General features: G+C 43.5%; 2 protein-coding genes and 1 long non-coding RNA gene across 8 annotated transcripts in view; all 3 read right to left on the bottom strand.

Moving 5' to 3' along the window:
* Nucleotides 1–2,762: 2,762 nt before the first annotated feature.
* LOC149128181 (uncharacterized) lies at nucleotides 2,763–4,508 on the bottom strand. The gene is made up of 3 exons (XR_016229697.1): nucleotides 4,452–4,508; nucleotides 3,787–3,815; nucleotides 2,763–2,897 (listed from the first exon to the last, which is right to left on the bottom strand). It is a non-coding gene; the product is annotated as an uncharacterized LOC149128181 (long non-coding RNA).
* A 1,949-nt stretch (nucleotides 4,509–6,457) lies between these two features.
* Nucleotides 6,458–77,593, bottom strand: WDR35 (WD repeat domain 35). 6 transcript variants are annotated; one of them, XM_008254766.5, is made up of 28 exons: nucleotides 77,419–77,579; nucleotides 76,696–76,813; nucleotides 71,864–71,935; nucleotides 70,531–70,623; nucleotides 68,805–68,933; nucleotides 67,398–67,531; nucleotides 65,631–65,796; nucleotides 65,067–65,212; nucleotides 59,421–59,546; nucleotides 56,285–56,470; nucleotides 53,153–53,185; nucleotides 52,698–52,758; nucleotides 42,260–42,404; nucleotides 37,811–37,880; nucleotides 35,723–35,776; nucleotides 34,286–34,395; nucleotides 33,322–33,532; nucleotides 27,025–27,105; nucleotides 23,263–23,399; nucleotides 22,727–22,930; nucleotides 21,376–21,522; nucleotides 20,612–20,744; nucleotides 18,071–18,181; nucleotides 17,012–17,176; nucleotides 16,051–16,191; nucleotides 15,057–15,213; nucleotides 9,990–10,230; nucleotides 6,458–9,669 (listed from the first exon to the last, which is right to left on the bottom strand). In XM_008254766.5, exons 1-28 carry the CDS (start codon nucleotides 77,440–77,442, stop codon nucleotides 9,519–9,521), a joined length of 3,546 nt encoding a protein of 1,181 aa, XP_008252988.3. In that variant the 5' UTR covers nucleotides 77,443–77,579; the 3' UTR covers nucleotides 6,458–9,518. The 6 variants fall into 6 exon arrangements, 4 of the variants coding, with proteins under 4 accessions (XP_008252988.3, XP_002710093.3, XP_089183945.1 ...); XR_011386779.2 differs by lacking the exon at nucleotides 15,057–15,213; XM_002710047.6 differs by lacking the exon at nucleotides 53,153–53,185 and having other exon boundaries at nucleotides 77,419–77,593.
* Nucleotides 77,594–81,326: 3,733 nt separating this feature from the next.
* The window catches only part of MATN3 (matrilin 3), a 23,553-nt gene continuing 2,720 nt past the window's right edge, over nucleotides 81,327–102,159 (bottom strand). The window contains exons 2-8 of the mRNA XM_051840502.3: nucleotides 97,993–98,559; nucleotides 95,157–95,282; nucleotides 93,688–93,813; nucleotides 92,787–92,912; nucleotides 90,293–90,418; nucleotides 86,764–86,889; nucleotides 81,327–81,487 (exon numbers count right to left, since the gene is read on the bottom strand). Of these exons, the coding sequence (XP_051696462.3) occupies nucleotides 81,342–81,487; nucleotides 86,764–86,889; nucleotides 90,293–90,418; nucleotides 92,787–92,912; nucleotides 93,688–93,813; nucleotides 95,157–95,282; nucleotides 97,993–98,559 (1,343 nt within the window). The 3' untranslated portion in view covers nucleotides 81,327–81,341. The remainder of the gene's footprint in view (nucleotides 81,488–86,763; nucleotides 86,890–90,292; nucleotides 90,419–92,786; nucleotides 92,913–93,687; nucleotides 93,814–95,156; nucleotides 95,283–97,992; nucleotides 98,560–102,159) is intronic.

The following is a 102,159-nucleotide window of genomic DNA, read 5'->3' as shown; positions in this document are numbered from 1 at the left end:
GAGTCTAAATTACCGTGAATAGCTATAAGCCACAAAATTGGTTGAGATAAAATGGGCAAATTCTTAGAAACAGAAAATCTACCAAGAATGAAGTATGAAAAAATAGAAAACATGAGTGGACCTATAACTCGTAAAGAGGTTGAATCAGGAAAAATCAACCAACCAAACTCCCAACAAAGAAGAGCCCTGGACCTGATGGCTTCATTGATGAACTCTACCAATTAATAAATTCTACATTTAAGGAGGAAACAACGCTGATCTTCCCAAACTCTTTTAAAATGGGAAAGGGGAAAACCCTTCCTAATGCATTCCAGAAGGCTGGCCTTTGCGTTGCTACCAGAGCCAGACAGAGAATAGAAGGAAACTACAGGCCAGTATCTCCTATGACATACACGCAAAGATCCTCAACAAAATACTAGCGAATTCAATTCAGCAGCTTATTAAAAGGAGTATACACCATGACCAAGTGGAAATTATTTCTGGAATGCAATGATAATTCAACATGAAGAAACCAACAAATGTCATACACCACAGTAACAGGATGAAGAGAGAAAAACTACCTGTTCATCTCAGTTAACACAGAAAAAGTATTTAACAAAATTCAAAACCCTTTTGCAATGAAAAAAAAAATCAAACAGCTAGAAATAGAAGGCATCTAAACATAACAAAAGCCATTAAAACAGGAACAAGGCAAGGATGCTTACTTTCACCACTCCTTTTCAACACAGCACTGGAAGTTGTAACCAGGGAAATTAAAAGGTAAAAGCCATCTGAATTAGGAAGGAAGAAGAAAAGTTATGTGTGCTCACAATGATATGCTCCTATGTGAGCCATCTTCAAAAAGTTCATGAAAACGGGCATTATGAAAACACTATGCATGGATTTCAAAAAATGTGTGCGCTGAAATAAAGTTGTACTTCCTAATTATAACATCTGAACAACATTTAGTTTGAGACACTGAGAAGAGTAAGACATGTGGAAAAGCACCATCAGAGCAACATGAACTCTGCTGAAACTGAAGACAGAACAAATACCAAATTTATGACGAAGCTTGGGTAGAGGAATGGTGAGATCACGGAAGTCTTATAAAAAGTTTACGGAGACAGCTCCCCAAAATCCACATTTACAAATGGATAGCTCATTTTAAGAAAGGACAAGGTGACGCAGCCAGTGAAGTTGCTGTTATGACTCTGGCATTCCATATTGGGGTGCCAGTTTTAGTCCCAGCTGCTCTGCTTCCAATCCAGCCCCCTGCTAATGTGCCTGGGAAGGCAGTGCATGATGACCCAAGTACTTGGGCCCCTGCCACCCACATGGGAGACCTGGATGGAGTTCCTGGTTCCTGGCTTCAGCCTGGCCTAGCCCTGTATATGCGGCCATTTGGGGAGTGAACCAGAGATGGAATCAATCTCTCTCTCACTCTCTCTTCCTTCACCTTTAAAATAAATAAATAATTCTTTTTTATAATAATTATATAGTAAGTTACTTAAAAAAAAAAAGATGTGAAGATGAAACAAACTAGCGATAAACAATCCATATCACTTTATAAGGAAAAAAAAATGACCTTTACAGACCCTAACTGAAGAGGCCCAATGATTAATAGCAGGAACAAAAGCCAACACATAGACATCCCAATTGGTTTAGCTTACACATTCTGACTGAAAAATTACTGTGCAGTGAACTTTGCTCAGTAGGCGCCAAAACTGTTGTGCCCAAATAAGCTGCAGATAAGAGCATAGCTTTCATTGAAACTTTGAAACAAGTAGTATCAAGATCAAGTAGTATTAAGTAGTATTAAGATCCTGAATTATTTCTTCAAAAGAAGGAGATGAAAGATGGTTTTACTAGTACAATCCTGAAGCAAAAGCAAACTATAGCAATGGCTACCAAGATGCTGAAATAATTCAATCAAAGCAAAAGCAGACCAGTCAAGAGGAAAGATCATGGCAACAGTTTAGGAGGATGTTCAAGGCATTTTAAAAAAAAAATATATATATATATATATATTTTTTTTTTTTGGACAGGCAGAGTGGACAGTGAGAGAGACAGAGAGAAAGGTCTTCCTTTGCCATTGGTTCACTCTCCAATGGCTGCCGCAGCCAGTGTGCTGCAGCCGGCGCACCGCACTGATCTGAAGCCAGGAGCCAGGTACTTCTCCTGGTCTCCCATGGGGTGCAGGGCCCAAGCACTTGGGCCATCCTCCACTGCACTCCCGGGCCACAGCAGAGAGCTGGCCTGGAAGAGGGGCAACCGGGACAGAATCCGGCACCCTGACTGGGACTAGAACCTGGTGTGCCGGCGCCGCTAGGCGGAGGATTAGCCTAGTGAGCCGTGGCACCAGCCTTAAAACATATTTTTAAAAAGATTTATTTGAGGGCCGGCACTGTGGCATGGCTGGTAAAGCTGCTGCCCGCAGTCCCGGCATCCCAGATGGGTGCCAGTTCGAGACCCGGCTGCTCCACTTCCCATCCAGCTCTCTGCTATGGCCTAGGAAAGCAGTGGAGGATGGCCCAGGTCCTTGGGCCCCTGCACTCACATGGGAGACCTGGAGGAAGCTCCTGGCTCCTGGTTTCAGATCGGCACAGCTCCAGCCACTGCAGCAACTGGGGAATGAACCAGCAGATGGAAGACCTCTCTCTCTCTCTGCCTCTCCTTCTCTGTGTAACTCTTTCAAATAAATAAATAAATAAATCTTTAAAAACGAAAGATTTGTTTGAAAGGCAGTGACAGGGAGTGCATGCATCATCTGCATGTTCACTTACCAAATGGCCACAAGAGCTAGGGCTGGACCAGGCTGAAGCCAGGAAACACAAGCTCCATCAGGTCTCCCACGTGGGTGGCAGGAACCCAAGTGCTTCAGCCATCGTCTGCTACCTTCGAGGTGCATTAGCTGGGAGCTGGATCAGAAGCAGAGTAGCCAGAACTCCAACTAGCAGTCGAATATGCAATGCAGGCATCCCAAACAGTAACTTAACTTACTGCACCACAAAACCTTCCCCCAAACAAGGCATTTTTTATTTGCATGTGAGGAGAGGGAGAGGGAGAGGGAGAGGGAGAGGGAGAGGGAGAGGGAGAGGGATTGAGAGAGAGAGAGAGAAAGAGAGAGAGAGAAGGGGAGAGGAAGGAGGGAGAAAGAGATTGATCCCATCTGATGGTTCATTCCCCAAATGCCCACAACGGCCCCTGGTGGGGATGCAGTTGGGAGCCAGAAGCCAGGAGCTCAATCTAGGGCTCCCACATGGGCTGGCAGAAACTCAGTTACCTGAGCCATTACTGCTGCTCCCAGAGTCTACATTTGTGGGAAGCTGGAGTCTGAAGTGGAACTGGGTATCAAACCTAGGCACTGATTTGAAATGCCAACATCTCTCTTTGACGTTTTGCCCAACGACTTTCTTGAGGGCCAAAATGCGTGAGAAAGTTTAAAAAAAAAAATGCCCAGTGAAGTTTGACAACAGAGTCCTTCCCCACAATGATAATGCTTCTGCTCATTCCTCTCATCAAACAAGGGCAATTTTGTGAGCTGTGCTGGGAAATTATTAGACATCCTCCTTATGGTCCTGGTTTGCGTCCTGTTGTCATCATGTTGTTTCCCAAGATCAAAAAGCACCTTTAAGAGTGCCCAGTTGTCTTTGGTTAGTGACAGTGTTAGTTTCCCAGGGTCCTCAGTTCTCCAGTGATGGGACTAAATGGTTGGATTCATTGCTCAGAGAAGTGTCTTGAACTTGATAAAGCTTATGTTGAGAAGAAAATTTACATTTTTATTTTTTAATTCCACTTTTCACTAACCTTTTGAAATTCCTTCATATATAAACAACCTAAATATTAAAAAACAGAAAAATGAATTCAGCAAAATACCAACGCAAATAATCAGCATACAGGAATCAGTTGCATTTCTATACAACTATACATACTTCTTTTTATCTCTAGCAATACTCATGGCTTCAAGTCTACTTTGGTGTTAACAGAAGCACACATTTTCCTATCCTTACTATTTGCACATCTTTTCTCATTCCTTTACTTCCGACCTATCTCTACTTTTAAACAGAATATTGCTTTTTAAAATCTATTTTGACAATCTTTTACTTGGAGGGTTTAGTCCATTAACATTTAAAATCCTTCAAATAGCAGACTTTAGGTCTACCACCTTATTATTTGATTTCTATTTGTCTCAACTACAACTTGTCCTTTTTTTCTTAAATTCTTCTACATTAAATGGTTCTTGTTCCATTTTTTTTCTCTAGTATCTTTACTTTTGCTTTATTAATTAGCTTTGTTGTGATATAATTTTAGAGAAATCTCTTAGGAACTGGTCTCTCGTTATAAAGACATAATACTCATACAGCAACTCAATTTCACCTCAATTTCTTTTTCTTAAATCCAAATAAAAATAAAATTACCATGTTAAGTAAACCATTGGATGAGTTTTGACAAATACATAATAATGTACTTACCATCCAAATCTTTTGTACTTCTTTGAAGTCAAACCCCAGCCTTCTCCTGGACCTCAGATACCTCAGTACTTTTTGTCTTTCATAGAATTTTCTATAAATAACATACAATAGGTCATCTTTTGTGTCTGGCTTCTTTCACTCAGCAGGATGCTCTTGAGATTCTCCCACACGACCACATGTCAATGTTCCTTTTTGTGGCAGAGCAGGGTTTCACAGTATGGACATTCCACAGCTTGTTTACATATTCACACTGGTGGACACAGGGCTGCTTCCCAGTTATGAATAAAACTGTTAGGTACATTTGCATAGAGGTCTTTGTGGAATAATGTTTTTACTTCTCCAGGGTAACCTGCAAAGAGTAGGATTGCTGAGGTCTATGATAAGTGTATGTTTAAATTTAGAAGAACCTTTTGAACTTTTCCAAAGTGGTAGGACTTATTTTGAATTTCCATAAACAATGTATCAAGAGTTTCAACTGCTTTATATCCTCCCCAGTATTTGTTTTGTCGGTTTTAGTTTGAGCTACTGTAGAGGATGTGTAGGAGGACCTCGTTTTTCTCTCATTTTTATTAACTGGAAATGTAAACTATGCCAAACAAGAAATGAGTAGTTAAGTAAAGTAACCCTAAGCTTCTTAAGGTCTACTTTTTAAGAGAAATATCTTAAGAACAAACATGCTGTTGTCAAAATGCATTTGTTTGTAATATACCAATTTCTTCAGTTTTACCTGTTTTTTCTTCTCAAATTCAACCAAAATATAAATTTATGCTTTTTATTTTCCAAAAGGCTAGGATTTTTAACTTTCTTCTCTATACTCTTACATGATTTTTGAAATTTTCTACCATGAGCATGTTACTTTTATACTTCAAAAACCATAAATGTTAGTTTCTTTAAAAAAAATGAATTGAGAAAATAATCATAAAAATAGACAGCAGGGGGCAACATAATATTGCTATTTCCATTTGAGAACCTGGTTAAGATCGCAGAGCTACAGCACTCTTGATTTATCTTAAAAGTCTGGTGACAATTTTTCCCCCTTTTTTTCCTTTTGCACCCTCAGTCCATGCTGCTTTCTTTATCACAGACAGGCACAAAGCAGAGCTCTGTCTGACCTCTAAGGAGTTATTCACAGCAACCCCTAATTATCTGCCATGGGCCTACCATCTTTAGAAAAAGAAGAAAGATTTAGTGAATTTTATTTGAAGGTCAAAATGAGAGAGAGAGGGCCGGTGCTGTGGCGCAGTGGGTTAACACCTGGCCTGAAGCACCGGCATCCCATATGGGCGCCAGTTCTAGTCCCGGCTGCTCTACTTCTGATCTGGCTCTCTGCTGTGGCCTGGGAGGGTACAGGATGGCCCAGGTCCTTGGGCCCCCGAAGCTCCTGGCTTCGGACTGGCACAGCTCTGGCCGTTGCAGCCAACTGGGGAGTGAACCATCAGATGGAGGACCTCTCTCTCTCTCTCTCTGCCTCTCCTCTCTCTGTGTAACTCTTTCAAGGAAATAAATAAATAAATCTTTAAAAAAAAATGAGAGAGAGACATAAATCTTCCATCTGCTGGTTCATTCCCCAAAAGCAAACAGCCAGTTCTGGGCCAGGCTGAAACCAGGAGCCAGCACGTCAATCCAGGTTTCCAACATGGGTGGCAGGGATTCAAGTATTTGAGTCATCACCTGCTGCCTCCTAGGGTTCTGGTTAGCAGGAAGCTGGATCAGAAGCAGAGGCGGGACTCAACCCCAAGCACTCCAATATGGGATGTGGTGTCCCAAGTAATGGCTGAAGCATGAGCCACAATGCTCACCCCAAACTAGTCCCTTTATAAGGTTGCTAGGTTTCCCCCCAATTTGGTAGCAAAACGGTGTTGCACATCCATTGTACCTCCTGCTCCCTGTCCCCCTTTTTCATCTGGAGCCAAATACTCCCCTAACCAACACCCATGAAAATGTTTACATGAAATCAAAGCACACACCGTGTAATCCGTAAGTTATAGATAAAGGAACACAAGTCATTTTTGCTTCAGGATTTATTTTCATATTTTTCAGTTAATACCTCATAAAACCTAAGATCTCAGCTCTGGAAATACAGAAATATCATTTCAAAATGTGTTGTAGTAGAACAATTTGTAAGGAAATTAGCATCTGTGAATGATAGCAAGTCATCAATGCTCAGGGCGTGTCACTTGTTAGGTACATTGTGTGCAGCTTTATCAGCTGGTTCCATCATTGCAACAGTTTGGTCTACCATACTACTCTGAAATATAACAGAATTCCAGGCAAGTTTTATGATAAAGAACAACTCAGCATTATTCAAAGTGAGCCATTTCACGTTTATTGAATGAAGAGAGAAAACATAACTGCTTCTTTATGCTATCTTCAATATACTACCTAATTCTGTCTATTTAACTTGTCTCTATTTGTTTTACATAGATCATTTTTGCTTCTCTGTGTCAGGGAGTTTGTTAGTCTGTTATCTTGAAGTTTCCTTCATGTTGAATAAAACCAATTGGATCAATTCATTCTGTGGGATGGGTTTTCTCTCTAGTACCATTTTTGACAGAAGTCCAAAAGACATTATGGCAGTTCATTAAAACTTCCACAGATATGGATCCCAAAGAGCCATAAATTTTTATAGTAGAAAAGATGTACACATACATGTACATGTACACATACATGTACACGATAAGCAGGTACACGAGGTATAAACTTTTTTTTAAGAGCTTTTGGCTTCTGAATCAAAACTGAACAAGAAGTTCAATTCTACCGCAACTCAAGATCTATTTGAAATAATTAGGTAAAGTAAAAATTATAGGGCTCAGGCATCACAGAATTTATGGTAATAAGAGGTTAGAAGAAGCTTGAGGGTCAACAGATGATTCTGGAATTCAACAAATGGAAGTATAATCAAAAGCTCACAATAAGGGCTAGTGGCATGACAATCTAATGAGATCTCAGCTGATTCCTGGGATAGTAAAAGGAAAAAGGAAGAAAAGATATTCAGGCATCAGGCCAAAGAGCAAACATCACAGCTCTGAACAAAATGTCCTGCAGGACACTTCACACAGATGAGCCACCTCTACAACCCTGGACACTTCACCCAGGTGAGCCGTCTCTACAGCCCTGGACATTTCTCTTTCATGGATGAGGCAGAGAAAAATAGAAAGTCCTATAGAAAAATGTAATTAAGTTCAATAAAAGATAGAGTCTCTGGAGCCAATCTCTTTGTTAGGATATAATTTTTTGATATGGGTAAATATTCTATTCTATAGAGAAAACAAAAGGAACACAGGAAATTCATTGTGTTATATTTAGATAAGTAACTTATGAGACATTTTAGAATCAGTTAATAGAACATATATGCATGACCACAGATAGAAAGAGCTAGAAAGAGCAAGAGATAACCAATATTCATGAAGCAGGAAAAATACAAAGGGCAACAAAGGCACTAAAATATTCATGACACACTGAGTATGCTTGACCCTACGAGGCCCTCAGTGTGTTGAGGTCTTGACTCAATCATCCATCAGCCATACTTATTCTTGCCTGCAAAACACATGACTCCTCAGCAGACTAACTGGCAAGCCACAGCTTGGCCAGGTGTACTTGCCCCTGAGCCTCTTCTGTAGAGCAAGTGTGCGCTGCTGCCCTCAAGACGCACTCCGTCTGATTGAGTCCCTGCCTCAAACCTCAGCTCTGGTTCTCTCCATAACTCTCTGCTGGGGGAGGCTGGCACAAGCGAGTGAGAGGTAGGACACAGAGCATCACTTCATCCAGGACTCACGTTCTGTGCTCTTTCCAGTACCCGGCACGCTGCACAATACTGTCAACCCACCCACATCCCTTCTCAGAGTTCTCTGGGCATTTCAATTGGTTCGATAAAACACATTTAGACCATTCTCATAAACCTGTCTGTTCTGTGACCTCTGCAACTGATTGCTTGGGAGCATATTTGTAGGCTACCACTGTGCCAGTAATTTCCTGCAAGAAACATGAACATGAACTTCAAAGACTGATTTCATTTTAATCAGCACATGAGCTCACTGTCTATCAGAAACATATTACATTTAGAGAGTAAATTAATCTTAGTACTGTGGCTGTAGCGGCAATGCTGCATATTTTTCTTTCTTTATTGTCTCCACTAAGTATGCCAGGCAACTAATCTTGATGAAATAGTGCTAAAGTCTGGTCTTCAGCTACAAAATGAGAGGATGTGAGTTCACAAAAAATAAAAAGAGAACACTAGTAGCTATGTAAGAGAAGTCAGAAATTATCAATTATTGATCACAATTCTTTTACATTAATAACAATAAATCAAAACAGATATTTTCAAGAACCACTTCTACAGCAAGAAGGGTCCAACCTGGTGACAATGTTTCAACTGAAATTGTACCTACAAAATGGATATTTCTGTATAGATTCTTGTTCTTATAAATACAGCCCAGTTTTCTGCACAATGGAATGAAAGAGTAACTATCAAATTCTACCTCTTGAATAAGAATAAAAGGATAGATTTTTTTAAAGGATGAAGAATAAGGCTTTAAAAACAATGCAAATTATAAAAATGTTCTTACAATGCTATCTCCTCACTTCTGATAAGAAATATATAGAAGACAGTCAATATTTAAAGTGAATTCAGCTACACAGTGCTCATTTCAACACTACAATAGCTTAACCTCCTGCTAATACGGCTGATGTCAACTCCCTGAGTTCAACTCTGCCTCTTTCCCATACCTCCTCCATCCCCCACTCCCAAGATGTTTTAATGAATTAGTAACCTTGAAACTATAAGAAAAAGCATTTCTTGGAATCACATAACCAACTACAAGACAGATCAGATCATATATAGAAAAATAATAGAGACAGAAAATAAGATTGATTTCCATATATTTTATATAAAAATCAGCCTGAGTATTTCATAGCTGTATTTCTATAAGTAGCTGCATTTTATTCATTATATATATTCTATAAAAATATAACTACAAAATATAGAACTTAGGGAAATCAACCTTAATACATATTTACATATTACATATGCTACATGTTTTTCCCAATGGTATACAGGTCGTCACTTCTCTAGCCCACCGAGCTGTGGCACAGGGGACAGAAGCTGTAGTTGCGTATTTCCTGGGCAAGAACGCAGTGCTTGCATACGCTGCACATCCAGAACTGATACTCAGTAATGGGGCTTCCTGTGGCAATGCATGTTGGTAGTTTTCCTTCTCCGCTGTAAAAATAAAGGGCAAATATCAATTATACTTTAAAATATCTAATCAGTCTAACTTTACTTAATGTACTTAAAAACCAAATGAAAAATTTTCAAGATAAACTTCAAATAAAATGCTTCTATTTCAAAGAAAGTTTTCAAATAAAAGCTTTTCTCCCAATGAAGAAATACTGTATTGATACACTTGAAAGGCTACATAAAATGGAGTAAATGGTAGGGCAAAGTACTCCAAGTTTTAGCGGTTTCGTTAGACTTTACGCATGCAGGAATCCAAGCTGCCAGTGAGCTAGAAGGGCATCTGCTCCTCAGAGGTAGCCTACCCTTCAAGGAGGCTGTCCAGTTCCGACTTCCTGTTATCTTTCGGAGTGTGTTTGGTGAAGATTTCCAGAGCAAGATCTTCATACTGCTGCTTCTGCTCTGAACTGAGGGTCTCTAAGGACTCAAGTTTAATAAAGGCTTTGGAGCAAGTACCAAAAGCTCTGCTGGCGCAGGCGCAGAGCGCCAGCAGAGAGTAGATCTCGACAGCAGGGATGATGTCTTCATAGTCCCTCAGGTGAAGAGCTGCGAAGAGAAGACAACGTGGGCTTGGTGAACAGTCATGATAGGAGCAAACCTGGGAGGACTCTGTGTTCATGTGTTTTGGTTTAACCCACAGAAACTTTAACAAACCTTCAAGAAAACAATGTTTAGAGACAGGAGTGCTGGAGGAAGAAGTACGTTTGAGATCACCAAGGTTCTGTGCAGCCAGTTAACGCCTTGGGTTCTGTGAAACACTTAAATGGTGCAGATGGCTATGCCCACTTAGAAGTGTACACACAGACAAAAACAAATGTTGGTGTCAAAACACCATCTTTTGGGTAAGGCGCTGTGGCGTAGCAGGTAAAGAAGCCGCCTGCATCACCAGCATCCCATATGGGCACCAGTTCAAATCCTGGCTGCTCCACTTCCTATCCAGCTCTCTGCTATGGTCTGAGAAAGCAGTAGAAGATGGCCCAAGCCCTTGGGCCCCTGCACCTGTGTGGGAGACCCAGAAGAAGCTCCTGGTTCCTGGCTTCAGATGGGTGCAGCTCTGGCCATTGCAGCCATCTGGGGAGTGCATCAGCAGTTGGAAGATTTCTCTTTCTCTCTGCCTCTGCTTCTGCCTCCCTGTAACTCTGCCTTTCAAATAAATAAATAAATCTTTAAAAAAAAAAAAAAAAAAGCATGTTTTCTTTGACTTAAATTAGAAATTTCTGTGGCATTCCAAAGTTAACATTAAACTATAGTGTTCATAATTCTCAAGATAATATCCCATTATTTATTTATTTATTTTGTAAAATAAAGCAAAACAGTACAAGATCCTGTGGTCTCTCCATATCTTTGAGCAAATCATTGCCTTTTTATTTGTCTAACTCAAAGAATAAGACTTTGAGGAAAAGGAAAAATGAGCATCTAAGTTGTTCAGAAAACTTACTTTAATGGCCTCCATACTGTTACTTGTTTTTGTTTTTGTTTTCAAGAGAGGAGGAGAGACAAAGAGATATCTTCCTTCTGCTGGTCACTCCCCCAAATGGCAGCAATAGCCATGGCTGGGCTAGGCAAAAGCCAGGAGCCTGGAGCCTCCTCTGGATCTCCCATGTGGGTGCAGGGGCCCAAGCACTTAGGCCATCTTCCACTGCTTTCCCAGGCATATTAGCAGGGAGCTGGATTGGAAGTGGAGCAGCAGGGACTCATACCAATGCCCATATGGAATACCAATCCCACAGGTGCAAGCTTAACCTGCTATATGCCACGGCACCAGCCCCAGAGGCCTCCATATTGTATTTGAAATTGTTCTACATGGAAAATAAAATCTTTTTAAAAAAATATTTTGGAGGGGCAGCACAGTGGCTCACTTGGTTAGTCCTCCACCTGTGGCGCCGGCATCCCATATGGGCACCAGGTTCTAGTCCCAGTTGCTCCTCTTCCAGTCCAGCTTTCTGCTGTGGCCCGGGAGTGCAGTGGAGGATGGCCCAAGTGCTTGGGCCCTGCACCCATGGGAGACCAGGAGGAGGCACCTGGCTCCTGGCTTCAGATTGGCGCAGTGAGGCGGCCACAGTGCACCGGCCATAGCGGTCATTTGGGGGGTGAACCAACGGAAAAGGAAGACCTTGCTCTCTGTCTCTCAGTCTAACTCTGCCTGCCAATAAATAAATAAATAAATAATAAAAAAAATGCTTGCACATACAAGGAAAAAATTACAAATCTTTAGGAGAAAAACAGATACTCAAATGGTTTTTAAAAACTGATGCTTCTGTTCTGAAAATAGATCTACCAAATGACCTGGCCATCTCACTCCTTAGAATTTACCCCAAGAAATAGAATCAGCATATGAAAGAGTTATCTATACCCCATGTTTATTGCAGTTCAACTCACAATAGCTAAGATTTGAAATCAAGCCAGATGTCCATCAACTGATGATTGGATAAAGAAAATATGGTATATATACAGTATAGGAATATTACTCAGCCATAAAAAAGAATGAAATCTTGTCTTTTTCAACAAAACAGATACAACTAGAAACCATTATTTTTAGTGAAATAAGACAGTCTCAAAAAGACAAGTATCATACATTTTCTCTGATGTATGACAGTTAATATAGAATACAAAAATGTATAGGAATGAAATGGAATCTTGCGATTTGACTGTTTTTAGCTCTTGTTTATATTCCTGTGGAACTGTGGTCTCCTACTTTTACTTGTTGAATATTATGGTTAGTGGTGCATTAAGCCTGTGATTATAGAGTGGACTGAAATTAAAGCAAAAAAGGAAGGAATGGGACGAAGGAAGGAGAGAGGGAGGGAGGGAAATGCAGCTATCATCTTAAAATTGTTCCTCCAAAATATATGAAATCTGTTCTCTTTACACTAATAAAAATTTTAAAATGATGTTTCTGAATGAGAAAATTCATAAGCATACATACTGAGGTCTCAATATCAATAGACTAATGCAATTCTAATTCAAAACTCAATAAGACTTCATTGAAACTCTCCCCACTCAAAAAAGTATAAGCCTGATCTGTATGAACAAATACAGGAAAATACCCAAAATATTTTTCCAAAAGTAAGACTAGTAAGAGGTAGAGCTTAAATTCCAGATATAAAATGTAAAAGCAAATACAAGGTCAGTGCTGGCACAGAAATACATGAATAGAAAATAACAGTCTAGGGAGAGATTAAAAATATAAATTCAGTTTCGTGAAGGCAGAATTTTAAATCTGTGAGGAAATAATAAAATTATTAACAAATGGCTTTAGGATAACTCAGAAATTATAAAAAAATATAGTATTTTAAAACCTTGAAGTAAAAAACTTCCTAAGCATTAAACATAAGTAAAAGAATGACAGATGAAACTGTATCAAAATACTAATTGTATCATCATCATAGCTAACACTGTCCAGGGACCACAATATGGTGATTTCAGGGCGTCACCCGGAGCGTGACAGAGGAGGTGGGGTGGATCGTGACAGTGTTTGCACTGCAGCAGGAGGAGTCCAGTGCCCGCGTGCTGTGGTTTACAACCTCATTCTCAAGGTTAACCCCTTGGAGTTAACATCTCTAAAACTCTAAACATCTCTGACTGTTGTTAATCCAGAAGAAATTAAGGTCTTGATATTGCATGTAAATCCACGTACACTATAAATCACAGCCTACAAAGACCACTGAAATTGGGTAGCCATTAAAAATGATGAATATTGGCCGGCGCCGTGGCTCAATAGGCTAATCCTCCACCTGCGGCACCGGCACCCCAGGTTCTAGTCCCGGTTGGGGCGCTAGATTCTGTCCCGGTTGCTCCTCTTCCAGGCCAGCTCTCTGCTGTGGCCTGGGAGTGCAGTAGAGGATGGCCCAAGTCCTTGGGCCCTGCACCCACATGGGAGACCAGGAAAAGCACTTGGCTCCTGGCTTCGGATCAGCGCGGTGCGCCGGCCGCAGCAGACCAGCCGCAGCAGCCACTGGAGGGTGAACCAACAGAAAAAGGAAGACCTTTCTCTTTGTCTCTCACTGTCCACTCTGCCTGTCAAAAAAAAAAAAAAAAAAAAAGAAATGATGAATATTTCCACATTTACCAGTAAAGAAAAATAATGACATATTCTTGAAGGGAAAAGGAAGCCTGGCACAGAGTAACGCCTAACAGGAAGTCTGCCCAAATGTTAGCAATGATTATTTCTGAATTATTATTTTACTTTTTTTCTTTTGTTTTTTTTTTTTTTTTTTTTTTTTTTTGGACAGGCAGAGTTAGACAGTGAGAGAGAGAGACAGAGAGAAAGGCCTTCCTTCCGTTGGCTCACCCCCCAAATGGCCGTTGCGGCCGGCCGGCGCTGAGCCAATTCGAAGCCAGGAGCCAGGTACTTCCTCCTGCTCTCCCACGCAGGTGCAGGGCCCAAGGACTTGGGCCATCCTCCACTGCACTCTGGGGCCACACCAGAGAGCTGGCCTGGAAAAGGAGCAACCCAGACAGCATCTGGTGCCCTGACCGGAACTACAGCCCAGGGTGCCGGCGCCACAGGCAGAGGATTAGCCTAGTGAGCCGCAGCACCGGCCACCTTTTTTCTTTCTCTTTTTGTTTTAGTTGAGATTATTAGCTGAGTATAATCTTATAAATAATTTCAAATGCTTTAGAAATGTATACGAATATTAAAATAATTTATAACATATGCTTGTTTTTAAAAAGTACACAAATGTGTACCTTCTTTTTTTTTTTTGGTTCCTTTTTTTTAAGATTTTATTTATTTATTTATTTATTTGAGAGAGAGAGTTACAAACAGAGAGAGGAAGAGACAGAGAGAAAGGTCTTCCATCTGCTGGTTCACTCCCCAAAAGGCGGCAATGGCCAGAGCTGGGCTGATCCAAAGCCAGGAGACTCTTGCAGGTCTCCTACTCTGGTGCAGGGGCCCAAGCACTTAGGCCATCTTCTGCTGCCTTCCCAGGCCATAGCAGAGACCTGGATTAGAAAAGGAGCAGCTGGGACTTGAACTGGTGCCCATTAGGATGCCGGAGCCACAGGCAGAGGCCCAGCCTATTAAGCCACAGCGCTGGCCCCTTCCTTCTTATTTAAAAGTACATGTATATCAAGAGAGCTACACAGAAGGATATTAAATATTTGAATGGACATCCACTGCACATTATATATGTTCTTTCTGCTTATCTCAAACTTCTGATATTTCTGTCAACTATATATATTGCATTCTATGTAAAAAGAAAAATTAGAAGTTCAAAAACAGGAATTCAGAAAACAAATTATATGCAGCATAATCTCAAACATATGAAAATAAGTCCATAGGAGAAATTTTATTGAAATTAACATAAAGAGAAACAAAGGAGCTGCCCTGCCACACTCAACTGACCACACACAATAGATGCCAGGCCCACCTGTCTTCAGCGCGGTGTCAGCGTAGCCCTCGTAGAGCTGCCTCTGTGCGAGAATGAAGAAGTGGTATGCCTCAGCCCCTCTCCACGCATTGTCTGTGAGACGACCAGCTGGAGACAGAACCTCCTCCTCCAGCAAGCCAGCCAGCGCAGAAGTGGCCTACAGATAAAGGCAGCCACCATCTCCGTCACTACCAACTCCCACCTAACCATGATCACTGCAATGAACATAATTTCTGAAATTGTTATGCATTAAAATGTTACAATGAGCAGATTTTTAATTTTTTTATTTGAAAGGAGGAGAGACAGACAGATCTTCCATCTGCTGGTTCACTCCCCACATGTCTGCAAAAGCCAGGCTGAGGGTCTCCAACATGGTGCAGGGGCCCAAGAACCAGAGCCACTGCCTGCTGCCTCCCACCATGGGCATTAGCAGAAACTGGATCAAACGCAGAGTAGCCAGCAGTTGAACCAGGCACTGCATTATGGGTTGCAGGTATCCCAAGCAGGCAGCTTAACCACTGTGCCAAATGCTCACTCCTAAATTAGCACATTTTCTGATTACAAAACTGCCATTATAGGCTGAATTTTTCCATTATAATTCATTTTGTTAAACTGGTGTAATCATACTTTAATACGGAATTGATTAAACTTAATATTAGGTTCATTAACACATTAATCTACATATTCCAGGAAAGTTGTTAAAACTCACTGTTTAGAAAGGAGCATTTACTAGGCTAGGAAATTAAAAAAATTTTTTTTTTTAAAGATAGAGACAGACAGAGATCTTGCATCTGCTGGTTCACACCCCAAATGTTCACAACAGCTGGGACTGGGCCAGGGTAAAACAGAAGCCTGAAATTTACTTGTTAGAGAAACAGATGCAGAAATGCAAGTTAAACGACATGTCCGTAAAGAGAAGGTGGCAGGCCTCATTTTATTCTTAAACACTTCAGATTATTTAAATGAATTAATGTTATTGAAAATTCTACCTCACCTCTGAATTCTTTCCTTGACCTTTTCCTCGCTGGGCGTTTTTCACTTGTTCGTGGTATTGCTCTATCAGTAACGCTGAAAGAACATACAGCTTCTTAACACGCAAGGGCTTAGTTCTTTTCTTGGCCTCTTCATCTGCAATCTTCACAGATTGAAAGGATTTAGAGAAGGTATTTCTTAATCTATATTTGTACAAATATAACCATTTCCAAGATTAATTGAAATTTAATCCTCTAAAAAAGGAGAATGGAATATAAATACCACATGTTAGTGGTAAATATTTTAAACCCATTTTCCTTTCTTCAGTACTTCTGTACATAGGCCCTGGAGTTAGAACTCAAATCAACGTCAGAAAACAACAGCCACTGGCAACTCACTCAACCAGAGCCAAGGAAGTGCGGCGGAAGGGGCGGTGCCTTCCAGCAGAGATTCTAAGAATCAAGTTCACATACACAGAGAAGTGATGCTCTGAGGATGACGCAGCCCTCAGAAGTCTAATTTACTTGATGTTGAGGGATATTCTTCCCTTTTCTTTAAATTAAATGGGAAAAGAACAGAAGGTAAAATTTAGACACATGAATATTGCTCTAGTTAAAGTCCCTCCAAATAAATATTGTTAGAGTGTAACGTTGAAGACTGACACACTGAAAAGGACTCACAACCCTTCTACTGACAGGATTTCACTGTCAGCTAAGGGAAACCGTACTTCGAGTTCCCAGTGAATCCTTTAATGTTTCATTAACTTCAGCATTAAATGTATCCTTGTTTAAATGCCAATGTTAATAGCCTTGTTGGTGAAAGGTAATCATATAAATAACACATTGTTCCACTAGTAATAAAATCAGAGAGATTTTGCTGTAACAAATATTTGTTTCCACAGAAAATGGAAAATGTGTCCTTTAACATATAAAAAAGACCTGTAGCTAGGATAAACAAAATACTCACCAAGATTGAGACATTACCTTAAACATCAGTTTAGCGGCATCGAAAAAATAATTGGCTTTCCGATAGAGCTCTATGGCATCAAGAGTTTTATTCTTCTCCAGTAAGTGAGACGCATACCTAGCTAACAGGGGCCCAATTTCTTTCATACTATGACTCTTAGCCAATTCAACAGCTTTGTTCCACTAGGAAAAAAAAAAAATACACCATTCACTCAACTATTTATACTCACAAAATGTAAAATAATTTAAGATTATAAATAACACTCAGAATAAAAAACTGATTTATGTCTTGAAAATCACTTAAATTCAGAGTGATTATAGGTTCTATAAGCTAAATATGTGTCAAAATGAATAAATAAGCTAAGACTGATTTGCTTCAGAGGTGCATCTGAAAGGAAAATTTCAAAATTTAGGATCACATTAACCTTCCAATTTTATTCTTGCACAAACTCTGAGAAAAAAAAATATATTTTTACAGTAAAACAAAACATGTAATTTCAGTTATGAAAACATCCTATCAAATTTAACATTTAAAAATTATTTTTAAGTAAATGGAGCTCTATAAAATACTTTAAAAATATTTAAAGGTATTCTTTGATATTCAACCAGTTTCTACAATTTTGTACTTAAATTTCAGCTCATAAAAATGTCAAATATGTTTTCCATAAAGGGTAAGAAAAATAGATTTGCCAAAATAAATATTGATAGAGTAACTCAATTCCTTCCACAGGCAGTGATCAACCATGAACTGGTCCTTCTTGGGATCAAAACTCAACCGTAATCAAATGCAGAAAATTAAGAAATTACTTCCAGACACACATTTGCCAGACTAACAGCACAGGGTTTGTTCATGTTCCCAAGTTGTCACCCCTCATAGTGGCACCTCCAGAACCAAGAGCAAACTCCAGCTCTCAGGGACAGAACACCTGGCTGGATCCTTCCACTAAATGCAGGTCAGCTCTCCAGCCCTTACACAGGCAGCAGTCCCTATGGATGACCATGGCGACTTTAACTTGTCTTTGACTCAAAAATTCCTGAGACCACAAGCTGCACAGACCCCAGGTTTCAGTTCCTTACTTGGTTGAGATGTACACAGCTATCCACCGCTGCCTTGGGTTGATTACATTTCAAAAACGCGGTCACTGCTTGTTCACACATTCCAACTCTCACAAACATCTGTGCTATTTCCTGGAAAGACAAAAAGGGCACTGTCAGACTTCACAGACGAATCAAATCACTTACACTTTAATTTAGCCAAAGTCCACAGGGGCCTATGAATATGACATTTACTGGCAGTCAGAGTGGTGTTTTCTTTAAACAGACATCGGGGCAGAGGCTGCAAGTCGGAGGGGATGTTCCCCTAAGACCCGCGCAGGCTGAGGCTGCCAATGGGCCTGAAGACACTGCACTACTCCACCCTTCCCACGCCAGCAACTAGTGGACAGAAGCCTCGAGCTCCCACAATCGCAAGCTAAAACAACTGGCAGTATGTGCAGAGCTAATCATTAGTTGCAGGCTTACGGAAAACCTGCATTTACAGAGCTCGCAAATGGCTCCATGAAGAAATGCCCTGGAGAAGTCTGCCATTTATCAGTACAGGCAGCGAGGCCCAGAACAGAGCCCCCAGCTGGAGGGTGACAGCAGTGAGGGGAAGAACCACAAGAAACCCTGCCGCTTCGTCTGTAATCTCCATTTTCAGGTCACTCTTTTTTCCTTTCAGAATATCTCATTTTTATCTCCCCACCCCACTTCCAAAGATCTTTTAAATGATGCTTATATTTGTCTGATTATAAAGTAACAATTCTAATGAGGAAAAAATTTACAAAGCACAAGAAAGTAAAGTTCCTCATAATGCTACTATCCATAAGGAGCAGCCTGGGGTGATTTCCTCACAGCTGTGTCCTGTGACGACATAAGAGGGGGCTGCAGAAGATTCAGGAAGAAATGGAATTCAGAGAAAACACTCATCTCCCATGAGCTTTCAGAAGCCTGCTCCTGAGCACGGGTGTTTGTGTATGGATGGTGACAGCACTAGACACAGTTGTGCATCCTATGTTTACCATGTAAGTATCATGTACTTCTAAAAGCATTTAAAGTGAACGCCACTCCTTAAAAATGTTTATTATTTGAGTGACTTGTTATTAGCATTTCCTCGGTAACACTACAATTCTGGATGGTCTACAGCACAATGTTTTCTGCTTCATCAGACACACAGGACACTAACACACGACACACTAGTGGTTTCCCACACCCAGCATTCCGAGTCATTTCAGCTTCTTTCCTGGAGGAGAATGAGGGAAAATGCCACTACTGCAAGCTTAACTGCTCTAAATCACAACAGAGAAAAATGAATGATATTTCTAGTCAATCCTTGTCAACCAATTAACAGATACACACAACTGTCCAAATCCTACAGTTCAGAACTAAGTTTTCTCCTTAATTTTTATTTATTTATTTGAGAGGCACAAATACAGGGAGACACACAAACAGAGAGAGCCTCCATCCTCTGATTTATTCCCCCAAATATCTACAATGGCGGAAATATACCAGGGCCAGACACAAGAGCTGGGAACTCCCATATGGTGGTAGGAACCCAATTCCTTGAGCTACCACTGCTGCCTCCTAGGGGCTGCACTAGCAGGAGGCTGAGGTTAGGAGCTGGAGCCAGGTATCAAACTCGGATGCTCAGATATGGGACATGGCTGTCCTAATCAGATGCCTACCCCAAGAGCTATTAACTCTGTAATATTCAGCTTAGCAATTAATATAGTAAACAAATAAAATGCAAATCCATTTAAAGTATTCAACAATTAATTTTAAAAAGCTTAAAAAGGATATTCAAAAGAAAGAGAACACTGATTTGGGGAGTTTTTCTAACATTAAATATTTTTTGTGACCCTAATAGAATTGAGCTACTTTTTCAAACACAAGCTTAGCAAATTTCAAATAATTTCAGATTATTCTGAAGCAAATCTCTGACAATCTGTCACTTCATTTAAAAATATTTCAAATATTCAGTTAACTTTCAAAAGAAATGTTGTAGGTCCCAGTGCTATGGCATAGTAGACTAAGCTTCCACCTGAGGCGCCAGCGCATCCCATATGGGCACCAGTTTGTGTCCCGGCTGCTCCTCTTCCAATCCAGCTCTCTGCCAATGGCCCAGAAAAGCAGCAGCAGATGGCCCAACTCTTTGGGCCCCTGCACCTATGTAGGAGACCTGGAAGAAGCTTCTGACTCCTGGCTTCAGATTGGCCCAGCTCCAGCCATTGCTGCTATTTGGGGAATAAACCAATGGGTGGAAGACCTTTCTCTCTGTCTGTAGCTCTACTTCTCAAATAAATAAATAAATAAAAATCTTTAAAAAATTATAAAACTGAAGGGAATACAAGACTGTGATCATAGTAGTGTAGCGTGACTGATTTGCTCCCTCTACTTTCAAGTATTCTGGAATAATGATATAGCATTTTATAATTAAAAGTATTGTTCTGTGTCTAAAAAACTATAAAATTATAAAATAACTTTAAATTTTTCTTATTACAAAGGTTATTTGCAGGCTGTAACATTAAATTTTATAAAATAACCTATCAACTCCAAAAAACTACACTTTGAAATACCTACTGGAAGCAGCTTGTGGTTCTCTGGAAGTGAATTGGCAAGATTCTCTAATCCCTCATAGTCTTCTAACATATAATAACATTCAGCTAAGCGCTCCTGGTTCCGGCCTTGTACGTAATATTGTACAGCATTCAACCTATGCAAAGAGGAAAAGAAGAAAATTTAAAACGAATGAAAATCTCTTTTACCAAAAATGTTCCTTCATTAGAACTACCAGTAGTAGGATCACTCTACTCATCATATCAATCACAGAAAACCTTTGAAGCATGTGTATATAGGGGAGAGGGAGAAATCCAAAGAGTGTGCAGTATATTCTAGTAACAGTCTTTGAATATCCTTAGGAATGCTTTAATCCTTAGTATTCTCAAACACTGACACAAATACTAAGAACATCGATCAAACTGAAAATTCAAGCACAAAAGATAATGATTTCCGGAAGTAAGCTAATTAAAAAATACACAGATATAGGATACATTTTTAACTTTGATCAGAAGTAAATTATCTATCATCTTGGAATTGTACACCGTGGCTCAAACAGCAGAGAGCTGCACAGAGCCAAGTGCCAGTTTTAGGCTGCCAACTGCAAAGCTTGCAGTGCTTATCTCACCGTTTCCAGGATCTCTGACCCGCCACTGTGAATCTAGCGCTACTTAAATTTTGGGATCTACAAGGACGGTCTTTACTTCCCAGAACTGCTTCCCAGCACTTAGGCAGCTACAATATAAGTGATGCCTGAACACGCAAAGTGCTCCAGGTAAGTCACGTACCACTTCTGTCGATCAGCAAAGTAGTCTCCAATGGCGTTGTGGGCTTGCTCAAGGAGGCTGTCATCCGCATCACCAGACCCAGTTTTCAGGAGTTGGAGTACTCTAAACCAGTCTCCTAGTTTCAGCCGGAGACCAATAGCGAGATCTCTACAAATGATGGCATTCATTCATTCATCCATTTGACAAATATTTATCAAATGCCCTCTCTGTACTAGGTACAGTTCCAGGTACTGAGAATACACAGTAGTTACTAGACAGATGAAGTAACTCTAAATATTTTAGCTACTTAGCCAGACCAGGTAAGAGGTAATGGAGAGAGCTGATGTTATAGTTTGAATATGTGTCCCCTCCAAATTTTAATCCCCACTGCGGTAGTACTAAGAGGCGGGGCCTTTCAGGAAGTGATTAGGTCCAGCCTCATGGGCTGATAGATGCCATTACAAGATGTTTCATAGAATTGCCCCTCTGCTTTCTGCCATGTGCGGGTACAGTATTCAAAGTACCATCTTGGAAGCAGAGAACAGCCCTCGTCAGACACCAAACTTGCCTTGATCTTGTACTCCCCCGAACCCAGAACAGTAAGAAATAAATTTCTATTCTTAATATCTTGCCCAGTCTCAGATATTTTGTTACAGCTACATGAACAGACTAGGTGCTGGAAAAGGGGAAAAAAAATTTCTTCCCTTTTGTTTCCCTGGACTTCCAATTTATTTAGCAACATGATGATTTCAAGAACAATCAGTTCTTTTCAGTAATCTCTGAAGAAATGATCAGGTTTATTACAAAATCAAACACATAGCATAAACACGTGTTTGGTTTCATATTCATTTTCAAGGCTTAAGTTGTATTAGTAATCTCCTGAGGGATAAATAACAGTAAAGAAAATGAGGCATGTTTATAGCTGAAATGAGGTTCAGACGCATTTTATATAAACAAAAAACGGAATACAAACAATAAACTCAAGCCCAAAACTTCTTTTAGATTTTATGCCTCTTGACGACAGAAAATTAAATGGTCTAAATTGAGAAAGAGAACACAAATAATGAAATTGAACCACGGAATAAACGATAAAAAGCCCCCAGTGCTACAGCCCCATCATCTTTTTTTCCGCACCAGATCAAAGCATCACCCAAAGTTAGTCATTAACAGACATAAACACAGAGAAGAAAACTTCCCCTACTAGAAAACACAAATGAATGAGGGGTGTGTGGACTCCAGGTTATAATCTCGCTTGAAAATAATTTTCTCAAAAGAAGTGATATATTTATTTTAGATTCTCCATTTACCAAAAAAAAAAAAAAACAACACACAACTCTGAAGTACCGGGGCCGCCTGCAGTGTCCTAACTCACCTTCTGTCCATATCAAGGTACATGCGCTCAGCCTCCTCGAACCTGCCGAAGTAGGCGACGACTTCAGCCTGCTTCATGGACTCGGTCTGCAGGTTGCCCAGGCGCTTCACAAACTTAATGCCTTGGTAATCTTTGCAGCGCACAAAGGCCTGCTCTGCGGTGTACAAGTCTAGTTTCTGAAGAGCAGCCTCAGCTAGTAGGCGCCTTTCATGGGAAAAAGAAACAGAAAGGCCCATTGCAAATCCCGGATGAACAAGTGTCGATTCAGAAATCAATCATTATACCGATTGTTTTTCGTGAAGCATGGTGGCAAGTGATTAACATATACAAACATTTTTCATATAATATTTTGCTTATATCAAGTACTTTCAAACCCAAAATGAATTCCTATTTTTACAAAAAAAAAAAAAAAAAAAAAAAAAAAAAGAGGAAGTTGTTCCCATCAAGGAGGCTTGAATGAGAAGACAGAGCTGAGATTTTAAAGCATACACCTGACACCTTGGCAGGGTTGTTTTGTTTTGTTTTGTTTTAAATACCAAAGTCGGGGGTGTGGATTGTCCTCTATGAACTGAGACGCATCTTCGATTCCAACCATCTCGATCAGTGCTCGGCTGTCTCGCAGGGACCGAATCTCGAAGTGAATTATATAATCCTTGTTTGGAAGGTCTGCATTCTAAAAGAGGAGACAAAAACAAAGGAACTGAAATAGTTGCCTTTAGAGTATGTGCTTCTTTTTACAATTAAGGAAAAAAAAAACCTAAAAATTATCTCAAATTGGAACCACAACTGAGAAGAAATCCCTTTGTTTGAGTCTTCTGAGTTATCTGGAAATCATCCAAAAGTATGCCCCACAGGAAAGCTGCTCCTGAGGCGACGAGGCTGCCAAGGGGAGAAAGGGACAGTGGTAGCGGGGATGCCTTCTAGCCTTGCACCCGTTTCCCTTGTCCCAGTTCTCTGCTCCTCCAAAGTGCTGCCTTGGCCCCGACAGTCACCATGTGCAGCAGCCTCCACTTCCTCCCTCCTAAATCTACCCTTTCCCTGCCAGAAGCAATAAAATCTGCTCCATGCAGTGTTAAGGCAGCAAACAAAGAGATAAAAGAAGAGGGGCCAGTTTTCTTCATAATTCAATTCCTGTCACAATTTAGCAGACTGGTTAAAAAAGTAAAACAGTGAAGGGTGTCTTGCAGAAAAGAGCTAGGTAATGCCAAAGACAGGAAACAAGCAGTTATAATCAATGCACTGAAATTCTGCACATTCCAAGTGACAAAAAAACGAAGCACACAAGACAACCAGAGTCCAATGCATGAAACAGGAATGGGTCAGAAGTTTCCTGAAAAGGAAAGCTGAGCTGCCAACACTCCCCACCCACCTCCACCAGTAAAGCACAAAAGCTGGAAACAGAAAAATCCTCGGGGAGCTCTCAAGTACAAAGGAGGAAGTAGTAAGAAAGGACATGAAGTTTAGATCCAGTCAGACCTGAGTTCAAATCCTAATTCTTTCTAATGTATGGCTATGTGACAACTCTTTCTAGAACCTTCCCTATCCCTCTCCCTCCCCACTCAAAAAGCTAGGAGCCACATTTCCTGAATAAAAACCAAATCATGTCACCCTCCTGCTTTTCTCCGCACCTGCTCCAGGATAAAGTGCAAATCGTCGTATAGTGGGTAAAGCCACTGCCTGCGATGTTGGCGTCCCTTGTGGGCACGGTTTGAGTCCTGGCTGCTCCACTCCCAATCCAGCTCCCTGCTAATGACCTGGGAAAGCAGTGCAAGATGGCCCAAGTCCTTGGGCCCCTGCACCCATGTGGGAGACCCGGAAGAAGCTCCTGTCTCCTCGCCTAGGCCCGGCCCAGCCCTGGCTGTTGCAGCCATTTGAGGAGTGAACCAGCAGATGGAAGACCTCTCTCTGTTTTTTCCCCTTCTCTTTCTCTCTCTGTAATTCTTTCAAATAAATACAAAATAAATCATTTAAAAAAAAAAAAAGTCTCCATAGCTGGGCATCCTATGGACCCACTCCCAGGACCTCTAGCCTCAGTTCTGCCGGTGCCAACCAATCACACAAAATAGCCTAACGCCAGACAGCTTGAGGTCAAGTCATGTCTCTGTCCCTGGCAAACTGAGTGACCCTGGCAAACCAGCTTATCTCTTCAAGCCTCAAATTCCTCATCTTAAAAATCTAATCACACCGACTTCCTCAAGCTGTAAGGATCGAATGAGAGACTACACACCACTTGGTACGACATCCAGCTGTACTCTTCACATCACTCACGGCCTCAGAGCTGACTCAGCGCTTTCCCGTTCCAGAGCCATGAGCAGGCACACCCCTGACTGAATCACAGGTTCCCAACACCCTCTGCAGACTGCGTTTCTTGCTGTCAACCCGTGTCCTCTAGTCAAGGCCCGGAATTGTGTCGTTCTGGCTCCCGGTATTTGCTGAATCAAGGAACAGATGAAGTTTGGGCAGACTGTTTTACCTACTAAGGGCTTCCGGGCTCCGAAAAGGTGCGTGTAGCATGTAGTATGATGAAAGAGAATATCTGAAGGTCTAAAATTCCTGAAAATTTACTTTCAGTTTCTTTAGTTGAATTTAACAATTTAGGAAATTGTAACTTTGTGATGCCATTTTTATAAAATTACTTCTGTCTGTCTAGTCCCTTAGTCTGTCCTTCTGCATGCAGCTTAGTGTATGGAGTGATGCGCTACCTCTCTCATGCTAATGATCAAAGGATCTGAGTTGGGAGCATCAACAAAGATGCCAGTGTTCCACGCTGGAGGGCCTGGGATCCACGTCCGGCGCTGGTTCCTGACTCCAGCTTCCTGCCACTGTAGACCTGGGAGGCAGCAGTGGCACATAATTGGGTTCCTGACACCCACACAGGAAACCTGGGTTGACTTCCTGGCTCCTGATTTCAGCCGGGCCCCGCCTCAGCCACTGCAAGCATTTATGAATCAGCAAATGGGAGCTCACTCTCTCAACCTGTCTACTTCTCAAATAAACTAAAAGAGAGAGGTGTCTCGGTGGTAGGATTTAGGGTGATTTTTTAAAAATTTATTTTCAGCACTTTACTGCATTGCTTGAATTCTATATATTAACTAGTTACCACCTTCTTAATAGCCATGAAATCACTACTCATTTTTTACACTTGATCTCAGCCAACAAGCCAAGAAGTGATGCTAATCGTTTTTAAACATCTATTTAACAAACACTTCCTGAGAACCAACTATGAACCACGCCCTCGTCAGATGCTGGGGATTCAAGATACTCTTTTTTTTTTTTTTTTTTTTTTTTTGACAGGCAGAGTGGACAGTGAGAGAGAGAGACAGAGAGAGAAAGGTCTTCCTTTTTGCCGTTGGTTCACCCTCCAATGGCCGCCGCTGCAGCCGGCGCACCGCGCTGATCCTGGCAGGAGCCAGGAGCCAGGTGCTTTTCCTGGTCTCCCATGGGGTGCAGGGCCCAAGCACCTGGGCCATCCTCCACTGCACTCCCTGGCCATAGCAGAGAGCTGGCCTGGAAGAGGGGCAACCGGGACAGAATCCGGCGCCCCAACCGGGACTCGAACCCGGTGTGCCGGCGCCGCAAGGTGGAGGATTAGCCTATTGAGCCACGGCGCCGGCTTCAAGATACTCTTTATAAAACCATTAGTACATAAAAACAGAAAGACACTCGGCCACCTTAGCTTGATTCCACTTATGTATCTCTTTGGTTTTTAAAAGAACATTGGCAAAATCACATCTTCTAAAAAGAGCTCTCAATGCTTAAATCTTTTGGGAAAGAGGACAAGACAAACAAAAAGACTTTTCTTCCTTCACATGTGAGGAAAATATTCTTTAAAGTTACTGTATACAAGTTTAACAGGCAATGAAACATGTCTATTAGTTTTACACATTTTATACTTTAAACTAGGACAGGATCTTTTACTGTACTCTTCACAGAAGTGCTATTCATATAGAGACATCTGAAAATTATATAATCTCATGTTGTAACAGACTCAGATTCCAGTTTTGATGTCTGATAGCTGGTAGCTTTTAGACCTCCCCTCTCCAAACCCCCCACCCCCTCCTGTCCCTGCCTCACTAGGGTCAAGTGGAGGAGAAAGCCCAGGTGCTCCCTCCTGTGGAGCCAGCTTCCCATAGCATAAGCTCCTCCCCATGGGACCCAAAGCACAGACAAGGCACAGGATCAGACTGGGGTGCCGTGAGCCCTGCGCCCACACACCTAGCTGCACATTACACTGCCTGCTCCACACAGGAATCCCAGTTGAGCTAGCAGTAGAAATAACAACCTTTTTGAAGACTTACCTTCAATATCTCATCCAAAAGAACAAGCTTAATTTCTAAATCCTCAAAGTTACAAATATATCCAGAGGTCTGAATGGGTTCCTTTAAAGGTAAGAACATGTGTTAATGTTGCATTATGCAAAATTTCCCCTCCTTTAGCAAATCATGATTTTAAATTTTATTATCAAAATTTTCAAACAAAAAGGCACAAGGAATGTCATTAGCACCCATATTCCAAAACCAAAATAATTATTAACAGTTTGTTAAACAGGCCTGATTTAAGCTATTGGCTGAAGTATTACAAAATAAATAAATTATAGACATCATGACATTTCAAACCCAAATACTTCAGTACTTATCTCTAAAAGAACAGAATGGTCTCTGATGCAGCCACATTACTATTATCACATCTTACAAATTAACAGGAATGCACCAACAGCACGTAACATTCAGTCCTCATTTTTCAAATTAATATAAAAGTGTTTACATATTACAATAATTCTAATTCAGTACTGAATTTAATTCTTAGTAAGATTGATAAACAGTGTCTTTGAGTCTAAGTACATCTACCAAAGAAATCCCATACCACGTTGCCAAGTCTGTCCGCTGTGACATGAGCCAGTATGTAAATGCCTGAGTCTGCCACATGTCTGTCTTTTATCCCAGGGTTAGAGGCTTATAGAAACATAGTGTATGGGGTACATATTATACTTTACATCATGGGGTAAATGTAAAGTAGCTGCCCTAAATCCTTTCTGACACAGATACAAACACTACATAAACTAATGTAAGTTAACCTCTAAAATACTCACTACCTCCAAGAATACTAAAAAAAGGAATAAGATACAACGCTGTCTGATAATGGAAATCACAGCAAAATGCAGTTTTTAAAAGCATGTGCAAATGTATGCAGATGATCCTCAACTTACAATGGGTGAACTTAAGATTTTCCAGCTTTACAAATGTTGCGAAAGCAGTAAGCATTCAGCAGAAATCACACTTAGAATTCGGAATTTTGAGCTTTTGCGAGGCTAGCGACTCGCGGTGCAGTCAGATCGTCTCTCATGACGCTGAGCAGCAACGGCAGCCACAGCTCCCAGGCTGCCCGGCCATCGCAGGGCGAAACCACTGACGGGCAGGCTCAGGCCCTGTGCCGCGGAGCCAGGCGGTTCAGCAGGCTGGCTGCACTAGAGCAGCGTCTGCTTAACCATATTCTCAACTGAGGCTGAGTTTGCTGGGACATGACCCCATTGGAAGTCCAGAAGCATCTGCATCACAGTGAAGTAGAAAGTAACAAAATCCAAATGAAATAACCAATCAGATTTATAACTCTCACAGTGCTTCACACACGGTAGAAACTACAAAAACTATAATAAAAGGAAGATAGCAAAATGATGAAAGTACAAAGGGAATCATTTAGCTTGGTTAGTATGCCTAAGACAAAGACTCTTTAGGCACAGTACATGGATTTATTGGGTTTTACAATGTATATTTTCTTTTATTTGACAGGTAGAGTTATAGACAGTGAGAGAGAGAAAGATCTTCCTCTCGTTGGTTCACTCCCCAAATGGCCACTATGGCTGGCGCTGCACCGATCCGAAGTGCTTCCTCCTGGTCTCCCATGCAGGTGCAGGGGCCCAAAGACTTGTGCCATCCTCCACTGCCCTTCCAGGCCACAGCAGAGAGCTGGACTGCAAAAGGAGCAACCGGGACTAGAACCGGCGCCCATATGGGATGCCAGTGCTGCAGGCAGAGGATTAACCAAGTGAACCACGGCGCCGACCCCTACAATGTATATTTTCTTTAAAAAAATGCAGCTGATTAAAATAGTCAAATTATATGAGAAAATTTTATAAAATATCTTCATTACTGTAAAAATAATAAGAATTAAAATAGAATAAAATTGAATTCAAAAAGGAAGCATATATTATAAGGTATTTCTCTTGTATACATCAATTATTCAATACTCTCTGTAAAAACAAATATTTAAACATGTTTATCATCAGGAAAATTTATTGTTTTTGGCTAGATAATGCAGTAAGGTAAGATAGTGGAAAGATAAAGTCATAAAAGATGATCCATGGATAAAAATAATACCAAAAACAAAGAGAAAGGGAGGAAAAGTACAGAACTGAAAAGCTAGAGTTTCCAAAAATAGTCTATGATTATTGGCAATAAGTAAATGTGGACAAACATTTACAAAATTCAGATTTATTAAAATTCAACTTTTGCTTGAAATACCTCAAACTATTTTTGTTTTCAAAATTCACCAGCTAACCATCCATACTTCACCTGGATGTGAAGTTTTAGGACAGTGATCTACAAAGCAGTATGCAAAGTATTTCTTTTTACCAAAAAATTGCATGTCAAGCCTTCCTGATGTGAACTATATAAGAAACACTGGTGTCCTTGCTCAGCACACATGCACCACACAGCAGGCATCTGAAGTGCCTTACTTACCCACTTAATTTCAGCACACCATGACCTACTGAAGTGTGCAGTCTACGCCTAATTAAGTCTATGTAAGTACTATATTATCTAATTTTTAGCTGGCCCTCACAAACTGGACAAGTGACTTAAAATGCTTCTTGAAAGAATTTGTGAATGAGTTAAAGGTACTATGGATAACACAAGCACACGCACACAAAGACAGAGATGACTCCTCTCCTACTCCTTGAGTTAAGAGTCAGTCACATTACAATGACAGTCTAATCTATCCTCCCAATGGATTAAAAATATTCAACTCTCAACCTTCAAACAACAGCTTATCTCCTCCTGAGTAATAATTTAGGATTCTTGTCCCACAGTTCTGCAGATAAAGTAAATTCTGTTCTGACATGTATATTCTTACATGACCAGTAAGCAGGTCAAGAAATGATTAGCAAGTAACTAAGTAAGCAGTGATCACAGTGAGCCAGTCTCCTCAGAAGCGAAAACGAACACAAAGAAGGGGCCAGTGCTGTGGTGTAGTGGGTTAGCTGCTGCCTGCAATGGCCACATCCCAGAGGAGCGCCAGTCCGAGTCGAGCCCTGGCTGCTGCGCTTCCGATCCAGTTGCCTGCTAATGCACCTGGGAATGCAGTGGAAGATGGCCCAAGTGCTTGAGCCCCTGCACCCATGTAGGAAACCAGTGTGACTCCTGGCTTCTGCCTGTCCCAAACCCAGCAATTTGGGAAGTAAAGCAGCAACATAAGATCTATCTCACTGTGTCTCCCTCTCTCTAACTGTGCCTTTCAAATAAATAAACCTTTAAAAAAAAATGAGGGGACTAGCATTGTGGGCATAGCAGGTTAAGCCTGTGGGGAGCAACCCGGACTGGACTAAGTTACTGGAATTAAGACTTATTCTATGCATCTGCTCTCCCACAATATGGCGCTGGGAGAGGAGAAAACAGCTTCTATGCAGCTGCCTCCAGTTCAACCAATAAACAGCAGGACCTGCTCCTGATTGGAGGAGAGCAGCGTACTCGGCGTGTGGGTAGCAGAGTTGGGATTGGTGGAAGAGGACTATAAAGGAGGAGAGAGACAACATGCACCAGGAACATCTAAGGGGAACATCTGAAGGAACACCTGTGCAGCCCCCGAGAGAGCCGGCCGGCGGTGTGCCGCTCCCCCGCGGAAGTGGGGAATGTGGCAGGGGGAACCGCCCTTCCACGGAGGTGGAAGGACCAGCAGCCAACCCGGGAAGGACCAGCAGCAAACCCGGGGAGGGCCGAGCAGACGAAAGAACAGCGCAGGGTCCTGTGTCGTTCCTCCACGAAGACGGGGAGCAACATAATGGTGCCGTGACTCGGATATGAAGCCTAGGCAGGGCTTAGTGTCGTTCCTCCATGAAGAGGGGGAGCGACAAAGCCTCTGCTTCAACACCAGAATCCCATATGGGCACCAGTTCAAGACTCAGCTTCTCCACTTCCAATCCAGCTCTCTGCTAATGCACATGGAAAAGCACTAGAAGACGGCCCAACTGCTTGGGTCCCTCCATCCACGTGGGAGACTCAGAAGCTCTGGGCTCCTGGCTTCAGCCTGGCCCAGCCCCAGCCATTGTAGCCATTTGAGGAATGAACCAGCAGATGGAAGATCACTCGCTCTCCTCCTCTCTCTCTAGTTCTACCTTTCAAATAAATTTTTTAAAAAAATTTTTAAATGATAACTGGAAACAAAATGTGGTAGAGATAACAGTCCTGACGGCTGGTGCCGCGCTCACTAGGCTAATCCTCCACCTACAGCGCCAGCACACCGGGTTCTAGTCCCGGTCAGGGCGCCAGATTCTGTCCCGGTTGCCCTCTTCCAGGCCAGCTCTCTGCTTTGGCCAGGGAGTGCAGTGGAGGATGGCCCAAGTACTTGGGCCCTGCACCCCATGGGAGACCAGGAGAAGCACCTGGTTCCTGCCATCGGATCAGCGCGGTGCGCCGGCTGCAGCGGCGGCCATTGGAGGGTGAACCAACGGCAAAGGAAGACCTTTCTCTCTGTCTCTCTCTCTCTCACTGTCCACTCTGCCTGTCAAAAAAAAAAAAAAAAAAAAAAAAGTTAGTCCTGCCAATACCGGTCAGCCCAGGAAGGCCAAGATAACGGTTCTCTCTCTCTCTCTCTCTCTCTCTCTCTCTCTCTCTCTCTCTTTCTCCCCCTCAACACTGTACAGTACTGCCCCGAGTCTTCTTAGAGCCAAGAGAATACGGCGGCAGGCAGCTCCCTTAGGACTCGGTGCTCCTGAACTAAAGTGCGTCCTCCAAGGGATGTCACCAGTCTTACATTAAAAAAAAAGAATTCCATAACTCAAGCAAAGTTAAAAGTTCCCATCTCAAAACAAAAGTGAGGAACAAAAACAAAACAGAGCAGCATGGCTTATAAAGAAATCCAGACAGTGGTGAGGTTGTAACAACTCCCTCTAGCTCTAAACCAGAGAGAAAATGAACGACATGCCAAGTCAGAAAACAAACTGAAATAAAATAATAAAGATTTCAAAAAATAGACCTGTTAAAACCACTTAAGAAAAACTTTCCACCAGGCAAAGACTGCACCTGGGCCATGTGTGCCACACACACGTTTGAGCAGCCAGTTAGAACACACGGTTTCTGAGTTGGACTGAGTAGGGCCAGGGATAGAAAAAGGCCCCCAGCATTCAAAAAGCATTCTGCTTCCTCACCCAAGGCTGCGCCGTGGTTACGTCAAATGTCCCTTGAGCCTTTGCAAGAATCCCATGCATTTGGGTCAAATGTGGCAGCACTGAACCACGCAGGAGTCTGAACCATGTCTCAGGGTCTTAGAATTACAAAGATCCCAAGACTCCTAAAAGATTTAACAGAGCTTTTGAGAGCAATTTACATCAGGTCATTTGCCAAACCAAAGATGCAGAATAAGGCACAAATGGGAAATGGGAAAACAATTTACAATATTAAAGGCACAAACAGCCTTCCACTAAATAAATAACTACAGAAGATCTTCAGCAGCTCAGGGGCACGAGCCCACACTTTCTTCCCAAGGTGGAAGCCATAGGTGCAAACAGAAACTATGACACGAAGCATTTTTTAACTCAGCTCTTATTATTTACATTATTAGAAATCAGCCCAGGTAGAGGAAGTTCCAAACTGAAATCACATTACCCATTCAAAAATGGTTTAAAAGATTTATCAGCTTAATGATGTTTTGATTAGGCTACCACTCAAATTATTACGTATCACCTAAACACGAGCAGTCATGGTTGGTCCAGAGAAGACTAAATGATAGGAGAATCCAGAGCATAAAAATTAATTGGTAGGAGCCCCTAACAGAAAATCAAAATACGGCCTTAAAAATGAGTGAGAAAGGAGTATCCGGACATGCAAGAGAGAGAAGATTGATCACAGCTCACACGTGCATATTCCTAAGACTACGTGGGTTGGAAAGGAACACAAATCCGTGAGTGACACAGTCAATATAAATATAAATAAGACAAAGCAAGCACAGAGTAAAATGGATAAACAGGCAGAAAAGGGTAGTTTGTTTTAAGAAACTGTGGTAAATACGACTACTGATTTTATTTTTAACTTTGACTAGGAAAATAAAAAGACTCTTTAGTAACCACAGATGCATCACCTATAAAGAACAGATAAAAACCTAGGAAGCTCCCTTGAGAAAAAGAGACTATTTCAAAGATGAGTATTACTTTTCTTCCACCTAAGGTCAAATATTTTTAAGGTCCACAGAAATGTTTCTATTTATTTTCACAAACTCGTGCAGCCTCTTACAGCAACCAGGGGAAACTCCCAGGATTCGATATGTGGCTCAGTTAACACTCTCGGGGTTGGATACTGGGACAGTTAACACCCATTTCTTATTGTTACCTCGGGATCCAAGTTTCTGAACACATACATTCTTGTCTTCTCCATCATTGCAAACAAATCAGGATTGTCCTTAGCCCATTTCATATCCCAGACATCTTTTCTCTCCAGTTTTAACAACTCGCCAATGACTTGCTGTCCTGTGCTGTCTGTTACTCGAGCGTCCAAGTCAAAGAAGGTCAGAACGCCTGAGATGTCGATGATAGCCAGACGACTAAGGAGAACGCGGTTGGAAATAAGGGAAAGGTAAATTACTCTCAGCTGTCACGGCTAATGATCTAGAACCACTCTTCTCAGAATCACTGTACCCAAAACCTGAAACACAGTAGACATGATTTCTAAATTTTTATACATTTGATCGATAACATAGGCTACTATCCATTTTGCTTTTTTTTTTTTTTTTTCCCCAATCTGAGACAGAGATAGACACACACAGTCAGAGACAGACAGAGAGAGCTCCCATCCACTGGTTCCCTCTCCAAATTCGCCTAACAGCAAGGGCTGGGCCAGGCCCTAGACCAGGAGCCAAGAACACAATCCAAGCCTCCAGCTGGGGGGCAGGCCTCAACTGCCTGAGCAGCACCACAGCCTCCCAAGTCTGCAGTGGCAAGAAGCTGGCACAGGGCGCTAAAGCAGCGAGTCAAGCCACAACGAAGACATCTTAACTGGGTCCCGTTACGCCAAACACACACTCCCCATGTGGCTTGCTTGTGAGGAGAATTATCCAGAGATTAAAACAACTGATAGAAAATAAAATATAATCTCAATACTTTTAAGCTTTAGGAGTGAAAAATATACTAGAGTTCCCATATGCCCAGTTAGAAAACAACATTTAGACTAAAAACTATATAGTAAAACCACACTGAATTTTAACACAAGTTACTAACAAGCTCATCTTTGTTCATATTACACCATTTCAGCTGCTAAGGTCTGTCTGCAATTGCATGAGGAGAGTTTGCGGGCTTACCTAGAGTTGCAATTCAAGGATAACTGGTAGGCTCGACAATTAAGGGAGTATTTTTGAATCAAACCAACGTTAGGAAGACTGTATCTCTGAATGGTGCCAGATTCACGACCCTGTGGAAATGACTTTTGATGACTAAGGCATACTCACTATAACAATAGTAAACTACAGCTACAGTTCTCTTTATATGGCCATACATTTGTTTAAAAACTCAACCATTTTTAAATTTTTAAACATTTGCTTAAAAACTAAACAAATCCCCAACTCGGATACTAAATTATATTATTAAGTATACATTTACCTCCTAATTTAATTAAAACCTTTTAAAAGTGGCTGAACATAACATTCAAGAAAGAAAGAAACCTAGCTCTTTGATTAGGTAACATACAAATTTATACATCATAAGGAAAAAATACCTGAAGCTATTTACAGTTGTCCAGGTTAATACTCAGGGCATATGAAAAGCTATCACATAAAGCACTTGTTGAATTAAATTTCATATATAAAAAAACAATAGAAGATCATAATACAAAACAGCTATTACAGAAAGTCTAGGTTTTTACCCTATAACCATCCAGCTGACACCAGTCTGTGACGAGAGAAAGGACGACCTAACAGCAGGGATGAGTATTAGTTTAAACATGCTTTCGTGAAAAATAAGAATGTAAGTGCAATCTCTGCAACCCTGGGCAAACCTTACGGGTGACAGATTCAGAGTAAGTACAACCGACAGCGCTGGGCTGTGGCTTTCAAATCCTGCGACTGGCCCTGCTGCACACAGCCTACCCTTACCTTTCCTGTCTTTACCCAGAGCAGCACGGCTCCTGCAGCAGGACTCTCAAGAGGGGCCAGCCAGAAAGGACGAATACTACACTCTTCAGATATTTTTCCCCATAACATTAGTGGTAAAAGAACATAACTACAACTGGAAATACGCACTGTTTATATAAGTCAAATTCAATAAATCTACCAGTAGTACTGAACTAAAGTAAACATTTACTTCTACAATTAATATTTTCATATGCCAGAACTCTAGAACTGACACTATACACCATTGATTCTATTTGAAAACTTCAGCAGAAATTTACCAGGGACTGCTCTATCTCACAGGCTGGCAAACACACAGCCCCTCACTCTGAGTCTTGAGAAAGTAGCTGAGCCAAAGCCCTTCCTTCAGTGGATCAGGCTACGTGGAGGAGGAAACTTTCTAAGCCTTTCAACCACCACGAGTGCACTTCATCTTCTCAGCCTGCACCCTCCTACTACTTTCATAAATAACTATTTTTTTCAAATGATTAATAATTTGAAACTTTTTTCTTATATTGGACTTAGTAAAATCTGGGGTGCCCACAAGATGATGTTCAAATCCAAAACTCATTTTTACCCTATTTTTGTAGTTTAAACAATCATTATTCAAAAAAGAAACTTTTTACAACTTACCACAATCAATGTCCTATCAAATGCGGTTATGGCACAAATTGGATCCCTTGTGCCCTAAAATCAATTCATCAATCATTATTATTATTTAACAACACTGTATTGAATAACTAATCTAGGACTAAGGAATATGCAATTTGCCAAGAATATGTCAATAATATATTTATTAACTTAATAAACATTTATTTATTGAGCACCTACTACAGACACCTACCTAAGCATTAGAGATCCTCGATGAAATCTCTACCTTAAGCATTACAGAAGTCTACAGGAGAAGATGTTTCAGACAGCATGATGAGAGAAGAGGTACACAGGGGCAGTGAGAGCATCTAACACTGAGACGGGCAAACACCTGAGCTCACTCCTAAAACAGGAACCAAACGCAGGGGACCCAGCAGGTGCCAGGACGAAGAAGGGTGAAATGGCAGGCAGGGCAATGGGCTGCACCGCCAGGCCGTTCGTTACACTCCACGTCGATCTTGAATGGTTTTATATTGTCTGGTCCATCAATAAAGCATTCTCAAAGTGGCAAAACTAAAGAGATGGAGACTATAGTGACTGCCAAGGGACAGGGAAAGGGTTGGGGGTGAGGGAGACACTGCAGAAGAAGCACGGGGGAGCTCCTTCATGGCAACAAAACCACAGAAAACTGCAGCACCTGTAAGTCTGCGATAAGAAGTCAAGTCAGTGTGGAGCGGACGGTGCTGCAGCACTGTCAACTTCTGGTTTTGATATTATCCTACAGTTATATGTCATCATTTCAGGAGGAAAAGTTAAAGAACTACTTTTGCCACTGCCTGTGAGCCTGTAATTATTTCAAAATACAAGCATTTAAAATTTTTTTTTCCAAAAAAGCATGGCACATTCCAGAAATTCCAAGTTGGTTGGTTAGCCCAACTGATATCTGAGGAATGTGCTGGGAAGAGAAGTGGGCCAGGGAGGGGGAGCAGCTGTGGCATCTATTACTCTGAAAAATACAGGGACTTGCTGAAGGCCTGCAATTGAGAAAGAGCGAACAGGCCAGCAGTACAATAAACAGATCGGCATGGTGGGGAAGACTGAGCGTAGAGAGACAATTCTGTGCAGTTCAGTATGGCTGACACTTGCCATGTGTTACCATTTAAATGAAAATTTCAATTAATTAAAGTGAAATAAAACTCAAAATTCACTTTTGTCAGTCAAACTAGCCATCCTGTAAGAGTTCAACAGTGACATATGACTAGTGGCTATTGCATTAGACAACAAAGACATGGGCTATTTCCATCCTCACAGAAGGTTCTATTGATGGTGCCAGATAGAAAGTTACTGCAGTTACCTAGGAAGGAACTAACAACACACTGAACATATTTACATAAAGGTAAACTATTTTTTTTAAGTATTTTTTTTGACAGGTAGAGTTATAGATAGTGAGAGAGAGACAGAGAGAAAGGTCTTCCTTCCATTGGTTCACTCCCCTAATGGCTGCCACAGCCGGCACTGCGCTGATCTGAAGCCAGGAGCCAGGTGCTTCCTCCTGGTCTCCCATGCGGGTGCAGGGACCCAAGCACTTGGGCCATCCTCCGCTACCTTCCCGGGCCACAGCAGAGAGCTGGACTGGAAGAGGAGCAACCAGGACTAGTACCCGGCGCCCCAAACGGGACTAGAACCAAGGGTGCTGGCACCGCAGGTGGAGGATTAGCCAAGTGAGCCACGGCGCCGGCCCATAAAGGTAAACTATTAAAATATCTGCAGTCATTAATACTGCATGAGGTTTATAAATAAAGGCAGATCAGTCTATGGTCAAGTGATGGATAAAAAGCAATCAATAAATCAATGCTAGGAGGGGGATGGACCAAAAGAGGAAGAGGAATTATGTTCCTCAATATTTTTAAATAATATGGTTTCTAAGTAGTATCATATTAGCTACTGATCACCATCTATCATCTTCAAAGTTATTAAGATCTAGAAAAAGTTTTCCAAAATAAAAAAAATTTTTAAGACTTGCTAATATAATATCCCATTCACTAGAAACAAATTTAAAATTAAAACAAAATTAAAATATTTCCAAATCTCCAGATATTAACATTTTCTGGCTAAATTAAAATCACCTACTTGAATGGCTTTACTATAATCAAGCACCCCATCCACGGATCCAGAAGGAGTATCATCAACATGATAAATTCTGCAAAAAAAAAAAATCAACATTTCAAAGAAAGCTTAAGTTACATTATTTCATTATTTCTAGAACAATTAAAGGATTGGTAACATCAATGATACTGTTATACAAATATCCTGATTATTTTTAAAAGCTCCTGACACAGCTGAATCTCATAAAGGTAGAAACTACCTACCAGGCGTTTGCTAGTTATGCAAGTTAAATGTTCCTAACAGTTGTGCCAAAATGACTTTGAGCATTACGTCATATATTCCCAATGAATTTCATTACGCCCAAGAGATGCTCTGCCTTACTGTCCAGATAAATGTCAGGAATAATTCTTAATACATGAACTTTCTTTGTTGTTTCTCCATAATTTCCCTTCGATCAATGCGTATAATAAAAGTAAAACTCATAAATGGATTTGGGGATCACTAATTAATAGAACGTTTGTCCTGAAGCCAAGAAACCTTCCTAGCCTCTCTTTCCAATGAAGATGCCCCACTTTTGTATGGCCACCCAAATGAATGGAAGTGAGTGGGCAAGATAGCACAGAGTGGTTCTGAGAAAGTATTAAACTTCTCTGAGTCTCACTCGCTCCCTCTCTAAAATATAGATAAATTTTCCCTTTGCAGCATTTCTGAGAGGCATAAGTAAAATGATTTTTGTAAAGAACATCAGTATAGAGCCTGACCTGTAAAAGGGGCTTGAGAAATTATGGGTGGGCCTGGTGTTGTGGGATAGTGGGTAAAGCTGTGCTTTATGGGCACCAGCTGGAGTCCTGGATGCTCCAATCATGCTCTCTAATGAGCCTGAGGAAGCAGTGAAGGATGGTCTATTTGCATGGGTCCCTGCCACCATGTGGCAGACCCAGAAGCAGATCCTGGCACCTGGCTTCATACTGGCCCAGCTCTGGCCATTGCAGCCATTTAGGGAGTGAACCAGGGGATGGAAGATCTCTCTGTCTGCTCCTCCCTCTGTGTGTAACTCTGCCATTCAAATAAATAAATTTTGGGGGCCGGTGCCATGGCTCACTTGGTTAATCCACCGCCTGCAGCACGGGCATCCCATATGGACACTGGGTTCTAATCCCAGTTGCTCCTCTTCCAGTCCAGCTCTCTGCTGTGGCCCAGGAAGGCAGTGGAGGATGGCCTAAGTGTTTGGGCGCCTGCACCCGTGTGGGAGACCAGGAGGAAGCACCTGGCTCCTGGCTTCAGATCGGCTTAGCACCAGCCGTGGCAGCCATATGGGGGGTGAACCAACAGAAGGAAGACCTTTCTCTTTCTCTCTCTCTCTCACTGTCTAACTCTATCTGTCAAATAAAAAAAATAAGTAAATAAAAAATTTAAAAAAACAAATTTTTTAAAAATTATGGCTGTAATATAATTACAGAAAAATCATGCCATTTTCTGTTCTTTAAATACCATTACATTTATCACTGATAATTTGAAATCACAATTATATTTTCATCAATAAAAGATCAGATTTGGGCTGGTGCTGTGGCACAGCAGGTAAAGCCGCTGACTGCCCTGCCAGCATCCCATATGGGCACCAGTTCCAACTCCCAGCTAATGCACCTGGGAAAGTAGCAGAGGATAGCTCAAGTCCTTGGGCCCCTGCACCCACGTAGGAGAAGCTCCTGCCTCCTGGCTTCAGGGTTCAGCGCCAGTCATTGTGATTCATTTGGGGAGTGAAACAGGGGATGGAAGACGTTCATCTGTCTTTCCCCCTCTCTCTGTAACACTTTCAAATAAATAAAATAAATCTTTTTAAAAATGAGATATTTTAAATAAGTTTAATAGGATATATTAAGACAGAAACATGTACTGATTTAGAGGTATAGTATGTTTCTGCACTTTAATACATTTCTGTTAAGTCTTTGTAGTCCTACTTAATTATCACCAAAGTCAGTTTTATCACAAAATGAAAGACAAAGTCCCTAGCATAAAAGGACTCTCCAGAGATGATTTAGTCCAGCTCCTGTCTTAAAACAAGAAAGGCCAGTCTGAGTAAAGTGGATCAGAGTCAAAGAACCTGGCTTTCTGTCCCATCTCTACTCACCGGCTCATGACCTTCGGCAAAAACTAAAGCTCCCGTGCCTCGGTTTCCTCTCCGTAAAGAGGAACAGCAAGAGTACTGACAAGGCCTCCTCCAGTGTCCAGCACCTGATCAACGTGGGCTGGAATCACCACCACCAACCACATTTTACAGAATAGAAAACTCAGGTCCAGGGGGAATCCCCCCCGCCCAAAGTTCTTAGAACTACAGAGCATATTCCAGAAAGAAGGGTCTCTAAACAGTTCGCGTATCATGAAAAAACTATGTACAGATTTCCAATTACCTTACACTAAAATAACCATATTTAATTTCACTGCCCCATTAACTTTTTGAAGTATCCTCATATATGCTGCCTTCTTGACTTTAAAAAAGTCAGACTCTCTTTAGCTGGGCTAGAGGAGGACGGGAGCTGTGGAGGGGCTCTGTCTCTGCCCAGCTCTGTCCAAAGCCCAGCTTCCCCCAGAGACTGCAGGTCTCTGCTCATTACTGCTCCCTCAGAAAATCTACCAGCTTGAGGACCTGCACACGTTGTCCTCAAAGATGCCAGTCTTTCCAGAAGACAAGGGACAATTTCCACTGGTCTTCGAGAACAGATGCAGTATTTTTCAACTGCGTTTTCCTGCTTCCAAGTGAATTCATATACCCAGAATACTTTCCCTAGAGACATTATTCTATCTGAGTACGTGAGTGAGGCGGGAGGGGAGGGAGGGGAAGGGAAGGGAAGTCTGCATTGAGATCTGAAGTAGGAGGGAAGGCATTCAGCACAGGGGTTAAGATGCCACTTGGGGTGCCCACATCCCATACGGAAGTGCCTGGGTTTGAGTCCCAGCTCCACTCCCAACTCCAACTTCCTGCAAATGTGCACCCTAAGAGGCAGCAGGTAATGCTCAAGTGATTGAGTCCTTGCCACCCACGTGGGAGGCTCACATCGAGTTCCCTGCTCCTGGTTTGTATCTCTCCAGTCCCAGGTGCTGTGGGCATTTGAGGAATGAACCAGCGGATAGGAGAGATCTTCCCCCCACTTCCCCCTTCCTATTTCCTCTTCCTTCCTTTCCCTCTCCTTCTCCATCAAACCACAGAGTATCCCTAACACAGATACTACAGTAGGCCCCCTTTATCCACAAGGAATATGTTCCAAGATGTCCCACACACTACCAAATTCTATATATATATACTATGTTTTTTCCTATACTTACATATCTATGGTAAAGTGTAGTTTATAAATAGGCTCAGTAAGAGAGTACCAATAACCAACAATAAAATAATTATAATAGTATACTGTAATAAAAGTCATTTATTATCTCTGGAATTTTCCATTTAATATTTTCAGATTACAGTTGACAGCAGATAACCGAAACTGTAGAAAGAGGAACTGCAGATAAGGGGAGACTCCTGAATAACTTAAAAATGCAGTAGGCCGGCGCCGCGGCTCACTAGGCTAACCCTCCGCCTAGCGGCGCCGGCACACCGGGTTCTAGTCCCGGTCGGGGCGCCGGATTCTGTCCCAGTTGCCCCTCTTCCAGGCCAGCCCTCTGCTGTGGCCCGGGAGTGCAGTGGAGGATGGCCCAGGTGCTTGGGCCCTGCACCCCATGGGAGACCAGGAAAAGCACCTGGCTCCTGGCTCCTGCCATCGGATCAGCGCAGTGCGCCGGCCGCAGCGCGGCCGCGGCGGCCATTGGAGGGTGAACCAACAGCAAAGGAAGACCTTTCTCTCTGTCTCTCTCTCTCACTGTCCACTCTGCCTGTCAAAAAAAAAAAAAAAAATGCAGTAGACGCATCTTCACCTCAGACCTACCAGAGGTGCCCCTGCACTGGCTGCTAGGACCTCACCACTAGGTAGAGCCCTCCTTCCTCCCACACGCCAGTCATTCCAACTCCAGCTTCCCTGGAATCCAGGATGATAAAAGGAGCCAAGTCCCCAGCTCACCCCACCTAACGACCTCACCACCGCTGTGTTGCATGACCTGCCTCTCTCTCACTACAATCGCCCACCCTCCTGGAAAGGCTGCAGCGCGAACCCGGAGAAACGAAGCTTTAGGATGACACGTGAACTGTGGCCACACAACCCCATTTCAGTGCAGCGTAACGACCCTAAAACGGTGGGACCATGTCCTTATAAAACAGATTTCTAGCCTGTATTACTGAAAGCTTTAATTACACCATGATACCGCTCTTTTATTTTGGTTAACTTAAACAGATCAATTTGAAACATAGTCAAATTTAATTGAAAAATATTTTTACTAATCAAAGTCAATTTACATTTCTTAAGCATGAAAATTTACAGTCACCTATGTCTAATGTGAATGTGATGTGAATGAGTTTATAAAGATAGAAATAGAAAGATATACCTTTCTCTTCCTTCTTTTCGAGACCGTGTGATTTGATTAATCTCCAATGCTGTGAGCTTCTTTGCCACACGATACTGCCAGGTATAAAATGCTTCTTTCGAAGCTGCTATCACATGGGTTTTTGTCATTGTAACAAATAATGGTACTAATAAAAAAGAACATTAAGACAATTAAGTTATAGTTACACAACAACACAGAATGTTTGTACTACAAAGGACTTCAGACAAATGTATCCAACTCCTAATTTTATGGACAATATATCCACCCACAGTCTCAAAATATCCACACGGTCTCTCAAATCAGAAAATAATCAAAACTCACATATTTTGTGTACAACCACACAAAAATATTAACTCAACATAAAATCAAAGACCTAAATCCTCAAAGTAAAATCACGTAGTAAAACTCTTTAAAAAAAAATACTTGGGAGTAAATCTTCATAACCTTGGCTTAAGCAGTGGTTGGTTTTTTAGATATGACATCAAAAGCACAAAAGTCAAAAGAAAAAGTAGATAAACTGGACATCATCAAAATTAAAAACATGCATACTTCAAAGAATACCATCAAGAAAGTGAATAGAGAACCCTGTAATGGGAGAAAATATCTGCAAACCACATATCTGCATCTATCATACGTAAAGAACCCTTAAAAACTGGGCAAAGGATCCAATTAGACATTTCCCCAAAGAAAATACAAAAATCGCAATTAAGCAAATGACAAGATGCTCAACAGCACTAACCATTAGGGAAATGCAAATCAAAACCACCATGAGATACCATTTCACATCCACTAGGATGGATAGAATCAAAAGGTCAGACAATAACAAGTGTTCACAAGGATGTGGAGCAATGTCAGGAACCTCAAATAGCACATCCACTGTGAAAATCAGTTTGGCAATGCCCACAAATGTTAAATATGGAATTAACATATGCTTAATTAACTCCAATAACTTCACTCCTAGGTAAATACCCAAGAGAAATTAAAATATATATCTTCACAAAATATCATATGCAAATGCTCATACCAGCATTATTTATAATAGCCAAAAGGTAGAAATGGCCCAAATGTCCATTAACTAAGGAACAACTGAATAAAACCCCACCCCTCCTTCCTATCTCTACCACCAAGTACTACTCCCAGCCCCCTTCCTAATTCAGAAATGTATTCTCAACAAATCATTCTTGTCATCTGTTACATTTCTTAAAGAATATTTAATTCAGCTCCTATTGTACATCCATTTATGAAGGAAAAAGTCTTGTCAAGTCCATCTTATGGACAAGGAAACAAAGGATTAAAGTAAACTAGCTTCCCCAAGATCATAAAACCCAAATAAATAAAGTAAACACACATGGAGCTGGCATTGTGGTATAGCAAGTTAAGCTGCTGATTATAATATTAACATCCCATATGGGTGCAGGTTCATGTCCCAGCTACTCCACTTCTGATCCTGCTCCCTGTTAATGGCCTGGGAAAAAGCAGTGGAAGATGGTCCAAGTACTTGGGCCCCTGCCACCCACATGGGAAACCTGGATGAAGCTAGTGGCTCCTGCCTTCGCCCTGGCCCAGCCCTGGCCATTGTGGCTATCTGTGGAATGAACCAGCAGATGGGAGATCTCTGTCCCTGTCTCTTCTCTTTGTAACTTTGCCTTTCACACAAATAAATAAAAATCTTCAATAAAAAATAGCATATACATACTCAAAAAAAGTCATGAAAGATCATTTTAGTTTATGTTTTTTAAATTCATGAATAATTAAAACAGTATAAAACTTAATTTTTCCATTTATAAATATTATACAATCATTAACATGGCCATAATAAAGGAATGATGCTACCAAGACCTACCACTTATGGAGTTTTTGTCAGAGTCCAAATTAAGATTTTTAAGGCAGTAAGGGGCTTAGAAACCAAACAAAGAATTAGAAAAAAGCTTCATAGTATGATGTCAACTGAGTAGATTAACAATTGGGGAGAATCAAATTCAAGAATTTTTATATGCCAAATAGCTGGTGTGACTGAGTCATATTAAAAACAAATCCTTTTTTTTTTTTTCTCATTACACTTGTCAGTGTTTTTTTTTATTCACAATGTGTTCTACCCTCGACCTCTAGGGGGAGCTGGGAGCCTTTCCTGGCAGGGAACAAGGCCTCAATAGCCAGGCATGAAGAACACAGCCAGGGCTCCAGGAGGCACTCACACCAGGCCCACTCTGCTCTTCTCTTCCTGACTCCATGCTCACTGAATCTTAAGGCATTTGTAAACATTTAGTAAACTCCACCATGGAAACTCCGATGCTAGTAACTACTGTGCCTTTAGTAGGCTTTGAAATAAAATGGAATGGAAGGGGAGAGGGAGTGGGAAAAGGGAGGGTTGTGGGTGGGAGGGACGGTATGGGGGGGGAAGCCATTGTAACACATGAGTCGTACTTTGGAAATTTATATTCATTAAATAAAAGATAAAAAAAAAAAAAAGAAATAAAATGGCAAACTTTAGTGACCTTCCAATAAAATACGACTTTTCCTAGGCGTATACAAAACATTTTTCCGACCAAGGTTTACCATGTTTAAACTCATGCTTCTTTCTTTTTGATAACACAGTAAATATAAGGGTTTATTGTTAGTCTGATTAATTCAGTTAAAATGTATGTGGCTCAAAGTAAGAATCAGACTTCTTAGATTCACAGAGCAGGCACCTGCCAACTCTATAAGCAGGACTTGGATACACACGTACTTCTCTCTGAACCTCAGTTTACTTACTGTAACTTAAAGATAATAATGCCTTGGCTGGCACCACGGCTCAATAGGCTAATCCTCCGCCTAGCGGCGCCGGCACACCGGGTTCTAGTCCCGGTCGGGGCGCTGGATTCTGTCCCGGTTGCCCCTCTTCCAAGCCAGCTCTCTGCTGTGGCCAGGGAGTGCAGTGGAGGATGGCCCAAGTGCTTGGGCCCTGCATCCCATGGGAGACCAGGAGAAGCACCTGGCTCCTCCTTCGGATCAGCGCGGTACGCCGGCCACAGGGCGCTGGCCAGGGCAGCCATTGGAGGGTGAACCAACAGCAAAGGAAGACCTTTCTCTCTGTCTCTCTCTCTCACTGTCCACTCTGCCTGCCAAAAAATAAATAAATAAATAAATAAATACAAATTAAAAAAAGATAATAATGCCAACCCTATATAGCTGTTTCATGTTTTAAAAAACAATAATGAAATATAGCACAGTGCCTATAGCAAGTGCTCGGAATTTTAAAAGCTATATTTATTAATTTCTAAATGCATATATGCCAGACACTGTTCTAAACAGATCACCCATATTAACTCAAATCCACCCTGATAAGGTAGGCATTATTTTTTTTAGTTTTTTGGTTTGGATTTTTTAAAAAATATCTATTTATTTATTTGAAAGTCAGAGTTATGTGGAGAGAGAGAGTGGTCTTCCATCTGCTGGTTAACTCCCCAGTTGGCTGCAATGGCCAGAGCTGCGCCAATCCGAAGCCAGGAGCCAGAAGCTTCCTCTAGGTCTCCCATGTGGGTGCAGGGGCCCAAGGACTTGGGCCATCTTCTACTGCTTTCCCAGGCCATAGCAGAGAGCTGGATCGGAAATGGAACAGCCAGGACCCGAAATGACGCCCACATGAGATGCCCGCACCTCAGGTGGCGGCTTTACCTGCTATGCCACAGCACCGGCCCCAGGTAGGCATTGTTATCAGCACTTAGCAGATGAAGAAATGGAGGCCTGAGACAGTTATAATTTGCCCACGTCACACAGCTAGAAAGTGGTAAAACTGGACACACATGTAGTCAGCGTGGCTCCAGAATATGCCCTTAGCCACTGAAGCATATTGGCCCTCATTAAGGATTAGGAAATATTAGGCTCGGCTGCTATTATCATTTTCACTTCATTACCTACATAGGTTTTTATAATAAAACCAGTTGTATAAAACATAAATATAGAAACAACTGAAATATATGTTTTTTTAATTAATACAGTAGTGATTTCAGTAAATTCATATGGGTAGATAATAATTCCCTATGTAAACTTTGCTAGATCTTTGTTAAAAAATATATCCCTCCCAGACTTAGCTTCTAGAAAAAAGATCAAAATTTAATAGATAAGATCTCTTGGGAAAAGAACACAACCAAGATAAAAGCACCTGTTGCCTTTCTCAGCTATTCAGTATCTGTAAAGAAAAAATTAAAATATCTGGAAAATTATCAGAAAAAAATCTAAAAAAAAGATGCTTCCATTAATTGAACCTTCTAACACTAGTAGGTTAGTGTTACTAGTAACTAGTCAAGCAAGGATGTAAAATAATTTAAAACAATCTAGAAACTCACGTGTAAGAAAAACCTACGAAGATTCCAAGATGGCAGAATAGGGAAGGCGCTTACTGCTCTAGTCTAGGGGAAGACAGCTAAAAAAAAGTGGAGAGAGTGCAGTCTCAGGGAAGAGTTAGGGAGAAGACTGCAGAGGAAACTCCAGGTAAATCAGAGGGACACTGTGCATCCATGCGGAGGGTGTGGACACACACAACTCAGGACCCAGCAGCCGAGAGCCTCAGCACCAGCTTTGGAGAGAGGTGAGACCACACTGCAGCAGCCCAAGCCACTGGCAATATAGCTGCAGGAAGAGCCTGGCACAAGTCCAGCTGGGAGCCCTAACGGGGACACTGTACCTGTCAATCTAGAGGAATAAAAGGGGGTACATTTCTCTCTCCAACCACCCAGCACCAGAATCCTGTAACTAGTCCAGAGAGGGTGGGTGCCATTTTGGACATACTAACAGCTGCGCCAGCAACCAGCTGAGAGGAGACAACTCAGTCTGGCTGGGAAACGACAGGGGGCTGGGTGCTCATGACTGTGGGAGCCCTGTGTGTGCTGGGACTATGTAAAACTCTGTGTCTGTGTGGGAGGCCGCAGGGTGTGGCTGGGTCTTTGGGCAGTCACTGCGGGTAGCTCCACACACTCCGGGCTCCCTGATTCCCCGGTGAGGGTCACTGCTGTGGGATCGTCCTCACACCAAGGACTGCACAGACACTTTGTGTGTTTCTTGTGGCAGCTGTACACACTGGAGCTAGCACCCAGGCACTGGTCTCCTTAGAGGAGAGGGGGTGACCGTGAGACTATGAAAACACAGGAGACCTCGAAGCTAAAGCAATCTTACACAACAAAAACAAAGCTGGAGGCTGGTGCCACGGCTCACTAGGCTAATCCTCTGCCTGTGGCGCCAGCACACAGGGTTCTAGTCCTTGTTGGGGTGCCGGATTCTGTCCCCGTTGCTCCTCTTCCAGTTCAGCTCTCTGCTGTGGCCCGGGAAGGCAGTAGAGGATGGCCCAAGTGCTTGGGCCCTGCACCCGCATGGGAGACCAGGAGGAAGCACCTGGCTCCTGGCTTCAGATTGGCGCACCAGCCATGGCGGCCATTTGCGGGGTGAACCAACAGAAGGAAGGCCTTTTTCTCAGTCTCTCTCTCTCACTGTCTAACCCTGCCTGTCCAAAAAAAAAAAAAAAAAAAAAAAAAGCTAGAGGCATCACAATAAGATGGACAGACAAATGGAAGAGAGAGAATAGAAACTCCAGAAGTCAACCCACACATCTACAATCAACTTATCTTTGACAAAGGAGCTAAAACCAATCCCTGGAGCAAGGACAGTCTCTTCAACAAATGGAGCTGGGGAAACTGCATCTCCACATGCAGAAGTATGATGCAAGACCCCTACCTTACACCTTCAGAAAAATACACTCGAAATGGATTAAAGACCTAAATCTACAACCTAATACCATCAAATTATTAGAGAACATTGGGGACACCCTGCAAGACTATGGAATAGGCAAAGAGTTCTCAGAAGAGACCCTGGAGGCACACACTTTGTCAAAGCCAAAATTAACAAATGGGATTACATTAAATTGAGAATCTTCTGCACTGCCAAAGAAACACTCAGGAAAGTAAAGAGGCAACCGGCAGAATGGGAGAAATTATTTGCAAACTATGCAACTGACAAAGGGTTAATAACCAGAATATATAAAGAGATCAAGAAACTCCACAACAACAAAACAAACAACCCACTTAAGAGATGGGCCAAGGACCTACTAGACATTTTCAAAAGAGGAAATCCAAATGGCCAACAGACACGTGAAACAATGCTCAGGATCACTTGATGTCAGGGAAATGAAAATCAAAACCACAATGAGGTTTCACCTCACCCCTGTTAGAAATCAACAAACAACAAATGCTGGTGAGGATCTGGAGAAAAATGTACCTTAATCCACCACTGGTGGGAATGTAAACTGGTACAGCCACTGTGGAAGACAGTATTCCTCTAGACTGAGAGTATGAAAGAGAGAAATCTGAATATAGATCTAGCATATGACCCAGCCATCTCACTCTTGGGAATTTAGCCAAGGGAAATGAAATCAGCATATGAAAGAGTTATCTGTGCTCCCATATTTGTTGCAGCTCAATCCACAATAGCTAAGATATGGAACATCCATCAGCTGAAGACTGGATAAAGAACTTACGGGATATGTACACCATGGAATACTACATAGTGGCAAAAAAATGAATTCCTGTTGTTTACAAACATCATACTTAGTGAAATTAGCCAATCCCAAAAGGACAAACACTATATGTTCTCCCTGTGTTTTTTTAAATATACTATTTGTTGAACTCTTTACTTAGTATAGAATTAATCCTACATATATAAAGTTAATTGAAAATAGCTCTTAGTAAAAAATAAGAATGGGAATAGGAGGAGGAGGAAGAAAGGTGGGAGTGTGGGTGGGAAGGCGAATATGGTGGGAAGAATCACGTGTTCCTGAAGTTGTATTTATGGAACGCATAAAGTTGTATACCTTTAATAAAAGGTTTCTGGGGGAAAAAAAAGAAAAAAGAAAGAAAAACACTGCTTGTAATATTTGAATGCCGATGCCTGAAATAAATGCCTACATCTGTCAGGTTCCTCCACTTTCCTACTGATTTCACAGACCTTCCAAGAGCTGCGGAACTGAAATAGCACTACAATGTTTTCATTAAATTGACTTTCTCTGGGACACACGGAAAACTCAGTGCCTGTGTTAGAGACCAATAGAAAGCTACCCATGGGCTCTGCCAAAATGACTACAACACAGGCAAGCCACTGCTTTCTAGCTACGTTCGGTATCTCTGCAAACCAGCTGTCTCCACTTAAAATACTGCCTGAGGAAACACTTCAAAACTTTAAAACTCAGCTCAAACGAAACCTCTAAGTAGAAGAAATTTCTCTGGGGAGGTGCTGTGGCATGGTGGGTTAAGCTGCCACTTGGAATGGCTGTATCCTGTATCAGATGCCTAGTTTTAAGTCCCACCTCTGCTCCCAATTCAGCTTCCTTACTAAAGCGCATGCTGGAAGGTAGTAGATGATTTTTTAAGTACATGGGTCCCTGCCACCCCTGTCTGAGATGAGATGGAGTTGCTGGCTCCTAGCTCTTCAGCCTGGCCCAGCCCCAGTTGTTGTTAGCATTTGGGGAGTGAACCAGCAGATGGAAGATCCACCTCTCTTTCTCTTTCTGCCTTTCAAATAAATAAAATAAGTTTTAAAAAAGGTGCCTCTTATGTGCACAGGCACCAACATCAATTTATCCAACACCTAGAAAAATACCCAGCACAGAGCAATAAGTCATTTTTCAATGGACTATCTTTTTATTATTTATTATATACCCTATAGGAAAGTCATAATTATTATTACCCCCAGAGGCCAACTGAGTACCTTAAATAATACATACTTGATGGTTTGCTAAATAAATGAATTATCATTTTTATTTACATGATAGAAAATAAATATTTTCCATGCATTCAGTAAAGATCATGGGTCAAACACAATGTAGTTAGTAGGAATACAAAAATTAATGAGGCATAGATTTTTCAGTAGTTCAAAGCCTAGTGAGGAAGACAGACAAGAAAATCAGTGATCACAGCACAGAGCATGAAGTACTCTAGATAAAATACACCAAATGTTTCATTGGGACTCAACAGAAGAGCACCAGAAATGGGCACCTATCTCCTACATGTAGAGTACTGGAGTCCCACCGACTGAAATACTACAGTAATGCATAAAGTTCTTTTTAAAACCTTCACAGTGGCAAGCATTTGGAACAATGGTCAAGATGTTACTTGGAATGCCCTCATCTCAATACAGAGTGCCTGGGTTCAAGTCCAAGTTCTGTTTCCATTGCCAACCTTCTGATAATGCACACCCTGGAGGGGGGGCATCAGGTGATAGTTGGGAACCTGCCACCCGCATGGGAGACTCGGTTTTAAGTTCTGGACACCTGGCTTTGGCCTGGCCCAGCCCCGGCTGTTGCAGGCCTTTGGGGAACGAACCAGCAAATGAAAGCTCCCTCTCTGACTCTGTCTCTATCGCTATCTCTCTGCCTTTCAGATAAAATGAAAATAAACAAATTTTTTAAAAAAGCTTCTACAGGGAGGGTGTTGTGACATAGCAAGTTAAACTGTCATACCACAGCAGGAAACAGCCAGCATCCCATATCAGAGCAGAGGTTCAACTCCCAGCAGCTCCATTTCCCAACCAGCTCCCTGTTAACGCACCTGGCAAAGCAAAGGAAGACGGCCCAACTTGGGCCTGTGCCACCCACATGGGAGACCCAAACAGAACTCCAAGCTCCTGGCCTGGCCCAGCCCTGGCTGTTGCAGCCACCTGGGGAGTGAACCAGCAGACAGAAGCTCGCTCTCTCTCGCTCGCTCTCACTCTCTCTCTCTCTCTCACTGGCTCCGTAACTGTGCCTTTCAAATAAATACATCAAGAAGAGCAAATGGCAAAAACAAAAGCAATACCTTCTACATCAGTATCAACGGCATACAGTATCTTTTTGTTTTAGCCATTAGTCCTCAAGAAAATTTGGCACAGAAACTTAAAAAAAGAGTTTCTCAGGATACATATGGCTGTGTTGCTACAAGCCAGTGAAAGGGCTGTTTGTTAAAACAGCTTCTGAGGCTGCAAAAATGTTTTGAGACTCAAAAACACACAAACAATCCTGCCCTCAGAAATCAGCGTTTTGTGAAGGGGAAGGACGCTTTGTTTTAAAGCAGACTACCTAGGATACGAGTTACTCTGAGAATGACCCTGTCATTATGTCTGTGCTGAAACTTGTGATATGAAAAGAAAAAGCTTATCACCTGAAGATTCACAAATGTATCCTTTATATTAACGATTTAAGCTTCTAAAAATATATTCACATGACAAGAGACTAATAATTTTAAGCCTAAACAAAGAACAAATGTGAACACTCAGAAGGCAGACATTAACATCTGATTGTTAAAACTGAGTGTCCAATCTGAAAAAACAACTAATTAATTCTCGGGGTCAAAAAACAATTTAACAGATTTTCAATTTTCCAGATCAAATAATTTTAATCATACTGTATCCAACATACCACCACCCACTTTTTTAAAAGGAAACAATCGGTGCCGGCGCCATGGCACAGTGGGTTAATTCTCCACCTGCGGCGTAGGCATCCCATATGGGCACTGGTTCTGGCCTCGGCTGCTTCCCTTCCAATCCAGCTCTCTGCTGTGGCCCGGGAAAGCAGTAGAAGGTAGCCCAAGTGCTTGGGCCCCTGCACCTGTATGGGAGACCAGAAGGAGGCTCCTGGCTCCTGGCTTCGGATCAGCACAGTTCTGGCCATTGTGGCCATTTGGGGAGTGAACCAACAAAAGGAGGACCTTTCTCTCCCTCTCCCTCTCACTGTCTGTAACTCTACCTCTCAAATAAATAAATCTTAAAAAAAAAGGAAACAATTATTTTCAGAAGTTACATTTGTTAATGATTTTAACCAACCATTTGGAATAAGATTTGGAATGTTTTAAGGAGCAACTTTCATGGCTGTTGGATAGAAGTAATGGTAAAACTAGTTTAATGTCCTCTGAAAACAAAAAAATCAGGAATTCTTAAAAGCTGTCCCTATTAATAGATTCATTTCATTAGAAAAATCTGGAAAGGGCAAGCTTACTTTCACAAGCAGCTAAAGTGTTTTTATGGAAGAGGGGTATTTACGAGCAGTTTACTAATAATAAAAGTGGTTTAATAGCAAAATTCTTTCTATAATCCTCAGTTCATTACATGCTAATCATTATACTGCATACCAATTCCTGGACAATTATATTTCCCACTTAGAGCAAATGATGGCAGAACAGCAGATTGTGAAATTTTTTTGAATTTTACATAGAGCAACCTTATAATTGATGACCTTAGCCAGAATGCTTGATAGTGAAATGGGGTGTAATTATTTATTTACCATGACAACAGGTATACACTGGTACTGACCTGACAACCAGGAAGTACAGTCATCCCTAGAGAATACCGTTCTAACTACTAAAACCATTGTTAGGGTTTTAGATTAGCCTTACAAATAAACCCTAACTAGAAAGGGAAGAAATATTAAAAATTTCCTTACCAATATCAATGTACTTAGGATCCAAGGGTGTGCCAATAGAGTTACAAAGAACAAGCACAAACTATGAACAAATGACACAAAGAGAGTATCAGAACTTCTGTTTAGGAATAATAAAGGAAACATGCTTAATATATACAAAAATTAACATATAATACATATAGTTTATCTTTTTCAAGTATCACTGAGAAGTAGTTAATAAAATTAAGTGTAAAGGACAACAGAGAAAAAGAAAGATAACAATACAGCATTAAACATCAAGAAGTATGAATTAAAATTCAACCAAGGCTGCTTTTTCAATATAACTGAACATGTCAGTTTATATAAGGACACTCAACAAACACAAGATCACTAGCTACTTTTCGTCATTTATACTTCTAAAATTCTTGATTGGATATAACCTCAAAATTCATTTTTAGCCTACAAATAGCTATATAAGAGCTAACTTAATTTGTTACCATTGCACCAAATGTCTCCATCTCGTTCTCCTCCTTTGAAGCAATATATAAATGACATAAAAATTCAGAAAAAGTCCGTTAATACAGAAAAGACATAATCCAACCTAATGAAAATGACTTATATATAAATAATTGCCAATGGCTAGTATTAGGAAAATAATAAAGCAATATGCATACTTTACATTATGATCATTTCTGTTTTCTTAGTTATCTTCTGTATCTTGTACTAAGAATACTATTCTACTTAGATGTTTTTCTGACTAGAAAAACAATTTCAAATAAACCAATTCCCTGCCCTACTTAACCTTTTTTGGGGCCGGCACTGTGGCACAGCAAATAAGTAAGTCTTCAGTACCGGTATCCCAGACATGGGCACTGGTTTGAGTCCCGGCTGCTCTGCTTCTGATCTAGCTCCCTGCTAATGCTCCTGCAAAAGGAGAAGATGTCCCAAGTGCTTGGGCCCCTGCACCCACAAAGGAGACTCAGAGAAGCCCTTGACCCCTGGCCTCGGACCTGCCCAGCTCCAGCCATCGTGGTCATTTGGGGAGTGAACCAGTGGATGGAAGATCTCTCTCTCTCTTCTCTCTCTGTAAGTCTGACTTTCAAATACATAATCTTTTTTTAAATCACAATGTGTATAACTTTTTTTAAAAGATTTATTTATTTATTTATTTATTTGAAAGTCAAGAGTTACACAGAGAGAGAAGGAGAGGCAGAGACAGAGAGAGAGAGGTCTTCCATCCGCTGATTCACTCCCCTACTGGCTGCAATGGCCAGAGCTGTGCCAATCCAAAGCCAGGAGCCAGGAGCTTCTTCTGGGTCTCCTGCATGGGTGCAGGGGCCCAAGGACTTGGGCCGTCTTCTACTGCTTTCCCAGGCCACAGCAGAGAGCTCGATTGGAAGAGGAGGAGCCAGGACTTGAACCAGTGCCCATATGGGATGCCAGCACTGCAGGTAGCGGCTTTACCCACTATGCCACAGCGCTGGCCCCTCAAATAAATAATATTTTTTAAAAAGTTTCAAGTATCTCAATTAAAACTTATTTCACTTCATAAACATAAAGCAAATGATAAATTATTCTAAATATATCATAACTTATATCCATTACTTAAAATAAGCTTATTTACTGGCATAAAATGCTGTGTATTTTATTTTAAATTTACTTTCATTTTATCATATTCATAGTTTCAAGAACCAAATAGCAGCCGGCGCCGCGGCTCACTAGGCTAATCCTCCGCTTTGCGGCGCGAGCACACCGGGTTCTAGTCCCGGTCGGGGCGCCGGATTCTGTCCCGGTTGCCTCTTCCAAGCCAGCTCTCTGCTGTGGCCAGGGAGTGCAGTGGAGGATGGCCCAAGTGTTTGGGCCCTGCACCCCATGGGAGACCAGGAGAAGCACCTGGCTCCTGCCATCGGATCAGCGTAGTGCCGCGGCGGCCATTGGAGGGTGAACCAACGGCAAAAGGAAGACCTTTCTCTCTGTCTCTCTCTCTCATTGTCCACTTTGCCTGTCAAAAAAAAAAAAAAAAAAAAAAAAAAAGAACCAAATAGCTCCACAAGACGCTTTAATAAAAACATGGTCTCCCCTAACTTTCCATTCCCTAATCCCTGTAGCTCATCCGTGTGCTATGAACTTCCACAAATCTAAGGAACCTGTGTGTAGTGCTCCGGCTTGCTCTGCTGTTTGGACGTGGTGATTCACCCACCACCTTCCCACTCTGACAGGGAGTGTGCAGCGTTCTTCATCCCCTTTCCCCGCCCCCACTCCCTGTTCTATGGCACCTTCCTCTTATTTTATGGCACACCTCTTAACCTCTAAAGATTATAACAGTGGTTCTTCAGAAATTATTTTTTACAGCGTTCTTCCTGCAAAGTCTCTGCTTCCTCCTAGTTCTTTTCTACTTGTGCTTACTTTTGGTGTCTGTTAGATTAGATGCTTTCCTCAAATGTCTGATAAGCCTTGTCTATCTGCTCATATTTAAGAATGAGACACTGGGAGCAGGTTGGGCCACCACTTGCAACACCAGCACCCCACACAGAAGCACAGTTCAAGGGCCAGCTGCTCTGCTCCTGACCCACGCTTGGCAGGAGTGGTGAAAGAATGCCAAGGGCAGCACTTCCTGGGCCTGTTCTCGTCAGTGCTCCTCCACCTGCAAGTGCCTGGTGCTCTCCGGAGACAAGCACAGTCTGGAGAGGTGGTGGAAGGGCAGCACTGACGGGGAGGAGACCTGGGAACCTGCTTCCTCTCTAAGCTTTCTTGTTTTTTAGGTTTTCTCCCTTCTGAATAATCACTGTTACTGCCAAACTCCTTTCATGCTTGTTGCCTTCTCCCACCGGGTACCCTCCAATCCCGTGCCTCTCGGGGACTGTGATGTCAAGCGGTTGCCTCTCCGCTTTCTTCACGAAGGGCTTATGATTCAGCTTCCTAGATCTGCTAAGGTAATGGCCACTAATCCACCTACCCTCTAACCCCAAAACTCTGCTGCTATTTCCTCTCCTTTCTGGTCCCTAAGGGCCTATGAATTTTTTTTTTAAATACTTTTAACGTTGTTTTAATGAGCTTCAAGAACAAAATTGAAAGTGGTTGTTCAAATGATCACCTTTGATGAAAAAATAACTTAGAACACAGCCAAAAGCATTAGTAGTCCTACTGTGAAATATTTAAATACTTCTGCAAATTCTTACATTGCCAGTATACTTTTAAAAAAGACAATCTTTATATTATTTATTTTATGCTATGATAAATTGACTTTAAAAGCAATGAAACTCCAAATAAAAGTAGATTTCTCAACATCAAAAGCTACCCAAACTACTATAAATGGTCATTGTTACAGCATTTGTACTGAACACCTGGGTACATATTCATTTTTGCCTATAAAACTTTAACTTGGGAAAAGATTGTGGCATTTCAAATAGACTTCAGAGACAAAAAAACTTCAGTACTGAACTGGTCTATATAAACTGGCAAGGACTGGCTGCCTGGAGGAAAAGTCAGGAGATACAGAACCAATGGAGTCACATAGTTTTCCAAAACAAGTCTAGATTTTGCTGCACTTGCCAGTGTGAAGGTCACGACTGAGACAGAAGACCACTGCAGTCCAGTTCTGCCAGGTGGCTAACTCACGGGAGACTTACCTGAGGGTGGTTTTCATCAGCCTTCTTAGCCAAAACACAGAAATCACCACAGGTGGTAATAGAAATTAGACTCTTCACATATTTAACATATTTCTCATTGTTTTTCGTATCCCAAAAGACAACACAGTACTCTGGGCGGTCAGGTCTGGTATATGCATAAACTACAGTGTTAGAGCAGTAACCCCACTAGGAAGAGAGAGAGGGACAGAGAAAGAGTAGAAGGAGGAAAGGGAGAGAAGGAATATTTAGCACTGGGAAATAAAATCATATTTTATTTTCACTCTAAAAATACCACAGATAAGTGAGTTAACAACCAACACAAAATATATCCTTCAGGGGCCGGCGCTGTGGCTCACTTGGCTAATCCTCCACCTGCAGCGCGCTGGCATCCCATATGGGCATCCGGTTCTAGTCACAGCTGCCCCTCTTCCAGTCCAGCTCTCTGCTGTGGCCTGGGAGGATGGCCCAAGTGCTTGGGCCCTGCACCCACATGGGAGACCAGGAGGAAGCACCTGGCTCCTGGCTTCGGATCAGCCCAGCGCCGGCCATGGCGGCCATTTGGGGGGTGAACCAACGGAAAGAAGACCTTTCTCTCTGTCTCTCTCACTGTCTAACTCTATCTGTCAAATAAATAAATAAATAAATAAATAAAATATCTCCTTCAGAAATGGAAAACAGGACTGAAGTTTAAGCTTAATACCTTTTCTCACTAAAATAAGATTCTAAAAGTAAAAAAGGCATCTCTAAAACAAAGAATGTGTTGCAGAAATAAACTTAGTTTAACTTTCCTTGTTTTAATTTGTAAGATTTAAGCTTCAGAGGTGAACATTTCAGCCATCGATGACAGATGCTGGGGAGAACAGGTAGAGTGACTCTGGCCAGAAGTTTAAATTTGGGGTCCCCAGCCAAAGTTCAAAAACAGCTGTTTGCCTTTTTTCCCTGTCTGTATTTTTTATTGCATTTGTTTTTATCAGAGTAGCATATGCACATAGTTTATGTTCACATAACCCTACCTGGGTTATTTAAAACCAATGAAAACACGATGAAGACCCCTGCTGATTTCATCTCAGGAATAGTCGTGAACAGCTCCGAGCTGAACTGTTCTGGAATTTTTCTCCTCTCACGTTATCTATTGATTGATTATGGAACTTACACATGCACAGCTTTTCCTTTTAACTCTCCCCAGTATACGTATCTGCAGTTTTGAATCCATATTCAGTGTCTTTATTATGACTTGTCTACCAGATTTACAGGAAAGTTGCCGATAGTTAACATCTGACTAAGCCGCTGTTACCTAAATTACTGTTAACTAAACTCCATACTTTATTTGGATTTCATTAGCTCTTCCCTAACATCCTTTGTCTGTTTCAGAATCCCATTCTGGAGACATTATCCAGCCATCATGTTCCTTAGGCTCCTCTGGGCTGTGAGGGTTTCTAGGGTGTTCCTTGATTTGGATGACCTTGACAGTTTTGAGGACTGGTCAGGTACTTTGTAGAATGTCCCTCAGTTGAGGCTTGTCTAATGGTTTTCTCATGTTCATACTGGAATTACCACGTGCTGGGAATACCACTATAGAAGTAGAGTGCTCTTCTATATGACTCTGTCACGTCATATCAGGGTACATGACATCCGCTTGACATCACTGATGGTATTAACCTTGCCCATTTGGCCACGGTGGTATTTGCCAGGTTTCTCCATCAGAGAGCAACTTTCTTTGTACCCTCTCCATACTCCACTCAGGCTAGGACACGGGGCTCTGCCCCATCTGCTGGAGGTGGTATGGAAGTAACCGGAACTTCTATAAAGGAGATGTGTTTCTTCTCTCCCTCTTCCTTATGTAAATAAACTATTTATTTATATCAGTATTGACTCAAGGATATTATTTTATAATTTGGGTTACGATAAGATGTTCATCATTTATTTTATTTCCCAATTGTTCCTGTTTTGGCCACTGGAAGTTGCTTTCCGTTGTCTGCCACGTCTGTGTCACGCTCCTATCCTTTGTTGTTTGAACACTTCTCTATTTCCTAGTATCATAAACTGCTCCAGGCTTATCTTGTAATTTCCCTGCCCTAGTCCTAGAATCAACCATTTCTCCAAGGTGTTTGGCCCTTTAAAAATTAAATATGTAATCTCATATTTCAGAACATATTTCAGATCAAATGTTCAATTTAAGATATAATATTAATTAGACAGTGTTGCTTATTTTCATTTTCCCCTTCTGATCCACTCTCTGCCTTTCTCTACTTTGCTCTGACAGCCAGAGGATGATTTTTATGAATTCCAACTACTAGCCTTCTAGTTGAATTTGGACAACAGAAGGTGCCAGGGGCAAGTGTTTGGCACAGCAATTAAGTTGCCGCCTGGGATACCGAAATCCCATATCAGAATGTCTGTGTTTGCACGCCAGCTGTTTCTAATTCCAGCTTTCCACCAATGCACAGGTTGGAAACAGCAGACAATGGCTCAACTGGCTGGGCCCCTGACACCCACATGGGAGATCTAGACTGAGTTCCTGGTTCTTGAGTTTCGTCTGGCCTAGTCCCAGATGTTGTACGCATTCGGGGAGTGAACCAGTGGATGGGAGATGGGTGATCTCTTTCTCTCTCTGGCTTTCAAACATATTATATAAATAAATAAAATTTTAAAAAAAATAGAAGACTCCAATAGAAGAGACACTCCCCATCCCCTCTGCCTGGCCAGTTGGCCGTGCTATGTTCCTGCAGGGCAGGACCTCTCCTTGTGCAGCCACAGCTCTCAAGGGTTCCAGGAACACCACTCCCTCAACTTGCCCTCAGGCCCAGGGATGGCGTTGGCATCTCACTGCTGACCCCTGGGCGCTTGCTTTATCATTCTTTGCTGTGCCCCTGAGCCCCGCCCGCCCCTCTGTAGCCAGTTCCTCATCTAAATCTCTTCAATTACTCCTCTGAGTGTGCATCTGCTTCCTGCTGAGACCCTGGCTCTTGGATTAATTTCACTAACTACATGAAGTATTACAGAAAATTTTATTAACGCTAAAGTCTTTGAACAAAAAGTCTCCTTTCGAGTTTCTAAAATAAAAATTATTAATATAGTTTAGCTATAACAAAATTATTTAATTAAAAACTATTTTAAGACTGCTCTTAATACTCACCTTATAATCAGGTCGAATATTTGCAAAATATATATAGGAATCAACAGCTAGTGCGATTTTCAGTCCACCTCCTTCCCAAGACAGTGCAGACATCTGCTTTCCAGGAACTTTCAAAGTACCCAGATGCTGGGGGAAAAAGTCATATTTACCCAAAAGTGTCACAAGGAACTCAAATACCAATTACCAGCAATCACTTCACAGAGATCAAAAGTAGCCTGGAAATTATTTTATGAAAGATTGCTATTTATTTCAAAATCATTTCCCTTCAATTTTTATAATGAAAAAGCATGCATATTTTATGAGAAATTTACAAACTATATCCACAGAATTCAATATCAAATTTCATCAAATCTAATATGCCATAGATTGAAATAGACATCTTTATTGTTATGTACAACTAAGGAAAAAACATATTGTTAATTAAAATATGACAACCTTTAGTATAAGACACACTCTATTTTCAGAGTTGAAAATACTGTGCATTTTAGAATCAATGCAATGTTATTAGTAAACTCAATCCTGATGCGGCCTCTCTCTCTGATCCCCCACTATCAGCTAGGCATCAAGTCCTCTTGCTCTTACTCCTTGCAACTCCTCACACTCGCCTCTTTGCTTGACTGGACTGTGGTAATGGCCTCCTAACTTCAACTCTTTCTTCTGATCCCTTTCCTCATTCTTATGCTCAACTCCCAAATTCAGTTTCCACTCTGCTGCTGTCACATTCATCTTTCTGGAACACAAATTTGATCATATCCTTCCCTGCTTTAATAAAGTTTAATAATTTTTATCTTTTTTTTTTTTTTTTTTTTTTTTTTTTGACAGGCAGAGTGGACAGTGAGAGAGAGAGAGAGAGAGAGAGAGAGAGAGAGAAAGGTCTTCCTTTGCCGTTGGTTCACCCTCCAATGGCCGCCGCTGCAGCCGGCGCACCGCGCTGATCCGATGGCAGGAGCCAGGATCCAGGTGCTTTTCCTGGTCTCCCATGGGGTGCAGGGCCCAAGCACCTGGGCCATCCTCCACTGCACTCCCTGGCCATAGCAGAGAGCTGGCCTGGAAGAGGGGCAACCGGGACAGAATCCGGCGCCCCGACCGGGACTAGAACCCGGTGTGCCGGCACCGCTAGGTGGAGGATTAGCCTATTGAGCCACGGCGCCGGCCTAAAGTTTAATAATTTTTAAAAATCAGTAGCTCCTACCATGACATCCTTTAGCATGACATACACTGTCTTTTTCCCATCTAGCCCAAAATTACATTCTTTGGCTTAATACTCCACTACTTAGCAATAATTACTATGTGCTCACTCACAAGGGAACTAACGTGTCTTCATGCCCTTGGCCCATATAATATCCTTTCTGCCTGAAATCCCCCTCTTCTTCCCCCTACCCCTTCCCTATCCTCATGTTCCACATTCATAGGGGGCATCCGTCCCTATCCTTCAAGAAACAACATAAACACTGACCCTTTAGGGAGTCCTGCCTTCTCCACTCCCTCTGTGGTTCCAGAAAACTGGATAGGGAGCTCCTTGAGAACACTAACTTCATCATAGTCACATGCATTTCCTTCTCCTTTAGATTGCTTGATAAACAAGTAGTCGATGATATCTATTAAGTAAATAAACTGTGCATTCAACAATGAGGGATCTCCAATAAGTTCACGGAAATGTGCATTATAAAACATTATGCAAGAATTTCAAAACATTTTTGCATGGCATTTTTCCATAAACTTTTTGATGTGCATATATTCAAATTCATTTCTTCATATACTGTGTTTATGACTGAATTAATGAGTGAATAAGTAAAAATACCTTTTTAATATCACCATAAAGATAAACATTGTTAATCCACAGCTCTTATTTGACAGAACAGTATAATCCCAAGAATTTCAACAAATTGTACCAATATCCCTTGTTCTTAAGCAGATAAGTTCTAAAGTCAAATTTTAGGTTGCTATGGTTTTGAATAGTTATTCCCTCCAAAACTCATGTTGAAATTTAATTGCCATTGTAACTGTATTAAGAAGTGGAGAGGCCGGTACTGTGGCATAGTGGGTAAAGTCACCATTTGTAATGCTGGCATCCCATGTAGGCGCCAGTTCGAGTCCCAGTTGCTCCACTTCTGATCCAGCTCTCTGCTATGGCCTGGAAATGCAGTAGAAGATGGCCCAAGTCCTTGGGCCCCTGCACCCACGTGGGAGACCTGGAAGAAGCTCCTGGCTTCAGATTGGCATAACTCCAGCCATTGTGGCCACCTGGGGAGTGAACCGGTAGATGGAAGATTCTCTCTCTCTGCCTCTTCCTCTGCCTCTCTGTAACTCTGCCTTTCAAATAAATAAATAATTCTTTAAGAAACAAAAAAAGGAAGTGGAACCATTAAGAGGTGATAGACTAGCCCTCCCTGCAGGATGAATGCTGCTGTGACACAGCCTGCTCCTGTGTCTCTCTGTCCTCTTTGCCCTTCTGCCTTCTGCCACGTGATGATGGAGCAAGAAGGCCCTCACCAGACGCTGCTGCCTGGACACCAGATCTCACAGCCTCCAGAACTGTGAGTCAGGAAATTTCTGTTAATCATAAATTACTCAGTCCTTGGTGTTCTGTTACAGCAGCACACAAGAGACTAAGATGAAAGTATTAAACCATTTAGCCAGGGACACCAACAGAAAAAAATACACACAGATTTTAATGTAGGAGGGTCCTTTCTAGGTGTCTTACTGTCTACACGAAACCAACGGGGAACAAGCCAGCTCTTACAACAGTACGCTTGGTATTAACCCATCTACAGGAGCAGAATGAGGCCACCTCCTAACTGCAAACCAGCCAGGTAGTGGCAACAGCAAAAAAGAAAACGACTTGTCATAGGCACTCACTAAGTGCCTTCTTCACTGTGGTCGCCTATAATCTTTACAACAACACCATGATGTACTTATTTCAGAAAATAAACATAGTCTCAAAGGTTAAATAAAGTCTGCAAATGAAACTATATTATGGAAATGAAGTTGGGGCTGGTGTTGTGGCATATCAGGTAAAAACTCCACATGAGGAGCCGGCATCTTGGCCAGCGCCATGGCTCACTTGGCTAATACTCTGCTTGTGGTGCCAAAACCCCGGATTCTAGTCCCAGTTGGGGCGCCAGGTACTAGTCCCGGTTGCTCCTCTTCCAGTCCAGTCTCTGCTGTGGCCCGGGAAGGCAGTGGAGGATGGCCCAAGTGCTTGGGTCCCTGCACCCACATGGGAGACCAGGAGGAAGCACCTGGCTCCTGGCTTCGGATCGGTGCAGCGCCAGCCGTAGCAGCCATTTAGGGGGTGAGCCAACGGAATAAAGACCTTTCTCTCTGTCTCTCTCTCACTGTCTACAACTCTCTCTGTCTTTCTCTCTCACTATCTAACTCTGCCTGTCAAAAAAAAAAGAGGAGCCGGCATCCAATATGGGTGCTGGTTCGGTTCCTGGCTACTCCACTTCTGATCCAGCTTCCTGCTATGGCCTGGTAAAGCAATGGAAGATGGCCACGTGTTTGGACCCCAGCACCCGCATGGGAGACCTGGAGGAAGCTTCTGGCTCCTGCCTTTGGATTGGCCCAGTTCTGGCTGTTGCGGCCATTTGGGGAGCGAACTAGCAGATGGAGGACCTCTGCCACTCAGTAACTCTGCCTTCCAAATAATAAATAAATAAACAAAAAAAAAAAGAAAGAAAGAAAGAAAGAAAGAAAGAAAGAAAGAAAGAAAGAAAGAAAGAGAAGTTGAAGCCAGGTCAGCCTGACTAAACGCCATGTTCTGTTCTCTCTCTCCATGGCCATGACCACCATGCAAAACCCAGAGACTCAAGCCCTCAGAATCAAAAGCAAACTCTTCCCTGAGTTTTTCTTAAGTTTAAACCTTTAGATAACTTCCTTCCAAGTCATCTTCTCTACCCTGACAATCGCACGGATCTAAAAATAAATCCCCTATATATTCACTCATTCAGAAAATGCTAAGATTAATATGCCCCGAGGAATTAGGCTAGATAACTTTCATTATAGCTGGCCCAAAACCCACTGATTTTTTTCATTTTAACACTTAACACATTGTTTTGTAAGATAAAAAAGAAAAATAGGCATTAGAACCTATAAGTTTTTCTGCTTACAAAAGGTTGAACTAGTGAAAATAAATGGAAAAACAATATAAAGAAAAATAAGCCAATAGTGACCAACAAAAATAACCAAGAAATAATGTGAATTAAGATTAGGAGGTTATATACAAAGAAATACTTAGAATTCAGAATCTTAGCTATATATGAACCTTGAAAATTATGATTTTGTTTTTCCTTAGCTTCTATACCTACTGCAAACATTGTTAGCTGACAATGAAAGAGCACCTACTCTCTACAGCACATTCTGCTGGGTAACTGAGTTATTGACTCAAAAACATCAAATAACGCTATTTCTTACCTTACAGTTGATTACAATATTTAATAACTGGGAAAGGTTTTATGCAGCCAAAATCACATATTACTGTAGTCTGTGATGTGTTTAAAAAACCCAACAGGGACAAAGTAGAGTACTGGTTTAGAAAAGAAGTTATGTAAAAATAGACTATGCTTAATTATTAAGCTCTCATTTTCTAAATTCTTTAAAACTCATAATTTATCAATTCTACTTGTCATATTATAATGCTACTTCAGAAAATTCTCTTAAAATTAAATTTATTAATAATACTATTGAGAAGGATAAATACTAGGATAATTCAAAAAATTCATGGAAAATGTGTGTTATGAAAAAACTATGTATCGATTCCAAAACTTCTTGCACAAAACTAAATTTATCTGTTAATTCTATTTTCCAAGAACTTCTTGAATTACCTTTGTATTTTAATGTAGCAACATTTAAGATTAATTAATTACTAAGACAGATTTTCAAAAACTAATTGATTACCTTGCAACAAATTGAAACTATTAGAAATTTGAGAGACAATTATTTCTGCTTAATATCTAAGTGCACCTAAAATAGCACATTAAAATCAGAAAAGTTAACCTGAAATAACTATATTATTCTAGAAACTAGTCAAAAGCCAGCTGTGAAAAGAAATATATATTCAATTATAGAAAAAACATTCCAAATATTGTTATTTCAAAGTAATTTTTACATCAAACTTTGGATTTTCTAAATGTAAAAATTATCAAATAAATTCCATGATAAAATACACCATAGAATGCTTAGAATATGAACCTGTTATTCAGACATACATTAAATTTAATGTCTCACCATTACTGAAAATGTCCCTAAATGAAAGTATGGCAGGTTACACCTTTTCCCCCATTTTTTACTCCTAGCTACCTCATGCACCTTTAAACAGAAAGAAAGGGGGCCAGTGCTGTGGCGTAGCAGGTAATGCCACTGCCTGAGGTGCTGGCATCTCATACGGGCCCAGGAAAGCAGTAGAAGATGGCCCAAATGCTTAGGCCCCTGCACCTCAAGGGAGACCCAAAGAAGCTCCTGGCTCCTGGCTTTGTATTGGCCCAGTTCCAGCAGTTGCAGCCACCTGGGGAGTGAACCAGCAGATGGAAGACCTCTCTCCCTCCCCCTTCTCTCACTCTGCCTCTCTGTAACTGCTTTTCAAACAAATAAATAAATCTTTAAAAAAAAAAAGAAAGAAAAAAGATAGAGCTTTAATGCATTTACCTCCCCAAATGGAGTATAAAACTGCACAATGTTGACATCTTTATCCTGGGTGACTGCCTTTTGGGTGCCTGCTACAGCCAGCACACTGCCGATATGGTTCCACTGGATGCTCACCACATACATGCCAGTGTCGATCAGAACCGGGTCTGCTCCACAAGAAAACAGGGAGGTGAGGTAATGTGGTAAAAACACTTAGCCTAGTGCTATGGTTTGAACACTTGTTTCCTATCACCCCTCCAATTCAGGAGTTTAGTCCTCAAAATCTTATGTTAAACACGTTAACTAAGAGGGTGCAAATACTCCAGGCACAGTGTTTAGAAACAGGGCCTTTGGGACATGATTAGATTGGGTTACATCACCAGAGTGGCGCCCCCATGACTGAATGCTGGTGGCTTCACAAGGAACCGCAAAGACACAGACAAGCTAGCACACTCCCTGCCTTCTGCAAGGAGGTTCTCTGTGCAACTTGAGGACTCTGACAGCGACACCGCCACCCAGAGGCCAAACTAATGAGGCCTCCCTGATCTTGGAATTCGACCTACAAAGCAATGAGAAATGTCTTACTTTGGTCATTCTGATGTCTCATTATTTGGCACCTTCCATTGTCAAAACAAATAGCAAGGCAAGGGCAATCGGGCTCCACATAGCCCTCTGTTCCATGGTACCAGTGAATTCCAGCAATACTGATTGCTCCAGTAACATTCACCAAACAATTCAGCTTCATTTTTGCCTAAAGAAAATCGGTTAGGTTTAAATGCTTTACCTTTTAAAACAAATGAGACACACAGATTATCATACAAAGGATTCAAAAAACCAGCTGCTCTGATCATTACACATTTTACTGAAATAATACACTGAAACCCAGAAATCTGTAAAGTACTATATGTCAGTTAAAAATTAAAATATTTATTGAAAGTATCAGGTTGCAAATGCAAGCTTACTCACTTACTGGTTTACCAACCCTGGACAAATCATGTTACCTAAGTCTCCATTTTACCCGTGTGTAAAATGAGTTTTTTTTGTTTTTTTTTAAAAAGGTGTTTTGTGAGATTCAATGACAAGAGGAATGTGAAATTACTTTGAAAACAGCAGGGTCATAAGCTATTTTACTTCTACCAATGAGTGAATTTATATAACATCTTAACCCTTCCTATACCATCAGTATACCACAGACCTATCACAGTTAAATCTTGCAGAGCCATTATTTTTCTCCACATTAAGCTACCCAATCCTCCTATTTTACCTTCTATCCAGGAATTGATTTTTCTCCCTTAGTGCTTAAGTCTCCTGCTTTCTATAGACTTACAGTATCTCATTACAACATCATCTTAGGTATTTTCATGTAAACTCTGGCTTCAGATACCAGAAGTCACTTACCAAAATTACACTACACACCATCCTACTCACCATTCCCCTGCTTCCATGCACTGACATCTTGTCCTTCCAGCTACCAGAAAATCTGAACTAATAGCTAACTCTAACATGTTGCATTAACTTGCTTTTAAGAAAATAAGGCATTTTTTAAAGATTTTATTTATTTATTTGAGAGGCAGAGTTACAGACAGTGAGAGGGAGGAACAGAGAGAGAGGTCTTCCATCCACTAGTTCACTCCCCAGATGGCCGCAATCGTCAGAGCTGCACCGATCCGAAGCCAGGAGCTTCTTCCCGGTCTCCCACGTGGGTGCAGGGCCCAAGGACTTGGTCCATCTTCTACTGCTTTCCTAGGCCATAGCAGAGAGCTGGATCAGAAGAGGAGCAGCCAGGACTAGAACCAGCGCCCACATGGGATGCCGGCGCCGCAGGTGGAGGATCAACCTACTGAGCCACAGCACCAGCCCCTTTTGGGGCCCGCACTGCGGTGTAGCAGGTAAAGCTATTACCTGCAGTACTGGCATCCAATATGAGCACCAGTTACAGACCCAGCTGTTCCACTTCTGATCCAGCTCTCTGCTATGGCCTGGGAAAGCAGCAGAAGATGGCCCAAGTGCTTGGGCCCCTGTACCCACATGGGAGACCTGGAAGAAACTCCTGGCTCCTGGCTTTGGATCAGCTCAGCTCTGGCCACTGCAACCATCTGGGGAGTGAACCAGCAGATGGAAGACCTCTCCCTCTCTGCCTCTGTAACTCTGCCTTTCAAATAAATAAACCTTTAAAAAAAAAAAAAGAAAATAAATAAGGCATTTTTATACAGGTGATTGGAAAAAATATAAATCCTGAATTGAAGACTTTGATAATACAAACCATCACACTAAATAATTATGTATATGTATGTGTATAAATACGGAAATAGTAAAATTATATAAATGAAACTAATGAAAATATATACTTACTATAAAATTCCCTTGATTATCATAAACATGTATTTCCCCATTTGCCATTCCAAAAAGTAAGACTTTGCTATCCGCAGACCATGCTACATGGCACAGCTGTATGCCCTTCAGGTCTTTTCCCCAAATACGATTCCCTAAAACAAAACATAAACATTATTATTAAAAGCTCAAAGTTATGTTTCTCCAACACCTGCTTTCAAAATCCTTGTTGCACCCAAAAAGCCTTCCCATTCTTCAAAGCATTCTTACAGTTATTCAATTTACTTGGTCAATAAATGTTTATTGAGCACCTATCTGAGCTAATTACCCCACAAGACATTTAAAATAGCAGCTGTTCACTTGCTTTTCCCCCTTCTTCCAAATTGTGATGCAAATCTCACTGCCAATTAGCAGATAGGCCCATCTTCTGCTTAAGATAAAACAAACAAATGTTCTCAAAAAAGAAATTCCTCATTCACATTTTCCAACACGAAGAACATAACTGAATGCACACTTACCCTTTCTGCTTTTGCCCCTAATAGAAAGCAAGAAGAATCCCACCAACCAGTCCCCGTCTGAGGATAATCCCTCCCCTGTCTCCGACCTAATGCCAACCCCCTAGCTTTGTGCAGATCTCCTTCCATGGCCCTCCCCTCTCCACTACACTCACCTCTCCAGGAGATTTCTTTCTTTTTTTTTTTTTTTTTTTTTTTTTACAGGCAGAGTGGACAGTGAGAGACAGAGAGAAAGGTCTTCCTTTTGCCGTTGGTTCACCCTCCAATGGCCGCCGGCCGGCACACCGCGCTGATCCGAAGGCAGGAGCCAGGAGCCAGGTGCTTCTCCTGGTCTTCCCATGGGGTGCAGGGCCCAAGGACTTGGGCCATCCTCCACTGCACTCCCGGGCCACAGCAGAGAGCTGGCCTGGAAGAGGGGCAACTGGGACAGAATCCGGCGCCCCGACCGGGACTAGAACCCGGTGTGCCGGCGCCGCTAGGCGGAGGATTAGCCTAGTGAGCCGCGGCGCCGGCCTCCAGAAGCTTTCTTATGAGCACTTTCACATACCAGACCTCTTCTCTCCAAAACTACCTCAAAAAAAACAAAATTAAAAAACCATTTCCCTCAATCCTGAATCTCCCCTCTGGTGACGATCCAGGGTCTACCACTCCTTTCCCAACCAGACTTCATGGGAAGAGTTCACACCTCCCAGCTCCTGGCTGCAGATCGGAGCAGCTCTGACTGCTACGGCCATCTGAGGAGTGAACCAGAAGACAGAAGACTTCTCTCTCTGTCTGTACCTCTCTCTGTAACTCTTTCAAATAAATAAAATAAAATCTTAAAAAAAAAAAAAAGAATCCTAACATAGATAATTAACTCTAGTTTATAAAGATTAGGTTAGGAAAAAAGCCTAATATCCAATGAATGCATTACCGTCCACGGAACCAACTATCACAGCGCCATCTTCATACACGATGCAGATCTTCTGCCCGTCGGCATTCCAGCTCATGCTTCGAACCACTGATTTATTTCGATTGTTGATCATCTCCTCATACCAAGAGCCTATTTTTACAAGTTAAAAAAATTACAAGTCAAAACTTTCACATCCACTAAGTGGTACTTCAGACCTGAAAACATTCCACAAAGTATACTGTAGGACAAATAATCGCAAAGTTTTCTATAACCGGAGACATTAAACTACAAAGCCTTCAAATCCAACAAACACAAAATGAAATATGAACTTGGCTTGACTAACAATTGCTTCAAAGATTGTCACAGAAAATATAATAAACAACCATCTTTTCTTTATTCTTTCATTTAAAAAAATAAAGCTTCTGAGACCAGTGTTGTCACGCAGCATCTTAAGCCACCACTTCTGATGCCAGCTTCCCATATGGGTCCTGGCTGCTCTGCTTCCACTCCAGTTTCCTGCTAATGCGCCTGGGAAGGCAGAGGAGGACGGCCCAAGCACTTTGGCCCCTGCACCCACGTGGGAGACTCAGATAGAGTTTCCAGCTCCTGGCTTTGGACTGGACTAGCTGTGGCCATTTCGGCCATTTGGGGAGTGAATCAGCGGATGGAAGCCTTCCTCCCCTCCCCTCCTCTACACCTCCTCCCTCTTCTTTCTCTTTCCCTCTGCCTTTCAAATAAATAAACCTAAAAAATTTTAAAATAAAATTTTAAAAGCTTCTGTAGGGCCAAAAAAATTGATTTTTCTGAATGTCTAACTTTTCCCACTTGGACAGCATATTTTAAACCAAAATGAAGGGAAAAACATAATAACAACTTTATACGCCTGCATAAATCCTCCAATGATTAATTATAAGCATGTTAAGCATAGCATATTAGGCAAAAACTCTAAGCCTGATTGAACAAAATTTTAACAGCTCATATTACATCAGTGATATCCATCACTAATACTGATGATAAAAACATTCCAGCTGTGCACAGGTTGGAGTGAGATGTGAATTGTTTCATAGTATAACCAAATGAGAGGCAAAAATCAGGGATTTTAGCTTTTATGTCTTTTAAAGGTTTTACCAGACTCTGATACAAGCAACTCAGGTCTGTAGCCAAGGAAGTAATAATGTAATTTGGAATCAGGAGAACATATACCATTATTATTTCTGGTAACAGTGATGTAGCCAAATTAACCCTTCTCTCATGCTCTCTTGTGAACAAGATGCACAAGTGGTGAGCCAGCAGTAAGAGCCGAGATAAAATCTGCATCCATCAAAGAAAAGAAAGTTAACTGGCCCAGTGAATTATTATGTTGGACTTCCTCATAAATACATAAACGCATTTTTTATCTAATGAGCTAACACCAGCTACCAAACACACAGTGATGAATTCTTACTGGAAATCCAGGTGGGGACAGGGAGGGAGCAATCTCAGGTAGAAATTATTCTTCTACTAATGTCTTAGTCAATTTTGGAGACAACCAATGGTCACCTAATTCACTTTCTTAACACAGTGTGTTACAGTTCAAAGGAAATTAAAGTGAAGAGAAAAGTTGGCTGCACTAAAACCTGAAATTGTGCAGTCAGGATGACTCCTGCTGCTGGCTAAAAGGGCCAGTTTCAGAGCTGCTATTTCCCCATCCCAACCCTGGGATGCAGACTCCAATTTGTGAAATACTAAATAAGCTTTCTTAATGTACCTTTATATAACATCCACACAATGATAAGCCCATTTTGGTCACTGGTAGTCAACTTCTGATACTGTTCATTCCATGTTACAACTTGAACAGAACCTAGAATGGTATAAAACAATTTTGAGACTTTAAGAAGACAATTAACTTTAGAGTTATACTTTATATACATACACACCAAAGGAATGTTAAAACCAATATGGTTCCTCTGAAACTGACTGGTCGTTAATATTATCCAGCAAACTCAGAGCAGGGGCCAGCGTTGTGGTGCCAGCTCCTTGCTAATGCACCTGGGACAGCAGGGGAAGATGGGCCAAGTGCTCCCTGCTGCCCACATGAGACACCTGGCTGGGGTTCCTGTCTCCTGGCTTCAGCATAGGCCAGCCCTGGCTATTGGAGCCATTTTGTGAATGAACTAGTGGACAAAAGATTCCCCCTACTATCTTCTGAATAAATAAATATTTTTTAAAAAGCATAGGACACAGTTGCTGATATCACTAATTTTCTACAATAATGCATAATAATACTTTTCAAATGTATCCCTATTTCATGCCAGCAGAGGCACCTATCAGAGCCAGATGCAGGAGCTGCTGTGTACCTGTCTGGTCACAGAACAAATGTAAGCGTGATGTACGCAACTGTCCTGTTCTGCCTCACACAGATAATGATGTCCAAGGGACACTATACTAAGTACTAGTTTGGGTTATTTTTTTTTCTGTCTATTTTGGTTGATATGTCTTCACCTCTCCATCCCTGTGTTTTTCATTCTATTAGTAATACTCTTCAGTGTATGTTCAAACTCTGAGGTCTATGAATAATTGATTTACTTTAGTTTTTTCCCAAATACTTTAGGGTATTATTTCCCAAGATTAATGACATTTTACAAATTACAAATTAGAAAATTTAACACTGATACGCTATTATTATCTAACATATAGTTTATACTAAAATTTCATCAATGTCCGAATAATGTCCTTTATAGATATTAGTTTTCTCTTTCCATGATCCAATCCAGAATCATACAATGCATTCAGTTGCTATGTCTCTTTACCCTCCTTTAATCTGGAATCATAGGACATAGTATAAAAAGATTATTTATATAACATCCATAGCAGCTAACAGTATTTTTAATATACCAAATAAAAAGCTAGCAAATTTAGATTTATTGAAGATTTGCTTAATCATGTAAAAGTTACTAAATGACTCTAGGTCACAGAGTCACTAAAAATGCTTTTTTTAAATGTTATTTAAAATGCTGACAATTCTGTATTAAGTAGATAGCTTCTAAATGCCTAAGACAATACTATGCAAAGATGATTTTTATCAAGGTCGCACTACTCACCACTATGACCTTCAAGAGTCTGATTCATGGACAGGTTACTAGGAGCTGCGAGACCCTTCAGTTTTGCATCATCTGGAAACAAAACAAAACAAAACAAAAGCTACTATGATGCATTTGCAGAATCACCAATTACAAGGTTCTGACATTTCTTGAGTGCTTTCACTACTCTTGTAAGATATTACAGGTTGACTATCCCTTATCAGAAATGCCTGAAACCAGATTTTGGAATATTGCATATACATAATGATATACCTTTGGGATGAGAACCAAGTCTAAACATAAAATTCATTTCTGTTTCATCTATTCCTTATATACATAGCCTGGAGATAATTTTATGCATTTTTTCAAAAAATATATTTACTTATCTATTTGAAAGGTAGAGCAACTTAAAGAAAGAAAGAGATGAAGAGAGAGAGATCGTCCACCCACTGATTCATTCTCCCAAATGCCCATAACAGCTGTGACCACCCAGGTCTCCCAAGTGGGCGATAGGGACTCAAACACTCGAGCGGTCATCTGCTGCCTTCCCAGGATGCCATTAGCAGGAAGCTGGGTCAGAAGCAGAGTAGCCAGGACTTGAACCACATACTCCACTGTAGGTTACTGGTGTCCCAGGCAGATTTCTACACTGTGCATAGCACCCACCCTACACCATATTTTAAATAATTATGTTCATGAAACAAAGTGTGTGTACCACAGCTAGGATGGGTAACATTTGGGAACAGCTGAGTCACGACTGGCTTCAGCCTGGCCCAGTCCTGGCTGTTGCAGGCATTTGAAGAATGAACCAGCAGACAGATCTTTCTCCATCTCTCTCTCTTTCTCTCCCTCCCTCCCTCTCTCTCTCCTCTCTACCTTTCAAATAAAATGAAAATAAATAAATTAATGAAAAAATTTTTATAGATATGCTGAAATGGAGATAAATAAAGGAAGTTATTTTGGAGGCGATGAAGATCTCGATTTTGGGGGTGGGTCCTGGCACAGTGGTTAAGTCGCTGCTCGAGATGGCTGCATTACACAGTACAGTGCCTGGTTTGAGTCCCAGCTACTCTGCTTCCAATCCAGCCTCCTGGAATATGAATCCTGGGAGGCAGCAGGCGATGGCTTTGGTACTTGGGTCCCTGCCACCCACATGGAAGACCCAGGTGGAGTTCCAGGCTCCAGCCTCAGCCTAGCTCAGCTCTGGCAGTTGTGGGCATTTTGGAAGTAAACCAAAAGGCAGGAGATCTCTCTCCATTGGTTTCTCTCCCTGTCTGTATCTTTCAAATAAAAAGTACAAAAAATAAGTAAAAATGCCTGAAGAAAAATGTACAGCTTTGGTCAAAATCAGTATTAGATGTCTGTGAAAGACTCCAGTAGAGATGTCCAAATCTGAAAAATCAGGACTGGGCTGAAGATATAAATTTTGGGATCCTCATTCCAGCGGTAGCATTTAAGGCCATGGGAATGAAAAATATCCAGAGAGCAAACAAGGAGAAGCAGACGCAAGTCCTCAGGAATTCTGACAGCCAGAAGAGGAGACTATAGTAAAGACTATGAGGACTACCAGAGAGAAAGGTGGGGGACAGCATGTGTACACATAATAAAACAGAGTATCTGAATTCTCCTGTCTGGAAAACAATGTTCAGAATACAAGGAAAGGTCAATGCTGAGAGAAAAAACTTTCCAATAGGTCTACAACATGAAAGTCACTGATGAAGGAGTACTCAACACTAGAACTGGCTAAGCAAATTATAACACTGCAATATAATGCAATTCTAACTCTCCACTAAAAATGGTACCAAAGATGATTTACTGAAGGACAGGACTGTTACCATATTGTTGAGTGATAATAGCTTAACTATCTTATATTAGCAAAGCTACAAAACAACCTGTTCAGCACACACAGTGCTTGATAAGTAGTAGGGATGCAATGCGTGGCGATTATTACTCTAAGGATCTACTACCTCATCACCATATTAGTAAATAAACATGTTGTGACCTTGTGAGAACCCCCCAGCCATCTCTCTCATGTTTATCTCTTTCAGCGTGATTCGCAATCATCATTAAGTTTCAAAACAAATAATTTACCCCATGTGGGGAGCAACTCGGACTAGACTAAGTTACTGGAATTAAGACTTATTCTATGCATCTGCTCTCCCACAATATGGCGCTGGGAGAGGAGGAAACAGCTTCTACGCAGCTGCCTCCAGTTCGACCAATAACCTGCAGGAGCTGAACCTGCTCCTGATTGGAGGAGAGCAGCGTACTCGGCGTGTGGGTAGCAGAGTTGGGATTGGTGGAAGAGGACTATAAAGGAGGAGAGAGACAACATGCACCAGGAACATCTAAAGGGAACATCCGGATAACATCTGAGCAGCCCCTGAGAGAGCCGGCCGGCGGTGTGCCGCTCCCCCGCTCCCCCACGGAAGTGGGGAAAGTGGCAGGGGGGCCCGCCCCTCCACGGAGGTGGAGGGACGGCAGCCAACCCGGGAAGAACCAGCAGCAAACCCGGGGAGGGCCGAGCAGACAAAAGAACAGCGCAGGGTCCTGTGTCGTTCCTCCACGAAGAGGGGGAGCGACAACCCCATCTCCCAAATCTCCCATGAATCTGGCTCACTAAGTCCAAAGAATACTCTGACCACAACTCATCAAAAGTGCATAGCAGGAAGGCAGTGCATCTGAGAAGGTAGAAGAAGATGGCCCAAGTATTTTGGGGCCCTGCCATTCACATGTGACACCAAATGGAGTTCTTGGTACCTGGCCCAGCCCCAACCATTGCAGCCATTTGGGAAGTGAACCAACAGATGGAAGTTCTTTCTCCCTCTCTGTTTCTTCCTTTCTGTCACTCTGCCTTTCAATACAATAAATCTTTTTTTAAAAAGCCTTCAATGTTGCAGTGTTCCTTTAAAAAAAAAAAAGCTTTATTTATTTATTCAAAAAGCAGAATCACAGAGAAGGGGAGAAAGAAAAGAGATCTTCCATCCTCAGTTTCATTCTTCCCAATGGCTACAACTGCCAGGGCTGGGCCAGGCCAAAGCCAGGAGCCAGGAGCTTCATTAGGGTCTCCCACATGGGTGCAGAGGTCCAAGGACTTGGCCTATCTTCTGCTGCTTTCCCAGATGCATTAGCAGGGAGCTGGATCAAGGTGGAGCAGCCAGGACTCCAACTGGCACCCATATGGGATGCTCGCATCGCGGGTGGCAGCTTAACCCGCTGTCACAATGCCAGCCCCAGTGTATTTCTTAAAGTAACTGAAACTTACCACAGATTTTAAGCAAAATAAGAACATAATACATACATATGAACATCTATACAGACATCTGAGAACCATAATAGAAAGAATTCGTTTTTAACACTGTTAAGAAAACTAAAACACTGAGAGATTAAACTACAAAACATCAGAAGCTGAACTTCGATTGGTACTTGTATCTTCCAATCTTGCCCTTTATGTTATTAATCTACCACATCAAAACAAATATTCTCTTCTCTGTGTATGCTGTCCATGCGCCCTCTGGAAAGTGGTTACAAATAAGGACTTAAAAGTGAGGCCAAGTTAGTTTCAAGTCCCAGCTCTACCACTTCTAGACTGTGTGACCCTGGGAAGTTAGTAACTAATCAGAGCCCCCATTTCTCACCTGGAACACCTTCCTCTCAAGACTCCTGTGAAGTCCAGTGAAACGGCAATGGTTACACGTCAGTATGGGGAAATAGCAAGTAAGTGTGTGTGATTTGTACTACGTTCAAAGTTCAAGGCAGTGCTTCTCAAAGTGCGGTCTGAGGGCCAGCAACACGAGCACCACTAGAAACGCAAATGCGCAGGCCCCATCCCAGATCTGCTCTGGGGATTAGAGGCCAGAAATCCACGTTAGCAATCTCTTCTAGTGATTCTTACACCCAATAAAGTAGGAGAGGCAACGATGCAAAGACTCCAAAAGGCAACCTAACTTAACCCCTCACTTTACAGAAGTGTGAACAGAAGTCTGAAGCCACGCAGCACCCGCTGAGAGCCAGGCAGAGTCTTGTGGCAGAGCTGAGAGTGCGACTCAGTCTCCTTATCTCTATCTCCAAACTAAATCGGGGGTGATCTGGATCCCCAGTTTGGAGCAACAATAGGGAGACTATAAAAAAAATGTTAATCTGTGCTGTGATTTCAGAGACCTGGAAAAGAAATGAAGCCACAAAGACAAGAGATGTATTAACAAAAATGCAAAACATATTCCATTTTCTGTTCTTGGGCCCAAAGTGCATAACCGTGAACACATGTTACATGTAATGAAATGTGGGATCCCGTGACTTTACAGGAATGTTAACTCACGATTTTTATTCTACTCCTAGCTGCATAGCACAATCATGAGACATAACTCCAGAGAACACAATGACTCTGTTTTCTTTCTTCATTCTATTTCATTTTCCATCAACACCTTCAGCAAGAGCCATCTGATGCTTATATCCAACACTGTCTGAACTTTATTGCAAAAACACACTGGAAAAAACATCACAAGCCGTTCGAGTTTTTATTCCTTTTAGTCGAATCAGAACCACATGCTGACAAATGCCATGTCAAATTCCACAGGACCAGGGACTGGCGCTATGGCATAGAGGGTAAAGCCACCACCTGCAGTGCCAGCATCCCATATGGGCGCCAGTTCGAGACCCAGCTGCTCTACTTCCAATCCAGCTCTCTGCAATGGCCTAGGAAAGCAGTAGAAGATGCCTGGGCCTTGCACCCCTGTAGGAAGACCTGGAAGAAGCTCCTGGCTCTGGACTGGCACAGTTTATAGCCACTGCAGCCATAAAGGAAAAAAAAAAAAATCCCACAGAACCAAACACTTGGGCTTGCATGCATTTACCTGTCTGCGTCTCTAATTTCAAAACTTTCAGTAATCCATCTTCACCACCGCATGCTATGAACCCTTGGTCCTTGTTCCAGGATATACACTTCAACTTGACGTTGTTGGGAATGGCAATCTGTAAAAGCAACCACAGCACTCTAGCAACTTTTCCCGAGAGAACTGGGAATCCACGGGGGAAAAAATCTTCCAAGAAGAAAAACGTATGGCTTTGCAGAAAAAATGAGCTGTGATTAAAATGGGCATGGTCCCCGGAAGTGCCCTGGCCTTCTTCCAACTGGGGAAGGGGGAAAGAAGCGCACACGCACGGACAGCAGAGGAAGCCCGCGGCGGGTGTCACCTGATGGATTTCCGGAGTGGCAGGGATTGCGGGCAGACTCGGCGCCCATCAGTTCTCCCTCCCCACACAAAACGTAAGCCACCCTTTTGTCACTTTTCTTTTCCCCTTAAGTCTCGCCTGGACCAGCAACAAGCGGAGGAGGAAGGCGAGGGCGGGACCTGAGGTCGGTCCTGCTGGCCACCCACAAGGACCTGGCCGGGGCAGGGATGGGAGAACCGTGCGGGAGGGCTGCTCGCTCGGACAGACGCTGGCTGGGGCTCTGGGACCCACGGAAGAGGCCCACGGCTGGCCCCGCCGGGAAGGCTGGCCGCTGGCTGCCAGAACCGGGTGAAGATGCCGGGCTTGGCGAGGGCATGCGGGAGGGCGCCTGCTGGGAAACTCACTTTCTTGCTCAGATAGAAGAACATCCTGGGAACCCCGAGAGGATGCCCGCCGCATTCGAGGCCCGCCACAGCTAAGCGCGTCCACGTCTACGCCTCCAGTCACCAGCCCCAGCGCCCCGGGGAAGCTCCCGTCGCCCTGGCAACCGCCGCCACCGGTCGCATCCGGGGCGGCCAGGGACACTTCCGGTGGCTCCCCGGCGTCGTGCGCCTGCGCAGACGTCGGTGGGGCCTAGGCGCGCCGGGACGCGGGGTGCGGGTCGCCGAGGCTGCAGGCCTCCCCGCTTTCCCCCGGGGCTGCTGGGCGAGCTGCGGTTGCCAGCCGTAGGCACGCGGGCGGGAGAACACACCACACCTGGGGCGCTTGCGGTGTAGCCCCGCCTGCCGTGTCCGGAGCTGTGACCCAGGAGAGGCTCCCGTTCCGAGGGGGTCCCAGTGACGTTTTTGCAAGCTCCGCAATCCCAGCGCGCTTGGAAAGTCGCTCGCTGTATTCCGTACGCTATACTTGTGCCCCTGGACCCAGTGGCGGAGCAAACGTGCGGTTTCAAACCTTCCCGGTGTCTTGGGAATTAGGAGATTTCGTTGTTTTGGATTTTTCACAGTTTAATTAAGCTGCTGCCGTAGCCCCAGTCCTACAGAACGCATGACTGTCATTGGGGCGCAGCCTCCACCTTTAAAAATTTTGAGCTGTGTAGTATTCCCTCGCCTTGGTCCAGTTTTATTTTTTTATTTCTTTTTTCATTCTCCTTTATCCTTTTTGAACGCCTGAGAGCTTCAGAGACTCAAAACCTAAGGCATGGACGGCAGAGACCCAGACAGCCATGCCTGCGACATTATGTGGATCACCCGTCTTCTTACTTCTAGTTTTCTCTTATTATCACTGTTGATCTGCACCAGTTTAATCTAGCGTGCAATTTACGAGGATCAGTTTCTGCACCTGGAATCTTTCCCCATCTCAAGTAATCTTCAAACGTGCGGACGTGGGTCTGTTGCCTCGCCTGGCACGTCCTGGGATTGACAATGGTCCCTAGTGCTTTCCCTGTTACATCAGATCTCTCCTCCATCCTAAAGTGCCTTCACTGGTGCCCTCGCGCCCAGCGAGCCAGGGTGCTCCCTGCCTCCAGCGTTTTACCAGGCTGTGCCTCTCAGACCGTCTTACACCCTATGCCGCTCCTGGCCCTTTGAGAGCCAAACGGGCACAGGTCAGGTCTCCCTGAGGAATTCTTTCCAGCCCTGACAGTATGCCATTCAGATAGTATCTTTGTGTTTTCAGCACTTACCTGCAAACACCTAAGATACCTTGGCACCTGCTCATAGGCTCCCGGTCTGGACTGATTACAGATCTAAGCCAGGTTTTTCCAGTCACGTGGTTAAACATAATTAGGTGAAGCTAGTTGCTGATAGTCTCACACTTGGGCACTCATCCCTCCCTCTAAATACCTCTCCTTCCTGTCCATGAGTTCTCGCTATCCCCTGTGTGGTACCACTCCTCTGATACAGTAATGTGTACTACTGATTCTGTGTCCATATTTAAGTTTGGAAAATAATATTGTAGCTCTAAGTCATGTCCTTAAAAAATTCTGTAAAGTAAAAGTTTCAAAGAATACATATTGCCTTGGATTATTTATTTCATTTCTTCCTTAAAGTTTATATTTGAGGTTTACATTGATAGGTTATCTTTGCTCTTCAGGAATTTATTAAAGTTCAGAATTATTTAATTTTTTAAAATTTTATGTTATTCCCTCTCCCACAATATACATGTTTGATTAAACCCTTTTTGTTTAACCTGAACTTACATTTTTTGCATGAGAAGTGTGAGATTATATTATAGGAAGAGTCTCAACATCCTCTGCTTCGACAAGAAATGGTTACACGTTCAAAATGTTCATTCAGTTTAAGGAAAGATGTTGAGTGAACAAAACTGATATGTCACCAAAAACATGACAACAATATATAAAGACAATAACTTTTATTAAAGACAGTACAAACCAAGAACACAATTTAAAGGACTTGTTCTAAAAGTTACAGGTTTCAAATATATAAGTGAAAAAGGTGTATCGCTGACATTAAAAAGCAACGTTAGATTTTGTTGCTTGTTATATCAACTTTATAAATATATAATTTTATCAATTGAAGCACAATGATAAATTTTTATTTTTTTGTCCTTGGTAAAAAGCTTAACATCCTAAATTCACATCTGTTGCTGTTTGTGCATTTTGAAGACCAGAATGAATCAGAAATGTCATGTAATGTTCACTTGATCTGTTATCCCATTTTAGATATATGAATTACAATCCCTTGCTCACAACTTCAATGATACTTCAGCAAAGGCCAAAAAGTGTTCAAAGAAACATTTCTAAATTGTACTTATCTCAATTATATGAACTTTTTTATGCATACAATTTGCACTCTCAGTAATAAAACTGGTTTATATTATATATACTGTCAAGAGTAGATCTAAAGTCTCCATCGTGAACATGTTTATCTTACTAATATAAACATTTAAAATTAAATGGCTCAATTAGTAGATAAAGAAAGAGAGAGTAAACTTTTTCTTCTCTTTCCCACCAAACACTTCACAGTTGTAGCTCAGAGACACTAAAGTTTGCTCTTAATGAGGAGCTTTACTTCCTTGGAAAAATGATACTGGTTTTCAGAAGATCCTCATACTATTTACCCAGTAGTTTTCAAGCATTTATGAAGGGAAATTATTAGCAGGAACACTGAAGATACAAGTGTGCAAAAGAATGAGTATTAAGTACGCCACGCTCTCCACACTGCTGGGTGAAAATTTTGAGCAAGTTAGCGATGTATTTGTCCGTATTAATTTACTTGCAGCTTCTCCAAGATGTCATCAAGTGGATCATTGTTAAGGCAACAGCATTTATTTCTACACATTAGAAAACATAGATAGCACTTGCAAAAGCTTCAAGGTAAAGTAATTACATCCTATTATAAATGAAGAAAAAGAACAAGACCTTCTTGTTCCAAGTACAACTTTATCTAAAACTTGGAAATTCTAACCTTCAGATCATGATAAAATCCGGCCACTGCAGTGATCTCCAAATGCTTTTGCCCATATGAAGTTTAATTCTAAAATTACCTCTTGGTGGGGTAGGTGGGGGAAACAATATTAATAATGAACTTTTGGTTACAGGAATCACTGAACTCTTCCTTTGTTTGGTTCTCTGGAGATCTGACTTTTCCAGGAAATGGAGCTGAGTAGAGTCAGGGTAGTGAAGGGAATGCCTTTCTTGTATGAAGCTAAGAGAATTCCAGTCGAGTCCACGGAGCTTCTTAAGCAAGGGGTGGGTTTGGAAATCGATTCCTTTAAAACTGTGCCTCCCCCAGCCCAAAAGTCGTTTCATACTCCTAGTTATACCTACCACAATGTGGATTCCATTCTTCACCGGTACATAGGAGCAACGTTATTAACTTGAGCTGTGTAGTAAAAAGTACTTTTCCTGAGTTACTCTTTTGACTAAAGAACTAATTTTTGAAAGTCTCTGAGACCATAGCATGTTAGATGTTGAAATCTGCTTTTTGATCACTTTGTTAGCCAAGTGTAATCTGAGATCCTAGACCCCATTAATGAGCTGACTTGGTCTGTGTATATACGGATTATGAACTAAGAAAGCCATATTAAAGAATTATAGTATAATTCCCTCTATCTGTTACATAAGGGCTTGATTGGAAGCATACAACAGAACTGAATGAAACAGCATTAGAGAAAGAAACAGTTGGGCAGCTTTTCCCTGTAAAGATTACATGGATGAAAATGGTGTATTAAACCATTGCCAAAGAACCACAAATTTAAAAAACAAAAAGCTGTGTGTTACTACTGCCTGTCCTAAAACTTAACCAATGGGACCCTTGCCTGTGGAATGTCCTAAAATCTTTAGTCAGTTGTAGCACCTAGTGTGGCTTCAAGCAGAAGCAGAAAACCTTCCGGAAAGGATATATTTGGTGTTGAGTCTCTGAAGATACGAGCTAACCTTCTCCTGGAAAGCCACTGTGGCTTCACATCCACAGACATCTTCAGTGGAAATCAGTCTCCGTGCTTCTTCAACGGCTGAAGACGAGGACGGGATGCAAAATGTTACAACTATGCCGGAATTCTAACAAATCAGGAACTCTACAATTCAACAGTTCCATTTCTTTAAGAGTCATTTATTTGAAAGGCAGAGTGACAGAAAGAGAGAAGGAAAGACAGAGGGCAGAGGGGACATGTATGCCATTAACACCCCAAATGCCCATGACAACCAGAGCTGCACCAGGCGACAGTCAGCAGCCAAGAACTCCATCCAGGCCAGGAACCAAAGCACATGAGCTATCATCTGCTGCCTCCAGGGCACAGTAGCAGGAAGCTATAGCAGAATCCCGGAGTAGCTGGGACTTGACCCAGGCACTGCAATACAGGATGCAGCTTATCCCACTGTGCCACAACACCCATCTCCAATATTTCTATTTGTAAGATTTATCTAAGTTCATTTTCCACGAAGCAAAAGGATGTAAAACCAAATAGAAGGGGGAGAGAATACTTTGGAATGTGAATGCCACAGAGAAATTTGTAATAGGAGACACAGGGAAATGTGTGTAATTGTCGGAGTTGGGTGATGGTTCTATGAAGGTTCATTATATTATTCTCTATGCTTTTGTGATTGTCATCAATTATCCATGATAATAAAAGTAAATTATTAAGAAGCTATTTGGGAGCAGGTGTTTTGCTCAGCAGTGAAGATGCCACTTGGGATGCCCACATCCCACATGCCTTGGTTCAAGTGCCAGCTCCAATCCCAATTCTAGCTCCCTACTAATGCAGACCCTGGGAGATAAGAGATGATGGCTCAAGTAGCTGGGTCCCTGCCACCCACAGGGGAGACTCAGATTGTGATCTGGACTCCTAGCTGGTACTTGGCCCAGCCCTGGCTGTTGGAGGCACCTTTGAAGTGAAGCAATGGATGGAAGGCCTCTCTATATATGTATGTCTATTTCTCTCTCTCTCGCTCTCCCCCCCACTTCAAATAAAAATTAAATAAGAAAAAGAAAACTTGTATAGTGAAGGCCCAGGATACAGAGGCATGACAATTCTGTGATACTATGTCCTCATTAAGAACTGAAAAAAAGTGCAATTGTCCTCTATTTTTATGACCTCAATATTTCAGAGATTGAAACTAGGTAATTTGTGATATCCTGAACAAGTCTGCTGTTCTATTGATAGCTTGAATGGAGAGTTCAGTTCTTAACCATCAGTACTTTCAAACTAAATTTCAGGTCTGTGTTGACATGTAAGTAATTCAGAGACAGTGATAAAGGTAACTCCAATTTCTTTCAGTAAAGCAGATGTTCCTATTCAGTATCATAGCCCCTAGGGTTGCAAACAGATGTGAGTAACTTCCCAGCTCTGAAGACTGTGTATCGAGCCGGCTGTACTTATGAAATGCATTGTTTGTATTACTCAAATAAAAGGTTTCTTTGGAAAAAGAAAAGAAAAGAAGTTCTGGGATTAAAAAAAAAAAACACTCCCGAAAAGAAGAACTAAGTTGAAGGACTCAGACTCACACTCATGATTTCAAATCCTACTACAAAGCTACAGTATTTGAGAGTGTATGGTTCTGGCATAAGGTTGTGGATTGATGGAAAGAACAGAGAATTCAGAAATAAATTTACATTGATGGTCAGTTGATTTTCAACAAGTGTACCAATGTAACGAGGGAAAGAATGGTCTTCACTTCATCTTAGCCAAAAGGCTGAAAAGCAATTAAGAATGGTCTTTTCAACAAAGGATGCCAGGATAACCAAACAGCTGCAGGCACAAGAGTGAACTTAGGGGTGCCGGCGCCGTGGCTCACTTGGCTAATCCTCCGCCTGTGGCACCAGAATCCCATATGGGCACCAGGTTCTAGTCCTGGTTACTCCTCTTCCAGTCCCGGGAAGGCAGTGGAGGATGGCCCAAGTGCTTGGGCGCCTGCACCCGTGTGGGAGACCAGGAAGTACCTGGATCCTGGCTTCAGATCGGCATAGCTCTGGCTGTAGAGGCCATTTGGGGGGGTGAACCAACGGACGGAAGACCTGTCTCTCTGTCTCTCTCTCTCACTGTCTATCTGTCAAACAACAACAACAAAGAGTGAACTTGGACTCATACCTCACACCATATTAAAAAAAAAAAAAAAGAAAGAAAAGAAAACACTAACTCAACACAGAGCACAGCCCTAAATGTAAAGACTAAAACTCTGGAACTCTGGGAAGAAAACAGAGGAGTAAATCATGACTTAGGTAAATGGTTTCTTAGGGATAACACCAAAAGCATAAGAACAAATGAAAGAAGAAATAAATTGGACCTTATCAAAATTAAAGTCTTTTTCCTTCAAAGGACACTTTCAAGAAAATGAAAAGATAACCCACAGAATGGGAAGAAAAAATTGCATGTCACATGATATTGTATGATGATTTATAACAAATGTCTGGAATAGGCAAATTCACAAAGACAGAATTAGTGTTTGTGGAAACACTTCATGGGTTGGGAAGAACTGAGGAGTGATTGTCAGTCCAGTTTAGGTTTATTTTCAGAGTCATAAAAATATTCTAAACTAGACAGTGGTGATAATAGCACAACTTCTATGAATATATTAAAAATCAACAGAACGCTGAAATGTATACTTTAAAAAGAGAAAATTTTGTGGTATGTAAATTGCATCTCAAGCTGGCGTTGTGGCACAACAGGTTAGGCGGCCACTTGTGACACCAGCGTCCCATATCAGAGTGCCAGTTCGAGGCCTGGTTTCTCTGCTTCTGATCCAGCTTCCTGCTAATGTGCCTGGGAAGGCAGCAGAAGATGGTGCAAGCACTTGGTCCCCGGCCGCTCACGTGACCAGGATGGAGCTCCTGACTGCTGGTTTCAGTCTACACAGGCATTTGGAGAGTGATCCTGCAGATAAAACACCTCTCCCTCTCTCTCTCTCTCTCTCTCTCTCTCTCTCTCTAATATAATGAACATGTAAACATACATATACACACAAGTCCAAACTGAACTGCTGACCTTTTCTACCCCACATCAGTCTGCCCTCATCCTCCAGCTGCTCAAGTCTGAAATCTGAACGGCATCCTTATTCCTGCCCTGCCCTTCCCTCACATCCAACTTCCAACTAAGCCCTGTTCATTGTACCCATAACAGACTGTGGGTCAGCACTGGTGCCTCCCAGCTCCAGGCTGACTGCTGCAATGGCCTCCTAACTGGTCTCCCCTCGGCTTTCCATCCTCCCCCGTCCACTCTTCATGCAGCAGCTTGAGGGTCTTGGAGAGCAGACACAGAACGCTACTGCTTCACTGCCTAAGACCCTCCAGGCTCCCGTGGCCCTTGGAACAAGGCATGAAGTCCTGTCCCCCGAGGCCAGACAGGCAGCAAGACTCGGCCCCCGCCTGCCCAGCTCCCCACACTGTCTCAGCCACGCCTGCTCCAGCTGCCTGCGCTCCCATCAAGCAGGCTGCCACCACGCAGGACGTTCGATTCTCGCCTTCCTTCTTCCCCAGCGCTCCAAATGCCAGCCTCGCCACTGCTCCCCGCGGTTCTCAGAAGCCAGCTCTCAGGGAGACCCTCTCAACTGGAAGCGAGTTCGCCCCAGGCCCATCCTCTCCATTCCCTGCTGTGCGTCAGCACAGCTCTTGCTGAACTGCCGGGTGCATGTTCACCTGTCTTCACCCATTCTGTTATCCAGAACCGCACGTGCTTTGTTCAGAGATGTTCTTGCTAGCACCCAGAGCGCAGCAGGCGCTGCACTATGAACTGGGTGGAGGAAGAGATTATTGAAGGAATTAGAACACATCAACTTCTGTGCTGAGAGCAAGATGAAGTTTGATGGAATTTTAAGAGAAACTCTGGTAGAGGAGGTGGAAATGAAGCCAGCCCTGGAAATTCAAAATACAAACATTGGGAATGTTTGATTCATGAAAATTTTTTTTTAATTTTTTTCCAGGCAGAGTTTGACAGTGAGAGAGAGTGACAGAGAGAGAGTTATAGACAGTGAGAGAGAGACAGAGAGAGAGGTCTTCCTTCCGTTGGTTCACTCCCCTAATGGCCGCTATGGCCAGTGCTGCACCAATCCGAAGCCAGGAGCCGGGTGCTTCCTCCCGGTCTCCCATGTGGGTGCAGGGCCCAAGCACTTGGGCCATCCTCCGCTGCCCTCCTGGGCCACAGCAGAGAGCTACACTGGAAGAAGAGCAACTGAGACTAGAACCCAGCACCCCAACCGGGACTAGAACCCGGGGTGCTGGCACCGCAGGTGGAGGATTAGCCAAGTGAGCCACAGCACCAGCCAATTCATGAAAATTAACTTGTGTAGGACACCCATATGCTATGAAGCAAAACAAAAATAAACATTAACAAATCTACTGTCTAGCTTAAGAATTAAACATGAATCTTGTGGAAAAGACATCATTTTAAAACAGAAAAAGATGAACACAACAAATCAGATATTTGCAATACATAATAACAACAAAGAAGTTATAATATGAAGGACTGTTATGAATCAACAAGAAAAATACAGGTAACCCAACAGGAAATTTTTTTAAAAAGGTAGCATTTCCAGATACAGAACTTGATGACTAATGTACACAGGGCAGACGCCTCCCCTCCTTAGGAACAAGGACATGGGCAGCATCTAGTAGACTGGTAAACATGTAACGGGACAAAACCAAATGTTGGCACGGATGTGGCTCTTGGGCTTTTGTAAGCAAAGCGGGGTGAGGCAAGAGGATGACGGGGAAGGAAGGAAAGAGCAAGGGCTGGACTGTCGGAGTCCACCGCGATGTCAAACACACCACAAGACTCGGGGAGAAGGAGTGGTCTGGGGCAAATATAGCAGAAAAGAAGCTTTCGAAGGAAATGAAGCTGGGTCAGTGGGACAGCGGCTACCAGGAGCTGGGGGCAGTGGGGAGTGGGCAGTAATGGATTAATGGGTACAAGGTTTTAGTTTGAGATGATGAAAAATTCTGGCAATGGATGGTGCTAACAATTGTACAACTGAAGGTACTTTACGCCACTGAACTATACACTTAAAAATGATCAAAAGTAAATTTGATGTTGTGTTTATCACAATAAAAAAGAAATAAATCCAGCCTTAGAGAGAGACTTTAATTCAAGTGAAAAAAGAAAGAGGATGGAATTGGATGCGGGAAGGCGGATGCTACGTGGCCCAGGAGGACCACTGCTCTATTCTGCAGCCAACTGCGAACCGCTAGCATTCTGCCCAGGAGAAAGGATCGTGTCTGTGCTTGGAACCAGAAGGAAGAAAAGCCCATGCCTCGAAGAGTCTCCCACCAAACAAAAAAGTCTTTCAGGCCCATCTTCACCTGAACACGTCTTCCTGTCCTCATTCAGGGAGTAGCCAGGAAAGCAATCACAGTGGTAGGACGCCGTCCCGTCGCTCACGCACACGTGCTGGCAGCCGTGGGTGCCCAGAGCACACTTGTCACGCACTGGGGAAGAGAACAGTCATGGTCAGTCACAGAGAAAACGAAACACAAACGTGCGGGAGAAAGAAGCTGCGGTGTGGGGCCGACAGCGTATCAGCCCTGTGTTTCAGGACGGAATCCGGTTCCTTTTCCACGTCTCAGCTCCCTTGGCCTCACCATCCTCACCGTCACAGACTCCCCGTCCTTCCTCTCTCGTGCAGAGCTCTGAGGATGCCTCCCCTTCTCCTAACACACAGGTGTCCCTGGCTCTCGGCCATCCTCCAGCAGCACTCACCTTTGCCTTCCCGGTGACTATCGGCATCTCCGGCATCTCCAGCTGTTCGTGGATCATCATCGCCATCACCACAAATAATTGACCTAATTGCACGGGGAGCTAAGTTCCATGCTACACAAACAGGGGCTACTGACCAACAGCCTGCCCTCGACAGCTTACAACATGGGAGGGAAAACAGTGACACAGACACACACACACACACACAAACACACGAGCACAGATAGAGAGAAGAACAATCGCAGTGTTAATGATATTAATATTTGCGATCTGTAGGGCTGGATCAGGACATACGTATTATCTACCACAAGGAAATAATTGGTCAAGGAGGAAGACAGCGGCCCAAGGGCTAAGTGCCAGACTGCTCCTGTGTCCGGTCTGGCCCAGGACAAGTGACTACAGCAACTCTGCCCTGAGGAGAACCAGGAAGGCTTCCTGAGAGACGCAGTTTCTTCCTTTGCCACTGCAGGAGCCATCGTAGTTTTCTTCATTCCCCTCTAATCTCCTCTTCAGCGTCATTCCATGCCCAAAAACCTCCCATGGCTCCCTGTCGCCTCAGAACAGCGTTGTGTGAGATGCGAGGTTCTGTATAATCTACGCAAAAACTCCTTTCCATCCCTAACACGGACGCTCCCGACCATCACTGCAATTCAGACTTTGTTCAGTAAAATGCCTCAGAGCACAGTGTTTCCTCTTCCCTCACATCCTAGCTCAGTACCCAGGCAACAGGTAACACGGGATGTGCTTCCAGCCCCTGCCCCGGGCTGGGGCTCCACGTGTAATTCACAAGCAAGCCTTCCCGCCTCCCCGCAAGGAGAAATCAGGCCACGAGGGATGATGAGACCTACGGTATACACTTCAGCATTAGAACAGTATTCATTATTACTTTAAAATGTTTAGTACAGGGAGTGGGTGTACAGCCTCCAACTAAGATGCCCACATTGTGTCTGGGTGCGATTCCTGGCTCTGGCTCCTGACTCTAGCTTCCCACCAATGCAGACCCTGGGAGGTGGTGGCAATGGGTCAAGTAATTGGATTCCTGCCACCTGTGTAGGAGACCTGAATTGAGTTCCCGGCTCCTGGCTCCAACTCCAGCCACTGCGGGCATTTGAGGAGTGAACCAGCAAATGACAGTGGCCTCTCACTCTCAAATAAATAAAAAATTATTTTCAAAACTAAAGCACAGTGGTCAGCGTTGTGGCACGGCAGGTAAAGCCACTGCCTGTGCCTCTCGTATTCCATATGGGTGCCAGTTTGACTCCTGGCTGCTCCACTTCCCATCCTGCTCCCTTATAATATGCCTGAGAAAGCAGTGGAAGATGGCCCAAGTGCTTGAGCCCCTGCACCCACATGGGAAACCCGGAAGAAGCTCCTGGCTCCTAGCTTTGGACTGGCCCGGCTCTGGCCATGGTGGCCATTTGGAGAATAAAACAGAGGAACGGACGACCTCTCTCTCTCTCTCCATCTCTCCCTCTCTTTCTCTGTAACTCTGCCTTTCAGGTAAATCAATAAATCTTTAACAAAAAAAAAAAAAAAAAACTAAAGCATAGACACCCTCAGTTTCCTGTCACCCTGTCTTTCTCTCCTATCCCTTTGTGCTAACCTGTGCTTTGTACAATGAGGCAGTGTGGCTCAGTGGTTAAGAGTGTATGGAACGCTGGAGCAAGTGCCTGGCTTCAAACCCTGGCTCTACTCCCTACCAACCAAGCACCCCGGGCAAGCAACTCACCCCGCCTGTGCCACAGCTTCCTCCTAAAGTTGCTGAGATCACAGATTAAAGGCACGATTGTGTCTCAAACGCCTAGCACAAGGCGTGCCCATAGGAGGCTCTGAGGAGTGCTGGCAGCAGTCCCCTGGGACTGCGGCCTCGGGGGTCAGCCTTAAGTCACACTTCTCTTTTATGTTTTCTGGAAGTAACGGGCTTCGCTCTATTCCATAGTATCTGTTAGTTTAAACGAATTTGGGGTTTGTTTCCTTTTTGCAGCTCCTCAATGTCCCTGACATCTGCAGCTGGGATCCTTGGAACCAGTTTGAGGAGCAGGGCCGCAGGTGAGCCCTCTCCACCCCAGCGGGCCCTGTCCCACTCCCCTGGACAAACCAGCACAAGCCGGTCCTGCCCTGCTGCTCTCCTCTCCTCTCAGGGCCCAGCTGCGGCCCCAGCGCCCTGGGTCCCTCCCAGGCTCTGCCACACTTACAGCCCTCAGCTCCTGCCACTCGCTCTCCGGAGCGCCTTCCTCTCTGCTTCCCAAAGGAGCTGGCTCTCTGCACCCAGGCTGTGATCACACGTCTTCTGGGTCCTCACAGTGCTTGGGGCACGTCTGCTCAATGCACACTGACTGTAATTTCTAAGAAACGCATCCCACATCTGTCTTGATAAGATCCCAGAGCACAGGAATGCGTCCTCAAGAAGAGGAAAATATACGTTGAAGCAAAAAAAAATATTCAACGCACCCAGTGCACACACCACCTAGAGAGCTAGGAACTTCTCTTAGGTATGTTCTTCCATTTATAAATGCCACCCTGTTCCACCAGTGAGTTTAAATCAAATTAATGAGGATTAGCAGTCCTGGCATGGGCTGGTTAGCCAAGTCACAAGGCTCAGATTCACTAAGAGTGATCGTGTAGAAACAGCAGGGAATGACTTGTTGCAAAGTTACTGGAACATCTGTGTGGGTCCAATTCAGCCACTGACAAAGTCTCCTTTGCTAGAGCGAGGCAGCTGTAAGATGAACGCTACAGAAGAGTTCTAGGCCAAGTTTTAGCTGGAAGACGATCAGTTCTGCCTATCACACCAAATGGTTACTGTCCAACTGACCTCCTCCGAAGTCTCCCACTGACTTCAAGAGTCCCCAGTGTGCGTAGCTCTAAGTTTTTCCTGGACAAGGACTCTACATTTAACGGACTTTTCTCATATCCCCCATTCCCTACCCATTTCACAGTAATTTTCTGAAGTAATCTATGTTTGCAAAACGCACTGGGCTCACCACCCTTTGGGCAGGGTGTGCTTCAATCTACATGCAGGGTGGAAGATCTGATCCCCAAGTTACCTTGAAGAACCTGGCTTCTGGCGAACTGCAACTTAGTTTCACTGCCACAGAGTCAGGCAGAGATGAGAGTGTGTTGCGCCGAGCTCACCTGAACACGTCTTTTTATCTGCATTCAGCGTGTAGCCCTCATAGCATTCACAGTGATGGGAGCCGTCTCTGTCGTTCACACAAAGGTGCTGGCACCCATGGGTGCCAGAAGCACATTTATCTTGAGCTGTCAAATAAAGGTGCAAGAAAAGAGAAACAAAATGTGGTAGCGTGTCTTATCATCCATAGATAGAAAACTTCTCTGCTACTAGAAATATGTAAGAGCAAAACTTTTTGGAAACTGTTCAAAGCAAACAGCACTATTCATGCTGAGCAGGAGTTAGCTGGGGTAAATAAATAAGTATTCTCCGACCATCCCCAGTTCCTTGTCAAAACCACCGATGCTGAGCTTCCATAACCTTACTATCTGCTAAATGCTTTCTACAACACTCCTTTAAGGTTTACCAGTTACCTCAATTCAGAGGGAGACCAGCAGTTGTGTGGCTCATTGCACTAGGATCAGAAAAACAGAACTTGAGTTTGAAGAAGTCCAGTCCACTGCTCTCCTGCTTGCTCAGGGAGGCAAATGAGTCCAGAGAAGAGCAACGAACCCAGAACTCGAGGCCCAAATTTGCACTCAATGCATCTCCTCTGGCCTGAAATGCTTCCAACTCTATCCTATTTTCTGAACTTTTCATGTTTTAAATAAGTTCAGACTTACAAAATCATTGAAAAAAAAAAAAAGTGTTGTTTCCCCAAATGTTAACACTTTGACAACAGTAGTGTGATTGTGAAAAGCAGGACTTCCATGTGAATGCAACCCAATGTACTAATCTACAGACTCATTCGATGTTGCCAATCAACCCAGGAATGTCCGCTGTCTGATTCAGGGTCCAACCTGGGCTCCTTCAGGGCTGGTGTTGTGGTACAGCAGGTTAAGCCAACATCAGCAATGCCAGCATCCCATATAGGCACAGGTTCGAGTCTCAGTTGCTCCACTTCCAATCCAGCTCCCTCCTAATGAGCCTGGGAAAGCAGCAGAGGATGGCCCCAGTGCTAGGGCCCCTGCACCCACATGGGAGAGTTATAGACAGTGAGAGAGAGACAGAGAGAAAGGTCTTCCTTCTGTTCGTCGGTTCACCCTGCAAATGGCTGCGACAGCCAGCACTGTATCAATCTGAACCCAGGAGCCAGGTACCTCCTCCTGGTCTCCCATGCGGGGCAGGGGCCCAAGTACTTGGGCCATCCTCCACTGCCCTCCCGGGACACAGCAGAGAGCTGGACTGGAAGAGGAGCAACCGCGACTAGAACTCAGTGCCCATATGGGATGCCGGTGCTGCAGGCAGAGGATTAGCCAAGTGACCCACGGCGCCAGGCCCAGGAGCAACTCATTTATCCAAGTGAGTCATTAGACGCAAGCATTACTATTACTACCAGGCACAGCAGGGACAAGCATTTGGCCTAATGGTTAAGACACTGCTTGATGGCAACAACCCATATCAGAATGCCTGGGTTCGAGTGCCAGGTCCACTCCCACTTCCAGCGTCTTTTTTTTTTTTTTTTTTTTTTGACAAGCAGAATGGACAGTGAGAGAGAGAGACAGAGAGAAAGGTCTTCCTTTGCCGTTGGTTTACCCTCCAATGGCCGCCGTGGCCGGCGTGCTGTGGCCGGCGCACCGCGCTGATCCGATGGCAGGAGCCACGTGCTTCTCCTGGTCTCCCATGTGGGTGCAGGGCCCAAGCACCTGGGCCATCCTCCACTGCACTCCCTGGCCACAGCAGAGAACTGGCCTGGAAGAGGGGCAACTGGGACAGAATCCGGCGCCCCGACCGGGACTAGAACCCGGTATGCCGGTGCCGCAGGCGGAGGATTAGCCTAGTGAGCCGCAGCGCCGGCCCCAGCGACCTTTTAATGTGTACCCTGGAAGGCAGCAGGGGATAGCTCGAGTGCTCAAGTGCTCTTCCACTCACATGGGAGACACAGACTGAGCTCCTGGCTCCTGGCTCCAGCCTGGCCCAGCCCTAATTGTTGTGTGCATTTGCAGAGTTAACTAGCAGATAGGAGATCTCTCTGTCTCTCTGACTTTTAAATAATAAATATATAAATAAATATTTTAAAAGGGGTGGGCCTTTAGCACGACACTTAGCACTCTGCTTGGGATACCCACACCCCATATTAGATTGTCTGGGTTTGAGTCCCAATTCCACTTTCTGTTCCAGCTTCCTGATAATGCACATCCTGGGAGGCAACAGGTGATGGCTCAAGTACTTGGGTCCCCATGTCCCACATGGCAGAACTCGATTAAGCTCCCAGCTCCCTGCCTTGGCCTGGCCCAGCCCCAGCTGCTGCAGGCATCTGGAGAGTGAACCAGCAAAGAAAGATCTCTTTCCATCTGTCTCTCAATTAAATAAATAAAAATACTTTTTTTTAGAAATGGGAAAAGCCCAAAGGTGGCAGCAGAAGAAAACAGACCAAGGTCCCAGGCCAAGTCCCCTCCACTCTCAACACGGGGTGGACAAGCAAGGAGCGGCTGTAGGGACTCCTCCTCCACTCACCTGAGCAGGTTTTTCTGTCTTCATTCAAGGTGTAACCATTGTAGCACTCGCAATGGTAAGAGCCAGTTCTGTCATTCACACAGATGTGTTCACATCCATGAGTGTTAAGAGCGCACTTATTGATAGCTAATAAAAGATGGCCAGGACAAATGTGAACAGGTTAAAAGAGACAGCGTGGGGTAAACAAACAATGATGAGCCACACTCTTACACACACACACTGATAATGAAACGGCAAGTGCAGCGGGCGGGGCAGCTTGGTACAGAGAAAGTGGACTGGACTCGGAGTTGGGAACCAATTTTTTGGTGATGTGGGTAAGCCTCTTCTTTGCATCTCAGTTGGAAGTGAGTAGGTAGAAGTAAATGATCTCTAAATTTTCTTCCTCTCCCATCCAAGTCTAACCAGGCCCAACCTTGCTTAGTTTCTGAGATCAAGGGCAGCCTCTTTGAAATACATTTTCCTAGGGTTTAAAAACAAATGAACTGACTTCCCATCCTTCACTGGCTCCATGTGCCAGATTAGTGAGGGACTTCTCAAAATTTCCTTTTCCATTCCATGAGCATCTACGACCCTACAGAGGAAGCCATAGCTTTTACTTAATTACATGAAATCCAGGAAAAACTCCAAATTCCCAAAGGAGCTCATCCTTACCAGCCTTTGCCCCTTCTAACTCTTTCCTTTGACACTAGTATTAAGTACTGTAATAGCTGGCTTATGTTTTATCTCAATCTTATCCCTGTGTTCCCTTTCAAGGAAAATGTTTGATCATCGAAAGAACACCAGCCAAAGGCAATGAGGCAGAAAAGGGCCAGGGAGTCGAAGCGTGAGGCCAATCCACACCCTGGAGCGTATGGCCCCCCAGATAACTTCTAGCAGGCCCTGGCGCCCCAGCAAGCCTCACCTGAACACGTTCTCTTGTCGGCGTTCAAGGTGTATCCTTGGCTACACTCGCAGTGGTGCCTGCCGTCCCCATCACTGATGCACACGTGCTGGCACTGGTGCGTGCCAAGCACACATGGGTCCACAGCTGCGCAAAGGGAGGGAGCGACGGCGTCAACGCGCAAGAAACATTGCAGAACCTTTGTCCCCATCCCAGAGGCATCGCTCTTCAGGTGCCTTTCCAATTCCCTACATTCACACCAAGACTCGACTATGTGTCTTCTACCTCGGGCCTCTTAGAGCGTCAGTCTCAAAGCAGAAAGGGTGCTCACTTCAGAAAGGACAGATTTTGCTGTCGACTTCCTCAGAGCAGAAGGGAACTCTGACTGTGGACCCGCGGATCAGGCAGGTGGATGTGATATTCAGCTTCGTCCACCTGCCCATGCAAAAGGCATCTGCTTCCCGGCCATCTGACCTGGAAGTGTGTCTGCCTGCAGTGCCATGAGGTAGTCGCCCCATTGCAACTACAACCCGGTTCCTGGGTTCTGCACTTTGCATCTAAACAGCATCCGCACACGGGCGTGCCACTGGGCCTGCCACTCATTCACACCTGCCAGGTGACACATGTGGGAACAAGCAAATGGTGGAAGGCCATCGGGGAGCTGCCTTCAGAACACGCAACACGGGTGGCAGAGGCCACATGTCTTATGTCTTCAGCCTCAAGGCTCTGGTATCTGTAAGAATGGACTCCCGCGTTAAATACAAACAGGTTGTTTGAAAACAAGGAAGGACAAAATAAATGAGATTCTGTTAGCTAAGCTTACATTGTTTGGGTCCTGGACCCATTTACATCTCGTTAGGGTTTCTCCTGGTGACTTGCTTTGAAAGATGAATCAATGAATTTAGTCATTTCTGAGAAACCAAGGAGGCCTATTGGAGGAGGCTGGCGCTCCCCAGGCAGGTAACCCAGCCTCATTGCCCTTGGCCACAGGACAAAGCCAATATTTTCCCAAGAAGGGCCTTTTCACGGCATGATCTTCCCAGCCTGTGGACTACAACAAATGAACTGACTCCCCATCCTTCACTGGCTCCATGTGCCAGATTAGTGAGGGACTTCTCAAAATTTCCTTTTCCTTCCACATTCCATGAGCATCTACGACCCTACAGAGGAAGCCATAGCTTGTACTTAATTACATGAAATCCAGGAAAAACTCCAAATTCCCAAAGGAGCTCATCCTTACCAGCCTTTGCCCCTTCTAACTCTTTCCTTTGACACTAGTATTAAGTACTGTAATAGCTGGCTTATGTTTTATCTCAATCTTATCCCCGTGTTCCCTTTCAAGGAAAATGTTTGATCATCGAAAGAACACCAGCCAAAGGCAATGAGGCAGAAAAGGGCCAGGGAGTCGAAGCGTGAGGCCAATCCACACCCTGGAGCGTATGGCCCCCCAGATAACTTCTAGCAAGCCCTGGCGCCCCAGCAAGCCTCACCTGAACACGTTCTCTTGTCGGCGTTCAAGGTGTATCCTTGGCTACACTCGCAGTGGTGCCTGCCGTCCCCATCACTGATGCACACGTGCTGGCACTGGTGCGTGCCAAGCACACACGGGTCCACAGCTGCGCAAAGGGAGGGAGTGATGGTGTCAACGCGCAAGAAACATTGCAGAACCTTTGTCCCCATCCCAAAGGCATCGCTCTTCAGGTGCCTTTCCAATTCCCTACATTCACACCAAGACTCGACTATGTGTCTTCTACCTCGGGCCTCTTAGAGCATCAGTCTCAAAGCAGAAAGGGTGCTCACTTCAGAAAGGACAGATTTTGCTGTGGACTTCCTCAGAGCAGAAGGGAACTCTGACTGTGGACCCACGGATCAGGCAGGTGGATGTGATATTCAGCTTCGTCCACCTGCCCATGCAAAAGGCATCTGCTTCCCGGCCATCTGACCTGGAAGTGTGTCTGCCTGCAGTGCCATGAGGTAGTCGCCCCATTGCAACTACAACCCGGTTCCCGGGTTCTGCACTTTGCATCTAAACAGCATCCGCACACGGGCGTGCCACTGGGCCTGCCACTCATTCACACCTGCCAGGTGACACATGTGGGAACAAGCAAATGGTGGAAGGCAATCGGGGAGCCCCCTTCAGAACACGCAACACGGGTGGCAGAGGCCACATGTCTTATGTCTTCAGCCTCAAGGCTCTGGTATCTGTAAGAATGAACTCCCGCGTTAAATACAAACAGGTTGTTTGAAAACAAGGAAGGACAAAATAAATGAGATTCTGTTAGCTAAGCTTACATCGTTTGGGTCCTGGACCCATTTACATCTCATTGGGGTTTCTCCTAGTGACTTGTTTTGAAAGATGAATCAATGAATTTAGTCATTTCTGAGAAACCAAGGAGGCCTATTGGAGGAGGCTGGCGCTCCCCAGGCAGGTAACCCAGCCTCATTGCCCTTGGCCACAGGACAAAGCCAATATTTTCCCAAGAAGGGCCTTTTCACAGCGTGATCTCCCCAGCCTGTGGACTACAACAAGCTGCCCCTCAGTCTTTTTCCATAGGGAAGGCATCTTTCCCCCAGAACAAGGATCTCTTTTACGGACTCGCTGCTCGCTGCTTTATGATTTCTCGCCCACCCCCCGTGCTAGCGTTGAGACCCGCCTCTGCCCTCTGCCGCAGACCAGCATCCCTAAGCTCTCCCCCACAAACAAGCCTGGGGGCTTTCCTGGGAGAAAGAAAGCCACTTTCTTTTGGAAGCTCATGAATGCCAAGTAGATGCCACCAAAGCCAGTGACAGCTTGTGAGGGCCCAGCGTGCTGGGCAGGAAACACAGGGCATCCCGGCCAGGTCTGGCTGAGACGAGGCCAGGCTTCGCCTCAGGCCAGGACTTCATCTCCCATTTCCTGACGCAGCACTGTCGCTGGGCTTCACAGTATCTCCATGCAGACTCTGCTTGCCATGCACAGCTGTCCCAACCGGCTCACTTCTGGTTTGTCTCCCTCCCGGCGCCAGATGTCACTGAATGGTGGGGACCACTTTTATCTTTGTATCATCAGTGATCAACGCATGCTGAACACACAATGTGGGCAAAAAGGTATCTACGTGTGAAAATTCACCTGAACTAGACATTGGTCCACACCTCCTTGGATAATTTCATAGAGGGCTTCAAAAAGTTATCACCAAATGACAAAAAATAAAGCATGACTCCCACAAATCATAATTCTGACAGTGACTGAAAATAAACCCCATCCTTGAATGAATTCATATCATGGATTTGGCTAATTCATGCTCAAAAATTCCCATGAAATTAGCAACATTCATATTCAAACTCCGTGCTAAAGGAAGAAAGAAATTAATGGAGAGTGGCCGGCACCACGGCTCACTAGGCTAATCCTCCACCTTGCGGCACCGGCACACCAGGTTCTAGTCCCGGTAGGGGCACCGGATTCTGTCCCGGTTGCCCCTCTTCCAGGCCAGCTCTCTGCTGTGGCCAGGGAGTGCAGTGGAGGATGGCCCAAGTACTTGGGCCCTGCACCCCATGGGAGACCAGGATAAGTACCTGGCTCCTGCCTTCGGGTCAGCGAGGTGCGCCGGCCGTGGCGGCCATTGGAGGGTGAACCAACGGCAAAGGAAGACCTTTCTCTCTGTCTCTCTCTCTCACTGTCCATTCTGCCTGTCAAAAAAAAAAAAAAAAGAAGAAGAAGAAAAAAAGAAAAAAAAAAGAAATTAATGGAGAGTAACAATGATTTTTTTTCAAAATCTGTTCCCTGCTGTCTCACAAGTGAGCTGAGACCCCCAGTCTTCTCAGTCTCAGATCCTGTGCTTCCACAGAGAAATAACCAGAGAAAGAGCCAATTGGAAAACCAGCCACCATCTGCACAGGTCCACACCCATGGTTATGCTGGACCACAAGCCGCTGTCTGCCGTGCACAGCCATCACCCCCACCTCTGGAAGGAGAACAAGTGGGGTTCTGTTCCACCTGGAGATGGTAAAGTGAAAGAAAATATCTGGAGAGAGGCGTCTTGATTTTTGTTTTATTTTTTCTGATCCCATCAGGCAACAGCAGGATTATTTATCCTGGACATTTCCAGACCTTCCCACTTGTAATGCAAACATGGAGACTTTATGAGCAAACCAAGTTCCATATAATGCAGCTCTTATATTCCCACACCAACATAGCTGTGTTTAAATAGGGGAAAGTCGCCCAAAAACCATTGCATATATTTAATTTTCCCATAACATTTCTACCAAAGGAAAAAAAATGAATAAATCTCTCTTTCTCTGGTTACCTAATGCTTGCCTATAACATCCTAGAAAGACCTACTGACTTACCACAGAAGGTTTCCTGGAACCTGGAGGACAGTTTCTCGATGACCCCGTAAGTCTCCACGTACAACACGTGCTCGTCCAGGGGATCGCTGGCCATCATCTGGAGGGACTCCTTGTCTGCCCGGTCCACACCCACAGCATAGAGCTCAATGCCGGATGCCCGGGCCCGAGCCGCCACCTCATTCACCTGGTCCTGGGGCCGCCCGTCTGTCACGATGATGGCCACCTTAGGGATGTTGGAAGCAGGCCCCCGGGCTCCCGCCTCCACCGTGAAGACCTCCTCCATGGCTGTCTGGATGGCCAGCCCCGACATGGTGCCTGTCGACAAGGGTGTGATCCGCGCCACGGCCTGCTTCAGGGACTGCTTGTCCGAGTAGGTCTGGAGCTGGAACTCTATCTTCACGGTGCTCGCGTAGTTCACCACGGCCACCCGCGTGCCGGCCGCCCCGATGTCCAGCGTGTCGATGATCCGAGAGACAAAGGTTTTCACCTTGGTGAACTCCAGAGGCCGTACACTCCGAGAACTGTCGATGATAAAGACCAAGTCCAGCGGCCTGCTCTTGCAAACACCTGCCAAGAAGGGCATGGGAGCAGAAAAGACCAGGCAGGGATAAGACCAACGGGCCAGTCCCCACTCCCACAGAACGCCAGGAGGCCAGGCTGGGCGCAGCCCCCAACCCCTGCTGCCCTCCCCACTACCCTCCCCCATCTGGGTGTTGAAAGCACCAAGACACTCAGCATCCCCTAGCAACAGTGCACAAAGAGCTGTGGGGTCTCCCGGATCCCTCACCTATAGGCTGGCTGAGCCCTGAAATCTCACTTAAACACTTAGGGCTTGCTCCAAGGTCCCTCGTGACTCCTGGGAGTGAATGGAACCCAGACATCTCTCGGGCACCTCGGCTATCTGAGGAGATGAGACCAGGCGTCCCTGAGCAGGGTCTACGATGGTCAGCCTCACCACACCAGCCCTGTTCAGGCATCCAAAGGCAGAGATTGAGGAAGACACTCTACGTGCTATGGGTGGCTTCCCTGTCTTTATTTTTGTTTAAAGATTTATTTATTTATTTCAAAGGCAGGGTTGTACAGAGAGAGAGAGAGAGAGAGAGAGAGAGAGAGAGAGAGAATTTTCCATCCATTGGTTCACTCCCCAATTGGCTGCAATGGCCAGAGCTGTGCCAATCTGAAGCCAGGAGCCAGGAGCTTTTTCCAGGTCTCTCACATGAGTGCAGCGGCCCAAGGACTTGGGCCATCTTCCACTGCTTTCCCAGGCCATAGCAGATCGGAAGTGGAGCAGCCGGGACTTGAACTGGTACCCATAAGGAATGCTGGCACTGTAGGCTGTGGCTTTACCCACTATGCCACAGAGCCGGCCCTGTCATCTATTCTTTGCTGTTTTCCTTAACTCAGCTGGTAAGTCCTCCATGAAGACAAGATAAGAAACAAACCAGGTACTTTTGCAAGCCATGCCCCCTTCTTGCTCAACATACATACACACATGCACAGCACAGGCACACACATGCCCACGCATATGCACACACGTGCAGCCCTGAATGCAAATGAGACCCTTGGGCATGAAGCGTCAAACAGGGCTCTTCCCTAAGAAGGGGCTGGAAGCTGATGCAACTCCAAGAGGGCAGTTTACACAGAGAGTAAAGTTTTGACTCAAGATAAATCCCAGCCGGCGCCGCGGCTCACTAGGCTGATCCTCTGCCTGCGGCGCTGGCACCCCGGGTTCTAGTCACAGTTGGGGCACCAGTACAGTCCCGGTTGCTCCTCTTCCAGTCCAGCTCTCTGCTGTGGCCCAGCAGTGCAGTAGAGGATGGCCCAGTTCCTTGGGCCCTGCACCTACATGGGAGACCAGGAGGAAGAACCTGGCTCCTGGCTTTGGATCAGCACAGCGCCGGCCATAGCAGCCATTTAGGGGGTGAACCAACGGAAGGAAGACCTTTCTCTCTGTCTCTCTCTCTCACTGTCCACTCTGCCTGTAAAAAAATAAATAAATAAAGATAAGTCCCTAGGCTAGGCAGTTCATAGAATAAAATGCCTTATCTGGAGCACGCATTTTCATCTCTGTATCATTGTCTAAAAAAGCTGAAAATTACCCTCTTGGATCTATCCCACCGTCTGGAGGCATTAGGAAATAATACCTCGCTTCGGGTCACATTTTGGGGATCACAGAGTACCCACACACAGCCCTGTGGTGCTTGGGGTACAGAGACTCCCGTGCCCACTTCACACAGATGAACTTTGGGGTCAGGTGAGGACCACAGAGTAGCCGGGCACGGTCGGGATCCAGGCCTCCTGGCTCCCAACCTGGGCTGTGCACTGCATCAGTGCTGCATCTCTGTGAGGCAACATTTCCCACCACAAAAATCCACATGAACTCATGGACCTCGTGTTGATTTTGACGCACCACCCTGCAATATGTCCTATGTCATACATTTGGTTAAGTGCAAGGGAATTTTAAATCTTTCTTTAAACAACCTCAGAATTTCACTGCATCCTTAGAGATTCCCAGGAGTCAGGAGCAAGGAAGAGCTGTGCGGGGAAATCCTTCCTGGAGATGGGTCTGGATATTTTACAAGATTGGTGCAAAAGGAAAATAAAAAGATACAAACCCTAGAACTGACAACGCGGCACTAACACCCAGATGGTGACCTTATGAATATCACGGTTGTGTTCTTCTAATTAAACATGGATGTAGTTCTTCCTTCTGCACTTGGCTCTGCACCTGAATCCTGTCTTCAGAGGGCTACAAACAGGAGGTGCAGAGGGCAGAAATGCCCCCGGCAAAGGTGCCCATGGGTTAGCTTGCAGGGCAAGAGACCTTGCAGGTGTGATGCGGTGAAAACCTCCATGGGAAGGAGATGGATGGCATGGGCGGGCCCCCTGCAAGGCCCCTTAAAGTGGAAGAGGGAGGCAGAGGAGGGCTGATGCCATGCGACAAGGACTCAACCTGCAGTTGCTGCTTTGAGGGTGGAGGCAGCCAGGAGCCTAGGAATGCGGCAGGACTCTCCGTGCTGGAAAAGCAGGGAACATTCTTCCCGCAGCTCCCAGACAGGAGCAGAGCCCGCTGACGCCTTGACTTCACCCCAGTGAGCCCAGAGTTGGCGTCCGCCCCCAGAACTCTGCATTGTGATGTTTTAAGCCACGAGAGTCATGGTAATTGGTTCTGGAAGCAACAGAAAACCCAGGACACTTCACCAGGGTGGCAGGGATTCTGAGAACATCTGGTGCCTTCCTGATTGGTACCCCTCAACAAAGATTACTGATTCAAAAAAAAAAGTTATTTATTTGAAAGGCAGAATGACCCGGTGGGTTGGAGGGAGAAAGAGATTTTCGATCCACTGCTTCACTCCCCAAAGGAACTCAACAGCCTGGGCCAAGGCAGGCTGAAGCCAGGAGCCAGGAGCCAGGAACTCCATCCGGGTCTCCCACAGGGAAAACACGGACCCAAGGACTTGGGCCATCTTCTGCTGCTTTCCCAGGCCATAGCAGGGAGCTGGGTCAGAAGCGAGCAGCCAGGACTCAGCTGGTGCTCTGACATGGGATGCCAGTGTCGCGGGTAGCTTAACCTGCTGTGCCACAAGGCCGGCCCCATGAGTTGCTTATAATCCCACTCCCATTTACTAAACAGCAGCAGTTTGATCCTCAAGAACAAAGAAAGTTTTCCACAAAAGGTTTCCACACTCACACTAGCACCAGTCTCCCATAGTCCTGCTGGACACAAAGGGCCGTGGCAAAGCTCAGCGGCTTCTGGGTACCAGAAAGACAGGCTCTGGAAAGGAGTCGACTGTGGTGCTCACCAAGGGACCAGCATCCAAGGTCAGGTCTGCATTTCGGGTAATGGAAGGGCAAGGCCACCGTGCAGAATCTCTCCTCCATCTCCCAGGGTGGTGGGTCAGGACTAAGGGAAGGTCAGCTTCCAGGACAGTCATCCCCATCCTGGCCACACTAGCCACATTTAACCCTTCTGAGCCCAGCACCCCCTGCCTCAGCTGCAATGGTTTCAGCATTTGAAAGCTGCCCCCTCAATCACTGGGATTGATGCAGTCCACGGTCCCTAGAGCTCCTTCTAATCCACGGCTGATGCAGTCCACGGTCCCTAGAGCTCCTTCCAATCCATGGCTGATGCAGTCCATGGTCCCTAGAGCTCCTTCCAATCTGGCC

Source organism: Oryctolagus cuniculus, chromosome 2 (genome assembly GCF_051225735.1).
Source record: "Oryctolagus cuniculus isolate XC-2025 breed Fujian yellow rabbit chromosome 2, ASM5122573v1, whole genome shotgun sequence".
Lineage (NCBI taxonomy): Eukaryota > Metazoa > Chordata > Mammalia > Lagomorpha > Leporidae > Oryctolagus > Oryctolagus cuniculus.
Note: the sequence above shows the minus strand (reverse complement) of the source record. Positions and strands in the feature narration are given on the sequence as shown.

Coding starts and splice junctions, on each gene's coding strand:
- WDR35 (XM_008254766.5), bottom strand. CDS start 77,442: ATGTTCTTCTATCTGAGCAAGAAA. Junction 70,624..71,863: donor GACTCTTGAAGGTCATAGTG/GTGAGTAGTGCG, acceptor ATACCATTCTAG/GTTCTGTTCAAGTTGTAACA. Junction 33,533..34,285: donor TCCTTGAATTGCAACTCTAG/GTAAGCCCGCAA, acceptor CGTTCTCCTTAG/TCGTCTGGCTATCATCGACA.